Below are 144,179 nucleotides of genomic sequence, written 5' to 3'. Positions count from 1 at the left end.
ATGTATGGACCTGTAGATGATTATACTAAGTGAAATAGAACAGTCAGAGAAAGACAAATTACCATATGATCTCACTTATATGTGCAACCTAATTAAAAAAAAAAAAAAGCACACTGATGAACAAAATAGAACCAGAGGCATGGATACATAGAACAGAATGACAGGGCAGAGGGAAATGGCATAGGGGAACTGGGTAAAAGAAGCTGAAGAGAGTAGCCAAAGGGAAAAATATATAGCTATATATAGAGAGAGAGTGCCACAATGGAGTGGTGAAGGCCAGGAAAGGGATTACAGGGGCTGGGTGGAGGTGGACAAAAGGGAGGAAAATGGGGGACATCTGTAATAGTGTCAGCAATAAAAAACTCTTTATTGATAACATTTTTAACTGAGAATTGGTCATTGAATTTTGTAAACTTTTTCTTTATTAGTAACTTTGATACCATAAAGGAAAACAAAAGCCTAATTAGAGGAGATTAAGGAGATAAAGAAAAGTTAGAACAGTTAGGCAGCTAATGTGGTATATAGCATATGACAGAGCTAATATAACATCAAAAGAGCAGCAAAGGCTGGAGTTCTGATAAGCTGTGGCTCCCTCGTGGGGAATTAAATAAATACTACCCATTATAAAAATTAAAAGGAAGATTTTACATATATATATATATATTTCATATATATGTAGTATATATAATATATATATATTGCCTGCCTGTTGTTTGGATAAAGAACAGGCAGATAGTAAGAAAGAACAAAACCACAAGGGAGTTCCCATTAGACTGACAACTGATTTCTCAATAGAAACACTACAGGCCAGAAGGAAGTGGCATGAAGTGTACAAAAGAATGCAAGGCAAGGGTCTGAATTCAAGACTACTCTATCCAGCAAGGCTATCATTCAAAATTGAAGGAGAAATAAAGAGCTTCAGGAAAAAAAAAAAAAACTAAATAAATTTACCACCACCAAACCAGCACTGCAAAAAATGTTGAAGGGACTGTTGTAAGAAGAAGAAGAAACAGAGAGAACGAGGAACACAGGCATAAAATAAAAATGGCAACTAATAACTATCTATCAATAATAATCTTAAATGTAAATGGCTTAAATGCTCCAATCAAAAGACATTGGGTAGCTAATTAAATAAGCAAACAGGACACATATATGTGCTATCTACAAGAGAGCCACCTCACAACAAAAGACTCACAGGATGAAAGTAAAAGGATGAAAAATAATTTCAAGAAAATGAAAAACAAAAAGCTGGTGTAGCAATATTCATATCTGACAAGATAAAATTCAAAACGAGGGCTGTAATAAGAGACAATAAAGGTCACTACATAATATTAAAAGGATCAATCTTACAAGAGGATATAACCCTGCTAGACATATATGCAACAAACATGGGAGCATCAAAATATATTTTAAAACTTCTGGAGGACTTCAAGGGAGAAATCAATAGCAATACGATCATAGTGGGTGACTTCAACACCCCACTGACAACACTGGATAAATCTTCCAGACAAAAACTTAACAAGGATATAGAGTCTTTAAATGATGACCTAGATCAGTTGGACTTCATTGATATTTACAGAACATTTTACCCCAAAGCTGCAGAATATACATTCTTCTCGAGTGTACACAGGACATCCTCAAAGATAGACCACATGTTAGGACACAAAGTAAGTCTCTAAAAATTCAAAAAGATTGAAATCAAATCAAGCATCTTCTCAGATCACAATGGCATAAAACTAGAAATCAATTACAACAAAGCATTCAAAAATTTGAGGCTAAATATTATGTTATTAAACAATGAATGGGTTACCAATGAAATCAAGGAAGAAATTAAAAACCCTGGAAAACAATGAAAACAAACATACAACAACATATAATGTATGGGACACAGTGAAAGCAGTGCTGAGAGGGAAGGTCATAGCACTACAGGCCTAACTCAAGAAACAAGAAAAATTCCTAATTGAGTCTCTAACCCTATAACTTAAAGAACTGGAAAAGAAAAAACAAAAAGTAAAATCCAGAGCAAGTAGAAGGAAAGAAATAGTAAAGGTCAGAGCAGACATACACAACAGAGACTAAAAAACAGTTTAAAAGATCAATGAAACAAAAACCTGGTTCTTTGAAAAAATAAACAAGATTGATGGATCTTTAGCCAGACTCACCAAGAAACAAAAAGAGAGGACCCAAATAAACAAAATCATAAATGAAAGAGAAGTAACAATTGACACAACAAAAATACAAAGGATCATCAAAACATACTATGAACAATTATATGCCAACAAATGGTACAATTAGGTGAAATGGACAAATTTCTAGAAACACACAGTCTCCCAAAACTGAACAGAGAAGAAATAAAAAAAACTTGAGCAGATCAATAACAACTATAAAAATTAAAGATGTCATCAAGAAACTCCCAGCAAACAAAAGCCCAGGCCCCAGTGGCTTCACAGGGGACATTTACTGAACATTCAAAGAAGATCTGACACGCATTCTCTGCAAACTATTTCAGAAAATCTAAGAAAACAAGAGACATCTAATTTCATTTTATGAGGCCAGCATAATCCTAATTCTACAACCAGATAAAGACTCTACAAAGAAAGAAACCTACAGGCCAATATCCCTGATAAACACTGATGCCAAAATCCTTAACAAAATATTAGCAAATCGGATCCAGCAATACATCAAAAATATTATTCACCATAACCAAGTGAGATTCATCCCAGGAATGCATATGATACAATATTGCAAATCAATAAATATAGTACACCACAAAGACAAAATGAAAGATAAAAACCATATGATTATATCAAAAGCTGCTGAAAAAGCATTTGACAAAACCCAGCACCCATTTCTGATAAAAACGCTCAGCAATGTGGGAACAGAGAGATCATATCTCAAAATAATAAAGGCCATATATGAAAAACCTACAGCCAATATCATACTCAATGGGCAAAAACTCAAAAGATTTCCCTTACGAACAGGAAAAAGACAAGGATGCCCACTTTCACCATTCTTATTTAACATAGTACTGGAAGTCTTAGCCACAGCAATCAGACAGAAAGAAAAAAATAAAGGGATCCAAATTGCAAAGAAGGAAGTAAAACTATCATTATTTGCAGATGACATGATATTGTACATAGAAAACCCTAAAGACTCCATCAAAAATCTACTAGACTTAATAAATGAATTTGACAATGTAACAGGATACAAAATTAATGTCAAAAAATTGACGGTATTCTTATACACCAACAATGAACTCACAGGGAAAAAAAAAAAAAAACTTAAAAAAGCAATCCCATTTACCATTGCAGCAAAAAAATTAAGATACTTAGGAATAAACTAGCCAAATAAGTAAAGGACCTCTTCACAGAAAGCTACAGGTCATTGAAAAAAAAGAGAGGAAGATATAAAAGTGGAAGCATATACCTTGTTCATAGATTGAAAGAATTAACATCATTAAAATGTTCATACTACTCAAAGCTATCTATAGATTCAATGCAATTCCCATCAAAATACCAATCATATATTTCACAGAACTAGAACAAAAACTCCAAAAGTTTATATGGAACCAAAAAAGATCCCGAATAGCCAAAGCAATCTTGGAAAAAAAGAACAAAATAGGAGGGATCACAATACCAGATATCAGGTTATACTACAAAGCCACTGTAATCAAAACAGCCTGGTCCTGTCACAAGAACAGGCACATAGATAAATGGAAAAGAACAGAGAACCCAAAAATTGACCCAACACAATATGCTCAATTAATATTTGAGAAAGGTGGGAGAGCATAATTGCCAATGTTCCATCAGATAAAAGGTTAATTTCCAAAATATATAGAGTACTCACACAAATCAACAAAAGGAAGGCAAGGAATCCAATTAAAAAATGGGCAGAGGGGATTCCAAAATGGCGACAGAGTGAATGGAAGCTATACAGACCATCTCCCAGAACCAAACTGGAATTACAACTAAAATAAAGACAAATTGTCAGAAAAAAGCAACAGAAAAGCAGCTTGCAAGGACCATATAACCAGGAACACTCAATCGATTCTGGAAGGACTGTGGAGGTGCAAGAGGGGGACTGGGAGCCCACAGACAACAGCGGTCTTAACTGTGAGCAGTGCCCTCAAGATTAAACTCCAAAGCTCGCTCCACAGTACAGAGAGTTGGGAAAGAGCACTCTGTACTGCAGGCCGACGCTCCAACCACTGAGCCAAACTGGCCAGGGCGGGAAAGAGCACTAAAATAGCCATAGCCACTCACCTTGGGCTCCATCACAGGGAGGGTGGACTGGACTGGAAGTATGTGGGGACACTCGATATTTAAAGGGCACTCAGAGCTTTTGCTGAGTTGCAGTCATGCAGACGATGGTCATCTTACTCCTTCCCAGAGCTCTAGAAAGAGGTGCTGGCCCCTCCCAAGGAGATTCATCCCCACCCAGGTGGGCCATTGAAGGCAAATTGAGGCTCATTAACAACCAGCACCTGCCCTACCCTTGGGAAATCCCCTTACTCTGAACACCTGAGGGGAGTTTTTCCATTATACTGAGAACCCAAAGCTCTTCAATTAACCCAACTAATAGCCTCCAGGCAAAAAGCTAGAGGATAACTGAACCTTTCCTGGGCTCACAAATCTACCCAGGAAAGTAAGACTTGACAGTGGTGTTTAAAGTGGGTTGTCCCATGCTCATCCAAACCCACCAGAGGAAGCCACAAACAACAAAACACCAAGACCCACAGGGAAAATTTGGCAGGCACCAAAACCCACTGAGATAGCCAAAATAGTGAAACAAAGAAACAAATCCTAAATGAAAAAACAAAAGACCTCTACTGAAGATGAGATAAGTGAAATGCAGTTAAGCAAGTTAACAGAGCTACAATTCAGAGCCATGATCTTGAGGAAGCTCAACAGCATGAGTAAGGACATCAACACCATGAGTAAATACATCAAGACATTAAAAATCAACCCATTGAAAATAAAAAACCACCAAGAAGAAATGAAGAATGACATAGCAGAAATAAAGAACACATTGAAAGGACTAAACAGAAGAGTAGAGGAAGCTGAGAACCAAATCAGTGAATTAGAAGATGGGGTAGAAAGAAATCAACCAATCAGAAAACCAAAAGGAAAAAAACAATTAAAAAACAGTAAGACACCTTAAGAAAACTGTGAGATGAGACGTGGAAGTGGAGTACAGACTGACAATCCACAAAAGAGGGGGTGGGGGGGAAGAGATAAACCACAGAACGTATATGCATGTATGCATGAACAATGCACATGGACAACAAAGCTGGGAACAGAACGGGGAGGGAGCGGGAGGGAGGAATCCGTGGGGGGGGGACATCTTTAACAAAAATTAATTAATAAAAAATAAAAATAAATAAGAAAATTAAGTCATAAAAAAAAAGAAAGAAAACTGTGGGACAACTGCAAACATAATAACATTCACATCATTGGAGTCCCCAAAGAAGAAGAAAATGGGCAAGGGTTAGAGAGTATATTTGAAGAAATAGTGACAGGAAACTTCCCTAATTTGGTGAAGGAAGAAAGGATTCAAGTTCCAGAAGCACAGAGAGCCCCAAGTAAGAAGAACCCAAACAGCCCCACACAAAGAGACATAGAATTAGAATGACAAAAATTAAAGACAAAGAGAGAATCCCGAAGGCAGCAAGAGATAACCAACAGGTTACCTACAAAGGAACCCCCATAAGGCTCTCAGCTGACTTCTCAACAGAAACACTACAGGTCAGAAGGGAATGGCATGAGGAAATCAAGGTCATGAAAAACAAAGATCTGAATCCAAGACTACTCCATCTATCAAGGCTATCATTCAAAATAGAAGGTAAAAGAAAGAGCTTCCCAGACAAAAAAAAAAAAGGTGAGGGAATACATTAGCACCAAACCAGCACTGCAAGAAATGTTAAAAAGACTGCTGTAATTAGTAGATGAAATAGGAAGAAAAATATAACCACACTAAACTAAAATGGCAATAAATAAGTACATACAATAATCACCTTAAATGTAAATGGATTCAATGCTCCGATAAAAAGACACAGAGTAGCTGATTGGATAAGGAAGCATGACTCATATGTATGTTGTTTACAAAAGACCCATCTCACAACAAAAGACTCACATAGGTTGAAAGTGAAGGGATGGAAAAAAATCTTCCAAGCAAATGGAAAGGAAAAAAAAGCCGGGGTAGGACTACTCATATCTGATAAAATAGATTTCAGAATGAAGGCCATAACTAGAGACAAAGAAGGCCACTACATAATATTGAAAGGATCTATCCAACAGGAAGATATAACCTTGATAAACATATATGCACCCAATATAGGAACACCAAAATATATTAAAAATCTTCTGGAGGACTTCAAAGGAGAAATCGAGAGCAGTACAATCATAGCAGGGGACTTCAACACCCCACTGACATCACTGGATAGATCCTCTAGACAAAAAGTTAGCAAGGAAACAGAGACTCTAAATGAAGCACTAGACCAAATGGATTTAATAGATATCTACAGAGAATTACACCCCAAAACTACAGAATTCACATTCTTCTCAAGTGCACATGGCACATTCTCAAAGATAGACCACATGTTAGGGCACAAACTAAGTCTCTACAAGTTCAAGAAGATTGAAATCATATCAAGCATCTTCTCAGATCACAATGGCATGCAACTAGAAATCAATTGCAAGAAGAACATGTGAAGACATTTGAACACATGGAGGCTAAATAGCATGTTATTAATCAATGAATGGGTTACCAAGAAAATCAAGAATAAAATTAAAAACTTCCTGGAATCCAATGAAAATGAACACACAACAACACAAAATCTATGGGATACAGCAAAAGCAGTTCTGAGAGGGAAGATCATAGCACTATAGGCCTAACCCAAGAAATGAAAAAAAAAAAATTTAATGAATTATTTAACCTCACAACTTAAAGAACTAGAAAACAAAAAAAAAGACAACCCCAGAGCAAGTAGAAGGAAGGAAATAGTAAAGATGAGAGGAAATAGTAAAGATGAGAGCAGAAATAAATTATATGGAAACCAAAAAAAAAAAAAAAACAATTCAAGGATCACTGAAATAAAGAGCTGGTTTTTCGAAAAGATAAACAAGATTGCTAGACCCTTAGCTAGACTCACCAAGAAACAGAGAGAACCCAAAATACACAAAATCAGAAATGAAAGAGAAGTAACAACTGACACCAATGAAATGCAAAGGATCGTTAACAACTACTATGAACAATTATATGGCAACAAATTCAACAATCTAAGCAAAATGGACAAATTTCTAGAAACACATAGTCTCCCAAAACTGGACCAGGAAGAGATAGAAAACTTGAACAGACCAATAACAACTGAGGAAATTAAGAGGTAATCGAGACCCTCCCAGCAAACAAAAGCCCAAACCTGGATGGCTTCAGGGGGAACTTTTACCAAATATTCAAAAAAGAACTAACACCCATTCTCCTCAAACTATTTCAAAATATTCAAGAAAAAAAAGACTTCCAAACTTGTTTTATGAGGCCAGCATAATTCTAATTCTAAAACCAGAAAAAGACATTACAAAGAAAGAAAACTACAGGTCAATATCCCTGATGAACATAGATGCCAAAATCCTGAACAAAATACTAGCAAATCGGATCCAGCAATACAGCAAAAAAAAATTATTAATCATGACCAAGTGGCATTCATTTCAGAAATGCAAGGCTGGTACAATATTTGCAAATCAATAAATGTGATACACCATATAAACAAAATGAAAGATAAAAACCACATGATCATATCAATAGATGCTGAAAAAGCATTCCACAAAACCCAGCACCCATTTCTGGTAAAAATGCTCAGCAATGTGGGAATAGAGGGATCGTATCTCAACATTGTAAAGGCCATATATGAAAGACCTACAGCCAACATCATACTCAATGGGCAAAAACTAAAAGCATTTCCTTTAAGAACAGAAACAAGACAGGGATGCCCACTTTTGCCATTCTTATTTAACATCATACTGGAAGTCTTAGCCATAGCAATCAAACATGAAAAAAAATAAATAAAGGAGATCCAAAATGGAAAGGAGAAAGTGAAACTGTCATTATTTACAGATGACATAGTATTGTACATAGACAACCCTAAAAACTCCATCAAAAATCTACTAGACTTAATAAATGAATTTAGCAAAGTAGCAGGATACAAAATTAACGTCAATAAATCGATGGCCTTGTAATACACCAATGTTTAAGTCACAGAAAGAGAAACTAAAAAAAAAATTTCTTTTAGCATTGTAGCAAAAAAATTAAGATACCTAGAAATAAACTTAAACAAAGTAGTAAAGGACCTATTTACAGAAAACTACAGGACATTAAAAAAAAAGAAATAGAGGAAGATATAAAAAAGTGGAAGTATAAATCTTGTTCATGAATCGAAAGAATTAATATCATTAAAATGTCCATATTATCCAAAGCAATTTATAGCTTCAACGCAATCCCCATTAAAATACCGATGACATACTTCACAGAACTAGAACAAATACCTCAAAAATTCATATGGAATGAAAAAAGACCCCGAATAGCCATAGCAATCTTAAAAAAGAAGGATAAAACAGGTAGGATCACAATACCAGATATCGGGTTATACTGCGAAGCTACTGTAATCAAAACACCCTGGTTCTGGCACAAGAACAGGCATATAGACCAGTGGAACAGAACAGAGAACCCAGAAATAGACCCAAGACATTATGCTCAATTACTATTCAACAAAAATGGCAAGAGCATACAATGGAGTAAAAACAGCCTCTTTAATAAATGGTGTTGAGAACATTGGACAGCTACATGCAAAAAAAATAAAACTAGACCATCAACTCACATCATACACAAGAATAAACTCAAGATAGATAAAAGACTTAAATGTGATCCATGAATCCATAAAAATCCTAGAAAAAATGAAGGCAACAAAATTTCAGACATTATACGCAGCAGAATTTTCACTGATACATCACCTAAAGCAACAGAAACAAAGAAAAAAATGAATACATTGGACTACATCAAACTAAAAAGCTTCAGCACAGCAAAAGAAACAACCATCAAAATGGAAAGGAAACCCACTATATGGGAGAGCATAATTGCCAATGATACATCAGATAAAAGGTTAATGTCCAAAATATATAGAGTACTCATACAACTCAACAAAAGAAAGACAAAGAATCCAATTTCAAAATGGGCGGAAGAGCTAAATAGACACCATTCCAAACAGGACATACAAATGGCCAAGAGACATATGAAAAAATTTTCAACATCACTAATCATCAGATATATGCAAATTAAAACAACAATGAGGTATCACCCTACACAGTCAGAATGTCCACCATGAACAAATCATCAAACAAGTGTTGGCGAGGGTGTGGAGAAAAAGGGACACTGCTGGAGGAAATGCAGACTGGTGCAGCCACTATGGAAAACACTATGGTGCTACCTCAAAAACTTAAAAATTGAACTGCCATTTGTCCCAGTGATCCCACTTCTGGGAATATACCCTAAGAAGCCTGAAACACCAACAAGAAAGAATATATGTACCCCTATGTTTATAGCAGCACTATTTACAATAGCTAAGATCTGGAAACAACTCAAGTGTCCATCTGTAGACGAGTGGATGAAAAAGCTGTGGTACATTTGCACCATGGATTACTATGCAGGTGTAAGAAAGAAAGATCCCTCATCCTTTGAAACGACATGGAAGGACCTAAAAAGTATTATCCTAAGTGAAACAAGCCAAGCAGAAAAAGACAAATATCACATGATCTCACTTATTTCTGGAATATATTGAACTAAACAAACTGATGAACAAAATAGGCCCATAATCACAGAAGTAGGGTACAGACTGACAATTCTCAGAAGAGACGGGTGGGTGGAGGGAAGGGATAAACCACAGAACTTATATGCATGTAAGCATAACAAATGGACATAGACAACAAAGCTGGAGAGGAGGTGGGAGAGATGGGGAGGAGAGTTTCAAAGGGGAAAAAAGGAGAAACATCTGTGACAAAAATAAATTAATAAAAAAAATTTTTTAATTTAATGCCGCGACCTGTATGGCTAGTTGAACCAGATCTGAGGAGGAGTAACAAAAAATGAGAGAAATACAGAGACTAAAAAAAAAAAGAGAAAAGCTGGGGCCACATGGGACACTGTTCTCTGATGGAGAAACAGTGACTCTGAACTAGCCCAGCAAGTTTATTATATAGCCAATTGAAACGAGGGGAAGTTTAAAAGCTTCATTGTTCTCTAACACCAAATGTGTCCATCCGCCTCTAAGCTCAAGGTCCAAACTGTCGATACATTCTTGCCCATGGCTCAGGAAGCTCTTGTGTGGGCCTTGCCAGCACACGGCGAGATAGTGCAAACACCACAGGAACAAGAGAACTTGGCTCAGCCACCCTCCACAATTGAACTGACATTTGACCCAGTGATACCACTTCTAGGAATATATCCTAAGAAGCCTGAAATGCCAATCAGAAAGAATATATGTACCCCTATGTTCATAGCAGCACTATTTTCAATGGTTAAGATCTGGAAAAAGCCCAAGTATCTATCAATAGATGAATGGATAAAAAAGTTGTGGTACATATACACAATGGAGTACTATGCAGCTGTAAGAAAGAGAGATCTCTTATCCTTTGAGATGACATGGAGGGACCTGGACAGTATTATGCTAAGTGAAAAACAACAATCAGAGAAAGACAAATACCACATGATCTCACTTATTTGTGGAATCTAATAAATAAATAAAATAGACCCAGAGACATAAAAAGGAATATGGTTCAGACTGACAAACCTCAGAGGAGTGGGGTGGGAGGGATGGATGAGATAAACCAAAGAATTTATATGTATGTATGCCTAACCAATGGATATAGACAACAATGCTCGGGGGTGGGGGTGCGGGATGAGGAGGCTAGTGTCTTGTGGGGGAAAGGAGAAATATCTGTAAGAAAAATAAATTATTAAAAATTAGAAAATAAATAAATAAATGAATAAAGCAATCATGTTAAACTAGACCACTAATTAGTAATAATAATAATCTGGAAGGCAATAGAAAAATATCATCAAAGAACTGATGGAAATTACTATAAATCTATGATTCAACCAGCCAAATTATTATTAATGAATGAGAGAAAATGAATTCATTTTTCATATATTCAAGAATAGAAGTTATTAACAACTGATTCTCAGTGAGAAAAAGAACTGTTGAAAGGATATACTTTAACGAAAATAAAAACTCAAAACAAATAGGCAGAACATAATGTTCAATGTAAAACATGAATACATAGAAGAAGGAAAGAAGTCAAAGAAACGGGAGGAAAAAGGGAAGGAGGAGAAAGTGAAGGAGGAGAAGATTATTAGTGTGTTTCAAAAGCAATAGACCTGAAGCATTAGAAAAAAATGATTTAGACACAGGTTGGTGATTATGGACAAAGACAATCTGACAAAAGGACAAATGGACTTAATTGTATACTTTGTCAAAATATATATAAATTTGACTATTATACATTAAAAAAATAAAAGATAATTAATAATATAAAAGAAATGCAACAAATGTATTCTAAACCCATAGGGAAAAATAACAGGAATGCAGAAAACTTTATTAATTCAAAAGAAAGCAAGAAAAAATAGAAATAGTAAAAGAATGTTTTAAAAAATGAAGTAGCAAAGAAAAGTTTAAATGTGCATTAATAAAATACAATAATTAGTGTTAAACTAACATTCAAAACTAGAAACTCTCAGATGTAATAAAAAAAGAATTTTTCTTAATTTTCTATTTTTCTATGAAAATTAGCCAATTTCTGTTAACAAAAAATATATCTAAAATAAAACAACATAAAAAGTTGAAAATGAAGTAACTTTAAATTACGTAAGGTAAATAACAATAAAAAAAAGCTAATATAACTGCAAATATTAGATAAAACAGGAGATAAAATGAAAGGGACAAAGAATGACATTCCATATAAATAGAAGAAATTTTTAACAGACTATGTAACAGTCATGAGCTCATAGGTACTTATTAACATAGTCTTTGAAATATATAATGCAGATTTTAAGATGGCCATGGATTAAGTAGAAGCTACACTGACCTTCTCCAGGACCAAACTTAAATTACAACTAACATACAGAAAAATCATCCTGAATAACCAACTGAAGACTAGCTGGAGAGAACCCTTATAACCAAGGACGTAAAGAGGAGCCCACATTGATACTGGTAGGAAGTACAGAGGTGCAAGAGGGCTGGCTGCACCCCACAGGCAGTAACAGGAGTGCTGGAGGGAAATCTCAGCTGAGGTGGGTTCCCCCTGAGAAGTGTGGAGTCTAAACCCCAAGCTGGGACCCCCAGCATAGAGTAACAGAACCAGGTATTGTGCCCACGAAACATCTGTCTGTGAAAAGCACTGCAGATTCTGTCCTACAGAGAGAGATGGTTAGAAACACAGGCGCCCTCTTAATGGGCCAATGCATTGCATTTCTTTTGCAGCACTGACCTTGGGAGCCAGCAGAGGGAGGGCAGAGTGGACTAGAGCTGCATGAGGAGAGTCTGGAGTTGGTGGCTATGAGGAAAGAAATGAGAAACTAGAATCCCTGTGCTGAGACATTCCCCCATGCTCCAGAAGCCACATTTCTCAGGCAGAGGTTTACCATCAATGCAGTTTTAGACTCTGGGGGAAGCAATAGCCCCACCCATTGAAAACCCTCTCAACCCACCCTATGGATTTTATGTCCTGCTGAAGACTACAACCTGAGGTTCATTAAATGACTAAGACAAAGTCAGCCTACAGGCAGAAGTGGCTATCTGGGTGCTTTGAGTCTTTGCCTGACTTTCTCCTGGGCCCAGGGCTCGAAAAAACAGACCTTAGTGCACAGCTTGGTCCATTTCACATGCAGCCAGCTGCAGCACATGGAGCCACAAGCTGTGGATTGCTGATAGCTCCTAACAGAGTATTCAGGGCCAGTCACAACTAGTGTCTGACATTGGCCTGCACCAGAGACACTCTGAAGAAGCCCAAAATCAATAAACCCAGTGGCCAGCTTCAGATAACTACAGAGCAGGATTCAATAAGCTTCCCAAGCAGTATATCCACAGGGAGATTTTGGAAGGCTCCAAATACTGCTGAGGCAAATTTCACTTTGTGTGATAAGTGCCTACACAGCAGCCTGCATGCTGTGTTGGGGGTTGAGCCTCACTGTCAGCCAGCCTGAGGGTTGAGCCTACACAAAAATGAGCCAAGAGTAATTAAGACTCAATTACAACTGGAGGACCCACATAACTGAACAAGGAACATTATTAGAGCACCTGGTTTGGTGATCAGGGAGACTGTACCACTGGGTCCCACAAGTCACCTACTACAGAAGGCCACCTTATCAAGACTGGGAGCCATAGCATATCTACCTAATACATAGAAACAAAAGCAAACCCTACGCCAAAATGGGGACACAAAGAAACAAATACCAAATGAAAGAACAAGAAAATTCTCCAGAAAAGAGCTAAATTTAAATGGAGATAAGCAATTTATCAGATATATAGTTCAGAGTAATAATTATAAGGATGCCCAACAGCATAGAAAATATATATAAAATATGAAAAACAACCAGTTGAAAATGACATAGAAGAAATAATGGATACATTGGAAGGAATAAGCAGATGCTTAGAGGAAGACAAGGATCACATCAGCAAATTAGAAGACAGGGTAGGAAAAAAATCACTCAATCAGAGTACCAAAAAGGAAAGAAAAAAAAAGTATAAAAACAGGAGGACACTTTAAGGGGGCTGTAGGACAACATGAAACATAATAATATCCATGCCATTGGAGTACCAGAAGGAGAAGTGAGCAAGGAATAGAGAATCTGTTTGAAGATATAATGATAGGAAATGTGCCTGGGCTGGTGAAGGAAAATGTCATACAAGTTCAGGAAGCATAGAGAGTCCCAAGCAAAAACCCAAAGAGACCCACATCAAGGCACATCATAATTAAAATTCCAAAAATTAAAGAAAAAGAGAGAATCTTAAAGGCCACAAGAGAAAAGCAATGTATTACCTACAAAGGAGCTCCCATAAGGCTATCAGCTGATTTCTCAACAGAAACACTATAGGCGAAAAGGGAATGGTATGAAGTATTCAAAGTAATGAAAAGCAAGGATCTGAAACCAAGACTTCTCTACCCAGCAAGGCTATCATTCAAAATTGAAGGTAAAATAAAGAGCTTCCCTGACCAAAAAAAACAAACAATAGGCAAAAAGAGTTTATTACCACAAAACCGGCCTTGCAAGAAATGTTAAAAAACAAAACTGTTGTAATAACAAGAAGAAATAGAGAGAGAGAGAGAGAGACATAGGCATAAAGAATAAAAATAGCAATAATTAAGTAGCTATCAATAATAACCTTAAATGTAAATGGTTGAATGTTCTAATCAAAAGACATAAGGTAGCTTAATAGATAAGAAAACATGACCTATATATATGCTGTTTACAAGAGGCCCACCTCAGAACAAAAGACACACACAGTATAAAAGTGAAGGGATGGAAAATTTTTTTTCATGCAAACGGAAACCAAAAAAAAGCAGTGGTAACTATACATATATCTGACAAAATAGACTTCAAAGCAAATGCCATAACAAGAGACAAAGACAGTCACTACATAATACCAAAGGAATTGCTCCAACAAGAGGCTATAACCCAAGTAAACATATGTGCACCCAATATAAAAGCATCCAAATATATTAAAAACCTTTTAGAGGACCTTAAGACAGAGATTGACAGCAATACAGTCATAGTAAGGGGTTTTAACATCCCACTTACTTCACTGTATAGATCTTTCAGACAAAAAATCAAAAAGGAAACAGTGACCCTAAATGACACACTAGATCAGATGAATTTAATTGACATTTATTGAACATTTCACCCCAAAGCTGTAGAAAATACATTCTTCTCACGCACACCTGGGGCATTCTCAAAGATACACCACATGTTAGAACACAAAAAATAAGTCTCTACAAGTTCAAGAAGATTGAAATCATGTCAAGCATCTTCTCAGATCACAATGGCATGAAACTAAAAATTAGCTACAGTAAAAATGCTCAAAAACATTCAAGCATATTGAAGTTAAATGGCATGCTATTAAACAATGAATGAGTTACCAATGAGATCAAGGAAGAAATAAAAAAAAATGTGCTAGAAACAAATGAAAATGAACATACAACAATCTAAAATCTTGGAACATGGCAAAAGCAGGCCTGAGAGGGAAATTCATAGCACAACAGGCCTACCTCAAGAAACAAGAAAAATCTCTAATAAACTATCTAACCTTACAAATAAAAGAATTAAAAAGAGAACAACAATAAAAACCCATAGTAAGTGGAAGAAAGAAATAGTAAAGATCAGAGCATAAATAAATGACATCAAGACTAAAAATAAATAAATAAATACATACATACAAAAGATCAATGAAACCAAGAATTAGTTCTTTGAACAGATAAACAGTATTGATGACCCTCTAGCCAAACTCATCAAGAAACAAAGAGAGGACCCAAATAAATAAAATCAGAAAAAGAAGAGGTGAAGTAACAACTAATACCACAAAAATAAAAAGGATTGTAAGAAAATATTACAAACAACTATATGCTAACAAATTAGACAACCTGGAAGAAATGGAAAAATTCCTAGAAATATACAATCTTCCAAAACTGAATTAGGAAGAATCAGAAAACTTGAATAGACCAAAAACAACTAATGAAATTTAAGCAGTGATTAGAAAACTGCCAGCAAACAAAAGTCCTGGACCAAATGGCTTCACAGGGGAATTTTACCAAACATTCAAAGAACTAACACCTATCCTCCTCGATTTACAATGAGATATCACCTCACACTTGTCAGAATGACTATCATCAATAAATCAACAAACAGCAAGTGGTGAACAGGGAACACTTGTGTATTGCTGATAGGAATGAAAATTAGTACAGCCACTGTGAAAAACAATATGGAGGTTCTTCAAAACTTTTAAAATAATTCCACCATATGATTCCACTTCAGGCTATATATGCAAAGAAAATAATCACAATCTTGAAGAATTATCTGTATTATCATGTTTATAGCACTATTTACAGTAGCTAATACATGGAAACAACCAAAGCGTCTATCCACAAATAGTAAAGAATGTGTTATATATGTAACAGAATATTACTCAGCCATGAAAAAGAAGGAAATCCTGCCTTTGAAGACATTATGCTAAATGAGATGTCAGACAGAGCAAGACAAATACTGTATGTTTTCACTTACATATGGAATCTACAAATGTGAAACTCAGAAATAGAGAGTAGAACAGTGGTTGCCAAAAATTTGTGGGTGGGAGAAATGGGAAAATTAAGTCAAAGGGTAGAAAGTTCCAGCTAAAAGATGAATAAGTTCTAAAAACCTAATGCACATCATAGTGACTAAAATTAACATTACTGTATCATATACTTCAAAATTGTTGAGAGTAATTCTTAAATGTTAACACTACACACTAAAAATAAGGGCAATTATAAGGGTTTGGAGATGTTAATTAATCTTATTGTGATACATGTACACATGTATCATATCATCACAATGTACTCTTTAAAATAACATATAAGTCATTAATACCTCACTGAAAGCCGAAAACTCAGTGGAACAAAATCAATTGCCCAGAGACAGAGCTTGTTATATGACAAAACTATCTCCAAACAGTTGGACTAACAAAAACAAAAAAAAATAGATGTTCTACCTCACGCATTTCCTAGAAAAAAAATCCAGTCCAATTAAATACCTAAGCCTGAACTCTATCACTGTTAGAAGAGAATATAGGAGATTAGGTCTATGTTCTCAGACAGGGAGATGAGGCTTTCTTTTAATGCCATCTCTCAGCATCCCCACATTTTAAAATACTCAAAAACATCCAAACATAAATGTTGACTGACGATAATTTAAAAATTCTTTTTGATACCAAACACTATATATAAAGTTAAAAGACAAGAGGCAGTGAAACAGAAAATATTTGCAGTATGAATTATTATCAATGTTATTAGCATTAAGAATATATATAAAATCCCACAATCAGTAAGAGAAAGAAATTAAATGGGATAAGAATAAACTCACAAAATGGGAAAACTGAATGTCTAATAAACATAAGAAAAGTTGCTAATTTCTTTAATGATCAAAAATACAACGTAAAAATGAGATACTACTTTTCTCAAAATACATTGACCAAAAATGTAAAGCCTGACAAGATCAATTATTTATTGGGATGTGTGGTAAAGTGGGAATTCTCATTCCCAGAAAAGTAGTTTGGCAGTATCTAAACTAAGTATGTGCATACCCATTAATTCTACTTCTGGTTATAAACACTAGAGAAAAATCTTAACTATGAATATAAGAAGATGTACAAAGATATTTGTTGTGACATTTTTAATAATAAAAAATAGAAATAAATTAATATAATGTATAGCCATAAGATAGAGTAGTATACAGCTATTTAAAATGAATAATAACTATGTGTGTCTGTGTGTATATTCAAGAAAACTTCTCAAACCATAGTGTTGAATGAAACAAGCCACATACAAAATACAGGGTGGTGCAAAAGTAGGTTTACAGTTGTTCATATAGAAAATAATGTAATAATTCACAAATAATAATACAAAAATAAACTCTGTTTTGCATACTCAAAAATGTAAACTTACTTTTGCCCTACCCTGTATTTTTAGATATAAAATAATATTAAAGATGACACATGCAAATTAAAACCAAAAAATATTTAAAGCCACAATACTGTTAGGAACCCACATATTTATGAAAGTACTTTTAAAAGTTCTTGATATACATTGAACTCATCATAGTGGTTGCCTCCAAAGAACAAAGGGAAGGAAATGATCCTGGAATTGGTGATTCAAAGAGATTTTAGCCATCTCCATAGTATCTTTTTTCTTAGAAGAAACTGGTAATAACTATGACCAATGTTACAGTAGTATGACTATTGATTCCTGAAATATTATTATTTAAGACTTTTTAATGTCTCAAAATGAATACAAAGCAAATAAAACAAATATACTGTAAAGCCCTAAGGCAGCAAGTCATCATGGCAAATTTGTCTGGGGATCACCAGTATGTTCACCAGCAAAAGACCCAGCCCCTCTTGCAATGCATTCTGTCCCTTCTTGCTCTGGGACTCTCTAAGGAAGTGACTACACATCCTCACCCACTGGTCTGTCAGAGCAAGATTTCTCTGGTTTCCTTTCTTTTAATTACTGTCCATGAGGCTATTTGAAGGAACCCCTCTTCCTTCCATGGCTAATGCTCTTCTTTGTCAAGGGTGCTGCCTCTGATGTTGAAAAAGCCACTGATCCAAGAGGATTGACGATTTCCTTCTCCATACTCATACTCAGTCCATGAGCCCCAAAGTAGCACAGTTTCAGTTTAGCCTCATAACATATTTCAAGAAAATTGCTGCTTAGTGGTCTTTGAACAAGAGTACACACACACATACACACACACACACACACACACACATACTGAATGAACACTTTTTCAGCATTAGTTGAATCCAAATTCATACTTATAAAACAGTAGTTTTATTCTGGGTAGGTTTTCTCATTCTTACATGGAGCAGTATGGTTACTCAAAGCCATGGTGTATCAATTATCTCCTTTTCAAATATTTTCACATGATCTCTGCTTTTCTTTTTCATACCTGACTCTTCCCAGTGATTTCCTAGAACAAAAGAACAAGCTGCTCTAAAAATGTATCCTTTATTTCTCCTTTTGCAAGTATAAAAGTATTATCACTTTGAAACTATTATTCTTAGCCTCATCAAGTTTTCAAAATCTTACAGATAAAATTCTGCCAGCCCTTAGACACAAAATGCCATATGATCACCCCTCCCCCAGTAGTCTTCTGTTCAGCCTTATGATGGTGTGGCAGGGATTGCTTTCTGTCTGCAGATGCCTGAGGCCTGTTTCACCTGTAAGGCACAAAATCTTCCTGACTAGTGGGTGCGTTAGAACAGCACGAGAGGAAGTTTGTTCTGATGCTGAAGAACAATTTCTTCACTAATTCAACAATCATTTGTTAAGTGCCTCCTGGTCTCACAGAAATCATGCTGAGTATGTGATTAATAAAGAGAATATGGAATTTGCTCTCAGACAAGGCAGTGACAACCTGGGCAAATTAAGAGATCGAAAATGTTGGTGGGGATTGAGAGAGAGAAATGGCAAAGTAGGACCAAGAAAGTAGCTCAACTAAAATAAGTGGGGGGTGAGAGGGTGACACGCTTCCTGACGTGACAGATTCGAAGATTCCACAGGAAATGTAAGAGTGAGATTCATCACTGGCTATGGGCCCTTCCTCCTATGACAATCCCAGGCAAAGTGGTCCTCACTTACCCCCTCCGACCCACTAGTATTCAATGGGTGATGCTCATTCTAGAAATGCCATCAGTGAAAATGTGCTTCTGTTTTATTAGACAAGACAACCACACTAATTTGTTTGTTTGTCTTTTTTATTTGAAGCAAGACCTGGGATACATAAGAGTAAGTTCTGTTTTTCTCTCAATTCTGTTGTTATCTTTGGTTTCTGATGGTATCTAGAGGCCCTTTTGTGCCCTGTTTTTAGTGTAAATGTACCAAGACAAGATTTATATTTCTGACTCTATGGTTTATTAATTTTTTTCATCATTCCTCTCCTTCAGCTTCTTATTTCCCTATTCCTGTTTCAATAGTTGGCTCCATGTCAGCTATCAATGTCCATTTGGAAGCTATAATTGAAACTAATTGGTACTAGATGTGGTAGTAATATAATAAATAATATTTATTTAGTACTTACAATGTGCCAGGCACTGTATTCGGGTCTTTATGCATGGACATGCATTATATCAGATAAGAATTGTCATTTGTTTTACACGGAAATAGTGAGACAAGGTAACTTGCCCATGATCTCACAGTTATGAACAGCTGGGGCTGGGATTCAGATTCAGGTCTATTCACCCGAGTCTAAAGTCAAGCTATACCTCCTCCCAGTCAGAGGGCAAGAAATATGGCCATCCAGACTTCAAATAGTTATGATTCCAGGGAAAAGAGAAACATTTATAAAAGTAACCTAAAGAACAGTAATTAGCAAACAAGACATAATGATCATGATAGATCAATACGATCATTCCAAAGAAATGATAGAAAAGAAAGGAATAACAATAAGAAAAAGACAATAAATTGTGAGTGACATTAAAATCTTACCAGTCAAGGATTTTTTTTCTATTTTGTTTGTTAGTTTATATTGTTCATTAGATTCCACATATAAGTGAAATTATATGGTACTTGTATTTCTCTAACTGGCTTATTTCATTTTAGCATAAAATGATTTTTGAAAGTTTGAATTAGTGGAGAGAAATCAAAAGAAAGGGATAGCTTGAGCATAATAACCTGAAGATACCATTTTCTCACTATATTTAACTAATTCTAAATAGTTTGTTGGTCTTTCAAAGTCCTGTGTCTAAGACTTCCAGTATAAAGAGTTTGAGAAGTACCTCTGTTATTCATCCAGAAACCTCTCATAATGTATTTTTTATATGTTTGTATTGATTTCTTTTTTTTTTTAGGGAGAGAGAGAGAGATATTGATGGGCTGCCTTCTCCACATCTCCTACTGGGGATCAAACCTGGACCTCTCAGTCCATGAGACAACACTCAATCCACTAAGCCACACTAGCCGGGCTTATTCATGTATTTTTTTAATTTGTTTTTCACAGTAAAACAAGAACAGCCAAGTAAGTTCTGTATCTATTCATCAATTCTGGGGTTGATTCCCATACTCATTGCACCCTTTTCTGTACTTGTAAGATCTTGACATTCAAGTTTTTCAATCTTTCTTGGTTTTATATTTATAACTTCCTCCAAAGTTACTGGTGAATATTTTGGAAAGTAAAAAGCACATGGATGGAAAATCAAATAATGAGATGGCTAAAGGTGACCTGAAATTAAAAATAATGCTTTTTTTTTTTTTTTGAACATTTTTTTAAATTGTCACTATGGAAAAATATGCTAGCTGTTAATATTTTTATTATTAGAGTTTATAAATGTTTCTAGTATGAAATAAAAATATACAAGATGAAAGAATTAAAATTAATTGGCAAAGTTAAAGTAATTGCTATCTTATTTTTTAAAATACATGTACTGGCCCTGGCCAGTTTGGCTCAGCTGTTAGAGCGTAGGCCTGCGGACCAGAGAGTCCTGGGTTTGGTTCCCACTAAGGGCACGTACCTCGGTTGCAGTTTGTCCCTTCCAACTGAGGTCGTGTCGGTGGCAACCAGTCGATGTGTCTCTCTCACGTCGATGTTTCTTTCTCTCTCTCTTCCCCCCTCTCTTCCTCCTGCTCTCTCTGAAGGTAAATGCAAAAATATCCTCAGGTGAGGATAAAATATTAATTAATTAATTAATTAAATACATTTACTGAGGGACTACCATGTGCCAGACACTAGGAATACACAGAGACCAAAACAGAATATACTGCCCTCTCAGAGTTTATATGTGGATATAAATATTCTTGACATGTTTCTCATCCACAAAAGTCGAGGAGAACAGGAAGGAAAAGTAGTTCAGTTCTCCCACTTCTAGAAATGGAGCCATGACATCTAAAAAATGTGTTTGGTAGTACTTGAGAATATGTGTCTGTCTTCACTCATGGAATGGTATCAGTGAAAGCCATATTCTCTGTGTTCACTTTAATGACATCTAAGAAATTCCCTTTTTATTCTATATTTCTGTTATGCACCTAGTATGGGCTTTTTCCTAAACATGGCTATTTCCATTTTAAGGAAAAGACTGACCTTTATATTTCTCACACTCTTTTCCAAAAATTTTGCTAGAATATTTATGAATTTATACAAAGCATAGACCACAAAGATTATTGGGAAAAAATAACTGATTTTTTTCTAGTAAGTTAAAATGTCCTACTAAAAACAAACAAGACTTTACATGTTTAAAATTATTCATGGCCAGGACATACTAGATATGGAGATAACAACAAGGAATAAAGGGAAAATCAGGAAGATGTGTCAGGTGTGGGAAGGGGAAAGAGAATACCTGCAATTAGCATTCAAATCTGTAATTGTTTAAAAGTACTGTGCAGGATTTAAATCCTCCATACTAGATAAGAAAGGAAGAGAATGAGGTAAGCATACGTGTGTGAGCTCTCTCTGCTTTTCTGCTACATGGAAACATACTGAAGCCAGTCACATCAGACTGGGATTATTCCTTTACCACAAAATATATACTAATCTCTCTGGTCCCCCTGTGGATGTCTTTCTGGGGGAGCTTTGGTGTCCTCCAAAGATCTCTTTGTTAATGCCTTGGAAAGAGTATGAAAGGGAACTTTATTCTCTATCCAAAAACTCTGCTAATATGTTTTTGTTTCACGTTGTTCTGCCAGTTGCTCCACGACCTTTGGGTAAGTTGTTTTTCATCTATTTCCTGATTCCACTGTCCTTCAGAAATTTTCCCTGATGGAAAGGATTTCACATTCACATTTTCCAACCCCCTTTGCCTCCCTATTATCTAGCACACTTAAATTACTAAAGAATTTGGAACTATAATATGGCCAGTGACTGACAAAAATTTTTTTAAACAAAGAATAGAAAATTAAGAGCCTGAAGTAGTATTTTTTGCCTAATGAAGAGAAACATTTTAATATAATAAGCAATGCTGACAATGCTGTGCTAAAAGTAATACATTCATACATCACTGATCCTATGTAAGTGAATCTAACCCTTTCAAAAAGCAAATGCGCAGTATGTTGAAAGATACATGGAATATAGTATCCTTTAGATTTATAATTCCATTTCCAAAGATATGCCCTAAGAAAAAGTTTAAATATGGAATAAAACCATTTGCATGATTTTAATTGGTTAATGAAAAAAAGATGGTAAGGTAATATATCGCAGTGGTTAAGAAAGAAATCAGATAGACCTGGGTTCAAATGTCAGCTAAAATACTTACCAGGTATGTGGCTTTGTAAATTATTTAATCTGTCTAAATTTTTAATTAGTATTATCTCCATCTGGTAATATCTCTAATCATTTCCTTGCAAATCCAATGTTCTCTTTCTGTTTATTACACATTACTGAAACAACTGATTAACTTATTTATGTATTAGTGGAAAGCATAAAAAAACCTACTGGTACAGAAAAAAATAGAGAAAGGAAAACAAGTGTTGGTGACAGTTTAAGCACTTTGTCAACAACAAATGGAGCTGCCTGAAGACAAGAGAGAACAGGAAAGTCAGTTCTCTCAGCCAAGGCAGAGAAGACGGGGCCCTGATAGAAGCTAAATTTGATGTGGAAACATGTGCCTACTTCAGCCTAGTCTGCCGCAAGTCTACCTCAGAGTGCTTTTCTGTGGGGGATTTCCAAGAGAAACATTTTTTCAAAGATTACCAGTGAATATATAATTCTTTTTTTCCAATTTCCTAAGAAACATACTTTCCCTTATCCTTACCTATCTCTCCTAAAACAGACCTAAATTTTTCATGTTTTAGTTACTGAACGATAATAAGTTCACCAATTTACATATGTATTTGCATATGTAATTTTTAAAAAAACTGTCAAACTGCTCCAGAATAGCTGTACCACTTCACATACCTATCACCAATGTATGAATTATACAGTTTCTCTGCATTGTCCTCAGCATTTGGAGTTATCCTTATTTTTTTTATTTTAACCATATTTGTAATTATATAGTGATATCTCATTGTGGTTTTTATATTATTTTATTTTATTAATTAATTTTTGTTACAACTGTTTCTCATTTGTCCCCCATTGACCCCCCTCCTCCCAATCCCGCCCACACCAATCCTTAGCATTGTTGTCTATGTCCATGGTTATGCATACCTGCATATAAGTTCTGTGGTTTATCTCTTCCCTCCACTCCCCCCGGCCTCCCTTCTGAGATTTGTCAGTCTGTCCCTACTACTATGTCTCTGAGTCTATTTTGTTTATCAGTTTGTTTTGTTAATTATATACCATAAATAAGTGAGATCATGTGATATTTGTCTTTCTCTGATTGGCTTTTTTCACTTAGCATAATATTCTCCAAGTCCTTCCATGCCATCTCAAAGGATAAGAGACCTTTCTTTCTCAAAGCTGTATAGTACTCCATTGTGTACATGTACCACAGCTTTTTTATTCACTCATCTACTGATGGACACTTGGGTTGTTTCCAGATCTTAGCTATTGAAAATAGTGCTGCTATAAACATGAGGGTACATATATTCTTTCTGATTGGTGTTTCAGGCTTGTTAGGTTATATTCCTAGAAGAGGAATCACTGGGTCAAATGGCAATTCAATTTTTAATTTTTTGAGGTAACACCATAGTGTCTTCCATAGTGGCTGCACCAGTCTGCATTCCCACCAGGAGTATCTATTAGAGTCCCCTTTTCTCCACACCCTCACCAACACTTGTTGTTTGATGATTTGTTGATGGCAGCCATTCTGACAGGTGTGTAGTGATACCTCACAGTTGTTTTAATTTGCAGCTCTCTGATGATGAGTGACGTTGAGCATTTTTTCATATGTGTCTTGGCCATTTGTATGTCCTGTTTGGAGAGATGTCTGTTTAGGTTCTCTGCCCATTTTTTAATTGGGTTCTTTGTCTTCCTTTTGTTGAGTTGTATGACTACTCTATATATTTTGGAAATTAATCCCTTATGTGATGCATCATTGGCAATTATGATCTCCCATATAGTGGGTTCTCTTTCCATTTTGATGATTGTTTCTTTTGCTGTGCAGAGCCTTTTTAGTTTGATGTAGTTTTATGTGTTCATTTTTTCTTTTGTTTCTCTTGCTTTAAGGGTTGTATCAGTGAAAATTTTGCTACATATGATGTCTGAAATTTTGTTGCCTACATTTTCTTCTAGGATTTTTATGGATTCATGAGTCACATTTAAGTCTTTTATCCATTTTGAGTTTATTCTTGTGTGTGGTGTAAGTTACTGGTCTAGTTTCATTTTTTTGCATGTAGCTGTCCAGTTTTCCCAACACCATTTATTGAAGAGGCTGTCTTTACTCCATTGTATGCTCTTGCCACCTTTGTCAAATATTAATTGAGCATAATGTCTTGGATCAATTTCTGGGTTCTTTGTTCTGTTCCATTGATCTATCTGCCTGTTCTTATGCCAGTACTAGGCTGTTTTGATTACAATAGCTTTGTAATAACCTGATATCCGCTATTGTGATCTCTCCTACTTTGTTCTTTTTTTTTTTTTTCAAGATTGTTGTGGCTATTTGGGGTCATTTTGGGTTCCATATAAACTTTTGGAGTATTTCTTCCAGTTCTGTATAATATGTCATTGGTATTATTATGGAGCTTGCACTGAACCTATAGATTTCTTTGGGTAGTATGGACATTTTAAAGATGTGAATTCTTCCAATCCATGAACAAGATATATGCTTCCACTTTTTAATATCTTCCTCTATTTCTTTTTTCTTTTCTTCTTTTTATCCTCATCTGAGAACATTTTTGCATTTATCTTCAGATAAAGTGGAAAGGAGAGAGGGAGGAAGAAAGAGAGAAACATTGATGTGAGAGAGACACATCGACTGGTTGCCACCCACACGACCCCAACCGGGGCTGGGGACAAACTGCAACTGAGGTACGTGCCCTTAGCGAGAACCGAACCCAGGACTCTCAAGTCTGCGAGCCGACATTCTAACCACTGAGACAAACCAGCCAGGGCTCTATTTCTTTTTTCAATGACCTTATATTTTTCTGTGAAGAGGTCCCTTTACTTCTTTGGTTAAGTTTATTCCTAGGTATCTTAATTTTTTTGCCGTGATGGTAAATGAGATTGTTTTTTTAGTTTCTCTTTCTGTGAGTTCATTGTTGGTGCATAAGAATGCCGTTGATTTCCTGATGTTCATTTTGTATCCTGCTACTTTGCCAAATTCATATATTAAATCTAGTAGATTTTTGATGGTGTCTTTAGGATTTTCTATGTACATTATCATGTCATCTGCAAATAATGACAGTTTCACTCCCTTCTAATTTGGATTTCTTTTATTTTTTCTACATGTCTAATTGCTGTGACTAAGACTTCCAGTACCATGTTAAATAAGAGTGGTGAAAGTGGGCATCCCTGTCTTGTTTCTAATCTTAAGGGAAATGCTTTTAGTCTTTGTCCATTGAGTATGATGTTGGCTGTAGGTTTTTCATATATGGCCTTTATTATATCAAGATATGATCCCTCTGTTCCCACATTGCTGAGTGTTTTTATCAGAAATGGGTGCTGGATTTTGTCAAATGCTTTTTCAGCATTTATTGATAAGATCATATGCTTTTTATTTTTCATTTTGTTTATGTGGTGTATCACATTTATTGATTTGCAAATATTGTACCATCCTTGCATCCCTGGGATGAATCCCCCTTGGTCACAATGAATAATTTTTTGATGTATTGCTGGATCCAATTCGTTAATATTTTGTTGCGGATTTTGGCATCAGTGTTCATCAGGAATAGTGGCCTGTAGTTTTCTTTCTTTGTAGTGTCTTTATTTGGTTTTGGAATTAAGATTATGCTGGCCTCATAAAATAAATTTGGAATTCTTCTATCTTCTTGGATTTTTTGGAATAGTTTGAGGAGAATGGGTCAGGCCAGGGCTTTTGTTTGCTGGTAGTTTCTTAATTCAGTTTTCAATTTCCTCGATTGTTATTGCTCTGTTCAAGTTTTCTATCTCTTCCTGGTTCAGTTTTGGGAGACTGTGTTTCTAGAAATTTGTCCATTTCGCCTAGGTCATCCAACTTATTAGCATATAATTGTTCATAGTATGTTTTGATGATCCTTTGTATTTCTGTGGTGTCACTTGTTACTTCTCTTTCGTTTCTGATTTTGTTTATTTAGGTCTTCTCTTTTTGTTTCTTGGTGAGTCTGGCTAAGGCTCCATCAATCTTATATATCTTTTTAAAGAACCAGCTCTGTTTCATTGATCTTTTGAATTGTTTTTTAGTCTCTATGTCATTTATTTCTGCTCTGACCTTTACTATTTCTTTCCTTCTACTTGCTCTGGGTTTTTGTTTTTGTTTATTTTCTAGTTCTTTAAGTTATAGGGTTTGAAAATCAATTAGAAATTTTTTTTTCTTTTTTGAGGTAGGCCTGTAGTGCTATGAACTTTTCTCGCAGGACTGCTTTCACTGTGTCCTGTAGATTTTGTGTTGTTTTGTGTTTGTTTTCATTGGTTTCTAGGAAGTTTTAAATTTTTTCTTTGATCTCCTTGGTAACCCATTTGTTGTTTAATAACATGCTATTTAGTCTCCAAGTGTTTGAATGTTTTTGTGTGTGTCTAGTTTCATGCCATTGTGATCTGAGAAAATGCTTAATATGATTTCAATCTTCTTGAATTTGTAGAGATTTACTTTGTGTCCTTTCATGTGGTCTATCTTCAAAAATGTCTCTTGTGCACTTGACAAAAATGTATATTCTGCAGTTTTGGTGTGAAATCTTCTGTAAATATCAATTAAGTCCAACTGATCTAGTTGGTCATTTAAGGACTCTGTGTCTTTGTTAATTTTTTGTCTAGAAGATCTATGTAATGGTGTCAGTGAGGTGTTAAAGTCATCCACTATGATTGTATTGATATTGATCTCTCCCTTAGAGTCCTCCAGAAGTCTTTTAATATATTTTGGTGCTCTCGTATTTGGTGTGTATAGGTTTATTGGGGTTATATCCTTGTTGGATTGATCCCTTTGACATTATGTAGTGAGTTTTTTTATCCCTTATTATGGCCCTCACTTTGAAGCCTATCTTATCAGATATGAGCATTGCTACACCAGCTTTTTTTCCATTTCCATTTGCTTGGAAAAATTTTTTCCATCCTTTCATTTTCATTCTGTGTGAGTCTTTTGTTGTGAGGTGGATCTCTTGCAGATAGCATATATATGTGTTGTGTTTTCTTATCCAATCAGCTACCCTATGTCTTTTGATTGTAGTATTTAAGCCATTCACAGTTAAGGTTATTATTGATAGATACTTATTAGTTGCCATTTTTATTTTATAACTGTGTTCCTCTTTCTCTCTCTCTCTCTCTCTCTCTCTCTCTCTGTGTGTGTGTGTGTGTGTGTGTGTGTGTGTGTGTTTTCTTATTCTTCCAGCAGTCCCTTCAGCATTTTTTTTCTGAAAATGCATTATTTTTATTGCTGATCTCTTATCATTTTTTCTTAATTTTTTGTTTGATCAACTTTTTTTTGAGATGGAATTCACATAACACAGAATTAACCCTTTTGAAGTGTACAATTCAATGTATTCACAATGTCGTGCCGCCACCAGCTAGCTCTCTCCGCTTTCAAAACTTCACTACCTCATGAAACCCCATGAAATCATCATCCCCACTCCCACCTCCTCCTCCAACCCCCGGTAACCTTTAACCTGCTTTCCAAATATGTCATATAAAGGGAAGCAGGAGACATGTGGCCTTTTGTGTCTGGCTTCTTGCCCTCACATTACTGTTTCTGAGGTTTGTCCACTGGTAATATGTTTCAGGGTTTCATTTCTTTCTGTGGTCAAATCCGATTTCATTGTCTAGATACACTATTCAGCCATTTGAAGTGTTTCGCCCTTACTAAACACACAGAAACATGGACAGACTAACATAATGAGCATCCATGTCCCACTGCCCAGAGTCAGCAGCAAGACCAGGAGCAGGCGAGGCCCTCCAGGTGCTCTAGGCTGCGTAGCGGTGCTCACTGCCGGGAATGTGGATGTCTCTTCAGTCCTGCTCCCGTCACCTCAGTGGCCACTCTAGTCCTGGCCCTGATGGACAGTTTCATCCCCTGCAGACTTGCTATATCCCACTCTATAAACATGTGTTTTTGCAGAAGAGTTTGCAGATAGGTTAGGGACCACACGACACTGGTCCTTGGTTGCTCAGCTCACATCTTCTCAGAAAGGTGTCTACATAGTGACACATCCGTTCCTGCCTTGTAATTCGTGGAGCCCCTACCCCTTGTCCATAGTCACATTTCCCAACTGCCCCAAATACGTTTCCCACAAATGTTTTCCTGGGACTGATTGTTCAATTTGTTGTTTGCCGGCTCGTATAAAGTCTTCCGCATCACATGTGGGTATTAGGTCTTCGTTGTGCTAAAATGCTCACACCTCGGAGTAGCCACATTATGGATTTGCCTGAGTATGTTCTCTTGCTGTCATTTAACCTGTTCTTCTGTCCCCGTAATTCCTGTGAGCTGGGAGTTGGGGCTAAAGGCTAAACTCTTGGCAAGAACACTCCAGAGGCAATGTGTTCTTCATGGTACCTTACCTCAGGGGGCAGGCTGTCCTGCTAATTAATGATGCTAGGTTAGATCAATTGGAGAAACTCTTGACAATGATATCTCTCTCTAGGGTGCATTTCCCCCTTTTTTAATTAGTTAGTTATCTGGGAGAATTGCACACATATATTTTTCTCCAACAACCCTTCACCCAGGGTCTTTTTAGCACCTATTGATGATCCCTGCCTGAATCTAGAATTACATGGGAGGCTGCAGAATGGTGACTTTCTAACTCTATCATTCCTTCTGCATTTCTCAGCATACATTCTTTGTAAAGAAGAGCGTCCTCTCTCTCTCTCTCTGTCTCTCTCTCTGTCTCTCTCTCATGAATTTTTCTATTTGTTTCATGTAAAATTCTAAAAAAAAATCTTTATTCACACAATGAGCTATAATCATTATTCTTTTTGATGCTCAGTAGTCCAAAACCTGGCCAGAGGGGTCCCTTCAAGAAGGCTTCTAGACATGACCCAGCTGTTCTTTAAGCATGTCCCGGCTTCTTGGAAAAATAAGGTGCCCCAGACTTCCTGGTACCTTCTTTCCCTTAGATCTGGAGTTAGTCAGTTCTCCAAACAGATCTAGTACCTTGTGGGTACTGGTCTTAGAAATCAAGGTCTGGACACCGGGGGGTCTCATTGCTCCTGAGGTTCTCATTGCCAGGATCTTTCAGTGAATAGAAGTGGGAAAAAATAAAATGAGTTCATAGTATTATCCATTCAAATTTAACATTCCAGATACTTTTTCTTAACTCTACTTTTGTTAATTTAATATTTAAATTTTTACTCTTACATAGAAAATCTTGGTTTCAAATACTGCTAGTATATGTACTTATTTGTTTTATTTTATAATATACATAAAATACTTTCAAAATTACCATATTATGATTACTATTAACAATAAGCCTATTAAGTAAAGTATAAGAATTCTTTGTAGTGTTTTTTTTTTTTTTTTGTGGCTTAATATAATGTCTTTTTTTTATTAATTAATTTTTGTTACAGATGTTTCTCCTTTTTCCCCCCAGTTTGTTGTCCATGTCCACTGTTCATGCATACATGCATATAGGTTCTGTGGTTTATCTCTCCCCCACCACCCTCTTCTGGGGATTGTCAGTCTGTACCCCACTTTCACGTATCTGGGACTACCCCATTCCTCAGACTGTTATGTTCATTATATTCCACAAATAAGTGAGAACATATGATACTTGTCTTTCTCTGTTTGGCTTGTTTCACTTAGGATAATACTTTCCAGTTCCCTCCATGTAGTCTCAAAGGATAAGAGATCTTTCTTTCTTACAGCTGCGTAGTACTCCATTGTGTATATGTACCACTGATTTTTTTATCCATTCGTCTACTGATGGACACTTGGGCTGTTTCCAGATCTTAGCTATTGTAAATAGTGCTGCTACAAACATGGGGGTACATATATTCTTTTTGTTTCAGGCTTCTTAGGGTATATTCCTACAAGTGGGATCCTGGGACAAATGGAAGTTCAATTTTTAATTTTTTGAGGTAACACCATACTGTTTTCCATAGTGGCTGCACCAGTCTGCATTCACAACAGCAGTGCACTAGAGTCCCCTTTTCTCCACACCCTCGCCAACACTTGTTGTTTGATGATTTGTTGATGGCGGCCATTCTGACAGGTGTGAGGTGATACCTCATTCTTGTTTTAATTTGCATCTCTATGATGATTAGTGATGATGAACATTTCTTCATATGTCTCTTAGCCATTTGTATGTCCTGTTTGGAGAGGTGTCTATTTATTTCCCCTGCCCATTATTTAATTGGGTTCTTTGTCTTCCTTTTGTTGAGTTGTATGAGCACTCTATATGTATTGGAAATTAACCCCTTATCTGATGCATCATTGGCAATTATGCTCTCCCATACAGTGGGTAGCCTTTCCGTTTTGATGATTGTATCTTTCGCTGTGCAGAAGCTTTTGAGTTTGATGTAGTCCCATGTGTTCATTTTCTACTTTGTTTCTATTGCCTTAGGTGATGTGTCAGTGAAAATTCTGCTGCACATGATGTCTGAGATTTTGTTGCCTACAGTTTCTTCTAGGATTTTTATGGATTCCTGAGTCACATTTAGGTCTTTTATCCATGTAGAGTTTATTCTTGTGTATGGTATAAGTTGATGGCCTAGATTCATTTTTCTGCAAGTAGCTGTCCAATTTTCCCAGCACCATTTATTAAAGAGGCTGTCCTTACTCCACTGTATGCTCTTGCCACCTTTGTCAAATATTAATTGAGCAAATTGCCTTGGGTCCATTTCTGGGTTCTCTGTTCTGTTTCACTGGTCTATATGCCTGTTCTTGTGCCAGTACCAGGCTGTTTTGATTACAGTGGCTTTGTAGTATAACCTGAAATCTGATATTGTGATCCCTCCAACTTTGTTCTTCCTTTTCAAGATTGCTGTAGCTATTCGAGGTCTTTTTTGGTTCCATATGAACTTTTGAAGTATTTGTTCTAATTCTGTGAAGTATGCTGTTGGTATTTTGATGGGGATTGCGTTGAATCTATAGATTGCTTTGGGTAATATGGACATTTTAATGATGTTAATTCTCCCAATCTATGAACAGGGTATGTGCTTCCACTTTTTTATATCTTCCTCTATTTCTTTTTTCAATGACCTGTAGTTTTCTGAGAATAGGTCCTTTATTTCTTTGGTTAAGTTTATTCCTAGGTATCTTAGATTTTTTGCTGCAATGATAAATGGAATTTTTTTCTTAGTTTCTCTTTCTGTGAGTTCATCCTTGGTGTATAGGAATGCCATCGATTTCTTGACGTTAATTTTGTATCCTGCTACTTTGCCAAATTCCTTTATTAAGTCTAGTAAATTTTTGATGGAGTCCTTAGGGTTTTCTACGTATAGTATCATGTCATCTGCAAATAATGACAATTTCACTTCCTCCTTTCCAATTTGGATCCCTTTTATTTTTGCTTCCTGTCTGATTGCTGTGACTAAGACTTCCAGTACTATGTTAAATAACAGTGGCAAAAATGGGCATCCTTGCCTTGTTCCTGTTCTTAAGAGAAATGCTTTTAGTTTTTGCCCAGTGAGTATGATGTTGGTTGTAGGTCTTTCATATATGGCCTTTATTATGTCTAGATATGATCCCTCTATTTCCACACTTCTGTGCGTTTTTATCAAAAATGTATGCTGGATTTTGTCGAAGGTTTTTTTGGCATCTATTGATATGATCATGTGGTTTTTATTCTTCATTTTATTTATGTGGTGTATCACGTTTATTGATTTGCGAATATTGTACCAGCCTTGCATCCCAGGGATGAATCCCACTTGGTCATGGTGAATAATGTTTTTGGTGTATTGCTGGATTCGATTTGCTAGTATTTTGTTCAGGATTTTGGTATCTATGTTCATCAGGGATATTGGCCTGTAGTTTTCTTTCTTTGTTGTGTCTTTTTCTGGTTTTGGAATTAGAATTATGCTGGCTTCATAAAATGAGTTTGGAAGTCTTCCTTCTTCTTGAATTTTTGAAATAGTTTAAGGAGAATGAGTATTAGTTCTTCTTTGAATATTCGGTAAACTCACTCGTGAAGCCATCCGGGCCTGGGCTTTTGTTTGCTGGGAGAGTCTTGATTACATCTTCAATTTCTTCTGTTGTTATTGGTCTGTTAAAGTTTTCTATCTCTTCCTGGTCCAGTTGTGGGAGACTATGTGTTTCTAGAAATTTGTCCATTTCGCTTAGATTGGCGAATTTGTTGCCATATCATTGTTCATAGTACTTATTAACCATCTTTTGTATTTCTGTGGTGTCAGTTGTTACCTTTCCTCTTTCATTTCTGATTTTGTGTATTTGGGTTCTCTCTCTTTGTTTCTTGGTGAGTCTAGCTAAGGGTCCGTCAATCTTGTTTATCTTTTTTAAAAAAAACCAGCTCTTTGTTTCATTGATGCTTTGAATTGTTCTTGTTTTTTTTTTTTTATGTCATTTATTTCTACTCTGATCTTTACTATTTCCTTCCAGCTACTTGCTCTTGGGTGTTCTTTTTGTTTGCTCTCTAGTTCCTTACATTGTGAGGTTAGATAGTCTATTAGAGATTTTTCTTGTTTTTAGAGGTAGGCCTGTAGTGTTATGAACTTCCCTCTCAGAACTGCTTTCGCTGCATCCTATAGATTTTGTGTTGTGTCTTCATTTTCATTGGTTTCCAGGAAGTTTTTGATTTCTTCCTTGATCTCCTTGGTGACCCATTCATTGTTTAATAACATGCTATTTAGCTTCCATGTGTTCAAATGTCTTTTCATGTTCTTTTTGCAATTGATTTCTAGTTTCATGCCATTGTGATCTGAGAAGATGCTTGATATGATTTCAGTCTTCTTGAACTTGTATACACTTAGTTTGTGTCCTGTCATGTGGTCTGTCTTTGAGAATGTCCCATGTGCACCTGAGAAAAATATGAATTCTGTAGTTTTGGGGTATAATTCTCTGTAGATATCTATTAAATCCATTTGGTCTAGTGCTTCATTTAGAATCTCTGTTTCCTTGCTAATTTTTTTTCTAGAGGATCTATCCAGTGATATCAGCGGGGTGTTGAAGTCCCCTGCTATCATTGTATTGCTATCGATTTCTCCTTTGAAGTCCTCCAGAAGATGTTTAATATATTTTGGTGCTCCTATATTGGGTGCATATATGTTTATCAAGGTTATATCCTCCTGTTGGATAGATCCTTTCAATATTATGTAGTGGCCTTCTTTGTCTCTAGTTTTGGCCTTCATTTTGAAATCTATCTTATCAGATATGAGTACTGCTACCCCAGCTTTTTTTTTTTTTTTTTTATCCTCACCCGAGGACATTTTTCCATCCTTTGTTCAGGTAGAGTGGGAGGGAGAGAGAGGAACAGAAAGAGAGAGAGAGAGAAACATCGACGTGAAAGGGACACATCGATCGGCTGCCACCCGCACAAACCACCAGGGCCGGGGACAAACTGCAACCGAGGTACGCGCCCTTAGCGGGAACTGAACCCGGGTCTCTCAGGACCTCAGGCCGATACTCTAACCACTGAACCAAACCGGCCAGGGCTACCCCAGCTTTTTTTTCCTTTCCGTTTGCTTGGAAAATTTTTTTCCATCCCTTCACTTTCAATCTATGTGACAGTTTTGTTGTGAGGTGGGTCTTTTGTAAACAAATATAGATGAGTCACGCTTTCTTATCCAATCAGCTACTCTGTATCTTTTTATGGGAGCATTCAATCCATTTACATTTAAGGTGATTATTGATATGTACTTATTTATTGCCATTTTTGTTTAGTGTGGTTCTATTTTTCTTCCCATTTCTCCTGCTAATTACAGCAGTCCTTTTAACATTTCTTGCAGTGCTAATGTATTCTCTTAGCCTTTTTTTGTCTGGGAAGCTCTTTATTTGATGTTCTATTTTGAATGATAGCCTTGCTGGTTAGAGTAGTCTTGGATTCAGATCCTTGTTTTTCATGACCTTGATTACTTCATGCCATTCCCTTCTGGTCTGTAGTGTTTCTTGTGAGAAGTCAGCTGAGAGCCTATGAGGTTTCCTTTGTAGGTAACCTGTTGCTTATCTCTTGCTGCTTTTAGGATTCTCTCTTGGCTTTAATTTTTGTCAGTTTGATTACTATGTGTCTTTTTGTGGGCCTGTTTGGGTTCTTCTTACTTGGGGCTCTCTGTGCTTCTTGAACTTGAATGACTTCTTCCTTCACCAAGTTAGGAAAGTTTTCTGTCACTATTTCTTTGAATATATTCTCTAACCCTGGCTCATTTTCTTCTTCTTCGGGGACTCCTACAATGCGAATATTATTATGTTTCCTGTTGTCCCACAGTTCTCTTAAGCTGTCTTACTGAATTTTTAATCGTTTTTTCCTTTTGGTTTTTTTGATTGGTTGATTTTTTTCTACTCTGTCTTCTAATTCACTGATCCAGTCCTCAGCTTCCCCTACTCTGCTTTTTAGGCCTTCCAATGTGTTTTTCATTTCTGATATATCATTCTTCATTTCTTCCTGTTGGTTTTTAATTTCCAACTGGTTGATTTTCAGCATTCCTATGTCTTTACTCATGGTGCTCATGTCCTTACACATGCTGTTGAGCTTCCTCAACATCATAGCTCTAAAATCTAGTTCTGTTAACTTGTTTTACTGCACCTCATTTATCTCCTCTTCCGTAGAGGTCTCTTGTTCTTTCATTTGGCTTTTGTTTCTGTTTTTCACCATTTTGGCTATCAGAGTGGGCTTTGGAGTCTGCCAAATTTTCCCCGTGGGTGTTGGTGTTCTGCTGTTTGTGGCTCCCTCTCCTGGGTTTGGATGAGGCAAGGAGGACCCACTTTAAACACCACTGTCAAGTCTGAGCTTTTCTGGTTAGTGTTGCTAGCCTAGGGAATGGTAGTTATCCTCTAGCTTTTTTTGCCTGGAGGCTATTAGTAGAGGTTACCTGAATAACCTTGGTTTCTGAGTTGCTTGAAAAAGTCCCTCAGGTGCTCAGTGTAAGAGGATTTCCTGAGGGTGGGGCAGCTGCTGGTTGTTAATGGACCTCAATTAGCATTTCAATGGCCACCAGGTGGGGTTGAATCTCTGAGGGAGGGGCCGCCGCCTCTCCCCAGGGCCCTGGGAAGGAGTAAGATGACCATAGTCCTGTGTGGCTGCACTCAGCAACAGCTCTGAGCACCCTCCAAATCCCGAGTGTTCCCACACAGTTCCAGTGCAGTCTGCCTTCCCTCTGCCGAAGCCCAAGGTGAGTGGCTGCTGCCAATTTAGCCCCTGTCGTGGAGCCGTCTGGAACTTTTAACCCAAGGGCGCTGCTTCCAGCCAAGCACGGCTGACTCTGTGGCTCTGGCCAAGAGCGTAGCCCTCAGCTGAAGCCACAGGACTCAGTCACAGTCACAGCAGCTTCCAGCAGAGTCCCCTGGTCCCAGCTGAGTCAGTGCTGTACCAGCCGAGGGCTTAGAATGCAGCCGTGTTCGGAGGACTCAGCCACGGTCATAGCCGAGGCGGCAGCAGCTTCCTGCCACTCTTCAGTATTTTTTGCAGTGCTGGTTTGGTGGTGGTAAATTCCTTTAGCTTTGTTTTGTCTGTGAAGCTCTTTATTTCTCCTTCAATTTTAAATGATACCCTGCTGGATAGAGTGGTCTTGGATTCAGACACTTGTCTTGCATTACTTTGTACACTTCATGGCTGCAGTGTTTCTTTTGAGAAATCAGCTGACAGTGTAATGGGAGCTCCCTTGTAGGTAACTTTCTGTCTCTCTCTTGCTTCCTTTAAGATTCTTTCTTGCCCTGGCCTGTTTGGCTCAGCGGTTAGAGCGTCCACCTGTGGTCCGGAAAGACCCGGGTTCGGTTCCCGCTAAGGGCACGTACCTCGGTTGCAGTTTGTCCCCGGCCCTGGTTGGTCGTGCGGGTGGCAGCCACTCGATGTGTCCCTTTCACATCGATGTTTCCCTCTCTCTCTCTTCCTCTCTCTCCCTCCTACTCTGTCTGTACAAAAAATGGAAAAATGTCCTCGGATGAGGATTAAAAAAAAAAAAAAAAAAAGATTCTTTCTTTGTCTTTAATGTTTGCCATTTTAATTATGTGTCTAGCTGTGGGTCTTTTTGGGTTCATCTTGCTTGGGATTCTCTGTGTTTCCTGGACTTGTGTGACTTTTTTCTTTACCAATTTAGTGAAGTTTTCTGTCATTATTTCTTCAAACAGGTTCTTTATTCCTTTCTCTGATTCTTCTTTTTTTTGGTACCACTATGATGCGAATGTTGTTATGTTTTGTACTATCCCACAGCTCCTTTAAACTCTTCTCCTGCTTTTTAATTTTTCTTACTATTTGCTGCTCTATTTGGGTGTTTTCTACCTTGTCTTCTAAGTCACTGATTCGGTCTTCAGTTTCTTCTCATCTACTATTGAGTCCTTCTAAGGTATATTTCATAACAGCTATGGTACTCTTTATTTCCTCTTGATTTTTATGTATAGCTTCTACCTCTTTTAAAATTTTCTTTTCTTTATTGATTTGAGAGAGAGATAAAGGTAGAGGGAGAGAAAGATAGAAACATCAATGAAGGAGAACATGGATTGGCTGCCTCCTGCATGTCCCCCACCAGGGATTTGGCCCACAATTGGGCATGTGTCTTGACCAGGAATCAAACTGGCAACCTCCTGGTGCATGGTTCAATGCTCAACCACTAAGCCACACTGGCCAGAATCTACCTCTTTTTTATGCTGATATAGTTCCCACTGATCTCTTCATAATTCTTATTAAGTTGCTTGTAATGCTCACCAAATTGTTTGAGCACCCTTGTAATCATTGCTTTGAATTCTATATCTGACAAACTGCTTTCTTACATTTCATGTAGTTCTTTTTGTGGTGATTTCACCTATTCTTTTATCTGGGTGTTGTTTCTTCGCCTCACCATTTTAGCAGTCTGGTAGTTCTAGGCTGGTGCGGGATGTTGGAATGTGTAGGAAGTCAGTGTGTATCAAATAAGGTTGCTGTGCCTCCCAGACTGTTTTGGTGTATGGCGCGTCTTGTCTGCTGCGGGTCCTGCAGTATTGACAACTGGCAGCTGGTATTTATCTGTTTTGCAGGTCTTGGCTACCTGAGATTTGCTGCTGCTTAGACTGGGGCACCACTCCTGATCAGCCTCTGCTAATGCTGCTGGGGATGGGTCTCAGCTGCCAATCTGTGCTGCTGCTGCCTGGGGTGTGTGGGTCCCTCTGGTTAACTGCTGGTGTATGTGGTCTCCACTGGTGCACTTCTGGGGTGCATGGGTCCCACTGGTGAACTGCTGGGGTGCATGGATCCTGCTGGTACGTTGTTGGGGATGCTGCTGCCTGGTGGGGCTCAGCTTCTGATCAGTCACTGCTGGGGGTGAGTGTCAGCTCCCAGTTTGCACTGTTACTGCTGCTGCTATTGCCAGGAGGTGCTCTCACCTCCCAATCCTCTGCTGCTGTTGGGGGCTGAGGATGCTCCACTTCCAGGCTTTAGCTGCTACTGAGGGGGGGCTCCACTCCAAATCCACTACTGCAGTTTTCTGGGGAAGATCTAGACTGCCCCAGTCATGCTGCTGCTTGGGCCAGAGCACCACTCTGGATCAGCCTCTGCTGATGCCGCTGGGAGTGTGTCTCAACTCTCAAGCCTCAGCTACTGTTGGAGGTGGGGCTCCACTCCCACCCAGTTACTGCTGTTGTGGGGGATGGTGCTCAGCTCCAATCAGGCTGCTGCTGTGGGGGATGGTGCTCAGCTCCCCCAGTTGTGGCTACTGCAGTGGGCACCTCCATAGCACTGCTACTGTGTGCTGGTCTGAGTTGGCACAGTGGGGCCTACTAGTCCAACGGTGCAAGGCGCTCTGGTGAACTCAGGTTACTTGGCCCTAGCTGCTTCCTGTCCACAGCACAGGAGCCCTCTGCCCCATGTTTCTGCACTGCTCAAGGTTGGTTGTCCACACTCAATGTCCACTCACACTCTTTCTCACACTCGCTCACACTTTCACACACTCACCCTCGCTCTGGTCCTGCCCAGCCATCTTCCTTGCAAAAAAAAAAAAATACTGTTGTTACTCTTTTAAAGTAACACCCCAAAGAGAGCCCATGTTTCTGTTTTTGATATGGAATTCTAAAACACCTCTAGAAGTTAGTTCTTTATTTAGCAGTCATAAAGAACTTCTTCTACATTAACATTAACTAGTGCAATCACTTTAAGTGTTGTGAGAGAGCTGGGTATCTTTTTTTTTATCTTTATTGTTGAAACTACTACAGATGTTCCCCTCCTTTTACCCCCAATGACCCCTTCCTCTGCACTCCCACCCTCCTCCTGCCTTCCCCACACTATTGTCTGTGTCCATTGGTTATGCATATGTGCATGTAAATTCTTTGGTTTAAGAGAGCTGGCTATTCTTATCAGATGACAAAATGTTGGTCCATTCTTACCATTTTTAGCAGCACTTGAATTAAGATAAATTATTTTCAAGACACTAGCAAGAGGTATGACTATGACTTGAATGAGATTTTCTGTATAAATTCATCAGTTGCCTATCTTCCAGTAACTTTTTATATTCCCTCCAACTCATATACACGGACAACCATTTTTATCTAATGTTAATCTTCACCTGAGGATATTTGTCCGTTTATCTTCAGATAGAGTAGTGTGGGGCAGGGGTAGAGAGAAAGAGAAACATCGATGTGAGAGAGGCATATAGACTGATTGCCTCCTGCACAACCAGGGCCGGGGACCAAACCACAACCAAGTTACATGCCCTTGACTGTAATCAAACCCATGACTCCTTGGTCTGTGGGCCAACACTCTAACCACTGAGCCAAACCAGCCAGGGCTATATTAACTCCTTTCTACATGACCTGTGAGCAAAGAATAAATCTTTAACTTATTGTAATCACAATCTTTACAGTCACTATTAGCTCATAACTCATAAGCATTATTTATCTATAGTAATTGTGTAAAGTTAATATTTGAAGCTAGCTATAAACTAATATCTAACTATAAACTCTTCCCACCTGCCAGAATGGCTACCATCAACAAATCAACAAAAAACAAGTGCTGGCGAGGATGTGGCGAAAAGGGAATCCTTGTGCACTTTGGGTGGGAGTGCAGACTGGTGCAGCCACTGTGGAAAACAGGGTGGGCTTTCCTCAAAAAATTAACAATGGAACTGTCTTTTGACCTAGCAGTCCCACTTCTGTAAATATATCCTAAGAATCCTGAAACACCAATTCCAAAGAATATATACACCTTATATTCATAGCAGCACTGTTTACAATAGCCAAGATCTGGAAACACCCCAAGTGCCCACCCCAGTATAGGAGGGGATAAAAAAGTTGGGGTACTTTTACATGGTGGAATACCACATGGCCATAAAAAGGAAAGAAATCTTACCTTTTGTGACAGCATGGATGGACCTGGAGATTTTTATGCTAAGTGAAATAAGCCAATCAGAGAAAGACAAATACCACATGATCTCACTTATATGTGGAATCTATAGAACAAGATAAACTAACACAATAGAAACAGAAGCATGAATACATGGAACAGACTGACAGCTGTCAGAGGAAAAGGGACAGAGGGTAATGGATGAAAGGTGGTGAAGGAATTGGCCAAAGAATATGTATGCATAACCCGTAGACACAACTAACAGTGTAGTGATGGCCCGGGGAGGGGGTGGGGGTGCTGGGTGGGAAAAATGGACATCTATAACAGTGTCAACAATAAAAATAAAGTTAAAATTTTGTTTTTTAAATTAAGTAGAAGGAAAAATAAATTACTAGAATGTCAGTAATAAAATCTCTGCTTTGAGGAAACAGCCAGATATTAAAGAAAGGAGAAATTTTCAAAGTCAAAAATAAATAAATAAATATAAACTCTTACTATTAGCACAATAACAATTACTGCGTGCCATCCCCACCACTCCTGTTAGCTGCAGTTTATATGAAGTTCTGTGTCTACTGATGTCTCCAGCTCTGCCCTTCAGGTCTTAGCTACCGGACAAAAATTAAATAGATGTTGACTTATCCTATTTCATTGTAGCTTCCTTCTCTGGAGGGACAGTGGTCTGAGAAATTCCTTTTCTTTCCCAGTCTAAAGTAACTGAATTTTTGGAAGCTGGAATTTTGTGTTAGGTTGATTAGAGGTCTTTTTTTAAACCCACCAACATGCTGTTTGGATGGAATTTCTAGTATCCTTTGGCCTCCCACAAGGTTTAGGTCTCATGCTCTGACTGGCTGTAATCATTCTCTTAATACAAGACCTAAGTAGTATATTCCTCTATCTACTTTGCTTTCATAGTTTGCTGTACTTCCTAAAAGTATTGATTTCAAGTGAAAAATCTATTGATGCAATGAGTAAAGAGGACAAACATAATTTGGACTTGTCATTAAAAAACAAATTTTGTAAAGTAATAAAGACTTAGCTCAAAACTATTATAAAATAATATTGAATGTAAACTGTAATTGAAAAATAAAATTTTTAAAAATTTTTTGAAATTTAAATACTTTACTTCAGATACTTTTGAAATAAGTCAGGAATGAGTAAACTAAGTGATGGACCTAGAAAAATAATATAATGGAATTATATTGAACAAATGAACAGAGACATTATAAGACTAGAATTGAAATAGAAAGAAAAATAAAAGCAAAATTTTAATAAACATTACAGCTCTCGAAGAGTTTTAATTCTCATAAAAATTGAAAAGGAAGACAGACTACATTCCACTCCATTTTGCTGACTTTAAAAATATCTACCATGAGCCCGGCCAGTGTGGCTCAGTGGTTGAGTGTTGACCCATGCACCAAGAGGTCACCGGTTCAATTCCCAGTCAGGGCACATGCCCAAGTTGTGGGTCAAATCTTTCATGCAGGAGGCGGCCAATCGATGTTTTCTCTCATCGATGTTTCTATCTCTCTCTCCCTCTCCCTTCCTCTCTCTAAAAAAATCAATTAAAAAAATATTTTAAAATAAAATAAAAATATCTACCATGAAAGATTCAGGACTAGATAAAAGGATCAGAAAATTGGAAACTCTTGGGCTTCCTCAATTGTCATTAATTGATCCCTGCACTATCCTATTCTATACTCCTGAAAAATGTACAAGAACCTTTGTCTTATATAAGTTACATGTTTTACATGTGTTACTTTAAAAAATAAATGTAGAATTCTGGGATTTTAAACCAAATTTAAAACCCCAGAGATTATCAGGAAAAAAAAAAAAGGAAAAAACTATGACAAAATTTTTCTTTTATTTTTTTAAAGTTTTTATTTATTAATTTGTTTTTGTTACAGATGTTTCTCATTTTTCCCCCATTGACACTCTCCTCCCCTTCCCACCCACCCCATCCCCAGCTTTGTTGTCTATGTTCATTGGTCATGCATACATGCATGTAAGTTCTGTGCTTTATCTCTTCCTCCACAAACTCCCCCTCTTCTCTGTACCCCACCTCTATGTCTCTGGGTTAATTTTGTTCAGCAGTTTGTTTAGTTCATTATATTCCACAAACAACAGAGATTATGTGATAGTTGTCTTTCTCTGTTTGGCTTGTTACACTTAGCATAATACTCTCCAGGTCCTTCCATGCCATCTCAAAGGATGAGGGATCTTTCTTTCTTATAGCTGCATAGTATTCCATTGTGTACATGTACCATGGCTTTTTAATCCACTCATCTACTGATGGACACTTGGGCTGTTTCCAGATCTTAGCTATTGTAAATGCTGCTGCTACGAACATAGGGGTACATATATTCTTTCTGATTGGTGTTTCAGGCATCTCAGGGTATATTCCTAAAAGTGGGATCACTGGGTCAAATGACAGTTCAATTTTTAATTTTTTGAGGTAACACCATAGTGTCTTTCATAGTGGCTGCACCAGTCTGCATTCCCACCAGCAGTGTACTAGTGTCCCCTTTTCTCCACACCCTCACCAGCACTAGCTGTTTGATGATTTGTTGATGGCGGCCATTCTGACAGGTGTGAGGGGATACCTCATAGTTATTTTAATTTGCATCTCTCTGATGATTAATGACGTTGATCTTCCTATGTCTCTTAGCCATTTGTATGTATGAGAGGTGTCTATTTAGATCCTCTGCTCATTTTTTAATTGGGTTATTTGTCTTCCTTTTGTTGAGCTGTATGAGCACTCTATATATTTTGGAAATTAACCCCTTATCTGATGCATCATAGGCAACTGTGGTCTCCCATATAGTGAGATCCCTTTCCATTTTGATGGTTGTTTCTTTTGCTGTACAGAAGCGTTTTAGTTTGATGTAGTCCCATGTGTTCATTTTTTCCTTTGTTTCTGTTGCCTTGGGTGTTGTATCAGTGAAAATGTCTGATGTCTGAGATTTTGTTGCCTACATTTTCTTCTAGGATTTTTATGGATTCACAAGTCACATTTCAGTCTTTTATCCATTTTGAGTTTATTCTCATGTATGGTGTAAGTTGGTATTCTAGCTTCATTTTCTATACTACTGAAAAGTGTACAAGAACCCTTGTCTTACATAAGTTACATGTTTTACATGTGTTACTTTAAAAAATAAATGTAGAATTCTGGGATTTTAAACCAAATTTAAAACCACAAAGATTATCAGGAAAATATATTTAAAAATTATTACAAAATTTTTCTAAGTAATAATTATAACTATACTCTCTGTTCTGAAAGAGCGAGAGAGCATGAGCTGGCCTGATAGTAGAGGTTTGAAAGGAAAAGAAATGTTGAGAAACAGAAAAGAATATGGAGATGGAACTTAAGCTAGTAACCTTTAGTTAAAGTTAACCAGTCTCCTGAAAGTTGTGACCCTTGCCCTAATTAAGAATGTTAAAAAATCATTTTATTAGAAAAAGTAAGTTTTACTCATACAACTCATCATAGTGGACTTTCAAAATGGCCTGGATATTTAAGTTATTAAAGCAGAGTTAATATTGAAGTAGTAAGAATAGCATATTTGTGTAGGACTTGATATTTATTAAAAGTCCCTTTTCTGATATTCCAAGTGGATTTGCAATGAAAACTGAGTATATAATTCAGAAAAATAATAATTTGTTTTCTTTTTCAGCAATTGCTCCAGTAGCAGCTGGTAAGTCCATTTCTCAGCTACCTCTGGCCTATGTCACATCTGGGTTCCTTGTTCGTACTGACACTTCTGACATCTGACAGCACTGAACCCGGAGAGTCAGGTTATCTTCCATCTCTTTTTCTCCATGTTTTCTAGTACTTCTTTAAGTTACAATAGTTTGGGATTTGGAGGAGTGGGGGGTAGTTTCTGGTTTGTTTTTTTTACTTTTTGATTTTGGTTTTGGTAAATCAAAGACCCACAGAAACAGGAATCAACATGTCAAGAACAAAGAAAAAAAAAGTTGTTCACTTGTTTAGAGAATTAGATTACGGAAGACAACCAAAGGGAAACAATGCTGGCAAAAATATGTTGAGGTAAGGTGACAGGAAAGACCATGGAAATAACACACTTAGAAATTTACATTTCTATCTCAAGACAAAGTGTCACAAAATAAAATCCCGAAAGATAAAAGGTGAAAAAATATAATGAGAAGATAGTATAAGTAAGAGTATAAGGAGGGACAGACTGCATAATGTAAACAAGGGAAAGGCTAACCAAAATAGAGTGAAAGATAAAAGAAGTTGATCTTTTCTTACCCTTTGAGACGACATGAAGGGACCTGGAAAGTATAATCCTAAGTGAAACAAGCCAAGCAGAAAAAAGACAAATACCACATGATCTCACTTATTTGTGGAATATAATGAACATAACAGTCTGAGGAATAGGGTAGACCCAGAGATGTGGAAGTAGGGTACAGACTGACAACCCTCAGAAGAGGGGGTGGTGGAGGGAGGTAAGAGATAAATCTCAGAATTTATATGCATATACGAATAACCAATGGACATGGACAACAAAGCCAGGGACGGGGTGGGAGGGGTGTCAACGAGGTAAAAAAGGAGAAACATCTGTAACAAAAATAAAAGAAAAAAAAAGTTGATTTTTGCCCTCTGCATAAAGTTTATCATATCTAAACCTGGACCACCACTGTTGCTCAGAAAATAAGGGTTAGGAGCAGTAGTTTGGAAGCCTTTTCAGACTTCTTCTCCCTGAATTAATTGAACTGGGACTTGCCTTTGATAGTGCTCAGGCAAACAACAAAAATGTATTTCTTTCCATTTTTTAAAAATAACTGTTGGTCTGCCTTGGCAGGTGTGGCTCAATTGGTTGAGTATTGTCCCATGCACCAGAAGGTTACTAGTTTGATTCCTGGTCAAGGGCACATGTCCAGGTTTCGGGCTTTACACCTAGTAGGGGGTGTGCAGGAGGCAGCCAATCCATGTTGCGCTCTCACATCGGTGTTTCTCTCTCTCTCTCCTTCTCCCTTCCTCTCTCTAAAAATCAAACTATTTTTTAAAAACTGTTGGTTTAAATGCACCAATTAAAAAACAAAAATCAATAAAACTCTGATTAAAAAATCAAAGAACTAAATAAATGGAAAGACATTCCATGTTCATGAGTAGGAAGACACAAAATTGTTATGATGTCATTTCTTCCCAACTTAATATAGAGATTTCATGCAGTCCCAACAAAATCACAACATGGTATTTTGTGGATATTGACACTGATTCTAAAGTTTACATGGAAAGGCAAAAGACACAGAAGAGCCAATGCAATATTGAAGGAGAAAAACAAAGTTGAAGGACTGACAAAACCCAATTTTAAGACTTAGCTATAAAGCTTTAGTAATCTAGACAGTATATTATTGATGAAAGAATAGACAGATAGATCACTGGAACAGAATAGATAGTACAGAAATAGTTCCACATACACATAGTCAACTATTCTTTGACAAAGGAACAAAGCCAATACGACTGAGCAATGATAGTCTCTTCAACAATAGAGCAAAGAGAGTCTTTTGAATAAATAGTTGAAACAAATGAACATCTACTTGCAAAAACAAACAAACAAACAAAAATGAATCTAGACATGGACTTTATAGCCATCACAAAAATAACTCAGAATGAATCACAGACCTAAATATGGAACTCAAGATTATAACATTCCTAGAAGATAACATAGGAAAAAATCTGGATGATCTTGGGCATGACAATGACTTTTTAGATACAAAACCAAGAACATAATTCATGAAAGAAATAATTAATAATCTGGACTTCATTAAAATTAAAAACTTTTTCTCTGCAAAAGACGTTATCAAGGAAATTAGAAGATGAGCCACAGACTGGGAGAAAATCTTTTCAAAAAAGCACATCTGCTAAAAAAAAACAAAAAAAAAAAAAAACTGTAATTCAAAATATACAGATAACTCTTAAAACTCAACAATAAGAAAACAAATAACTAAAAAATGGGCCAAAGACCTTAACAAACACCTCACCAAAAATAGCATATGAAAAGATGCTCTATATTATATATCATATATCATCAAGAAAATGCAAATTAAAACAAAAATGAGATACTACCAAACACCTATTAGACTGGTCAAAACCCAGAACACTGACAACACCACATGCTAGCAAGGATGTGGAGCAACTGGAACTCTCATTCATTACTGGTGGGAATGCAAAATGGAACAGCCACTTTGAAAGAAAGTTTAATGGTTTCTTACAAAACTAAACATACTCTTACCATACATTCTAGCAATTATGATCCTTGATATTTACCCAAAGGCTAAGAAAATGTATGTCCACACAAAACCTGCACAAAGATGTTTATAGCAGCTTTACTCATAATCTCCAAAACTTGGAAGCAACCAGATGCCTTCAGTAGGTAAATCTGTGGTATGTCCAGATGGGGGAATATTATTCAATGTTTTAAAAAAAGAGAGAGAGCTATGAAGTCATGAAAAGACCAGAGACGAAACTTAAATGCATTCAGAGTGGGACAAAAGTAAGTTTACAGTTGTGAATACTCAAAACACAAAGTTAATAAAACTGTTGTAACAATCATAATCTGTGTATCTTTTTCCATACAAACTGTAAACCTACTTTTGCCCACCCCCACCCTGTATTACTATGTGAAGGAAGCCAATCTGAAAAGCCAATCTGTATGATTCCAACTATGTGACATTCTCAAAAGGCAAAGCTATGGAGACAGTAAAAAAGAACAGTGGTTGTATGGATGGGGAGAGGGTTAGGGAGTGAGGAGGGATACATAGGTAGAGCACAGATGATTTTTAAGCCAGTGAAACCACTCTATATGATACTATAATGATGGATACATCATTATACAATTGTCCAAACCCTTAGAATGTACAACCCCAAGAATAACAATAATGTAAAACTATGGACTTTAGTAGATTATGATGTATCAATGTAGATTCATCCGTTGTAACAAATATACCACTCTGGTGGGGGATGTTGCTAATTGGAGAGGTAATGCTCATGTGTAGGGGCAGAGAAGTCTCTGTACCTTCTCTTAATATTACTGTGAACCTAAAACTTCTCTAAAAAATAGTGCCTTTAAAAAATTAGCAGAGTAGATTTATAAAACATGACTCAATCATATGTTATCTATAAGAAACTCACTTTAAATTTAACAATAAAAGTAAAAGGATAGAAAATAAAAACCATGAAAGCATTAATATTTTTTAAACAGCAGTGGTTATATTAATATCACATAAAGTATAACTCAGAGCAAAAATTTACCAGGGACATTCCATAATGATTCAAAGAACAATCAGTACACCAAGTAGACACAGAAATCAAAGATGTATATGTCCCAAACAACAGAGCTTTAAAATTCACAGGAGAGAAAATTGATAAAACTAAAAAGAGAAATAGAAAAAAACTCAAAAGTACAGCTGGGAAATCAACATCCTGTTCTCAGCAATTGATAGGACTCCTAGATCAAGAAAGGGGTGAGATAATTAGCCATGCAGATATCTGAGGAGAGAATATTTCAAGCGAAGAGGACGATAAGTAAACCACCCTGGCATAGAAATATTTTCAGACTGTTTGAGGGAAAACAAGAAACAAGTGAGGCTGGAACAGAATAAAATAAGATGAAGGGAAGCTATCAAACAGTTATGGGGTACACATCTTCTGGTCTTCCTTTGAAGGGTGCTGTAATGACATTGACTTTCGTCACGCAAGATATGAGGAGTCATTGGTGGATCTTAAGCAGGGGACTGACCTGATCTGACAGAAACTTTGAAAGGGTCCCTGTGGCTGCTGACGTAGGGTTGACTGGAAGGCAAGGGTGAAAGCAGAGAGAGCGACGAGGGAGATGACAGTAATTTGGATCACAGTGAGAGTTCCAAAGGTGGTGAGAAGTATTGGGTTCTTGTCACACACTGAAGATTCTGCTGACCCACTCTTGCATTGTCTCCTGCTAAGGTTTTGTTTTGTTTTGCTTTGTTTTTCTTTATTTTTATTGTTTACACTATTACAGATGTTCCTATCCCCTCCCCCCTTTGCCGACCTCTCTCTTCCCTCTGGCCATCACCATGCTACTGTCTGTGTCCATGGGTTATGCATATATGTTCTTTGGCTAATCCCTTCACCTTCGTTCATCTACACCTCCCCCACTTACCCCTTCCCTCTGACAGCTGCCAGTCTGTTCCATTGTCCATTCCTCTGTTTCTATTTTATTCATCAGTTTATTTTGTTCCCTAGGGGTTTTGATGGTACCTTAGAACAATGAATTCAGGAAATAAGAAAAGGGAAGTACTTACTAGTAAATTCTTAATCTATTTCTAGCACATTAGATTTCTCTCTCTCTAAATAATCAATAAAAAATGTTTTTTTAAAAATCATCAAATAAAAATGGGCAAAGGACCTGAATAGAAACTTCACCGAAGAAGACATACAGATGGCCCGTAGAAGTATTAAAAAAAATTCTCAACATCAACAATCATCAGAGAAATGGAAATTAAAACCACAATGAGATATCACCTCACACCAGTCAGAATGGCCGCCATCAATAAATAACAAACAACACATGTTGGCGAGGATGGGAGGAAAAGGAGCCCTCGTGCACTGTTGGTGGGAATGCAGACTGGTGCAGCCACTGTGGAAAGCATTATGGAGTTACCTCAGAAAATTAAAAATGGAACTACCTTATGACTCAGAGATTACACTTCTGGGAATTTATCTGAAGAAACCCAAAACACTAATTCAAAAGAATATATGCATTCCTATGTTCACTGAAGTGTTATTTACAATAGTCAAGACTTAGAAGCAGCCCAAATGTTCATCAGTAGCTGAGTGGCCAAAACAGCTATGGTACATTTACACAATGGAGTACTACTAGGCCAGAAAAAAAAGGAAATTTACCCTTTGTGATGGCATGGGTGAACCTGGAGAACATTATTCTAAGTGAAATAAGCCAGTCAAGAAAGACAAGTGCCATATGATTTCACCCATAGGTGGGAACTAATGAACAAACTAAACAAACAAACAAAATAGAGACAGACTCATAGAGAGCAGTCTGGTAGCTGTTGGGTGGAGGAGGGCGGGGGTTGGCTGAAGGGATTGAGCAAAAATAAATAAATAAAGAGCCCTATCTGGTTTGGCTCAGCAGTTAGAGTGTCAGCCCTCAGATCGAAGGGTCACGGGTTCAATTTCAGTTACAGGCATGTGCCTGGGTTTCAAGTTTCCCACCAATTGATCTACTCTCTCACATCAATGTCTCTCCGTCCCTCCCTTCCTCCCTCTTTTCCAGTCTCTAAAGAAAAAGACAAGGAAGAAAAGTATCTCATTGATACGAACAATAATGTGGTGATAGATGTGAGGTGGGGGAGGTGGGGTGGGTGGATGTGGAAGAGGGTATGGGGGGGATAAATGATGATGGAAAAATTAATTTTTAAAAAATACAACACTTTGGTAAAAGTGAAACATAAACAATTAGAATTAGCAAACAGTAAATATTAGAATTGTGTGTTAACTGCTTATAGTGTAAAAGTTAAAAGGAAGTGCATTAAAATAACTATAACTATTATAATTTGTGAACAAATTCACAGCAGTAGATAAACTGTAACATCAGAAATATAAAAGAGGAGGAGTTAATGGGTAGAGTCTTTATAAGTGAATGAAAATAAGTTGTTAGCATAAAATGGACCACTTTATGTATGAGATAAGTTATATGTAAGCCTCATGGTAATCACATGGCAAATATCTAGGGTAGATTTACAAAAAAGAAAAAGGGAACACTGAGAATATCACCATGGTAAACAACCAACTAACAAAGATAAGCAGAAAGAGATGGAAAAAGAAATAATAGTGATACAAAAGAAACCTGAAGACAAATAATAAGATGGCAATACTAAGTCCTTACATATCGATAATCATTCTAAATGTAAAATGGATTGAATACGTCAATCAAAAGGCACAGAGCAGCTAGATGGATTTTTAAAAAATAAAAAAACAAGACTCAACTATATGCTGCCCACAAGAGATTCTTTTCAGCTCTAAAGACACTAGGGGCTCAAAGGGAAGGGATGGAAGAAGATATCCTATGCAAGTGGAAACCAAAAGAAAGTGCAAATAGATCAATGGAACAGAATAGAGAACCCAGAAATTGACCCAAGACAATATGCTCAGTTAACATTTGACAAAAATGACAAGAGTATACAGTGGAGTCAAGACAGTCTCTTCAATAAATGGTGTTGGGAAAATTGGATAGCTACCTGCAAAAAAATAAACCTATCACACCAATTTACACCATACATGAGAATAAATTCAAAATGGATAAAAGACTTAAATGTAACTCATGAATCCATAAAAAATTCTAGAAGAAAATGTAGGCAACAAAATCTCAGACATCATATGCAGCAGAATTTTCACTGATATATCACCTAAGGCAATAGAAACAAAAGAGAAAACACATGGGACTAAATCAAACTAAAAAGCTTCTGCACAGCAAAAGAAACAACCATCAAAGCGGAAAGGAATCCCACTATATGGGAGACCATAATCGCCAATGATGCATCAGATATGGGGTTAATTTCTAAAATATATAGAGTGCTCATACAACTCAACAAAAGAAAGACAAAAAAAAATCAATTAATAAATGGGCAGAGGACCTAAATAGACACCTCTCCAAAAAGGACATAGAAATGACCAAGAAACATATGAAGAAATGCTCAACATCACTAATCATCAAAGAGATGTAAATTAAAATAACTATGAGGTATCACCTCACACCTGTCAGAATGGCCGCCATCAACAAATCATCAAACAAGTGTTGGTGAGGGTGTGGAGAAAAGGGGACTCTAGTACACTGCAGGTGGGAATGCAGACTGGTGCAGCCACTATGGAAAACACTGTAGTGTTACCTCAAAAAGTTAAAAATTGAATTGCCATTTGACCCAGTGATCCCACTTTTAGGGATATACCCTGAGACGCCTGAAACACCAATCAGAAAGAATATATGTACCCCTATGTTCATAGCAGCAGCATATACATTAACCAAGATCTGAAAACAATCCAAGTGTCCATCTGTAGATGACTGGATTAAAAAGCTGTGGTACATATACACAATGGAATACTATGCAGCTATAAGAAAGAAAGATCTCTTATCCTTTGAGATAGCATGGAAGGACCTGGAGAGTATTATGCTAACTGAAGCAAGCCAAGCAGAGAAAGACAAATATCACATGATCTCACTTATATGTGGAATGTAATTAACTAAATAAACTAATGAACAAAATTAACCCAGAGACATAAAGGTGGGGTACAGACTGATAAGCCTCAGAGGAGGGGGTGGTTTGTGGGGGAAGAAATAAAGCACAGAACTTACATGCATGTATGCATGACCAATGAACAAAGACAACAAAGCTGGGGATGGGGTAGTGGGAAGGGGAGGAGGGTGTCAATGGGGGAAAAAGGAGAATCATCTGTAACAAAAACAAATTATAAAAAAGAAAAAGAAAGTGGAGGTAGCCATACTAATGTCCGATAATATAGACTTTAAGTCTAAAACAGTAACAAGAGACAAAGAATCATTATATAATGATAAAGGGATCAATACACCAAGAAAATATAACAATCATAAATATGTATATGCACCCAAAATTGGAATAGATATAGATTAGATAGATGACAGATGATAGATGATAGATAGATGATAGATAGATGATAGATAGATAGATAGATAGATAGATAGATAGATAGATAGATAGATGATATAGAGATAGAGATGATAGAGATAGAGATAGAAATGATAGAGATAGATATATATATATAGAGAGAGAGAGAGAGATAGACATAGACATAGACATAGACATAGACATAGAAACAAATACTAGCAGATATGGAGGGGAAAAGAGACAAGACAATAATATTAGGGGATTTCAATACACCACTATCAACAATGGATAGATTATCCAGACACATATTCAACAAGTGTGAATTGAACTAAGAGGACTGAACAAACATATTAAAACTTCCTTCAAACAACAGCAGAATACACATTCTTCTCAAATGTACATAGAAAATTCTCCAAGAGAGATTGTATGCTAGGATACAAAAGATATCTTAACAAATTTAAGAAAATTAAAATACACCAAATATTTGTTTACCTGAATGGTGTGAAACTAGATATCAACAAGAGGAAAGCAGAAAAATCTACAAATATGTGGACACTAAATAACACACTGCTAAACACCCAATGAGTCAAAGAAAAAAATCAGAAGAAAAAAAATTATCTTGAAAGAAATGAAAATAGAAATACAACATATCAAAACGTATGGAATGCAGCAATTCTGAGAGGAATGTTTAGTGAAAATTGCTTTTATGAAAAAATTAGAAAGATCTTAAGTAAACAACCTAACTACACCACAAGAAACTAAAAAGAGTAAACCAAGTTATGTCCAAAGTTAGAACACAAATGAATCAGAGTTGAAATAAATGAGAGAGACAGAAAACACAATAGATGAGGTCAACAAAACTAAGAGGTAGGTTTATTAAAAGATAAAAATATTGACAAATCATCCTGACTGGTTTGCTCAGTGGTTAGAGCGTCATCCCATGGACCCAAGGGTTGCAAGTTTCATTCCCAGTCAAGCATATAATCTGGGTTGGAGGTTTGATCCCCGGCCTGGTCAGAGTGCAGGTGGGAGGCAACAAATTGATATGTCTCTCTCACATTGAGGTTTCTCTCTCCCCCTCCTTTCTTCTCTATCTAATAATCAATGGAAAAAAAATATCCTCAGGTGAGGATTAAATACACACACACACACACACACACACACACACACACACTTTTAGCTAGATGAAGGCAAAAAACAAAGAAGACCCCCCTAAAAAAAGAAAACTAGAGGTGAAAGAGGAGACATTGCAATTCATACTACAGAAATATATAGGACAATTATATGCCAAAAAATTAGATAACTTAAAAGAAATAAAAAATTCTCAGAAACATAAAACCTACCAAGACTGAATCAGGAAGAAATAGGAAATCTGAATAGATGAATAATGAGTAAAAAGATTGAATCAGTAATCTAAAACCTCCCAATACAGAAAATTTCAGAAGCAGATGATGTCACCGGTAACTTCTATCCAACATTAATGCCAGTTCCTCACAAACTCTTCCAAAAATTTGAAAAGTGAACACTTTCAAACTCATTCTATGAAGCCAGCATGACAAAGCCAGATCAGGACACTACAAGAATAGAAAAAAGTAGACCAATATCCCTGATGAATAAGATGTAAAAATTTTAAATAAGATATTAGCAAACTGAATGAAAGAACACATTAAAATGGTTATACAACATGACCAAGTAAGATTTATCCATGGGATGCAAAGCTGATTTAACATACACAATTCAATAAATGTGATGCATCACTTTAGAGAATAAACAATCATATGATCATCTCAATAGATGCAGAAAAAGCACTTGACAAATTACAACATACTTTCATTATATATATATATTTTTTTTTTAAAAAAGCAGGACACTTTGAGAATACAAAGAAATATACCTGAACATAATAAAGGTCATATGCGACATACCCCACAGCTAAGATTATAGGCAAAAGAGACTATTGGAAGCTTTGCTTCAAGATCAGGAACAAGACAATAATGTCCACTCTCACCACTCTTATTCAATTGTGGTGAAAGTCCTAGAAAGAGCAATTATGCAAGACAAAGAAGTAAAAGAAACCCAAATCAGAAAGGAAGAAGTAACATTGTCACTATATGGAGATTATATGATTTTGTATATAGAAAATCTCAAAGATTCAGCTAAATAAACTGTTAAAACTAATCAAAAATTTCAGGATTTAAAATCAATATACAGAAATCAGTTGCATTTCTACATACTAATAATGAAACATATAAAAAAATAAAGAAAACCTTCACAATAGCATCAAAAAAAACAATAAAATACCCAGGCATAATTTCACCAAGGATATGAAAGATCTGTACAATGAAACCTATAAGACTTTTCTGAAAGAAATCAAAGAAGACACAAACAAATGGAAAGACATCTCACATTCACAGAATAGAAGAATTCATGTTGTTAAAATGTTCATCTATAAATTTTACACAATCCCCATAAAAATACCAATGACATTTTGAAGAAATAGAAAAAACAGTCCTAAAATTTGTACAGAACCACAAAAGAACCTGAAGAAATAAAGCAATTCAGAGGAAAAAGAACAAAGCCACGGTAATAGATTTACTGGCTTCAAACTATACTACAAGCTATAATAATCAAAATACTATGGTACTGACATAAAAACAGACACACAGACCAATGGAACAGAATAAGAACCCAAATTAACTCTCCATAGATATGGCCAACTAACACTAAAGAAGGGAGCCAAAACACACAAAGGGAAAAGGATAATCTCTTCAGCAAGAGGTGCTAGGGAAACAGAATAAATACATTCAGAACAATGAAGTTGAACCCCTGTCTTAAACCACTCACAAAAATTAACTCAAAATGGATCAAAGACTTAAACATAAGACCTGATACCAAAAATCTCCTAGAAGAAAATGTTGGGGAGCAGCTCCTTAACATTGGTCTTGGCCATTGGTTTTCTGGATATGACATCAAAGCACAAACAATAAAAGCAAAAACAGGTAAGTGGGACTACATCAAACAAAAACTTCTGCACAGCAAAAGAAACAAAATGAAAAGACAGTCTATGGAATGGGAGAACATTTTTACAAACTAATTTCAGATAAAAGTTAATATTGATCTCACTCATATGTAGAATTTAATGAACAAACTGCACTACCAAGAAAAATAGAGACAGACTCATAGATAAAGAGCATGCAGACCGTTCTGCAGGGAGGGGAGCGTTGAGGGACATGGAGGGATTGAGCGAAAAGAGAGAGAACACGTGGACATGGACAACAGTATGGTGGTTGCAGGGGGCAGAGAGGTAAGGAGGAAGACGGCATAAAAGGGATAAATGGTGATGTAAAAAATAAAATGAATAGAATAGAATAAAATTAAATAAAAACAACTCAATAACAAAAAATCCAATTAAAAAATAGGCAGAGGAACTGAAGAAAATTTTTCCAAAGACATTCAAGTGGAAGCAGGTACATGAAAAGATACTCAACATCACGAATCATCAGGGAAATGCAAATCAAACCACAGTGAAGTAGCACCTCACACAGGTTAGAATGGCTATTATCAAGAACACAGAGATAAGTGTTGAAGAGGATGTGCAGAAAAGGGGAGCCCTTGCACACTGTTGGTGGGAATGTAAATTGTTTCAGCCACTATGGAAAACAATATTGAGTTTCCTCAGAAATTAAAAATAGAGCTAAAAGAATCTTCACAACCTGGACCCAGCAAAATGACTCCCACCAGGAAGGGTGGCAAGAAGGACTGTTCCGGCATCAACAAGGCAGTGACCAGAGAACACACCAACATTCACCAGCTCATCTACAGAGTGGGTTTCAAGAAGCGCGCCCCGTGGGAACTCAAAGAGATCTGGAAATTTGCCATGAAGGAGATGGGGACTCCAGATGTGTGCATTGACACCAGGCTCAACAAAGCTGTCTTAGCCAAAGAAATGCCCCTTACATGTCTGCGTCAGTTGTCCAGAACACGTTATTAGGATGAAGATTCACCCAACAAGCTCCACATGTTGGTTACCTAAGTACCTGTCACCACTTTCAAAAATCTACAGTTAATGCTGATTATCGAATGAAGTTATAAAACTGCAGAAAAAAAAAAAAGTAGATTCTCCAAATGACACAGAAATTTCATTCTCAGTGTATACCAAAGAAAATGAAAATAGGATATTAAAAACATGTATGCACTCCCTTGCTTATTACAGCATTATTCATAATAGCCAAACTATGGAGACACCTAATCCATATTAATGGATGAATGGATCAGATATGGCATATATATATACATACACACACACACACACACACACACACAATGGAATATTATTCAGCCATGAGAAAGGAGGACACCTGCAATTTACAACTTAAATGAACCTTGAGCACGTTATGCTAAGTGAACGAGTCAGACAGAGGAAGATGAGCACTGTATGGTATCATTTACATGTGGAATATAAAAATATATTCTGTGTCAAACATAAAAAAAAAGAAACTAAAATGGTGGTTCCAGAGGTTTGGGGGTATGAGATAGGACAGATACTGTTCAATGGTACAGACCTGTACTGAGTTGTAAACAAACCCTGGAGGTTTAATGCACAGTATAGTAAATATAGACAACAATATTATATTATAATTATCAAATTTGCTAAGAGATTAAAACATATAATTCCAACCACAAAAAAGAAAGGATCATTATGTAACCTGATAGAGGTGCTAATTATCCCTACACTGACAATCATGTTTGAGATGTACATGTATCAAGTTAACATGCCGTACACCTTAAATTTGCAAATATATTTCAATAAAAATTTTAAGTAAAGCACATAATCACAAATTCTTTTTAAACTACAAAAGGCTAAGAGAAGTGGAAGTTTCCCACACTTAAATAAATGGAATTTCGTTGCATGACATGAGATTCCACCCGGTGGGGAGGCTTGGGGACTGGAGAAGAAAGGAAAGCCCACTGAAATACCTACTGATGTGTTTGTCTTTGTCTCTTTCAGTTGACCGTTCTGGGAAAATTAGTAAGTTGGAGCATTCCTTTACCTTACCTATTTCTGTATCTAGGACCTTTGAATTTTTGTTTCCCAATTTTTTTGTATTCCACATTCTGCTACCTTTGTCAATATTTCTTAAATAATATTCTCATGTTTTGAGTCTTTCTTATCTACTTTCCTTTTATAACAAAATATAATACTCTTGTATTTGATTCGGGTATTTACTACCAAAGAAGATTGGTGGCACATATTCCCTTCAAGTCTGCCAACAAGACAGCATGTTTTCTTGTGCTATAATCTGGCAATGAATAATTTTTACTAAAAAAAATGTGAAGAATAGGTGTCGGGACAAAATAACGATTTTGCTCACTCACAGCCACACATATTTTCAAACTGATCTGAAGGATAATGAATTAAAAAAAAAAAAAGACTTGTGAAAAAGCAATGAAAGAAGGAAATTGCAATAGGAAAGTAGAAAATTGGTAAAATAGATGTTACTTATTCAAGGATTCAGTCCCCCACTCTAACTAAGTGGCGGCATCCTAAGGATCACTTCCCTGTGGAGCAGGCGGTAGGGCTTGGGCCAGCAGCATTCCTGAGGCTAACATGGGGGGTTTACACTCCCTGGTGCTCCTGTTCCTGCATTCACATGTACAGGGTATCACTGGGAGCTGGGTTCTACCTGAGTTAGAAAATTCCCACTGATCTTTCTTTTGTGTTTTATTTTTAGCATTATCTCCTATGGGTAAGTTTCTTATCTAATCTCAAGTGATATTTTATATTGTTTATAGTTATTTTCTGGCCTGGCTATTTCTGCTTTCACAAGAGATAACTTGTGCTTGTAAGGTCATTTTAAATATCCTTATTCTCCAGAATCAGCAATACTGTAATTATGTGGGGGTGATTGTTGTAGAGGAGATGAAGTTCATACAAAAGAGTGCCACAATCTCTGGCCATCTCCTGGGCTCTGAGAGGGTCTCCTCACCAGCTCCCAGCAAAATACAATGAAAGAAAGACTGGTTTCTGAATTCCATTAGTTCCTTGCTGGTATTGTAAAACTTTTTCTTATAAGTAAAGGCCTACTGTATCATATTAATAGAAAAAAAATAGTTAAGAACAAAATCTTATCTACTTTCTGTTGCCTCTAAATAACTTGACCTTTGAGGGACAGCAGGTATTGAACACCTGTTATATACTGTGCACTGTGCTAGGCATTTTCAAAAACAGTACCTCTTATTCCCGCAATAGCCCTGCCTGGTACCTATTATTATCCCCCACTTTACAGATCAGAAAACTGGCTCAGACATTTACCCAAGTTTAAAGAGTTGGTAAATAGCAGTGTCCGATGTAAACATAGGACTTCCTGTCTCTGAGGTAAACACACCTTCCACCCCAACATATTGCATCCTCAAATCACAAATTCTGTTTTTGTGATTACTCCTGAAACTTTACCTATAAATCAAATATTTATAAATACAAATATCCATCTACTAGAGAAGCTGTAAATTAAATGTACACAAAGATTAAAAATAAAAGACATTTAAATTGATGTCTGGCTTTTTAATTCAAATTTCTTTATATCAGGATTATTTAATGCATGGCTCAGCTCTTCAAGAAAATGATATGAAACAAAAGAAAGTAAAAAATTTTAAATTCTGTAAACAGATAATCATAAGAAGCAAGTAAGATATAATGTAGTGAAATACACTTCAAGCATCTCAAACATTCTAACCACTAAGAAACACAAAATATGCTATATATTTAATCATGTTTAAGCCTCACTCTTCTTTCTCAGTGTCCATTGTAATGAGGATTGGTTTATGATTGGGAGAGAGGGAGTGAAGTTGGAAGAGACCTGCATTCACAATGTATCTGCTCCCTCAAGTGCCCTGCCCACGTGGGGAAGGTGATGAGACTGCATTTTCCTTAAAAAGAAAGAGGGCTATGAGAAGGGTTCATAGGCCAATTCCCTTCCTGGAGGTAAATTAGTTTTTAATAAATACCTTTTCTTTAATTTCCAGAAAAACAATCAGTTTAACCTTTTAATTTTTTTTGCTTTAAAAGATATATTCTGATTGATTATATTTCAAACATAATCTTCCCAGTTAATATTTTTAGTGAAAAAAAAGGTCAAGGTTTAATTTATTTGTTCAAAGAAAGATTTATGACAGATCAACCCATCAGACTTCATTATCTCTCAAGTTGAGTCCCTTATTTTATCACCTCCATATTCAATTAATAAGTACATGATCTTTTTAAATGTTGACTCATGGCCTGAGAACTATAACGATTCATGTCCCGAATGCTTGAGAGATCTGGGGCCGTCTGGACCTGACTGTGCTCTCCCTGGCAGCCACGAGATTAAGAACCAAATAAGTTTAGTTTCCTAATAAAGCCCATGGTCTATTTTCTACACAGTACAATGATTGCCAAGGTCTTGATTAAATCTTTCAGTCTTATTAGAGTTTTGTTGTATAAGCTATCACCTGCAGTAAATGGACATTTAGTCAGGATTTACAAAGATTTATATTATGAAACTTTTGAATTCCAAAGGAAAAAATGATTTATTCACATCTGGATAAAAATCTCAAAGAAGGGAGAGAGGCTCTAACTTAGAATTTGGTGGAATAACGATCTGTGCCTTACTTCTTAAATGCAAAGTTGAAATAAAAGTGAACTTCACTTTGTGGGATAGCTAGACTCCTAAAAAATAAATAAATCCAAGTCAATCTAATTTCTGTTAATTAAGTTCAAGATAGAAATCATAGAGCAAAATATTAAAACATTCAAGGGTATTAAGATACTATTAGATAGAGGTCAGTGTAGTGGGAAAAATAATAAAATTCTTTATAAATTCTATAAAATTAGAAAAAATATAGCTAAAATAAACACTGTTTCATTAAATTCTAGAATACTTCATTTTGATTGACAGAATCTATACTATTTAGGAGGTAAATTTAGGTTAAAAATGGGTCATGTAGTAATATACACAGTAGTAAATAAACATGAAACAAATTACCCCCCAGGAGATGGTACAACTAACAATGATTCATATATTAAGAAAAATCATTTTGTTTAGAAGTACCTTCCATGGAATTCATAAACTTAGAAGCTTCAGTGGAAGAACACACCACTTTTCACTCCACACTATACCACAAACTGAATAAGTGCCCACTGGTGGTACTGACAGATATCAAGATATCCTGGGCTGTTTTTCTCAGTACATAAATGCTTAGGCTATATTACCACTGATTTTCATTAGAGAATTTGAAATGAGTTTGTCTAGAATAAAATGTCAGTTCTCATATCTTACTGAACAAGCACTATTGAGGAAAATATACCAAAAGGTTCAGAAAGTACTAATGCAGCATTTCTAAGGTAATTTTTATTTTGTTGTCAACAATTTTAAATATCAAACAGAAAACACTGAACTGCAACACCCATTTTGACTCATAGTTACCTTCTTATTTAATACAGGTGTGTCTCACTTTACTACTGGTCAAATATAGTTATGTGTATGTCAATTTTTCAAACAATAAACTCTAAATTCAAAAAGCTTTTAATATTTAAAAAGTCAAATAATTAATTATTATGCAAAAAGTCTTCCTGTAATTCAATAAACCATTCCTCTAAATTATTTGGTTGGAACTAAGAATAATTTGTCTCGATAGTTCAGAGAGAGTTCTTGCACACACTATGTCATGTGGTGTAGTAATAGCCAATATTTATTGACTACTTACTATGTTCCATGTGGTGTACTGAGTGCTTTACTTAGATGATAATATTTAATCCTCATAACACTTTGGTGAAGTAGCTACTACTATTGCTCCCATTTTACATATAAGAAAGTAGTGTTTGTCCAAGTTCACCCAGCTAGTTAGGTGTGGAGCTAAGATTTGAACTAGTCTTACTCTTTAAACTATCTGTCTAGAATAGTTAAATAACTCCACAAAATGGGCAGAGCAGACTAAACATGAGGTGTGAGTCTTTGGGGATTAATTGATTTACCCAAATAAACCCTGCTGGCAGGAATACTAAACCCAGGTGTTCTGATTCATCTTTTAAATTCAATATTCTTTCTACTATATTAATATTCAATGTTAAAATTTTATTTTCAAAGCAAACATACCTCTGCTCCATAGCACGAATCCACACAATTCTCCTTAGTAGCACAGATATTCTTTAATTACTTAATTCAGAGAATCAAATCACTAAAAATAATAATAAAATAAAATTTTAAAAATAGCTGAAGCTAGCTAACAAATTCAAATGTTTTAGGTAACACATAAATAACACATAGCAGAGCTGATTTACCTATACATAATAAAAAGGACCTGAACCTTTTACAAAGTGAGTTAGCAGATACTACAAGAAACACTCTACTGGTAGTGGTTACATCTGAACTCTGGAGTTTAACTACTCAGGTTCAAATCCTAGCTTCACCACTGCTAAGTTCATGACCAAATTCACATTTATTTAAACTTTCTGTGCCTCAGTTTCTTCATCTGTAAAATGGGGGTAATAATAGTACTTACCCTATAAGGTCATTGTGAGGATTAAATGAATACGTATAAAGTGTTCAGAGCAATGAGTGCCTTGTGTGTAGCAAGCACTTAATAAATATCAGCTAGCATTATTATTACCTTTACCTAATAAGATGCGCTTTTATTTGATATTGAAAGCATATTTGGGTTTTCTGTTATAAGAAACAATATTACTTATTTTCACAATTGTTTCTAAAAATAAATTCTACTTTTCAGAATACATCCTTCTCTAGCTATTAAGCATTATTTGTCAGCCATAATACACTGAACAAATGTCAGCTCATTTATACTACATTGTACCGTTTCTTTTATTAATCTCCCAATTTATTGAAAAGAGTCAGGAATTTTATCCATATTTAATATAATTTTATGTGTAGTATTCCACCATTTCATATTTTCAGGAAAAACTCAAGTTATCTTCAGTCTGTCAGTTTTAAGACCAAAAAAAGAAAAGAAAGATACCAATATCAGGGGGGAAAGTAGGAATAAAGAAAAAGTACTTATCTGAACCGTGCACTTTTGTTGTGTGCTCAGTTATATTTCCAGGTTACATGGATGGAGATCTTGCAAAACAATCAGACCCCAGAGCCCCGATTCTAAAAAGTGGAGGCACTACAAAGTCTAAGAGTAGCGACGAAGAAAACAAGGAAGCACTAAAGAAGGAAATCTCATTCGTAGATTCTGATAAGTCCTTAAAACACAAAAAAAAGTCAGAAAGCAGAGCAAAAGACATTGAGTTGGAGAAAGAGGAGATAGGAATGGAGGCCAAGGTGAAGAAGAGTAAGGACCAAATACCAAAAGAACCAAACATAAAAGTAAAGAAGAGTGTGTCCAAAACACCACAAGAACAAGAATCTCAGGTAGAGGAGAGTGAGGACAAAAAACCAAAAGGACCCAAAAAAAAAGTAAAGGAGAGTGAAGACAAAACACCACAAGAACAAGAATCTCAGGTAGAGGAGAGTGAGGACAAAAAACCAAAAGGACCCAAAAAAAAAGTAAAGGAGAGTGAAGACAAAACACCACAAGAACAAGAATCTCAGGTAGAGGAGAGTGAGGACAAAAAACCGAAAGGACCCAAAAAAAAAGTAAAGGAGAGTGAAGACAAAACACCACAAGACCAAGAATCTCAGGTAGAGAAGGGTGAGGACAAAAAACCAAAAGGACCAAAAAAAACAGTAAAGAAGGAGTCTGAGATATCACAAGGGAAAGAATCTCAGGTAGAGGGTGAGGCCAAACCACCAAAAGAACCAAAGAAAACAGTCAAGAAGAAGGAGTCTGAGACACCACAAGGGAAAGAATCTCAGGTAGAGGGTGAGGCCAAACCACCAAAAGAACCAAAGAAAACAGTCAAGAAGAAGGAGTCTGAGACACCACAAGGGCAAGAATCTCAGGTAGAAGGTGAGGCCAAACCACCAAAAGAACCAAAGAAAACAGTCAAGAAGAAGGAGTCTGAGACACCACAAGGGCAAGAATCTCAAGTAAAAGGGGAGAAATCTGAAGCTAAAGGAAAACAGAAGAAAGCAAAGGAAGCTGCCGAAAAGGATACAGATACAAAAGAAAAGGATGCCCAAAACAAGCAAGACAGTGAAGGAAAGGACAAAGTTAAAGGAAAGAAAGAACCACCAGCCAAGGGTAAAAAAGCAGAAGAAGGTAAAAAAGCTGAAGCGGGTAAAAAAGCAGAAGCAAAAAAGGGCAAAGACAAGTAAAGGAAAGAAGTTCAACAAAAAGAGGAAGAGTGAAAAGAAAGGAAAGGAAGGCCCGTAAGACAACTGACTTAATGGTTCCCACCTCCAGATCCAAGTCAAATCCCAGCCACTGCTTAAGTGGCTTGTAATTATAGACTTTAATCTATACATCTGCAGAGTTTCTGCTCTTTGGAAGTTTTACCATTTTTAGACCTCTCAACCACAAACTCAGTTTCCAGCTGTTTTATAAGTTGATGCTTACATTACTTAGTCAAGACTGAATACTTTCTGAAATAAAACACTTTTATTAAATAAATGTATAATAATTTTTTGACAAATATTCTCTCTCTGTGAATACCTAACCAACCAACCAACAAATTTTCATGGTGGGCCTAATGTTTGCAAGGCACTGTTCTGGCAATAATGGTATATAGAAAAAATGTAAGTCAGAGTCCCTGCAATCAAATAACATGTAACATATATAGTGGCATAATCTGGGAATTTTTGAAAAAATAAAATTGAAGTGTCAAAGTGTAGTTAAGATGGACAATACAATCAAAGTTAGCAACCTCTAGGAATAAGAAGGTAAAGGGGATATCTTCATGGGGAAGGGAATGATGGTTATGTGCCATGTCTCAAAAGATCAATAGGGGGAAAGGAGAAACATCTGTAACAAAAACAAATTTAAAAAAAATTTTAAAGATCAATAAGATGTTACTATGCGGATGAAAGAGCAGAGGGGAAAAGGCAGAGGACTGCAGACGGCTGTGCCCTGTGGGGAGAAGGCAGCTGAATCATTGCAGCAGGTTCATGAGAACTATTCGGGGTATAATTTTGAAAAGGAAGGTAAAAGAAGATTCTGAACAGATGTGAAACACAAACCTGAAATTTGTATTATACTCATCAGGAAAATGGATGCTTTCTGGGGTACTTGTGAAGGAGAGTCAAATGAATAAGTTTGCATTATTAAAATGTTAATTTTGTGATCGTGCAAAATACATTGGAAAGGAAAAATATCCTAGGTAGTAAATCTAGTTAAGAGGTACTTAGAATAATACGTGATGGAAAAAATAAATAGAAGGATTAGATATGAGATATTTTTTCAATAAGGATTCATTACTCCATGATGACTGCCTACATATAAGTAAGGGAAAGAAAAATATTGATGACTCCATTATTCTTTGAAACTGGGTGACAGAAAATCAGTATCAGACTAAGAGCTAGTTTATGGAACAGGGAGGGAACAACAAATTGTTGAGTTTGAATGGACAAACAATAGCACATCATTTGAGAGAGAGTCAGTCCAACGGAGGTAGCAGTTGAAGGCGTAAGAGTAAGCAAGCTCCCAGGAGCAAGTACAGAGCTAGCAGAAGCAGAGCTAGTGCAGGTGCAAGAACTAAGCCTGCAACATGTGATAGGTTGGAGAAGAAAACTGACTAAGATAGGAAGATGTAAGGAAAACCTGCACAATGAGTGAGTTTCAAAAAGAAAGGATGATTACAAGATAGCTGAGACTTCAAGGAGAATAAGGTCTGAGAGACCATGACAGTGGCTATTTGTAGATAGCTGATGAACTTGTAAGGAGCACTTTTCAAAGAGAGGTGGTGAAGAGAAGAATTGAAGCAGGCAGAAAATAGAAACACAGGCAAGTAGTTGCAGAAAGTGTCTTCCGATAAAGTCCATTTTAGTCTGCTTTAAAAGCAAGGTTTTCAGGAATTTTATTTTTATACTACTCATTCTGTGCTGGTTAACCCATACTCTGAATATTACATTCAATCTTGTCACGGATGTGGATAAACCAGAGTACCTTCAGAAGAGACAGATTACGATGGTAAGGGGAACCAAATCATTTCAAGAGAGTAGGAAGTTCCACAGCTTCACCTGGGGGAGAAAAACATACAGGAGACAAGAATTATTTTCAAATATATGAAGGTTCATCATGAATTAGAATATTTTGTATGGCCCCAAGGAAATAACACCAGTGAATGAAAGGTTCAAGGTAACAGCTTCTGTCTCCGCGTAAGGGGAAGCGGGACGCCTGACAGAAGTTAAGACTGCGGGTCTTTGTCGGGTATGTTGCAGAAGAAGTTCTTAGGAATCAGCTGAGTTGTTGGAATAGATCATTTTATGAGTCTGTAATTCAGAGTATAAAATTATTTGAACTAATCAGATGTCTTCCAAGGAACCTTTTCAAACTAATCTAGTATGCTAGAATTCTTTAGAGAGGTTTGACCAAAGAGAGAGGGTGGGGAGTGAGGCCATATTTTAGCACCTGCCCAAAGTATAATACGTTTCATAAATGGCTCATTCTACCTACAAGCTGAAGAGAGCAGCTGCACAGCTTCTAGCACAATTCAAACCACTGTGTGCTCCGGCCCAACCACAGTACAAAAGCCTAAATTAATTTTAGAAGTCACAAAACCCTGAGGCTTTCGATGAACCACATAGATTTAGCAAGATTGAATTGCAAAAAAGGAGGGGCCGGGAAGAAATATGGAACATGACATTTTTATATTGTAAATTACTTCTATGCCCCTGGAACATACAATTTAGAGATTTTACCAGTCTCAGTTGACTTATCATTTGTATATATTATTCTATTATCAGGGGGGAATGTGACCAGAAGGCTTTTAATATAGTTTAAAAACATTCAGGTTTCCATGACCCTTCTGTCATTGTTCCAGAGCTCTCTCTGGCTCACTGGCAGCTGGCTCGTAGGCTTCAGAAGGCTATGAGAAATGCAGCTTCTCAGATTTCTGCTAAGAAGCAGAGACCCTGTCAAGGCAACACAGTAAACAGACTTGAGCAATCCGGCTCAGGTGACTCCATATCGGAATGTATATCCCACTGAACCAAGGATTCAGAAGGGATGAGCCCCGAGACGCCGCCCTGTGTGTTCTCTGTAATGGCTAGCTCACAGTGGAAACATTTCCATTCCCACTAGGTCACTGAAGGCGAGTTAAGTCATACAGTAGGAAACTCCAACTGTGACAACTGTGTGAACCATTCTCTAAAGGCCACCAAAACACAGGCCAGTGAAAAACAATTGTTAATCTTCAGAGATTCAGGAATGAAAATATGAAAGGACCCCAGAAAAAGGAAGAATAAAGGGAAACTGTCAAAATGACACCATGTTTAGCAAAATGATACAAATATTAGGAAAATGAATATGCATATGTACTTGCAACATAGTTTATATACAAAAGCAGAAATGTGGAACATAACAGAAAACCAACAGCAGTCAATTTTATTTTACAGAAAAGCTAACACAAATGTCAAATGCCCTGTTCACAAGAATAAGTAGAAACATACATCAAACACCTCAAGTCTTTTACTAAGAAAGTTAAAGAGAGGGGAGGGGAGAAAATTTGTAACTATGGGAGGTGATGGATGTTAGTAAACTTGTGATAATCATTTCACAATATACACATATATCATTATATTTTGCACCTTAAACTTACACACTCTTATATGTCATATCAATAAAACTGGGGGGGGGGAATAATCAAGTCTTACACTTAAAATATATACAGTTTTCGTCAATTATACCTTAGGAAAGATGGAAAGAAAAAAAAAGGAATGAGTGGAAACCTTAAGGAAATGAAAGCAGAAAATTTTTAAACCTGAATAAGAAATACAAAGATATTGGGAAATCAATAATTTATATAAAATCGGTTAGTGTGGCTGCTATTAAAAAAATATTTTTAAATGGAAAAAAAATATATCCTAGGTTAGAATTGCATTAAAAATGTGGTTTCCACCCTGGCCGGTTTGGCTCAGCGGTTAAGAGCATCGGCCGGCGGACTGGAGAGTCCCAGGTTCGGTTCCTGCTAAGGGCATGTACCTCGGTTGCTGTTTGTCCCCAGCCCCAGTTGGGGTCGTGTGGGTGGCAACCACTTGATGTGTCTCTCTCACATTGATGTTTCTCTCTCTCTCTTCCTCCCTCTCTCTCTCCTGCTCTATCTGAAGATAAATGAAAAAAACAAAAAACAAAAAAAGTCCTTGGGTGAGAATTTTTTTAAAATGTGGTTTTCCGTTGCCTCCAAATCTCTCTCACCCAGGTTATAACTGGTGGATCTAAGAAGTGAATGCAGGGAGCTGGTAAAGGGGAGAAGTATATATTTTAAAAATAGGATCCAAAGAGAAAAAATGATAAATTGAAATATCGATTAGAATATGCAGTTTTATATTTAAGAAAATTCCATTACTCTCCCTCTTTAAAACAGTTAAGAATAGGAAGAACGACTATATCTCTACTCTGTAGATGGAAGGTTCCAACTAGGTTTTGAAGAAATATAAGCCTATTTTTCTAGTGTTTAAGGAGTAAAGATACTTTTATCCATCATTGTCCAGAAATGTGAGCATCTGCCAAGACTGGGAAGTAAAACCTAAGGATGCCACACTACAGATTATACCTTTTGTAACACGGGTCTTTAAAACATTATATTTAAATCTTTATTAAATTACCTTCCAAAAATTAAAAATTCACAATGTTATTGATTCACCAGTGCTAACTTCCTATGAATCTTTCGTATCTTAAACATGCATGCAACATATATGAACATATATGCAAATGAGGTCAAACTACATACATTATTCTGCAACTTGATTTTTTTCGCTTAACAATATATCATGCAAATCGCTCCAGGTGAACAGACATCACTCTAAAGCATCATTGTCCTAGTATAGACTCCAGGAGTGTGAACAAATTACTGCTTATTCATTTCCTTCAAGTCAGACATTTGACTTCTCTCCAGCTTTTTGCCATTGGCATATGGTGCAACTGCCAGATGGAGCTGTAATAAACACCTTGGCACATGATAAGAATTGTACTTGTCACCCTGGCCAGTTTGGCTCTGTGGTTAGAGAGTTGGCCCAGGGACTGAAGGGTTACAGGTTCAATTCCTGGTCAAGAGCATGTACCTGGGTTGCAGGTTCGAACACCCACCCCAGTTGGGGTCGTGCAGGAGGCAAACAATCATGTATCTCTCTCACATCAATGTTTCTCTCCCTTTCTCTCCCTCCCTCCCTTCCTTCCTCCCTTCCACTCTCTAAAAATCAATGGAAAAATATCCTCAGGTGAGGATTAAAAAAAAAAAATTTTTTTTCTCTAGTATGGATTTTCAAAACCAGAGTTGCCAGTCAAAGGAAATGTGCGTTTTTAATGTTAATAGGTATACACAATCACTTTCCCAAAATTTTGTGAAAATTCACATTCTGACCAAGAAGTGTGAGATTTCAACTTTCCACACTATCTCACTGACACTGTAAATAGTGGCTACTTTAAATGTTGTCTATTTAATGAGAAAAGTGGTATCTAACTCTTGCTTTAACTGCATTTTCCTGACTACTGGTAGGATTGAGCATTTTTTCATAGGCTTTATTAGGCTTTTGGACTTCCTCTTCTGTGAATTACTCTTTTTAACTGGTAGTTTGTCCTTTTCTTATTCATTTTGTAGGTGCTTTTTGTGTATTAATGTTTTATCTGCCACTAATGTTGAAAAATGTTTTCCCAACATACTTGTTCTTTCTCTGCATCAATTCATTCATTTCCCTACAACTGTGTCTGGAACCCGGCCACCTCCTTCCTGGGGCCATCACGCCTTCCTCAGCCGCACCGGCACTGCCGACGGCCTCGGCACGGGACGTCTGCTGCCACCTCCTCTGCGGTCAGAATCACACTTTTCGAGTGGAAATTAGGTCACGTTACTTCTCTACTCAAGACCCTCCAGAGGCTTTCCGGTTCCCTCAACGTAAAAATCCAAATTCTTGTGGACTAGGAGGCCTTGGAGGACCCAGCTCTGCTCCCTCCCCAGGCTCTCTGCCTCCCTCCCTCCCTCCCACAGCCGCAGCCCGGGCGCCCCATTGCTCCTCCCAACCCAGCCGCAGCCAGGACCCTGATTCAGAGCGGGCTGGACCCTCTCCTCGAATACCCACACACTCATGTCCGCGACTCTTTACTGTCGCTAAAACAGGGCTCCCCACTCTCTGTCCCTTTGTCCTGATGTCTTTGAATGTATCTGTATCTGAATGTCCTGATTCCCTGAATGTATCACTACTTCGCGTTATGTATCTACTGGATTCTTTACTGACTTTCTCCCGAGAGAGGAGGTGAGGCGCGGTCGGCGTGGCCCGCACTGTTCGCTGGTTCCCACCCCGCGGACTTGGTTCACTGCGGAGGCTCCACTGCCTCGAGGAGTGTCTCACACATGGGAGATGCTCACAGAAAACCTGGAAAATGTAAAAAGGTATCATTTACTATACAAAACTTTGTTGCACTTAGTCAAATGTGTCACCCTTATCCTTGATAACTTCTGGGCTTTCAAAAGGGTCTTCATTATTACGGTGGTACATATATTGAGTTTCTTCTCTAAAATGTTTCCCTTTCACTCATTTAATCCGTTTGATGTGAACCAGGAGCTTCATTTTCCTTTCCTGCAGACAGAGACCACATAGGTGAGCAGCAGCCTCTGTGAGATAAGCCACCGTCTTCCCTCACATCGCGCATGCTCGATGAGTGGCGTTGCTTCCAAGAGGCAGAAATTGGTTCTTGGGAGTAAAAAAATTGTATTCTCTTTATGTATAAATCACAAACATTCATAAAGTACATAAGCAAATATATAGTATATTTGTGATATTAAATTTTTATTAGGGAAATGATGAGGATTAAAAAAAATCTTTAAAAGGCTCCTTAGAGGGGTGATAATAAAAAATAAAAAAGATTCCAATATTGTGCTGCTTTGATTAAACAGGCTTTATAGAAAATTTTAATATCTAGGAGTCATGTCCTTTTACTCTTCCGTTTTCATTGTTTTCTTGCCTGTATTGGACATACATCATGCCATGTGAACTTTAAAATAATTTACCTGACTCCCTCCAAATAAATGTAGCATTCTGATTGAAAATTAGTTAAATTTATATCACTATTGGAGATGTTTGCTATTATTATTATTATTATTAAGTCACCACCCAGAAATATATGAATCTTCATTGGTTTAGGTGTTGATTTTGGTGCTTTCATAACACTTTATAACTATCTTCTTATTAGTTCTCGTTATATTTATTCCTAGGTACTTATTAGTTTTTTGTCATTGTGAATGTAATTTCTTAAATTTTCTTTCTAATTAGTTTCAACCAGTATAGAGAAAAGATATTAATTTTGTATATCTATCTTGATCCATATACATTAGCAGACTTTCATGTAAATACTAATCATTTGTTAACCATCTGGGGTTTTCTACTATACGTTTGTAAAGACAGAAAATTCTGCTGTACACATTTGGTGTGCACACATTTTGAGCATGCATTGTTAGGTGTATTCAGGCTCCAGATTCTTCTGGAGGAATCCTTTCTTCTATTAATATTGAATGAAATATTATTTCTAATAATGTTTCCTGATTTTAATTCTACTTTAATAGATAGTTTTATTTTGGTTACTATTTCCCCCTATGATGTCTGTTTCTATTATTTTATTCTTGAGATTCCAATATCTCATGTGAATAAAAATAACTGGATTATTTCCGAATCTTAGAGTATATGACTTGTAAAGTTTCAGTCATCTGTATTTTATTTTATTTTTTATTAATTTATTTATTTTTGTTACAGATGTTTCTCCTTTTTCCCCCAATGATTCCCCCATCCGCCTCCCTCCCCACCCTGTCCCCAACCCCATTGTCCATGTCCATTGTTCATGCATACATGCATATAAGTTCTGTGGTTTATCTCTCCCCCACAACCACCTCTTCTGGGGATTGTCAGTCTGTACCCCACTTCTACATCTCTGGGACTATCCCATTCCTCAGACTGCTATGTTCATTATACTCCACAAATAAGTGAGATCATATGATACTTGTCTTTCTCTGTTTGGCTTGTTTCGCTTAGGATGATATTTTCCAGGTCCCTCCATGTCATCTCAAAGGATAAGAGATCTTTCTTTCTTACAGCTGCATAGTACTCCACTGTGTATATGTACCACAGCAGTCATCTGTATTTTTTATGATTACTGATGTATTTGATTTTGGTCATACTTAGTGCTTCTTATAGAACATATTTCGAACTCCACTATTCCACTGACCTTGCTATTATTGTCTTTTATTTTTATTCTACTATGTTTTTAAGCACCTAAATATTCATCATGGTGATTATATTTAATTATACTTAAATATATTTAATTATATTTATTTAGATTCCTCATATGTTTACAAATATCTTTGCTTACTATTTGTTCTTATATCTTAATCTTTGTTTTGTGGTTTGATTTTCTTCTTGTGGACATACACCCTTTATTTGTATTTCAGCAAGGATCTGTGAAAAATAAATTTCCTGGACTTATGCTAGAAACATTTTTAATGTCACCTTCATTATCAAATAATATTTTTACTAGTAAGAAAATTTAGGTTGGTAATTTATTTTCTCTATGCTAATTGATGATATTATTCATTGCCTTTTGGTCTTTGTTTTTTCTCTATAAAAATCTGCTAAATACCGACTTAATTTATAGGTTATTTTGTATTTTTATCCGAGTGCTAGCATTTAAAATTATCTCTTGATATTACATAATGTCGCTACATATCCAGTGCATTTTTATTATTCCTATTTGTAATTCTGCAGCTTAAACCTTCAGAGTCCTGTCTTTCATCAGTTTTGAAAAATTCATACACATTATCAGCTTGAACTTTGCTCTTCCTCCATGCTTTCTATGTTTTCCTTCTGGAATTCACATTAAATTTATTTTGGACTTTCTCTTTCTAGTCTCTATTTCTGATAACCTTACTTTCACATTTTTAATATTTCTGCAATGTATTATAGTAATTTTCACTGGTCTGCCTTCCATTCACTAATTTTCTCTTCAGTGTCCGATGTACTGATTAGCCTATTGAGTTTTTAGTCAAGTTCTTCTTTTTTTCTTTTTTTTTATTAATTAATTTATTTTTGTTACAGATGTTTCTCCTTTTTCGCCCACTGATTCTCCCTTTCCCTTCCCTCCCTGCCCTGTCTGCAGCTTGGTTGTCCATGTCCATTGTTCATGCATACATGCATATAAGTTCTATGGTTTATGTCTCCCCCACCACCACCTCTTCTGGGGATTGTCAGTCCATACTCCAGTTCTACATCTCTGGGACTATCCCATTCCTCAGACTGTTTGGCTTGTTTCTCTTAGGATAATACTGTCCAGGTCCCTCCATGTCATCTCAAAGGATAAGAGATCTTTCTTTCTTACAGCTGCATAGTAATCCATTGTGTATATCTACCACTGCTTCTTTATCCATTCGTCTACTGATGGACACTTGGGCTGTTTCCAGATCTTAGCTAGTGTAAATAGTGCTGCTACAAATATATTCTTTCTGATTGGTGTTTCAGGCTTTGTAGGGTATATACCTAAAAGTAGGATCACTGGGTCAAATGAAAGTTCAATTTTTAATTTTTTGAGGTAACACCATATTGTTTTCCATATTGCCTGCACAAGTCTGCATTCACACCAGCAGTGTATTAGAGTCCCCTTTTCTCCACACTCTCGCCAACACTTGTTGTTTGATGATTTGTTGATGGCGGCCATTCTGACAGGTGTGAGGTGATACCTCATTGTTGTTTTAATTTGCATTTCTCTGATAATTAGTGATATTGAGCAGTTCTTCATATGTCTCTTAGCCATTTGTATGTCCTGTTTGGAGAGGTGTCTATTTAGTTCCTCTGCCCATTTTTTAATTGGGTTCTTTGTCTTTCTTTTGTGGAGTTGTATGAGCATTCTATATGTATTGGAAATTAACCCCTTATCTGATATATCATTGGCAATTATGCTCTCCCATGCAGTGGGTAGCCTTTCCATTTTGATGATTGTATCTTTTGCTGTGCAGAAGCTTTTGAGTTTGATGTAGTCCCATGTGTTTCTTTTCTCCTTTGTTTCTGTTGCCTTACGTGATGTACCAGTGAAAATTCTGCTGCGTATGATTTCTGAAAATTTGTTGCCTAAAATTTCTTCTAGGATTTTTATGGATTCATGAGTCACATTTAACTCTTTTATCCATTTTGAGTTTATTGTTGTGTAGGGCGTAAGTTGATGGTCTAGTTTCATTGTTTTGCATGTAGCTGTCCAATTTTCCAACACCACTTATTAAAGAAGCTGTCCTTACTCCATTGTAGCTCTTGCCACCATTGTCAAATATTAATTGAGCATACTGCCTTGGGTCCATTTCTGGGTTCTCTGTTCTGTTCCACTGGTCTGTATGCCTATTCTTGTGCCAGTACCAGGCTGTTTTGATTACAGTGGCTTTGTAGTATAACCTGAAATCTGGTAATATGATTCCTCCAACTTTGTTCTTTTTCAAGATTTAAGTGGCTTTTCGAGGTCTTTTTTCGTTGCATATGAACTTTTGAAGTATTTGTTCTAATTCTGGGAAGTATGCCATTGGTATTTTGATGGGGATTGCATTGAATCTACAGATTGCTTTGGGTAGTATGGGCATTTTAATGATGTTAATACTTCCAATCCATGTACAGGGCATGTGGTTCCACTTTTTTATATCTTCCTCTATTTCTTTTTTCAATGACATGTAGTTTTCTGCGAATAGGTCCTTTATTTCTTTGGTTAAGTTTATTCCTAGGTATCTTAATTTTTTTTGCCTTAATGGTAAATGGGATTGATTTCTTAGTTTCTCTTTCTGTGAGTTCATCATTGGTGTATAAGAATGCCATCAATTTCTTGACGTTAATTTTCTATCCTGCTACTTTGCCAAATTCATTTATTACGTCGCGTAAATTTTTGATGGAATCCTTGGGGTTTTCTACGTATAGCATCATGTAATCTGCAAATAATGACAGTTTCACTTTCTCCTTTCCAATTTGGATCCCTTTTATTTTTTCTTCATGTCTGATTGCTGTGGCTAAGACTTCCAGTATTATGTTAAATAACAGTGGCGAAAGTGAGCATCCTTGCCTTGTTCCTGTTCTTAAGGGAAATCCTTTTAGTTTTTGCACATTGAGTATGATGTTGGCTGTAGGTCTTTCATATATGGCCTTTATTATGTCAAGATATGATTTCTCCATTCCCACATTGCTGAGGGTTTTTATCAGAAATGGATGCTGAATTTTGTCAAAGGCTTTTTTGGCATCTATTGATATGAGCATGTGGTTTTTATTCTTCTTTTTTTCTATGTGATGTATCACGTTTATTGATTTGCGAATATTGTACCAGCCTTGCATCCCTGGGATGAACCCCACTTGGTCATGGTGAATAATTTTTTTGGTGTATTGCTGGATTCGATTTGCTAGTATTTTGTTCAGGATTTTGGCATCTATGTTCACCAGGGATACTGGCCTGTAGTTTTCTTTCTTTGTAGTGTCTTTTTCTTGTTTTGGAATTAGAATTATGGTGGCTTCATAAAACGAGTTTGGAAGGCTTCCTTCTTCTTGAATTTTTTGAAATAGTTTGAGGAGAATGGGTGTTAGTTCTTCTTTGAATGTTCGGTAAAACTCCCTTGTAAAGCAATCTGGGCCTGGGCTTTTGTTTGCTTGGAGAGTCTTGAAAATATCTTCAATTTCCTTAGTTGTTATTGGGCTGTTCCAGGTTTCTATCTCTTCCCGGTCCAGTTTTGGGAAACGATGTGTTTCTAGAAATTTGTCCATTTCGCTTAGATTGTCGAATTTGTTCCATATAATTGTTCATAATAGTTGTTAACGACGTTCTGTATTTCTGTGGTGTCAGTTGTTACTTCTCCTCTTTCATTTCTTATTTTGTGTATTTGGGTTCTCTCTCTTTGTTTCTTGGTGAATCTAGCTAAGGATCCATCAATCTTGTTTATCTTTTCGAAAAACCAGCTCTTTGTTTCATTGATCCTTTGAATTGTTTTTTTGGACTCTATGTCATTTATTTTTGCTCTGATCTTTATGATTTCCTTCCCTCTACTTGCTCTGGGGTTTTCTTTTTGTTTGCTCTCCAGTTCTTTAAGTTGTGAGGTTAGATAGTCTATTAGAGATTTTTCTTGTTTTTTGAGGTAGGCCTGCAGTGCTATGAACTTCCCTCTCAAACCTGATTGCAGGGCATCCCATAGATTTTGTGTTGTTGTGTGTTCATTTTCCTTTGTTTCCAGGAAGTTTTTAATTTCTTCCTTGATCTCTTCGGTAACCCATTCGTTGTTTAATAACATGCTATTTAGCTTCCATGTGTTCAAATGTCTTTGCATGTTTTGTTGCAATTGATTTCTGGTTTTATGCCATTGTGATCTGAGAAGATGTTTGATGTGATTTCAATCTTCTTGAACTTATAGAGACTTAGTTTGTGTCCTAACATGTGGTCTGTCTTTGAGAATGTTTCATGTGCACTTGAGAAGAATGTGAATTCTGTAGTTTTGGGGTGTAATTCTCTGTAGATATCTATTCAGTCCAATTGGTCTAGTGCTTCATTTAGAGTCTCTATTTCCTAACTAATTTTTTGTCTAGAACATCTATCCAGTGATGTCAGCGGGGTATTGAAGTCCCCTGCTATGATTGTATTGCTATCGATTTCTCCTTTGAAGTCCTCTAGAAGATTTTTAATATATTTTGGTGCTCCTATATTGGGTGCATATATGTTTATCAAGGTTATATCTTCCTGTTGGATAGATCCTTTCAATATTATGTAGTGGCCTTCTTTGTCTCTAGTTATGGCCTTCATTTTGAAATCTATTTTATCAGATAGTATTGCTACCCCAGCTTTTTTTTCTTTCCGTTTGCTTGGAAGATTTTTTTCCATCCCTTCACTTTCAACCTATGTGAGTCTTTTGTTGTGAGGTGGGTCTCTTGTAAACAACATATAGATGAGTCATGCTTTCTTATCCAATCAGCTACTCTGTGTCTTTTTATGGGAGCATTCAGTCCATTTACATTTAAGGTGATTATTGATATGTACTTATTTATTGCCATTTTTGTTTAGTGTGGTTCTATTTTTCTTCCCATTTCTCCTGCTTATTACAGCAGTTCTTTTAACATTTCTTGCAGTGCTGGTTTGGTGCTAATGTATTCCCTTAGCTTTCTTTTGTCTGGGAAGCTCTTTATTTGACCTTCCATTTTGAATGATAGCTTTGCTGGGTAGAGTAGTCTTGGATTCAGATCCTTGTTTTTCATGACCTTGATTACCTCATGTTATTCCCTTCTGGCCTATTGTGTCTCAGTTGAGAAGTCAGCTGAGAGTCTTATGGGGTTTCCTTTGTAGATAACCTGTTGCTTCTCTCTTGCTGCTTTTAGGATTTTCTCTTTGTCTTTGATTTTTTGCACTTTGATTACTATGTGTCTTGGTGTGGGCCTGTTCGGGTTCTTCTTACTTGGAGCTCTCTGTGCTTCTTGAACTTGAATGCCTTCTTCCTTCACCAAATTAGGGAAGTTTTCTGTCACTATTTCTTCAAATATATTCTCTAACCCTTTCTCATTTTCTTCTTCTTCGGGGACTCCTATGATGTGAATGTTATGACATTTCCAGTTGTCCCACAGTTCTCTTAAGCTGTCTTCCTGCTTTTTAATTCTCTTTTCCTTTTGGTTTTCTGATTGGTTGATTTTTTCTACCCTATCTTCTAATTCACTGATCCGGTCCTCTGCTTCCTCTACTTTGCTGTTTAGACACTCAATGTGTTGTTTATTTCTGCTATGTTATTCTTCATTTCTTTTTGGTGGTTTTTAATTTCCAACTGGTTGATTTTCAACATTTCTATGTCTTTACTCATGGTGCTCATGTCCTTACACATGCTGTTGAGCTTCCTCAACATCATGGCTCTGAATTCTAGTTCTATTAACTTGCTTAACTGCACCTCATTTATCTCATCTTCAGTAGAGGTCTCCTGTTCTTTCATTTGGCTTTTGTTTCTGTGTTTCACCATTCTGGCTATCACAGTGGACTTTGGAGCCTGCCAAATTTTCCCTGTGGATGTTGGTGTTCTGCTGTTTGTGGCTCCCTCTCCTGGGTTTGGATGAGGCAAGGAGGACCCACTTTAAACACCACTGTCAAGTCCTACTTTCCTGATTAGAGTTGCTAGCCCAGGGAATGGTAGTTATCCTCTAGCTTTTTTGCCTGGAGGCTATTAGTAGTGGTCACCTGAAGAACCTTGGTTTCTGAGTTGACTGAAAAACTCCCTCAGGTGCTCAGTGTAAGAGGATTTTCTGAGGGTGGGTCAGATGGTTGTTAATGGGCCTCCATAGCATTTCAATGGCCACCGGGTTGGGTTGGATCTCTGAGGGAGGGGCCACCACCTCTCCCCAGGGCCCTGGGAATGAATAAGATGACCACAGTCTTACATGGTTGCAACTCAGCGAAAGCTCTGAGCACCCTCCAAATCCCAAGTTTCCCCACACAGTTCCAGTCCGGTGTGCCCTCCCTCTGCCGGAGCCTAACGTGAGTGGCTGCTGCTAATTTAGCTTCTGTCCCAGCTCTGTGTTGTGGAGCCACTTGGGACTTTTACCTGAGGGTGCAGCTCCCAGCTAAAGGTCCCACTCCCAGCTAAGGGTCCTGCTCCCAGCTAAGGCCCTCGCTCCAGACCAAGGCTGTGGCAGCTCCCTGCCGAGGGCATAGCACCTAGCCGAGGGTGCACCTCCCAGCCAAGGTCGCAGGTCCCAGCCGAGCCCACAGGTCCCAGCCCAGCCCACAGGTCCCAACCAAGGGCATAGGTCCCAGCCGAGGGCACAGGTCCCGCCGAGACCACCGCAGGTCCCAGCCCAGGCTGTTGCGGACCGTGGGCTCCTGGTCCCCTCTCGTGTCTTCACAAGCCTACCAGGATTGAGTCAGTGTCCCTGGTTATGTGGTTCTCCAAGCTGCTTTTCGGTTGCCTTTTCCTGATGATTTGTCTTTATTTTTGTTGTAATTCCAGTTTGGTCCGGGGAGATGGTCTGTGTAGCTTCCATTCACTCCACTGCCATTTTTCAGTCCTCCAATTTCTAATATTTCACTTTCAGAAGTTCTATTTGATCCTCCTAGTGTTTTCTAATAGTGTCTTGTTGGGATTTTACTAGTTTTTATTCTTTTGTTAATCTCTTTAGTGTTTCTGTATAATTTCTCTAGAGTATGGATAAGCAAACTATTTCTGTAAAGTGCCATAAAATAAATATTTTCAGTTTTGCAAACAATATAGTTTTTGTTGCAACAATTCAACTCTATCATTATAGTGCAAATATAGTCATAGGCAATACATAAACCATCGGGCATGCTTGGATTTTGCCTCTGGTGAGCTGCATTTGACCCATGGGCTAGGGTTTGCAATCTGTGCTCTGTAATCCCAAAATCCTAAATTACTAATCACTCCTTCTCATTCTAGTTTACTATCAACAATTTTGTCAAATGTTATTTCTACATCTATTGAGACTACCATATCATTTTTCTTCTGTTAATATTGGGAACTACATTGATTGGTTCCTAACTGTCATACCAACTTTGCATTCTTTGGTCAAGGTGTATTCAACTTTTCATGTATTGCTGGATTCAGAAATGCTAATATTTTATTAAGATTTTTGTATTTACGTGCATGAGGGACATTGGTCTATAGATTGTTTTCTCTTGTAATAAGTCTTTGTTTGGATTTGGTAATGTTAACCTGGTAAAATAAGTAAAGAAGTGTTTACTCTTCCTCTATTTTCTAATTCCGTTTCTGTGGAATTGGTATTTCTTCTTCAAATGTTTAACAGAATTCACAGCAAATCCATATAGACCTGAAATTTTCATTGTAGGAATGATTCCAGTTGCAAATATATGTATCTTGATCTCGTTTTAATAATTTGTATCTTTTTAAGACACAAATTTTATTTTACTTTGCTTATCAGGTTTATTGGCCAAAAGTTCTTCATAATAGACCTCTGTCTGTAGTATCTATAGTGATTACCCCTTTTTCATTTCTGATATTGATAACTTATGTCATCTCTTTTTTTTTTTTCTTATTGCACCCATTTTATTTTTAAATCATATTGTCTCTTATCATTGACTTTTTCAATTTTTATTAATTTATTTTTGTTACAAATGTTTCTCCTTTTTCCCCCATAGACACCCTCCTTCCCACCCCCACCCCCAGCATTGTTGTCTATGTCCATTGGTTATGCTTACATTCATATATATTCTTTGGTTCATTTTATCCACCCCCCCACCCCCCCTTCTCTGTCAGTCTGAACTGTATTCCTTTCTATGTCTCTGGGTCTATTTTATTCATCAGCTTATTTTGTTTATTATATTCCACAAAAAAGTGAGATCATGTAGTATTTGTCTTTCTCTGATTGGCTTATTTCCCTTAGCATAATGCTCTCCAGGTCCCTCCATGTCGTTTCAAAGAATAAGAGGTCTTTCTTTCTTACAGCTGCATAGTATTCCATTGTGTATATGTACCACGGCTTTTCTATCCACTCATCTACTGATGGACACTTGGGCTGTTTCCAGATCTTAGCTATTGTAAATAGTGCTGCTATGAACATAGGGGTTCATATATTCTTTCTGATTGGTGTTTCCTGCTGCTTAGAATATATTCCTAGAAGTGGGATCACTGAGTCAAATGACAGTTCAATTTTTAATTTTTTGAGGAAACACTATAAAAATGGGCAGAGGACCTAAATAGACACTTCTCCAAAAAGGACATACAAATGGCCAAGAGACATATGAAAAAATGCTCAACATCACTAATCATCAGAGAGATGAAAATTAAAACAACTATGAGGTATCACCTCACACCTGTCAGAATGGCCGCCATCAACAAATCATCAAACAATAAGTGCTGGTGAGGGTGTGGAGAAAAGGGGACTCTAGCACACTCTTGGTGGGAATGCAGACTGTTACAGCCATCATGGGAAACCTCTTTTTTCTTAATAATCTAATTCTAGAGGTTTATCAATTTAATCGTTTTAGTATAGCTTCTGATTGCAATGTTTTTTGTTTCATTAATTTCTGCTGTTTTGTTAGACCTTTCTTCTGCTTGCTTTGGGTTTATTTGCTAGCTTCCCATGTTGGAAAATCAAATCATTAGTTTTGACTTTATTCTTTGGAAATATAAATTTTAAGGTTATAAATGTCCTTCTTGACACTGTCCTTCTTGCATGCCACAAAATTTGATATGTTGTATTTTCATCTCTATTTTGTTTGAAATAATTTCTAATGCCTGTGTAATTTCTTCTTTAATTTATGGGTTCCAAATATTTGGTAATTTTTTTCTCAGACATGTTTTTGTTACTACTAATTTAATTCTGTTGTTGCAGAAGACATATAATTTCAGTCTTTTTAATTTAATGAGACTTGTTTTATAGACAAGGATATAGCCAATCTTAGCTAAGTTTCCTAATGTACTTGAAAGGAATGTGTATTGTTCTATTGTTAGGTGGCTGTTTCATAAATGCCAGTATGGTTCAGTTGATTGATAGTGTTGCTCTTATCTTCTGTATACCTACTGATTTTCTGCCTACTTGTTCATATCAATAGATGCAGAAAAAGGCTCTGGCCAGTTTGACTCAGTGGTTAGAGTGTCGACCTGTGGTCCAGAGAGACCTGGGTTCGGTTCCTGCTAAGGGCACATACCTCGGTTGTGGTTTGTCCCTGGTTGGGTCATGCGGGTGGCAGCCACTTGATGTGTCCCTTTCATGTCCATGTTTCTCTATTCCTCTCTCTCCCTCCCACTCTATCTGAACAAAATATGGAAAAATGTCCTCAGGTGAGGATAAAAAAAAAAAATAGATGCAGAAAAAGAATTTGATAAAATCCAGCACCCAGTTATGATAAAAACTCAGCAAAGAGGAAATAGGGAAATCATACCTCAACATAATAAAGGCCATATATAAAAAACCTACAGCCGCCCTGGCCAGTTTGGCTCAGCGGTTAGAGCGTCGGCCTGTGGTCCGGAGAGACCCGGGTTCAGTTCCCGCTAAGGGCACGTACTTCGGTTGCAGTTTGTCCCCGGCCCTGGTTGGTCATGCGGGTGGCAGCCACTTGATGTTTCCCTTCACGTCGATGTTTCGCTCTCTCTCTCCCTTTCTCTCTCTCCCTCCCACTCTATCTGTACGAAAAATGGAAAAATATCCTCGGGTGAGGATAAAAAAATAAATAAATAAATAAACCTACAGCCAACATCATACTCAGTGGGCAAAAACTAAAGGTGTTTCCCTTAAGATCAAGAACAAGACAGGGATGTCTGCTTTCATCACTCTTATTCGGCATAGTACTGGGAGTCCTAGCCACAGCAATCAGAAAACAAAGAAAAAAAAAAGAAAAAAAATTGAAAAGAAGGAAATAAAACTGTCATTATTCACAGGTAACATGATATTGTACATAGAAAATAATAAAGACTCCACACACACAAAAAAAAAAACTTCTAGATATTGAAAAAAGAAATTATAAACGACACAAATGGATTAGAAAAATTAACATAATTAAAATGTCCATACTACCCAAAACAATCTATAAATTCAGTGCAATTCCTATTAAAATACAAGTGGCACATTTCACAGATTTGGAACAAATATTCCAAAAAATTATATAGAACTAAAAACACCCAAAATAGCCTCAGCAATCTTGAGAAAGAAGAACAAAGTTGAAGGTATCAAAATAACTGATACAAACTATACTACAAGGCCATTGTAATCAAAGGATCCTGGTACTAGCATAAGAACAGGCATATAGATCAATGGAACAAAACAGAGATTCTAGAAATAAACCCATGCCTTTATGGTCATTAATATTTGACAAAGGTAGCAAGTCCATGCAATGAAGTTAAGACAGTCTCTTCAATAAATGATGCTGGGAAAATTGGACAGGTACATGCAATAAAATGAAACTAGACCATACACAACTTATACCATACACAAGAATAAACTCAAAATGGATAAAAGACTTAAATGTAAGTCATGAAAACATAAAAATCTTAGAAGAAAACATAGGTAGTAAAATCTCAGACATCTCTCGTACCAATATTTTTGCCAATATATCTTCTAGGCCAATGGAAATAAAAGGAAAAATAAACAAATGGAACTATATCAAAGTAAAAAGATTCTGTACAGCAAAAGAAACCATCATCAAAATGAAAAGGGAACCCACTGCATGGGAGAACATATTTGCCAATGATAGATTTGATAAGGGGTTAATCCCTAAAATATTTAAAGAACTTATACAATTTAACACCAGGAAGACAATCCAATTAAAAATAGGCAACGGACCTGAATAGACACTTCTCCAAAGAGTATATACAGATGGTCAATAGACATATGAAAAAAAAATGCTCAATGTCACTAATCATCAGACAGAAGCAAATTAAAACCACAATGAGATAATACCTCACACCTGCCAGATTGGCTACCATCAGTAAACCAACAAACAAGTGCTGGTGAGGATGCGGAGAATAGGGAACTCTTGTGTACTGTTGGTGGGAATGCAAACAGGTGCAGCAACTGGCTTTTGACCCAGCAATCCCACTTCTGAGAATATATCCTAAGAATCCCAAAACACCAATTTGAAAGAACATGTGCACCCCTATATTCATAGCAGCATTATTTACAATAACCAAAATATGAAACAGCCCAAGTGCCCATTGGTATATGAGTGGATCAAAAATCTGTGGTACATTTACACAACGGAATACTACACAGTTGTAGAAAAGAGGGGAATCTTACCTTTTGCAACAGAAATGTATGGACCTGGAGTATTTATGCTAAGTGATATAAGCCAGTCAGTGAAAGACAGTACCATATGATCTCACTTATTTGTGGACTAATGAACAAAATAAATCAATGATCAAAATGGAAACAGAAGCATGGATACATGGAACAGAATGACAGCTGTCATTGGGGGGGGGCGGTAAGGGGAGGTACTGGATGAATAAAGGTGAAGAGATTAGTCAAAGGATATATATGAATAATCTATGGATACAGACAGCAGTGTGATGATGGTCAAAGGGAAGGGGGGCTGAGGAATGGGTGGAGCTGGTCAAAGGTGGGGTAAAATGGGAACATCTGTAATAGTGTAAACAATAAAAATAAAATTAAAAATAATTAGGTCCTTTGCCTATTTTTAACTGGATTTATTTGTTTTCCTTTTGTTAATTTGTATGAGTTCCTTATATATTTTTGAAATTAATGCCTTATCAGAGATATCATTGGCACATGTGTTCTTCTATGCAGTGGGATTCCTTTTCATATTTGTTGATGGTTCCCTTTGCTGTGCAGAAGCTTTTTATTTGGATGTAGTCCCATTTGTTTCCTTTTTCTTGTGTTTGTTTCTCTTGCCCTAGGCTATGTATTGGTAAAAATTCTGCTCTGTGAGATGTCTGAGATTGTGCTGCCTACGGTTTCTTCTAGGATTTTTACGGTTTCACAATTTACATTTAAGTTTTTTATCCATTTTGAGTTTATTCTTGTGTATGGTGTAAATGGGTGGTTTAGTTTCATTTTATTGCATGTACCTGTCCAATTATCTAAACACAATATACTGAAGAGACTATCTTGACTCCACTGTATGCTCTTGCCTCCTATATCCTATATCAAATATTAATTGTGTGTAATGGCTTGGATCAATATCTGGGCTCTCTGTTCTGTTTCATTGATCTATATGCCTGCTCTTGTGCCAGTAACAGGCTGTTTTAATTACAATGGCTTTGTAGTATAATTTGGTATCCAGTACTGCGATCCCTCCTACTTTGTTCTTTCTCAAAATTGCTGCGACTTTTTGGAGTCTTTTTTGGTTCCATATAAATTTTTGGAGTATTTGTTCTAAATCTGTGAAGTGTGCTGTTGATATTTAAATAGAAATCGCATTGAATCTAAAAATTGCTTTTGGTAGTATGGACATTTTTATTATGTTAATTTTTTTCAGTCCATTAACACAGTATATGTCTCCACTTATTTATGCCTTCCTTTACATTTCTCAAAAAAGGACATACAGCCCTGGCCGTTTTGGCTCTGTGGTTGGAGCATCGGTCTGCAGACCAGAGTCCCGGGTTTGGTTCCCGCTAGGGGCACATACAAAAAAAAAAAAAAAAGGACATACAGATGGCCAAGAGACATGAAAAAAAAATGTTCAGAGTCACTAATCTTCAGAGAGATGCAAATTAAAATGATTATGAGGTATCACTTCACACCTGCCAGGATATCTACCATCAACAAATCAACAAGCAACAAATGCTCGCAAAGACGTAAAAAAAAGGGGGGACTCTGGTACACTTGTGGTGGGAATGCAGACTGGTTCATCCACTTTGGGAAACAGTATGGAGTTTTCTCAAAAAATTAAAATTGAACTGCCATTTGACCCAGCGATCCCATTTCTAGGAATATATCCTAAGAATCCTGAAACACCAATCAGAAAGAATATATGTACCCCTATGTTCATAGCAGTGCTATTTACAACAGCTAAGATCTGGAAATCGCCCAAATGGCCATCAGTAGATGAGAGGATAAAATAGCTGTGGTACATTTACACATGAAATACTTTGCAGCTGTAAAAAAGGAAAAGAAAGATCTTTCACCCTTTAAGATAGCATGGAGAGACCTGGAGAGTATTGTGCTAAGTGAAATAAACCAGTCAGAGAAGGACAATTATTACATGATATTACATATATGTGGGATATAATTAACAAAATAAACTGATGAACAAAATAGATCCAGAGACATGGAAGCACGGATCAGACTGATGAATCTCTGAGGGAAGGGAATGGGAGAGATTAACCAAAGAACTTATATGCTTATATGCATAACCCAAGGACCCAGACAATATTGCAGTGAAGGTCGGGGGTAGAAGGTGGGAGAGAGGTGGAGAAAAGAAATGGGGGGAGGGAAATGGGGGACAGCTGTAATATTTTCAACAATAAAGATAAATTTTAAATAAATAGTCAATTACCTTTTTAAAAACTATTTTAATGAGAAAACAAAAGACTGTTGATGCTCCCATAGATTCTCCATTTCTGGAGGTTCTCTTTCTCCTGTGTGAACCCAGTATACATCTGGTGTAATTTTTTTCTGGCTTTATAATTTCTTTTAATATTTTCTCTCCGAAGTTCTGCTGGGGACAAGTTCCCTCAGCTTTTATATCAGGAAAAAAATCTATTTGAAAAATATTTTTTCTGAGTATATAGGTTGACTTTTTCTCAGCACTTTTTTTAATGTACGTTTATTGTTGAAAGTATTACAGAGGTCCTTTTTTCTCCTGTAGATACCCTCCTCCCCACTTCCAATCTCAGCACTTTAAAGATGCTGTTCCATCGTCTTCTGGCTTTATAAGATTCTGACAAGATGTCTATGACAATATTTACTTTGTTCTTCTGTATGAAATGTTACTTTTTCTTCTGGTTGCTTTAAAGATTTTCTGTTTATTGTTGGATTCCAGCAATTTGATTATGATATGTATTGGTATGGCTTTCTTCATATTTCTTCAACTAAGTATTGATTGAGCTTCTTGGATCTATGGGTTTATACTTTTTCTCAGTTTTGAAAATTTCTTGGCTATTATTTCTGCAAATATTTTTTCTGTCTCCATCTCTATTCCTTATAATTTCTGTAATTCTGGAATTACAATTATAGAATTATAAATAAGACTGCTCAGTACTGTCCCACAGCTCACTAAGACATTCTCTTTTTTTTATTCTCCTCTCTGTGCTTTATTTGCCTAATATTTATTGTGGTGTCTTCAGGTTCACTGATTTTGTTTGTTCTGCTGTGACTAATTGCTGTTAATCCTATACAGTTTTTTATTTCATACATATTTTTATCACTATAATGTGTATTAGTTCCATTTTATATATTCAGTTTCTTCACAGTGTACCCATGTTTCTCTAAAAGTCTGAACATAACTCTAATAAGTGTTTTAACACCTTGTTTTGCTAATTGAATATCTGTCATTTATTAGTCTCTTTCTTTTTTAATTATTTTTATTTGTTTTAGTTACAGACGTTTCTCCTTTTCCCCCACTGACACCCTTCTCCACATCTCTCCCTCACCCCTTCCCCAGCTTCGTTGTTCATGACCATTGGTTATGCATACATGCATATAAGTTCTCTGGTTTATCTCTCCCCCCACCAAAGACCCCCTCTTCTGGGGTTCGTCACTCTGTACACTACCTCTATGTCTCTGGGTCAATTTTGTTCATCAGTTTGTATAGTTCATTATATTCTACAAACAAGTGAAATCATGTGATATTTGTCTTTCTCTGCTTGGCTTGTTTCGCTTAGCATAATACTCTCCAGGTCCCTCCATGTCATCTCAAAGAATAAGAGATCTTTCTTTCTTAGTATAGTATTCTATTGTGTACATGTACAACAGCTTTTTTATCCACTCATAAACTGATAGACACTTGGATTGTTTCCAGATTTTAGCTGTTGTAAATAGTGCTGCTATTAATATGGGGTACATATATTATTTCTGATTGGTGTTTCAGGCTTCTTGGGGATATATTTCTAGAAGTGGGGTCAGTGGGTCAAATGGCAGTTCAATTTTTAACTTTTTGAGGTAACACCATAGTGTTTTCCATAGTGGCTGCACCAGTCTGCATTCCCCCAGCAGTGTACTAGAGTCCCCTTTTCTCCACACCCTCGCCAACACTTGTTGTTTGATGATTTGTTGATGGCAGCCATTGTTGTTTCAATTGCATCTCTCTGAAGATTAGTGATGTTGAACATTTTTTCATGTCTCTTGGCCATTTGTATGTCCTTTTTGGAGAGGTGTCTATTTAGGTCCTCTGCCCATTGTTTAGTTGGGGTCTTTGTCTTCCTTTTGTTGAGTTGTATGAATACTCTATATATTTTGGAAAATAATCCCTTATCTGATGCATCATCGGCAATTATGGTCTCCCATATGGTGGGTTCTTTTTCAATTTTGATGATTGTGTCTTTTGCTGTGCAGAAGCTTTTGAGTTTGATGTAGTCACATGTGTTTATTTTTTCCTTTGTTTCTCTTGCCTTAGGTGTGACATCAGTGAAAATTCTGCTGCATATGTCTGAAATTTTGTTGCCTGCATTTTCTTCTAGGATTTTTATAGATTCACAAGTGACATTTAAGTCTTTTATCCGTTTTGTGTTTATTCTTGTGTATGGTGTAAATTGGTGGTCTAGCTTCATTTTTTTGCATGTAGCTGTTCAATTTTCCCAACACCATTTATTGAAGAGACTGTCTTGACTCCACTGTATGCTCTTGCCACTTTTGTCAAATATTAATTGAGCATAATGTCTTGGGTTAATTTCTGGGTTCTCTGTTCTGTTCCATTGATCTGTCTGTTTTTGTGCCAGTAGCAGGCTGTTTTGATTACAGTGGCTTTGTAGTAATACCTGATATATCTGGTAATGTGATCCCTCCTACTTTGTTCTTTTTTTTTTTTTTCCAAATTGCTGTGGCTACTCAGGGTCTTTTTTGGTTCCACATAAACTTTTGGGGTGTTTGTTCTAGTTCTATGAAATATGTCATTGGTATTTTGATGGGGATTGCATTGAATCTATAGATCGCTTTGGGTAGTATGGACATTTTAATTCATTCTTCCAATCCATGAACAAGGTATGTGCTTCCACTTTTTTATATCTTCCTTTATTTCTTTTATCAATGACCTGTAGTTGTCTGTGAAGAGGTCCTTTACTTTTTTGATTACGTTTATTCCTAGGTATCTTAATTTTTTTGCTGCAATGGTAAATAGAATTGTTTTTTTAGTTTCTCTTTCTGTGAGTTTATCATTGGTGTATAAGAATGCCATCTATTTCTTGACATTAATTTTGTATCCTGCTACTTTGCCAAATTCATTTATTAAGTCCATTAGATTTTTGATGGAGTCTTTGGGGTTTTATACGTATAGTATCATGTTATCTGCAAATAATGACAGTTTCACTTCCTCCTTTCCAATTTGGATCCCTTTTATTTTTTCTTCCTGTCTGATTGCTATGGCTAAGACTTTCAGTACTATGTTGAATAAGAGTGGTGAAAGTGAGCATCCCTGTCTTGTTCTCATTCTTAAGGGGAATACTTTGTTTTTGCCCATTGAGTATGATGTTGGCTGTAGGTTTTTCATGTATGGCTTTTATTGTGTTGAGATATGATCACTCTATACCCACATTGCTGAGCGTTTTTATCAGAAATGGGTGCTGGATTTTGTCGAATGCTTTCTCAGCATCCATTGATATGATCATATGGTTTTTATTCTTCATTTTGTTTATGTGGTGTATCACATTTATTGATTTGCAAATATTGTACCATCCTTGCATCCCTGAGATGAATCCCACTTGGTCATGATGAATAATTAATTTTTTGATGTATTACTGGATCTGATTTGCTAATATTTTGTTAAGAATTTTGGCATCTGTGTTCATCAGGGACACTGGCCTGTAGTTGTCTTTCTTTGTAGTTTCTTTATCTGGTTTTGGAATTAGGATTATGCTGGCCTCATAAAATGAGTTTCAAAGTGTCCCATCTTCTTGGATTTTTGAAATACTTTAAGGAGAATGGGTATTAGATCTTCTTTTAATGTTCGGTAAAACTCCCCCATGAAGCCATTTGTGCCTGGGCTTTTGTTTGCTGGGAGTTTCTTAATTACATCTTCAATTTCCTTAGTTGTTATTGGTCGGTTCAAGTTTTCTATATCTTTCTGGTTCAGTTTTGGGAGACTATCTGTTTCTAGAAATTTGTCCATATCTCCTAGATTGTCCAACTTGTTGGCATATAATTGTTCATAGTATGTTTCAATGATCCTTTGTATTTCTGTGGTGTCAGTTGTTACTTCTCCTCTTTCATTTCTGATTTTGTTTATTTGGGTCCTCTCTATTTGTTGCTTGGTGAGTCTGGCTGAAGATCCATCGATATTGTTTCTCTTTTCAAAGAACCAGTTTTTGTTTCATTGATCTTTTGAATTGTTTTTTTGTTTTTGTTTTTGTTTTTTGGTCTCTATGTCGTTTATTTCTGCTCTGACATTTACTATTTCCTTTCTCCTACTAGCTCCGGGTTTTTCTTTTTGTCTACTTCCTAATTCTTTAAGTTGTAGGGTTAGAAAGTCAATTAGGAATTTTTCTTGTTTCTTGAGGTAGGCTTGTAGTGCTATGAACTTCCCTCTAAGGACTGCTTTCGCTGTGTCCCATAGATTTTGTGTTGTTGTGTGTTTGTTTTCATTGGTTTTCAGGTAGTTTTTCATTTCTTCCTTGATCTCATTAGTAACTCATTTGTTGTTTAATAACATGCTAATTAGCCTCAAGTGTGTTTGAATGTTTTTGTGTATTTTTATTGTAGTTGATTTCTAGTTTTATGCCACTGTGATCTGAGAATAGATGCTTGGTATGATTTCAAACTTCTTGAATTTGTAGAGACTTGCTTCGTGCCCTAACATGTGGTCTATCTTTAAGAATGTCCCATGTGCACTTGAGAAGAATGTATATTCTGCAGCTTTGGGGTGCAATGTTCTGTAAATATCAATGAAGTCCTACTGATCTAGTTTGTTTTGTAAAGATTCTATGTCCTTGTTAATTTTTTGTCTAGAAGTTCTATTTAGCAGTGTCAGTGGCATGTTAAAGTCACCCACTATGATTGTATTGCTATTGATCTCTCCCTTGAAGTCCTTTATAAATTTTTTAATATATTTTGGTGCTCTCATATTTGGTGTGTGTATGTTTACCACTGTTATATCTTCTTGTTGGATTGACCCTTTTAATATTATGTATCGACCTTCTCTGTCTCTTATTATGGCCCTCATTTTGAAGTTTATCTTGTCAGATATGAGTATTGTTACATCAGCTTATTTTTCATTTCCATTTGCTTGGAAAAATTTTTTCCATCTCTTCACTTTCATCCTGTGTGAGTATTTTGTTGTGAGGTGGGTCTCTTGTAGACCCAATCAGCTACCTACCCTATGTTGTTTGATTGGAGAATTCAGGCCATTTATATTTAAGGTAATTATTGATAGATAGTTATTAGTTGCATTTTAATTTTCTCTCTCTCTCTCTCTCTCTGTGTGTGTGTGTGTGTGTGTGTGTGTGTGTGTGTTTCTTCTTCTTCTTCTTCCAACATTCCCTTCAGCATTTCTTGCAGTGCTAGTTTGGTGGTGGTAAATTCCTTTAACTTTTTTTTTTTATCTATGAAACTCTATTTCTCTGTCAATTTTGAATGATAGCCTTGCTGAGAAGAGTAGTCTTGGATTCAGACCCTTGCCTTGCATTACTTTATACACTTCATGCCATTTCCTTCTGGCATGCAACGTTTCTATTGAGAAATCAGCTGACAGACTAATGGGAACTCCCTTGTAGGTAACTTTCTGTCTCTCTCTTGCTTTCTTTAAAATTCTTTGTCTTTAATGTTTGCCATTTTTATTATCATGTGTCTAGCTGTGGGTCTTCTGGGGTTCATCTTGCTTGGAACTCTCTGTGTTTCCTGTATTTGTGTGGCTTTTTTCTTTACTAGTTTAGGGAATTTTTGTGTCATTGTTTCTTCAAACAGGTTCTCTATTCCTTTCTCTGATTCTTCTTCCGGTACCCCTATGATGCAAATGTTGTTATGTTTTTATTGTCCCTCAACTCCCTTAAACTCTCCTCCTGTTTTTTAAATTTTTTTCCATTTTTGCTTTATTTGGGTGTTTTTCTCTACCTTGTCTTCTAAGTCACTGATTCGGTCTTCAGCTTCTTCTAATCTACTATTGGACCCTTCTAAGGTATTGTTCATAACAGCTATGTCATTCTTTATTTCCTCTTGGTTTTTATGCATAGCTTCTACCTCTTTATGCATAACTTCTACCTCTTTTTTAAGCTAAAGTAGCTCCCAGTGAGCTCCTCATAATTCATATTAAGTTGCTTGTAGTTCTCACCAAATTATTTGAGCACCCTTAAAATCATTGCTTTAAATTCTTTATCTGACAGGTTGCTTTCTTCCATTTTCTGTAGTTCCTAGTGATTCTTCTTTTTCTTTCCTGTGGATATTGTTTCTTTGTCTCCCCATTTTAGCAATCTGGTAGCTCTAGATCTGCTGAGGGATATTTGGATGTGTATGCAGCTTACTGTATATCAAATAAGGCTACTGTGCCTCCCAGACTGTTCGGTTGCATGTCGCCTCTTGCCTGCTGTGGATCCTGGAAAATTGACTCCTGGGGGCTATGTGTCCTGGTAGGTGCTGCTGCTGGATTGCATGGGCCCCTCTGAAGCTTTGTTCCACGATGGTCGCTGGTGCCACCTGTAGCTGTATTGCTCAAGCCCTGCTGGAGCTGCACTCCCTGCCTGCACCTTGGGTCGCTGGGTCACACAGGTCCCTCTGGATCCCCAGTTCTGCACAGCTCTTGTGGGCAGCTGGGTCACACAGGATTGTCTGGCGCCCTGGCTCTGCAACTCTCTTGCGGGATGCTGGGTTGCACAGGTCCCTCTGGATCCCTGCTTCCACACCACTCTTGTAGGCCACTGGGTCGCACAGGTCCCTCTAGATCCTTGGTTTCCCACTGCTCTTGTGGGCTGCTGGGTCACACGGGCCCCTATGGATCCCCAGCTTGCCACTGTTCTTGTGGGCAGCCGTGTTGCACAGGGCCCAATGGAGCCCCAGGTCCCACTGCTGGTAGCTGGGGAGTGCTGCTGCCCAGTGGAGCTCAGCCCCTGCTTAGCCTTTGCTGTAGTTTTTGGGGGTGGGTCGCTGCTGCTGGTCTGTGCTTCTGTTGCCTGGGAATGGATGCCTGCTCCCCTGCTGCTGGGTGTATATCTCAACTCTGATTGGGCTGCTACTGTGGGGGATAGTGCTGGGCTCCCAGCCATTTGCAGTTTCCGCAACTGGCACCTTGGCAGCTCCACTACTGTGCACTGGTCTGTGTTTACCCAGGGTGTCCACTGGTCTGATGGTGCCAGGTGCACTTGTGAGCTCAGATTGCTGGGCCCTAGCCACTCCCACTGCCTCCTCCCTAGGAAGACCTAGAATCTTCCAAAATGGTGGGACTTCCCTGTGGTGCAGGGAGAAGCACCCTGAAGAGCTGCTTACCGCGGTAGCCAGCTGCTCCCCATCCACAGCACAGAAACCTTCTGCTCCGCATCTCTGCACTGCACAAGTTTGGTCGTCCACCTTCACATCCACTGACATTCTCTCACACACTAGCTCTCTCATGCACTCACCCTCCCTCTGGTCCTGCCCGCTGCCATCTCTCTTAGTCTCTTTCTACTGACTTTTTACTGGGTCACATTTTCTGCATTTTGTCATGTCTAGTAAATACTGATTGGATGTCAAACAACATATTTCTTACATTATTGTCTGGATTTTGTTTGTATTTTTTAAAAAAGGAAAGTTTTGTTTTGGCAAGTGATATGGTACATTTCAGTTTGACCAATAGTTTAATTTATCTATTATCTTTCTGGGTCTCTAGAGAATGCTACGGGCCATCAGGAACTCTCTGTTCTGACTAATGGAACTCAAATGCTTCCATTAGCTCTAGGAACCCATAGTTCTCCAGTCACTTTTTGCCTCATGAAATTTTGTCCTATACATGCATGCCTTAGTATTGAGCTAAGATTCAAGGGGACTCCTATGCATATTTTTGGAGCTCTATTTCTGCATAGATCTCTTCCCTCTGGAACTTTATCCTGCAACTTCCAGATCAGGAAGTCTTCCTGAACCATGATTTCAGACTCTTCAACTCAGCAATACTTTCATGCTCTGCTTGACACCTCCCTTCCTTGCTTCATAGTCAACAGTGTGCCTTCAGTAGTAAAGTTTGGAATTCCAAGGCTTGCTTTGGTTCACTACTCTCATGAACCACAGCTGCCTGTTGTCCAATGTCTGAAAAATGTTTTTGCATCTATTTTGTCCAGTTTTACTAGCTGTTTACTGTTGAAATAAAAATCCAATCTCTCTTTCTTCATCATGGCTAAAAGCAGAAATCTTGCATTATCATTTTACAATGCATTTCTGTGATTGTTACATTTTCATATGTTTCTTAGCTGTTTGGATAGCCTCTTTTAAAAAGTACCACTTCTACCATCTTGGCCATAGTTAATGGGTTGTCTATCTTTTCCTTATTGATTGTGAGTTTTCTTTTATAGTAGATTAAATCACTTCTATATTATATATGTATTTTCTTCAACTATCTGGCTTACCTTTTCACTCATTTTTTTTATTTTTATTTAATTTATTAAAGTGATATTGGTTAATAAAATTAAATAGTCTTCAGGTGTATACTTCTATAATGCATCACCTGTATACTGTAGGTGCATTCACCACCCAAAGTCAAGTCTCCTTCTGTCACCATTTATCTCCACTTTAGCCTCTTCTATCACCCTTATCCCCCTTTCCCTCTGGTGATCTATACTGTTGTCTGTGTCTATGAGTTTTGGGGAGTTTTTTGCTTAATCATCTCACATTTTTCACCTAGCCCCTCACTCTGCTCCCCTCTGACAGCTGTCAGTCTGTTCTATGTATCCATGCCTCTGTTTCTATTTTGTTTGTCAGTTTATGTTGTTCATTAGAGTCCACATACAAGTGAAATCATGTGGTACTTGTCTTTCTTTGACTGGCTTTCCAGGTCCATCCATACTGTCACCAAAATGTAAGATTTTCTTCCTTTTTATGGCTGAATAGTATTTCATTGTGTAAATGTACCACACCTTTTTTACCCACTTATATACTGATGGGCACTAGGACTTTTGATGAGTACTTCTTAATTATAATGTGATCCCAATCATGCTTTTCTATGATTATTAATGTTTTGGGTTCTATTTAGAAATTTTTTCCTAACCTCAGTCCATGAAGATGTTCTCTCATGCTACCCTCTAGAAGGCTTACTGTCTTACTTTCAACACATTGAGATCTATAACCAAATTGGAAATGATTTTTTTTCTCCCATTCATTCAGCTAATTCAACATCATTTGAAAAGACTGTTATAGACAATAGTTTTGTACTGTAGCATTTTTTTGTAAATCAACTGTGAGTCTATTTCTGGCATTCTTTTATATTGCATTGGTAAATATTTTTATCTTTGCACCAACATCACACAATCTTAATTATTGTAATATAATGTCTTAATAACCAACAGAGAGAGTTATTTTACATTTTTGTTTCTCTTGAATAGTCTTAACTATTCTTGGCCTTTGTTTTTAGAATTAACTTTTTAAGTCATGCAAACACACACACACCAATAAGAAAAAATTTTTCAAACAATTTTTTGGACTTGTATTGAATCAGAAGTTAATTTTTGAATAATTTACACTTTTAAAATAGTGATTCATCCCACCGGTGTGGCTCACTGGTTGAGCGTCAACCCTTACACCAAGAGGTCACCAGTTCAATTCCTGATCGGGACACATGCCCAGGTTGTGGGCCCAATCTCCAGTGGGGGACATGCAGGAGGTGGCCAATCAAAGTTCTCTCTCATCAATGTTTCTATCTCTCTCCCTCTCCCTTCCACTCTCTATAAAATCAATAAAGAAAAAAATTTTAAAATAAAATAAAATAGTGACTCTTCTAACCCATTAATAAGATTTTTTTTTCATATATCTGTCCTTAATTTTTCTGAGTAAGGTTTTATAGTTTTTTGTGTTGAGGTCTTGCACTTTTATTATCTATCCTAGAAAGTTAATAAATGTTGACATTATTGTAAATGTCTTTTTAAAATTTCATTTTTGCCTGGCCGGTGTGGCTCAGTGGATTCAGTGTCATCCCATGGAATGAGAGGTCCCGTTTTTGTTCCTGGTCAGGGCACATGCCTGGGTTTGGGGCCCAATCCCCAGTAGGGGGCATTGAGGAGGCAGCTGACCAATGTCTCATCGATGTTTCTATCTTTCTCTCTTCCTTCCTCTCTCTTTAAAAAATCAATTAAAACATATTTAAATATATATATTAACATTTTATTTTTTTGTTTTTAAAAAAAATTATATATTGATGTTATATCCAGCAACTTTGATAAATTCATCTATTATTTGAATAATTTGTATACAAATTATTTTGAATTTTCTACATTTACAACCAGGTCTGCAAACACTGAGAATTTTCTTTCTTCTTTTGCAACTGCAATTGCCATGTTTAGCATTTTATTTCTTTTTATTATCTTCTTCAATTGGCTAGCAACTCTTGCATAATGCTGAATAAAGGTTGCAATGGTAAGCATCATTTACCTGTTATTAAACTCAGAAGTGAAGCTGTCAGCTTCAGTAATATATATGGTATTTGCTATAAGTGCTTTGGCCTTCTCTTCCATTTCTAGTTTACTAAGACTTTTTATTCATGAATAAAGTTTATGTTTATCAAATGTTTTTTTCAATATCTACTGAGATGATCCCATGATTGTTATTCTTAGTCCATTATTAGGATCAACTACGGTGATTAAGCTTTCTGAATATTAAACCAGTTTTGCATTCCTGGTATAAACCAAACTTGGTCATGATGATATATATGTAAAGAGGAGGGCTGTATTCAGTTTGCTAATACTTTGTTTAGAATGTTTGCATGTATTTTCCTAAGAAAGATTCACCTCTAACTGTCCTTTTTAAAGTATTTTTATTAAGTTTTGGTACAAAGTTATTCTTCCTTCATAAAATGGATAGAGAATTATTCTTTTCTAACATTTAGAATGTTTCTATCTTAAATATTTGGTAGATTCACAAATGAGGCCATCTAGATGTTGAGGATGGTAAGATTTTTAATTGAGATTCAATTGCTTTAAATCTTATAGGACTATTAAGATTTTGCATTTCTTCTTATGTCTTATGTCTTTTTTTATATTTTCCATCTTCCCTATTGTATGTTGGATTTCCATTTAATTAATTTCTGATTTTATCTATACTATTCCTTTCCCACTTTTTTGTCTTTTGGTTTAATTTGCTTTTTTCCCTAATTTCTTGCTCTGAATGTTTATGTCATTGATTGTCAACCAATTTTACTTTTAATATTTGCATTTACAGTTCTAAATTTTCTTCTAATTAAGGCTTTAGCTGGATCCCACAACTTTTTCATATACACTATTTTTATTATTCCTCACTAAAAAATACTTATTTCCATTCTAGTTTCTTATTTAACCTATAGATTATTTTAAGGTGTAATTCTTAATTTACAAATATGTAGGGATTCACTAATTGTCTTTTTGTATTAAATTCCAGCTTAATTCTACTGTAAGCAAAGACACACTCTGATGTTAATTTTTAAATTTTATTGAGACTTATTTTCTAGACCATCATATGTTGTGTGTTTGATAAAAATGTCTATTGTCCTCTTGCTGGGTGTAATATTTTATGCATATCCATAAAGTCAATTCATATTGTTTATATAAAACTAATAATTTTTTCTGCTTCATCTATATGTTACTGGGATATAATCATTTATTCTATTTGCAGATTGTATGTTAGTCAATTTATTCTTTATGTATTTTAAGGCAATGTGACATATTCAAATTTAAACTTGTCTTGAACTGATTATTTTACCATTTTGGAAGAATCCTTTTTTTATATCTAGTAATACTTTTAGCCTTAAATTCTACTTTGTATGAAATTATTATAGTTATTTCAGCTCTTTTTAGTGGTATTTGCATTGTGTTTCTTTTTTAATTATTTTACTTACAACTTTTCTGTATCTTTATGCTTCAGATGTGTTCTTTGTAATATGTGTTTTTTAATTTAATAATTTTTATATTTTAAATGAAATAAATCTATTTAAATCAGTGTCATCACAGATATACTTGGAATTAAATATATCTTACTATTTTCTTTCTATTTCTGCTCTACACCTTTTTCAACTTTATTTTAATGGACAATTTTTTAATATTCTATTTTTTCTCTATTAGCTTCTTAGTTACACATTACTTTACATTCTTCTAATGATCACCTAAAAAATATGTGATGCATTCTTGACTTAAACCAAGTTTTACCTTTTCTGCACAATTCAAGGACATTAGAGCCTTCTAACCTCATTACTTCCAGCTTAAATGATACTTTAGATATGTATTTAAAGTCTATCTAAACATCAGTCCTCATAAGACTTTACTTTTACTCTTTCATAAATCAATATTTATTTAGACTTACCCACATATTTATTCTTCTGTTGCTCTCCATTCTGCCCTGAGTCATATAGCATCCAAATAGAATAATAACTTTCTTTCTTCCTAAAGAATACTTTCAATATTTCCCTTAGTGTAAAACTACTGATGAAAATTTCTCCTTTTTTCTGTCTGAAAATATCTTTATTTTTCTTCCATTTTGTGCAATAGTGTTACTAGGTATAGAATTCTTATTGGGCAGTTATTTTCCAAATTTATTCTTTTTGTTGTTGTTGTTGTTGTGTGCCCCTAGTGGGAACCGAACCCAGGACTCTCTGGTCCTCAGGCCAACACTCCAACCACTGAGTCAAACCGGCCAGGGCTCCAAATTTATTCTTATAGAACTAACTCTTTTGTCCAATATATTACATTTGTTTGCTTAAATTGCATAATTTCAAAACAAAGGCAATTGCCACAAAATAATTTGAAAATATTTTGCACATTAGGTAAGATATTACACCAAGGAATGGAAATTTAGCACTTTGATTAAATGAAGGTTAATGAAGAGAGTATCTAATTCATTGATCTGCACCATTTACTCTTCTCTTATCATGAAAACGTTATTAAAATTGTCCATTTTTAATATTTTTCTCAGACAGCACATAAAAATGGTATACACTTTGAAAGTGAACCTATTGGAACATGTTTTTATTCTATCTAACTAATGAATTTTTACCTTGGCTGAGTATAGGCTTATTGGATTTATAAGGCTATTTTCTCAATTATCAATATAAATGTTATTCTATTACATTAATAGTTGCTGATGAGGTAACAAACACTTCTTTTACTCACTTTCCATCAGACATAAATAGATTATTGGTTTTGACTAGGAGTCTTTAAAATTATACCTTTATCCTTGGAATTCAGTATTTTATCAAGATATGCTTGGCACTCAGTCGGCCCTTTCGATCTATAATCTTGGATCTGTCTTCAATTTGGGAAACATTAATTTATTAATAAACATTAATTTATTATATTTTCTGGGTCTCCTAGTATTCTCTTTTTTATCATAAAAGTTACTTTGCTTTTTATTTAGTTTATTGGAATGACACTTGTTAACAATATTATACAGGTTTCAGGTGCACAATTCCATAACACATCATCTGTGCACTGTATTGTGTGTTTCACCACCCCAAGTCTCCACCTATCACCATTTATCCTCCTATACCCTCCTCCACCTCCCCCTACTCCTCCTGCCCCTGGCAATCATCACACTGGTGTTTGTGTCCATCCCAGTATTCTCTTGTTTGGTCAACTGTATCTAACCTCAAATTTTCTTTTCTTTTGTGTTTCTTTTGGTTGAGAATAGATTTCCTTCCACTCAATTTTCCAAATCATATCTCAGTAATAACCATTATCATTTTCAATTTTCTGACTGAATTTTTTAAAAAATAAAATTTATTTTTTTAGCAGTTTTAGGTTCACAGAAAAATTGAAAATTGAGTGGACAGTACAAAGAATTCCAGTATATCCTCTGCTCCCACACTTGTGTAGTTTCCCCCACTATCAACATTCTGCACTGGAGTGCTACATGTGTTACAATCAATTAACCTACACTGACTTATCAATATCACCCAAAGCCCATAGGTTACATTAAAGTTCACTCTTTATGTTGTACATTCTATGGGTTTTGACAAACGTATAACATGTTTTCATCATTACAGTACAGTATCTCACAAAATAGTTTTCCGCTCCTAGAAAAACTGTGCTTTATCTGTTCGTCCCTCCTTTCCCACAAACCCTGATAACCACTGATATTTTTAACGTCTCCATAGTTTTGCCTTTTCGGAATATCATATACTTGAAATCACCTAGTATGTAGTCTTTTCAAATAGACTTCCATTATACAGTAATGTGCATTTACATTTCCCCCTTATCTTTTCATAACTTGATAGCTTATTTTTCCATTTAATTAAGATAAAATTGACACACAGTACATATATCTTTAAGATTTTATACATAATTATTTTACTTACATATATTGTGAAGTGGTTACCTCAGTAAATTTAGTTCACAACCATCATCTCAAAAAGATACAAAAAGAAAAAGAAAAAACTTTTTCCCCATGATAGGAATTCTTGGGATCTAATTTTTAAACAACTTTCGAATATCATACAGCAGCAGTATTGACTATAGTCATCATGTTGTACATTACATCACCAGTACTCATTTATTTTTTTATCACTGGAAGTTTGTAACTCTTGACCACCTTCATTCATTTCCCCAACACCCTAACCACAAATCTAATCTCTTTCTCTATGAGTTTGGGTTTTTTTTAGATTCCACATAAAAGTGATATTATATAGTATCTGTCTGTGTCTGACTTATTCCACTTAGCATAATGCCCTCAATGTCCAACCATGTTGTCACAAACGGCAAGATTTCCTTTTCAATGGTTGAATAATATTTCGTTGTGTGTGTGTGTGGGTGTGTGTGTGTGTGTACAGGGGTAGGCAAAAGCAAGTTTACAGTTGTTCATATGACACACAGGTTATGATTATTACAATAGCTTTATTAACTCAAAAGAATATCACAGTGACACTGTAAACCTATTTTTGCCCATGTGTGTGAGTGTGTGTGTATTCACTTCTTCTTTATCCATTCATCCATTGATAGACACTTAGATTGTTTCCATCTGTTAGCTTTACAGATAATGTTGGTATGAACATAGGGAGCAGATATCTCTTCAACGTTGTGTTTTCATTTTCTTTGGATATATTCTCAGATGTAGAATTGCTGGATCATATAGCAGTTCTATTCTTAATGTTTTGAGCTTCTATACTGTTTTTCATAGTGGCTACACCAATTTACAATCCCATCAACAGTGCACAAGGGTTCCCTTTTCTCCACATCTTTGCCAGTAATTATCTCTTGTTCTTTTGGTGATGGCTATTCGAACAGATGTAAAGTGATATCTCACTGCGGTTTTAATTTGCATTTCCCTAGTGATAGGCAATGATGAACACATTTTTATATACCTGTTGCTATTAATAAATTTTCTCTATTAAAAAAAGTCTCTCCAAGTCTTTTGACAATTTCTTAATTGGATTATTGTGTTTTTGCGATGGACTTGTATGAATTATTTATATATTTTAGCCATTAATCCTTTATTGGATATGTGGTTTGCAAATATGTTTCCTCTTGCATAGGTTGACTTTTCATTTTGTTAATTATTTCTTTTGCTGTGCAGGAGCTTTTTGATTGGAAATAATCTTATTATTTCGTTGCTTGTCTTATCCAAAAAAGTATTGCCAAAACTCACGTCTAAGAGCTTTTACTTTATGGTTTCCAGTCATACATTGAAATCCTTAATCCATCCTGATTTTATTTTTGTGAGTTGTATAAGATAGGATCTAGTTTCCTTCTTCCACATCCAAATATTCAGCTTTCTAAGCACCATTTATTGGTGACAGAGACTGTTCTCCATTAGCATTCTTAGTTCCCTTGTCAAATATTAGTTGACCATATACATATGGGTTTATTTTGGGGTCTGTGTTCTGTTCCATGTGTTTTCATTTATTTATTTATTTACTACCATATAACCTCATATTTTTTTATCTTTATTGTTGAAAGTATTACAGATGCCCCTCCTTTTTCCCTCATTGATCTCCACCCCACTCCTGCCCCTTCCCCAGGCCTTCACTGCACTGTTGTCTGTGTCCATGGGTTATGCATATATGCATATAAGTTCTTTGGTTAATTTCTTCCCACACCCCTCTTCCCTCTGAAATTTATCAGTTTGTTCCATACTTCCATGTCTCTGGATCTATTTTATTCACCAGTTTATTTTCTTCACTAGAGTCCACATATAACTGAGATCGTGTGATACTTGTCTTTCTCTTACTGGCTTATTTTGCTTAGCATAACACTATGTAGGACCTTCCATGCTGTCTCAAAGGGTAGGAGATCCTTCTTTTTTTACAGCTGCATAGTATTTCATTGTGTAAATGTACCACAGCTCTTTTATCCACTCATTTACTGATGGGCACTAGGGCTGTTTCCAGATCTTAGTTATTTTTAATATCACTTCTATGAACATACAGAGGCATATATTCTTGCTGATTGGTGTTTCAGGATTCTTAGGATATATTCCTAAAAGTAGGATCACTAGGTCAAATGGCAGTTCCATTTTTAATTTTTTGAAGAAACTCCATACGTATGGGGTTTCCATGTGTTTGTTTTTAAACCAGTATTATACTACTATAACTTAAAAATATAGCTTCAAATAAGAAAGTGTGGTGGCTTCTACTTTGTTCTTCTTTCTCAGGTTTGTTTTGGCTTTGCAGGTTTTTTTGTGGATTCATATAGATTTAAGGTTTTTTTCTACATCTGTAAAAATTGCCACTGGAATCCTCATAGGAATTGCATCGAATTTAAAGATAGCTTTGTGTAGTGTTTACTTTTTAACAATATTCTTCCAACCCAAGAACACTGGATACTTTCCATTTATTTTTATCTTCTACAATTTCTTTCATCAATGTCTTATAGTTTTCAATGGGAGAACTTTTGCCTCCTTGGTTAATTTATCCCTGAATTTTTATTATTTTTCATTCTATTATAAGTGGAATTATTTCCTTTATTTATTTTTCAGATAATTTGTTGCTAGTATATAGGTACACTAGTGATTTTTGTACATTAATTTTGTATCCTGCAACTGTTGAGTTCATTTATTAGATCTTTTTTGTGTGTGTGTGGAATCACTGGGGTTTTCTTATATAAAATTACTTCATCTGCAAAGAGAGACCATTTTACTTCTTATTTTCCAATTCTGATGCCTTTCATTTCTTGCCTGATTGTTCTGGCTAGGATTTCCAGTACTGTGTTGAACAGGAGTGGTGAGAGTGAGCACACTTTTTTTGTTCCTGATCTTCGTGGGAAAGCATTCAACCTTTTACTATTACGTGTGATGTTAGCTGGGGACTTGTAATATATGAACTTAACTATGTTGAGGTACTTTCCTTGTATACACAGTTTAAGTTTTTTTCATGAATGGCTGGTAAAATGCTTTTTCTGCATTTATCGAGTTGGTCATATGATTTTTTCTTTAATTTCATTAATGTGATGTATCACGTTTACTGATGCATATGTTGAACTATGCTTGTATTCCAAGGATAAATCCCATTTGATCATAGTGAATGATCCTTTTAATGTGCTGCTGAATTTGGTTTGCTAGTATTTTATTGAGAATTTTTGCATCTACATTCACCCGGAAGGAAGGTTGGCCTATAGATTTCTTTTCCTGTGGTGTTCTTTTCTGGCTTTGGTGTTAGGGTAATGCTGTCCTCATAAAATGAGTTTGGGCGCATTCCCTCCTTTTTCATATTTTGAATAAGTTTGAGAAGAATTGGCATTGATTATTCCTTAAATATTTGGTAAAATTCGCCAGTGAAGCCATCTGATCCTGGGCTGTGATGCATCGGGAGATTTTTTTAAGTTTCTGAGTAAATCTCCTTACTAGTAATTGGTCTTTTCACATGCTTCTTTCTTCTTGATACAATCTTAGTAAAATGCATGTTTCTAAGAATTTTCCCATTTATTTCTAGTTTGTTAGTGTATAATTGTTCATAGGGGCTATGATCCTTTGTATTTCTGTGGTATCAGATGTAATGTTTCTTTCCTCTTTCATTTATAATTTTGTTAATTTGCATACTCTCTCTTTTTCACTTGGTAAATCCAGCTATAGATTTGTAGATTTGCAAACAACCAACTCTTAGCTGTGTTAATCTTTTCTATTGTTTTTATGTTCTCTATTTTATTTATGCTCTAATCTTTATTATTTTTTTTCTTCTGCTAACTCTGGACTCAGTTTTCTCTTCTTTTTCTCCTTTAGAGAACTGAATTCTTATGTCATTTTATTTTAGTGCTGTATAATATTTCACTGTCTGGATGTACCAATGTGTTTATCCATACACCTACTGAAGAACACCTAGGTTGCTTCCAAATTTTGGCAATTATGAATAAAGCTGCTGTAAATATCCATGTCTAGGTTTCCATGTGGACATAAGTTTTCAACTCCTCTGGGTAAATACCAAGGAACATGATTTCTGGATCATGTGGTAAGAGTATGTTTCATTTTGTAAGAAACTGCCAATTGGTCTTCCAAATTTGCTGTACATTTACATTTCTACATGCAATGAATGAGAGTTCCTGTTGCTCTCTACATCTTTGCCAGCATTTGATGTCAGAGTTTTTGGCCATGCTAATAGGTATTAGTGATATTTTATTATTGTTTTAATTCACATTTCCCTGATGATATTTGATGTGGAGTGTCTATTCATATGATTATTTGCCATCTGTTTATCTTCTTTGGTGAGGTGTTCAAATTTTTTGCCCATTTTTAGTTGGGTTGTTCCTTTTCTTATTGTTGAGTTTTTAAAATCATTTGTATATTTTTAATAGCAGATCCTGATCAGGTATGTCTTTTACAAACATTTTCTCTCACTATGTAGTTTCTCTTTTCATTTTTTATAGTGTCTTTCACAAAGGTTTTTAACTTTAATAGATCCAGTTTATTGATTATTTCTCTCATGAATCATGCCTTTGGTGTGTTGTGCCTAAAATCTCATCACCAAACTCAAGCTTAATTCAAATTTTTTGTTAGGTTAATTTTGATTCCCTTTAAATTTTTTTTTTCTTAGTGTTCTTATCTAAGCTTTTCATCAGTTCTACTTCATTATAAAATATATTTTAGACATTCAATGTGGTTTTCCTCCATCTGATTTTTGAGTGAAATATCTTTGCTTGTTCAGGATAATTTGCCTTAATCCATCAGAGTAACTATTAGACTCAAGGATTTCCCACTTGTTGGTAATCACTATATCACAAAATTCATGTCAGGGCTGGCTCATATTTGCTGTCTGTATACAGTACAGAAAATCCTCTTTCTTATACTGAGACATGAGAAGAAAGGATCTTGCTTCCATGTCTCCCTGCAGCCAGTTTTTTCCTAACTATAAGAAGTGAGAGCAATTTGGCCAGCAAGATAGGTAGAAACAAGAGTACTCTCCCAGGAACACAGATGAGTAGAAAAGAATAGCCTTTCCCAAGGAGCTACATGCCTGTTGATCTCACTCAAAGAACCAGAAAATCCTGGTGATTCCCCAGGTTTCAGGAAGAAGTCTTCTCCTCTAGTACCAATACCTTAACTCTATTACAGTCTCAAGGAAAATAGTGTTCCTATTGTTTCTCCCTAAAGATTTCTATAGAACTAGCAGCTACTTAGGGAAGAACAGGGAGTCATGATGTATTCACTTCGTGTCACTATCCTTTAGACTCAAATGCAGTTAAACATTCACTGAAATTGCTGGAGAACAATAGAATAGAGCCCACTAATCACAATCCAGCACACCTAGTCCCTTAGTACTCTAGATATCATGCCTAAGAAACAATAGCCCACACTAAAACTACCAAGTGATTGAAAGTGACTATCTAATACATTCCACATTTCTTTTTTCTGGCTGAACAAATAAGTAATTAGAGCTCTCGAATTTTCCCCAGAGCTCCTGGTTCTCAGATAAGAGTTCCTATTCCTCCCTTCCCTTAGATAAAAGGCAGATTCAAAAAGTAGGGAGGAATAGATTTTCTTTTGGATAAAATAGTATTTTGAATAATGGTCAATCAAGAATGAGACATAAGAACAAGATGCTCTGTGGCAGTCTGAGGACCCACATAAAATATCCATAAGCAAGGGAAATGATATGATGATGTGGGAAGAAATGGATTTTAGATTAAGAGACTTGTTTCTTGTCTGATTTTTACTCTTTTTTATGTTAATTGTTTGGGAATGTCCATTAACATCTCTGGGCTTTAATTTTCTATTCTTTAAAATCCCTAAGATTTAAAACAAAGGTGTCACACAATGCAATATACAGACAATATAGCATAGAATTATACATTTGAAATCTATAATTTAATCAACCAATGTTATCCCAATAAATTTAATTTAAAAAATAAGGGACATCTGCAATATGCAATAGTGTCAACAATCATTTAAAAATGATTGTTTGGCTCAGCGGTTGGAGCATCGGCCTGTGGTCCGGAGAGACCTGGGTTCGGTTCCTGCTAAGGGCACGTACTTCGGTTGCAGTTTGTCCCTGGCCCTGGTTGGTCGTGCGGGTGGCAGCCACTCGATGTGTCCCTTCACGTCGATGTTTCTCTCTCTTTCTCCCTTCCTCTCTCTCCCTCCCACTCTATCTGTAAAAATATCCTCGGGTGAGGATGAAAAAAAAAAACAAAAAAAAAAAAACAAAGGTGTCCTGTATAGATAATCAATGCTTGTGCTCTGAAACTCTACCTGTTTCATACTTTATTATTTTTCTCAGAAATTAAGATTTTTTAATAACAGAATTCCCTTTGTAAATAAATGTCTTTTATTTAAAAAAAAAAAAAAAAGATGGAATTGCTAACAGGTCAAAGAGGATTGTGGCAACCTGGAGCCAATATATGTGAGCAATAACAGAGGAAGAGAAGGGACAGAGCCCATACAAGTAAAAGTGTCTTATACTTATACTCTCACCCTTTCCACAAAAGGAGTTCTTTCATAGTGACAAACAGACCTGACATGGGTGACTAAATAACAATAAAAAACAGAAAAATGAACAAATAAGCCATCAGCCTCCCCAGAGCATAAGCAACCTGGGTAAACAAAGGAAAGTATTTTCAGTAATACTACAGATACAAAGCATAAGACCAAACACAATTTACAATGCAAGCACTAAAATTTCATGATTTGATTCTCCACTTTAGAGCGGTGAACCAGCAAGCAGATGCTTAGAAATTGTACAGTGCCATTAGCATCCTGCTATGGAAAAAAAAAAGGGTAGAAGATGCATACATCCTCACATGCAATGTATCAATAGAATATGGGGGGGGGGGGGTGAATTCTGGATTTCTTCTACAAGAGTTCAGGAGATACTAGTAAAACCTGAAAGAAAATTTGTTGAAAATAGAGTTTAAAACTAATAGAACTAAAAAAGAAAGTATGTGGTGACTCAGGTAAAGAATATGTTGTTATTAATCAAAAGGGAATTGACCTGTTTTCCTTAGATGCTCTTGCAAAAGGAGGCATGGTAGCTCTGCACGGAGCTAGAAGGAGAAATATGGAAAGGCTGACTCTTGCTTATGGTGGGGTAGCCCTCAATTCTTTTGATGACCTAAATCCTGTTTGACTGGGACATGCAGGGCTTGTCTATTAGTATACATTGGGAGAAGAGAAGGTGACCTTTATTGAGAAACATAACAATCCTCGCTCTGTCACAATATTGGCCAAAGGACCAAATAGACACATACTCACTGACATCAAAGATGCAATACTAGATGGCCTGAGGGCTGCTGAAAATGCTATTGGTGGTAGCTATGCAGTTTCAGGCACTGGTGCAGTGGACGTGGCGATGACAGAAGCCCTGATTAAATATAAGCCCAGTATAAAGGGAAGGGCACAACTTGGAATTAATTCAAGCATTTATTGATGCATTGCTCATTATTCCCAAGGTTCTTGCTCAGAATTCTGGTTTTGACCTTCAGAGAACACTAAAGTTCAAGCAGAACATTCAAAATCAGGTCCACTTGTTGTGTGGACTTGAACACGGGCCAGCCAGTGGTAGCAGCAGAAGTAGGCACTGGCATAGCTACTGTGTAAAGAAACAGCTTCTTCACTCCCACAGTGCGGTTGCCACCAACATTCTCCTGGTCGATGAGATCATGAGAGCTGGAGTGTCTTCTCTAAAAGGTTGAACAAAAGCGTCCCTTGTATCATCTGAGTGACAAAGAGTGATCCTGAGAATAAAGCTATGGAATTTTTGTCCTAGCTTCAAATGATTTTCAAGGGAATTTTCCTTTTCTATATAAAGAAAGGAGAGAACACGGGCACCTATTCAAATTCCAAAGTCTGAAATACAGTTACAGTATTTTTATTGTCTCCATTGCACAGCATGTTTTGCTTTAGCTTCAGATATAAAAATACATGTGAGAAGAGCATGTTATCTACCTCACTAAATATTCCTTTAAAAAACAAAAAAATGTAAAGCATCTTGACAACTAGCACTTTTCACTTCTACAGAAGTTATAGTGAAATTTTTTTTTCTTAACTAGAAATTTATGATAATTTTGATAGACTGGAAAGTGCTCTAATTTTACATTTTCTACAAAAAAAAGATTGTGTTTGGAAACGGCTTATTTTTAAGTATAATTTTTCAACATATTCAATAAATATTAATGAATATCCACTATATACACAGTACTCTGAAGGATGCCAAGTCGTTAACATTTTCCTGGTTTTAAGGAACTCAGAAGTAATTTGAAGAAAAATATATGCAATCTATGCATAACAATAAGTTCAAAATAATCAACTAACAATCTAATTTTATCACATCTCTTTACCGAATCAAATAACTATAGAGAACAATTGGACTATACTTTATTATTAAACATATTTTATTCATCACATATATTAAAAAGAAATACAATCTCTCTTTTCCTTACAAAGCATATATAGCATCACCCATCACATTATTCAAAGAAACTATTTCTCTACAAATTAGGAATCCAAACTAATTATCACAACAGTAACAATGCAAGGTATAATGCTAGTGGCTGTATGGCAACACTTTGAAATGGATTCTAGTCTGAAAGAGACCACCAAATCCCCCAAATTTTTCTAAACAAAATTAAGATTTTCATAAATGTTAAGTTTGGTCTCTGGTTATTCCACCATGTTTTACTCAATATACTACGATGATTTGTGTGATTTGGTGTTATTAACAATCCCACATCAATGAATGTGAACTGTTTCATACCCAATAAAATGATGTTAATTTTTCTGTTTTGATATTATAACAAAAAGTAAACAGCAAGAGAACCTGCAGTACATATTTTCTGAAATAGGACTAGTATGCATGCGTACATATACACATGAATCCTGCTTATGTGCACATATATGTGTATATTTAGGGTAGGGCAAAAGTAGGTTTACAGTTGCAAGTTTGGAAAACACAGTTAACAAAGCAGTTGTAATAATCATAACCTGTGTCTTTTTCCATAAGAACAACTGTAAACCTACTTTTGCCACACCCTGTGCATAAAATGCATGATTTTTAATTCACAGGAATAAAATCTCTTGGGATTACTTATACTACCGTTTCAACAACAAATATTCTATCTGTGTAAGGTGAAGATGGGGTGATATGCGCAGGCAGCGAGAGTATAAGAGACAAAATAAGATAAAACAGAATCAAATGGAAGTGGAAATACCACATAGTGTAGTGCTTGAACATCTCAGAGGCTGGATTCAAATCCTAGTTTGCTCTTAAAGAGAATTATGGGCTTGAGAAAATCATGAGCAAGAAAATGTAACTTCTTACCCAAGGCCAATCTCAGTCATTTCTTTATTTTGGTAGGTGTTTCGGGGAAGGGAAAACCATGCAAAAACTATTAGAAATTATTTATCTATTTAATACCTCTAGTTTTTTTGTTTTGTTTTTTGGGGAGAATTTGGGGGGGATTTTTTTTGTCCTTGATAGGGACAGAAGGCAGTATTAATAACTGGATATTACCAAAATCTTGCTATTCTTATATCTAATTCCCTGTTTTTTCTTGCCCAATAGTTAACATGTCACTAGCTTACTAACAATTGACAGAAGCACCTAAGTACAGTAATTAACAAAATCAATTTTTCTACCATCTATATTTGTTGAGATGTTCTGATAAAGACTGCTTAACAAATAGGAAAAAGGTTAGAATATGATGAAAATGTGAAAGAAGTAAGATTTGCATGTTCTAATGCCTTATAACTATAATGAAAAGTTTCTATAAAATGTACAGGAAAATATTCATATGTAGTATTGCCCTAAATCTATTAAATTCAGAAGAATTTTAAACCAACACATTAGCACTGTTCTTAAATCACAACAAGGATGTACAAGCTGAATAATTCCACTTAAGCCAACTTTTCTCATGCAATGCTATAGGTTCATGTTCTGATGTTCCCCACTAAAAAATATAAAGAGAAGACTTGGTCTTAATTAAAACATCAACAAAGAAAAGACTTGGTACTTTTGTGCCAGAACTTCCTAAATTAAAAAAAAAAAAAAAAGTTACTTTTCTATTTCTCAGCAGATTTACAGAAAGCTCAATAGCCCTTGAAGTAAAATGAGATGAAAAGGAAAACAAGATAGATACACAGCTCTCCCAAACATATGACATTTCCATCATAGAGCCCAAGAACAGCAGATAGAGATGACTTGGGGTCCCACAACAGTCTAACTTTAAAATAAATCCCCCCAAGCGGAGTGTTAGAGGAAGCTGTGACATTCATGTATTTAAGTTTGTATTCTGTGAAAGACTCGGGACATTTAGCAAGTCCCTGAACTGTTCCTTAACTCTGCTGGACTTTAATTTTTAATTCTTTGAAAAGATTTTGATCTCTCTACTTACTAATGTTATCAGTCCTACATATTTCAAAATAATATTAGAGAAAACTAGAAGTCTTCTTTCCTTAAGCAAATGATACTTATATATTTATTTGTGCTTATATTTCAGGAAAGACAGCAGATCGCCACAGTAAGTTTATTTTTATTAATTTGTTGTTTATTTTTTATTTGTGATTGATTTAGTATTACTGGTGTGAAAGATTTTTTACTCCTCTGGCTATTAGCACTTCCACATCTATTGTGTTTAACTATGAACCCCAATGAGTTCAGAGTGGTGGGAGAGGTTAGTTCTAGTTTAACAAAGCATTTATCTCAACTCCCTGCTAAAATCCCACTGGAACTAAAATACAGAAATGGAAAAAAACATACACATAAAGCACAAAGAAATGGGGAAAGGAAAAGGAAGCAATTTCTTATAAGTGTTGAGAAAATTTTGAAAGCATATGAATAGCTGACCTAGGTGACAAGCGAAACCTTAGTGTAAGCAGTAGAAAAAGGCAAGGAGAATATTAATTGAAAATGCATAACTCTGGAAAGGCTCAAGAACTGAAGGCAGAGTGCAGGGTGGGACTAAAAACAGGATGACCAATCAGAAGTCTTCATCAGAACCTTGGGTACTCTATTCCATCCCTCACAACCAGGCAAAAACCCCACCCTGGGCTTCTTTAAAGAAGCCTAATGACTTTGTGGCTACATAGGTTAAAATAGAAGGTTCAAACTTCTGGACACAATATACAGTTGAGAGCAGAAGAAGTGGTACTGAAATTCAGCAATTAAATAAAAGAATATATAATAAACACAAAATCTCCCAGAATCCTTCCACATACCTCTTGACACAGTGGCAAGCAGGCATATACTTGCTTACTAGGGAAGAAATTTAGAGGTAATTTAATGTGGGAGAAAAACTCCCCAAAGAAAAGCCTGAAAATATTTGAAATATTTTAAATGGAGACCCCAAACCAAAAATAAAATTAAAAAACTTTGGCTACCAATTTGCCTTATAATAAATGTTACCAACAGTATCCATCCTTCCCAATATATATTTCCAATGAACATTTTTATTCTACATTCTTCAGTTCAAATGGCAAGTCACCAGTTATCTGACCTTTGAGGAAATATCCCATAAACTAATAAAAGGAAGGTGAAAGGAAATCTGAGGACTTAGAAAAGATGCAAGGAGCAGAAAAAAATTTAATTTATAATAAATATCCATAAATAAGAGAAGAAAGAGGATAAGAAACATCCATGAAATAAGAGTAATCTACAATAGCAACAAATTTTCAAAGAATAAAAAATACTCTCAAAAATTAAAAATATAATAGCCAAAATTGTAGAATTTTTATAAAAGGGCTGAAAGGCAGATTAGGGAGAATCTCCAGCAAGTAAAAGGAAAGGAATGGGGAGGTAAATTACAGGAACACTCAATGGATCCAGCAGCAGGAGTTTCAGAACCAACAGGTAAGAAATTGTCAAAGATATGTTTTAAAATTTATGAAAAAGTTAAAGGACATAAATAAGCAGAATGAAGTGAATTACTGAACACACAGAACAAAAATCAGTAACATCCTCAAAAATTTTGAAAACAGAAAGAAGGACCTCGAAACATGTTACATATACATGATCAGGAATCTAAAGCATTCAATATGTCAATACACCCTAGAATTTAGAAGACAATAAAGCAATACCTTCAAAATTCTAGGTCCAGCCCTGGACAGGAAGTCTTGTAGGAGGTTACGACCAGATTTGACTGGTGGACCAAGTTTCTTTACGCTCAGGGTAAAAGTGACCAGAGTTAGGATTTATCTTCTCACACTATCATTACCCTTAGCAATGACATGAGTAAGAGAAGGAAATGGAAATTAAGCCAGCCTAGAAAGCTTGGTCACAGACCGGTCCTGACACAGATTTTCACTTTATGTGCTTATAGCCTGGGAGGACCAGTTTCAAGTAGTCCTTTACTAGGATAAACATAACGAAATTATTAAACACAGCCTTTAAAATAACCATAATTAACATTTTGGAGAAATGAGATGTTGAGAAAAAGGATTGAGAATATTGGCCAGAAAAAAAAAAAAACATCCAGAAACTATAAAGAGAGGGTGGAAGGGAGGAAAGAAATGAGGGAGGGAGGGAAGACGAGAGGGAGGAAGAAAGAGAGAGAGAGAGAGAGAGATTGAAATTGATTCCAGAATTAAAAAATACAATAACTGAAAAGAATTTAGTAAATTGGATAATTTAGCAAATTAAACAGCTAAAGAGAGAAAGAACTGGAAGATGGGTCAGAAACAGCCATTTAGAATACAATATGGAAAGACAGAGGATGGAGAATAAATAAAAGAGTATATAATATATAAATATATTATAAATATGTAATACATATGCAACTGGTGTCCCAGGAGATGAAAGAGAATGGAGCAAAAGTAAAACTAGAAAAATATAATGGCTGATTTTTTTTCCAGTACATAGGAAGAACATCAAGCCACAAATTCACAATGCAATCTAAACCCACACATGATGAATATAAAATATGTACTAAATACTAAAACTGATAAACAGCAAATATATAGAGATGACCTTAAAAGCACACAGAAAACAAAGATGTAATACATACATAAGAAAAGAAGACTAACAGCTAACTAAAATAGAAGTCAGAAAAGATGGAATGAAATCTTTTAAATGCTGAAAGAAACGAACTATATAACTCTAGTACTATATCTAGCAAAAATAATCCCCAAACATGAAGGCAAAATTAAGATGTGTTCAAGCAATAAGAATTCCATCACTAGTATAGCCCCTTCAAAGGAAATTCTAAAAGATGTTTTTAAGTGAAAGGAAAGCCATCTTACATGAAATATGTAAGATGCAAGAAGTAAAAAACAAAAATGCACGATATATATACATACACATATGAAGACAAAAGTACAAATGTCATGTGGTAGCTAAATTGAGGTAAAATGTTCTGAGGTTTTCATATGATGCAGGGAATACAAAACTACTACTTTTATTTATTTATTTATTTTTTATCCTCAACCAAGGACATGTTGCATATATCTTCAGATAGAACAGGAGGGAGAGAGGGGAGAAGAGAGAGAAACATCAATGTGAGAGAGGCACATTGACTGGTTGCCACCAGCACGACCTCAACTGGGGCCAGGGACAAACTGCAACTGAAGAATATGCCCCTAGGGGGAACCAAACCCGGGACTCTCCAGTCCGCAGGCCAACGATCTAATCACTGAGCAAAACCGGCCAGGGCCTACTTTTATTTTTGCAATTTTTTTTATTAATTTATTTTTGATACAGATATTTCTCCTTTTTTTCCCATTGACACCCTCCTCCTGCCCCCTTCCCCATAGACATTGTTGTCTATGTCCATTGGTTATACATACATGTATATAAGTTCTGTGGTTTATCTCTTCCTCCCCCCCCCCCCCCCCCCCCCCGCCGCAACCTTTCTTCTGAGATTTGTAGTCTGTACCCTGCTTCTATATCTCTGGGTCTATTTTGCACATCAGTTTGTTTTGTTTATTACATTCCACAAATAAGTGAGATCATGTGATATTTGTCTTTCTCTTATTGGCTTGTTTTGCTTAAGATGATACTCTCCAAGTCTCTCCATTTTGTCTCAAAGGATAAGAGACCTTTCTTTCTTAGAGCTGCGTAGTATTCCATTGTGTATATGTACCACAGCTTTTTTATCCACTCATCTATTGATGGACACTTGGGCTGTTTCCAGATCATGGTGATTGTAAATAATGCTGCTATGAACATAGGGGTCCATATATTCTTAGGGGTCCATATATTCTTTCTGATTGGTGATTCAGGCTTCTTAGAGTACATTCCTAGAAGTGGAATCACTGGGTCAAATGGCAGTTCAATTTTTAACTTTTTGAGGTAACACCATAGTGTTTTCCATAATGACTGCATCAATCTGCAACACCCTCACCAACCCTTGTTGTTGGATGATTTGTTGGTGACAGCCATTCTAACAGGTGTGAAGTGATACCTCATAGTTGTTTTAATTTGCATCTCTCTGATGATTAGTGACATTGAACATTTTTTCATATGTTGTATGAGTACTCCATATATTTTGGAAATTAACCCCTTATCTGATGTACCATTGGCAATTATGCTGTCCCATACAGTGGGTTGCATTTCCATTTTGATATTGTATCTTTTGCTGTGCAGAAGCTTTTGAGTTTGATGTAGTCCCATGTGTTCATTATCTCCTTTGTTTCTATTGCCTTAGGTGATGTGTCAGTAAAAATTTTGCTGCATATGATGTCTGAAATTTTGTTGCCTACAGTCTCTTCTAGGATTTTTATGGATTCATGAGTTACATTTAAGTCTTTTATCCATTTTGAGTTTATTCTCGTGTAGGGTGTAAGCTGATGGTCTAGTTTCATTTTTCTGCAAGTAGCTGTCCAATTTTCCCTGCACCATTTATTAAAGAGGCTGTCCTTACTCCACGGTATGCTCTTGCCACCTTTGTCAAATATTAATTGAGCATATTACCTTGGGTTCATTTCTGGGTTCTCTGTTCTGTTCCACTGGTCTATATGCTTGTTCTTGTGCCAGTACCAGGCTGTTTTGATTACAGTGGCTTTGTAGTATAACCTGACATCTGGTATTGTGATCCCTCCAACTTTGTTCTTCCTTTTCAAGATTGCTGTGGCTATTCGAGGACTTTTTTGGTTCCATATGAACTTTTGAAAAAATTGTTCTAATTCTGTGAAGTATGCCATTGGTATTTTGATGGGGATTGCGTTGAATCTATAGATTGCTTTGGGTAGTATGGACATTTTAATGATGTTAATTCTCCCAATCCATGAACAGGGTATGTGCTTCCACTTTTTTATATCTTCCTCTATTTCTTTTTCCAATGACCTGTAGTTTTCTGCGAATAGGTCCTTTATTTCTTTGGTTAAGTTTATTCCTAGGTATCTTAATTTTTTTGCCGCAGTGGTAAATGGGATTGTTTTCTTAGTTTCTCTTTCTGTGAGTTCATCATTGGTGTATAAGAATGCCATCGATTTCTTGACGTTAATTTTGTATCCTGCTACTTTGCCAAATTCATTTATTAAGTCTAGCAAACTTTTGATGGAGTCTTTGGGGTTTTCTATGTATAATATCATGTCATCTGCAAATAATGACAATTTCACTTCCTCCTTTCCCATTTAGATCCCTTTTATTTTTTCTTTCTGTCTGATTGCTGTGGCTAAGACTTCCAGTACTATGTTAAATAAGAGTGGCACAAGTGGGCATCCTTGCCTTGTTCCTGTTCTTAAGGGAAATGCTTTTAGTTTTTCCCCATTGAATATGATGTTGGCTGTAGGTCTTTCATATATGGCCTTTATTATGTCTAGATATGATGCCTCTATTCCCACACTGCTGAGCGTTTTTATCAGAAATGGATGCTGGATTTTGTCGAAGGCTTTTTCGGCATCTATTAATATTATCATGTGGTTTTTATTCTTCATTTTATTTATGTGGTGTATCACCTTTATGGATTGGCGAATAGTGTACCAGCCTTGTGTCCCTGGGATGAATCCCACTTGGTCATGGTGGATAATTTTTTTGTGTATTGCTGGATCCGATTTGCTAGTATTTTGTTCAGGGTTTTGGCATCTATGTTCATCACATACAGGGATATTGGCCTGTAGTTTTCTTTCTTTGTTGTGTCTTTTTCTGGTTTTGGAATTAGAATTATGCTGGCTTCATAAAACGAGTTTGGAAGTCTTCCTTCTTCTTGAATTTTTTGAAACAGTTTGAGGAGAATGGGTATTGGTTCTTCTTTGAATGTTCGGTAAAACTCCCCCGTGAAGCCATCCGGGCCTGGGCTTTTGTTTGCTGGGAGAGTCTTGATTACATCTTCAATTTCTTCTGTTGTTATTGGTCTGTTCAAGTTTTCTATCTCTTCCTGGTGTAGTTTTGGGAGACTATGTGTTTCTAGAAATTTGTCCATTTCGCTTAGATTGTCGAATTTGTTGCCATATAATTGTTCATAGTAGTTGTTATCGATCTTTTGTATGTCTGTGGTGTCAGTTGTTACTTCTCTTTCATTTCTGATTCTGTGTATTTGGGTTCTCTCTCTTTGTTTCTTGGTGAGTCTAGCTAAGGGTCCATCAATCTTCTTTATCTTTTCAAAAAAACACCTCTGTGTTTTATTGATCCTTTGTATTGTTTTTCTGGTCTCTATGTCATTTATTTCTGCTCTGATTTTACTATTTCCTTCCTTCTACTTGCTCTGGGGTTTTCTCTTTTTTTGCTCTCTAGTTCTTTAACTTGTGAGGTTAGATAGTCTATTAGAGAATTTTCTTGTTTCTTGAGGTAGGCCTGTAGTGCTATGAACTTCCCTCTCAGAACTGCTTTCGCTGCATCCCATAGATTTTGTGTTGTTGTGTCTTCATTTTCATTGGTTTCCAGGAAGTTTTTGATTTCTTCCTTGATCTCCATGGTAACCCATTCATTGTTTAATAACATGCTATTTAGCTTCCATGTGTTCAAATGTCTTTGTATGTTCTTCTTGCAATTGATTTCTAGTTTTATGCCATTGTGATCTGAGAAGATGTTTATATGATTTCAATCTTATTGAACTTGTAGAGACTTAGTTTGTGCCCTAACATGTGGTCTGTCTTTGAGAATGTCCCATGTGTACTTGAGAAGAAAGAGAATTCTGTAGTTTTGCGGTGTAATTCTCTGTAGATATTTATTAAATCCATTTGGTCTAGTGCTTCATTTAGAGTCTCTGTTTCCTTGCTTATTTTTTGTCTAGAGGATCTATCCAGTGATGTCAGCGGGGTATTGACGTCCTCTGCTATGATTGTATTGCTATCAATTTCTCTTTTGAAGTCCTCCAGTAGTTTTTTAATATATTTTGGTGCTCCTATATTGGGTGCATATATGTTTATCAAGGTTATATCTTCCTGTTGGATAGATCCTTTCAATATTATGTAGTGGCCTTCTTTGTGTCTAGTTATGGCCTTCATTTTGAAATCTATTTTATCAGATATGAGTATTGCTACCCCAGCTTTTTTTTCTTTTCCATTTGCTTGGAAGATTTTTTTCCATCCCTTCACTTTCAATCTATGTGAGTCTTTTGTTGTCAGGTGGGTCTCTTGTAAACAACATATAGATGAGTCATGCTTTCTTATCCAGTCATCTACTCTGTGTCTTTTTATGGGAGCATTCAATCCATTTACATTTAAGGTGATTATTGATTAGTACTTATTTATTGCCATTTTTGTTTAGTGTGATTCTATTTTTCTTCCCATTTCTCCTGCTAATTACAGCAGTCCTTTTAACATTTCTTGCAGTGCTGGTTTGGTGCTAATGTATTCTCTTAGCCTGTTTTGTTTTGTTTTATTTTGTTTTGTTTTGTTTTGTTTTGTTTTGTTTTGTTTTGTCTGGGAAGCTCTCTATTTGACCTTCTATTTTGAATGATAGCCTTGCTGGGTAGAGTAGTCTTGGATTCAGATCCTTGTTTTTCATTACCTTGATTACTTCATGCCATTCCCTTCTGGCCTGTAGTGTTTCTTGTGAGAAGTCAGCTGAGAGCCTTATGGGGTTTCCTTTGTAGGTAATATGTTGCTTATCTCTTGCTGTTTTTAGGATTCTCTCTTTGTCTTTAATTTTTGGCAGTTTGATTACTATGTGTCTTGGTGTGGGCCTGTTTGGGTTCTTCTTACTTGGGGCTCTCTGTGCTTCTTGAACTTGAATGCCTTCTTCCTTCACCAAATTAGGGAAGTTTTCTGTCATTATTTCTTCAAATATATTCTCTAACCCTTGCTTATTTTCTTCTTCTTCGGGAACTCCTATGATGCGAATGTTATTACATTTCCAGTTGTCCCAAAGTTCTCTTAAGCTGTCTTTCTGTTTTTTAATTATTTTTTCCTTTTTGTTTTCTGATTGGTTGATTTTTTCTACCCTATCTTCTAATTCAGTGATCTGGTCCTCAGCTTCATCTACTCTGCTCTTTAGACCTTCCCATGTGTTCTTTATTTTTGATATGTCATTCTTCATTTCTTCTTGGTGGTTTTTAATTTCCAACTGGTTGATTTTCAACATTTCTATGTCTTTACTCGTGGTGCTCGTGTCCTTACACATGCTGTTGATCTTCCTCATGATCATGGCTCTGAATTCTAGTTCTGTTAACTTGCTTAGCTGCACCTCGTTTATCTCATCTTTGGTAGAGGTCTCTTGTTCTTTTATTTGGCTTTTGTTTCTGTGTTTCACCATTTTTGGCTATCACAGTGGGCTTTGGAGCCTGCAAATTTTCCCTGTGGGTGTTGGTGTTCAGTTTGTGGCTCCCTCTCCTGGGTTTAGATAAGCCTGGGAGGACCCACGTTAAACACCACTGTCATGTCTTACTTTCCTGGTTAGAGTTTCTAGCCCAGGAATGGTACAGTTATCCTCTAGCTTTTTGCCAGGAGGCTATCAGTAGAGGATACCTGAAGAGCCTTGGCTTCTCAGTTGAATGAAAAACTCCCTCAGGTGCTCAGCATAAGGGCATTTCCTGAGTGTGGGGCCAATGCTGGTTGTTAATGGGCCTCAATTTGCATTTCAATGGTCATTCTGGTGGGGTTGAATCTCTGAGTGAGGGGCCGCTGCCTCTCCCCAGAGCCCTTGGAAGGAGTAAGATGACCACCATCCTGCGTGGCTGCAACTCAGCAAAAGCTCTGAGTGCCCTCCAAATCCAGAGTGTCCCCACACAGTTCCAGTCCAGTCTGCCCTTCCTCTGCCGGAGCCCAAGGTAAGTGGCTGTGGTTATTTTAACCTCTGTCCGGACTCTACGCTGTGTAGCCACTTGGGAGTGTAACCCAAGCGCGCTTCTCACAGCTAAGGCTGCTGCCGACTGTGGGCTCCCAGACCCCATCTTGTGTCTCTGCAAGCCTACTAGGATTGAGTCAGTGTCCCTGGCTATGTGGTTCCAAGCTGCTTTTCTGTTACTATTTCCTGATGATTTGTCTGTATTTTTGTTGTAATTCCAGTTTGGTCCTGGGAGATGGTCTGTGTAGCTTCCATTCACTCTACCGCTATTTTTTTTTTTTTTTACTGGGGATCGAACCTGAAACCTGGGTATATGCCCTGACTGAGAATTCAACCAGTGACCTTCCACATTTTTGTGCATAGTATGAGATAGTGGTTCAGTTTTATTCTTTCGTATGTGGCTGTCCAGTTCTTCCAAAAACATTTATTGCAGATTCTTTTTTCTCCATTGTGTATTCTTGGCTCCTTGTCATAAATTAATTGTTCATATACATGTGGGTTTTTCTGGGCTCTCAGTTATGTTCCCCTGGTCTGTGTGTCTGGTTTTCTGGTAGTGTAATACCACTTTGATTACAATAGCTTTGTAGTATAGTTTGAAGTTAGGAAAATGTGATACCTTCAATTTCGTTCTTTCTTCTCAAGATTACTTTGGCAGTTCTGTTTTTTGTGGCTTCATATAAATTTTATGGGGTTTTGTTCTACTGGAATTTTTATAAGGATTATATTAAATCTATAGATTGTTTTGGGTGGTATGGACAATTTAACAATGTTAATTCTTCCAACCTGTGACCATGGAAAATTTTTCCATTTATTTGCATCATCTTTAATTCTTTCATTAATATCATATATATGATATTAACCCCCTTAATTAAATTTCTTCCTACATTAGGTATTTTTATATACTTGTAGATGAAATTGTTTTCTTGATTTCTCTTTTTGATAGTTTGTTATTAGTATAAAGAGTTTCTACTTTTATCTTTATGTTTAAGGTGTGTCTTGCCAGCAATATTATATATTTAGATTTTATTTTTGATTCAACCCTGACAGACTTAGTCTCTTAATGGCAGTACCTAGTCCATTTACATTAAAGATAATTATATATTTGAGGTTAAAAATATTTTACTGTATATTTTATAATCATCCTACCTAGTCTACATTTTTTCTTTTCTCCTTTTTGCTTTCATTTGGGTTAATTTTTTAAATTTTTCTGTTTCTCCCCTCTTGGCGTATTAATTATATATTCTTTTTCTATTATTTTATCAGTTATGACACATCACAACAATTATTGGTGTCATATTAAAATAAAATATAAATGATTATTTTTAACATTTTCTAGGTAATTTAAGAGTTTTGGAACAGTTGAATTCTATCTCTGCATTTTGTGTTATTATGTATTTTTTAAATGCAAATATTTTAAACCCACAAACTATTATTTTTGTTTTAAACATTCAATATTTCTATGTTTAATGACATGTTTACTTTTCTGTTGTTTTCATTTTTTCTCAAATTTCCATAAATTCATAAGAAACATTTTCATTTTATTCCCTTTATATTTTCTTTGGAGGTTCTGTAATATTCTTCCTTTTGTACTTTTATGATTATAATTTCATGTTTGTTTTGCCACTTACCATATATGCTTTATTCTCTTTCCTGAACTCATTGTTTTCTTGTTGTTAACTGTAGGCCACTCTCAGCATCAGAGAATCCTGCAGCTCCTTTTCACACAGTCCTCTCACATCACAGCAACTGACTCTAAAGCAAAAAACAATCTCTCACTCTTTTTTGCTATGATGGAGCCTTACATAGTATAAAATTATCATGGAAGTGACTCTCCTATCACCTCGTCATATTCCATTGTCTAGAAGCAAGTCTCATGTTGTGGCCTCACTCTAGAGAAGAGAGTCACTCATGGGGTGGGTGTCATCCTAGAATGTTGCCTACCACGGAAGGTAAAGGAGGTCAGCTTCTGGGCAGAGAAATAAGAAGGCCTCATCTTTGATAGTAGGAAATTCATCTATGTTTTATAAACTAAAAATTCAAGAATATATTTTCAGAAATCTATTTTTAAATTGTTGAAAAATATCAAAACCAGATTATCCCTATTAAATATGAGTGTTTATAAATTGGGAGAGAAAATTGGATCATGAATAGGGAGACTAAAGATTTTTGCTATAAGCCTAAAACATGTTATAAATCAATTTAATTTTAATAATACATGTAATTATATCAGTTGTGTTTTCTGTTCATAATCAAGACTATCACAGAAAACAAGTCTTCCTTACAAAGGTAAATAACAATTTTGTGTTTGTTTTGTTTGTGTTTTAGTTGGCCTTCACCTCCATCTATAAGTTTATTTTAAATTTTTAAAATATATTTTGGTCTCCTAATTGCAAGACTTTGACATTCTCAAGCTGTTATAACTTCAAAGTTTACTACTCTAACTAGGTTGGGGAGACAAGATATTAATATCCATTCAAACCACATTATGTTATAATTTGTATTCCAAAAAGGCTAGAACACATCAGAACACTTTTTTTTTTTATCTGTCGCTGATTTGGTCAGCTATTTGTGGAGTTTGTAAGGTTTCCATTTATGATTTAAAAACAACACATGAAGAGGGTATCAAAATTAATATTAGGCAAATTGAAAATGGGCACTTTGTTCTCTTTCTTCCTAAAGCTCGTTAAAATAACAAAGGGCATAAACCTTAAAAAACATTTTCAAAGGAAGAAAATAAGGCAAAAATTAGCTACACAGAAAATAATTTTTCCCAGGAAAGGTGGTAAAAGACAGGAGTCAGCTATGAAGATTATTTATATGATCATGATATTGCTAAAATGATATAGAGATTTAACCCCAAAAAAGTCACTTGAGCCCTGGCCGGTTTGGCTCAGCGGTTAGAGCGTCGGCCTGCGGTCCGGAGAGACCTGGGTTCGGTTCCCGCTAAGGGCACGTACCTCGGTTGCAGTTTGTCCCCGGCCCTGGTTGGTCGTGCAGGTGGCAACCACTCGATGTGTCCCTTTCACATCGATGTTTCTCTCTCTCTCTCTTCCTCTCTCTCCCTCCCGCTCTGTCTGAACAAAGAATGCAAAAATGTCCTCGGGTGAGGATAAAAAAAAAAAAAAAAGTCACTTGATTTTGTGGAAAGATTAAGACACAAGATATGCACAGGGAAGGCAGAGAAGAGGAAGTACAGCCTTGGTGCCCAGAGGAAGCTATGTATATTATCCAAATCTGAGAAATCAAAATGTCATAAAGGCATTCCATAACCATATATTAGTTAAATTCCATCCAAAAAATTAAAATTAAATTAGGGGAAATAAGTGATTGGTAAAAGGAGTAGCATTGTTAAATAAAACAATTTGACTTTTAAAATAAGTGCATGTATTTGTACTAATAGAAATTAAATTTAGAAATCCTAACGAGAGCAGTCAGACCAAAAAAAAAAAAAAGGAATAAAGGCATCCAAATTGGAAAGGAAGAAGTAAAACTATCATGATTTGATACTGTATAAAGAGAACACTAAAGATTTCACCAGAAAACTACTAGAACTGATCAATGAATTCAGTAAAGTAGTAGAATACAAAATTAATATTCAGAAATTGGTTTCATTTGTATACACCAATAATAAACTATCAAAAAAAATTAAGAAAACAATCCCATTACAGTTGCATTAAAAAATAAAATACTGCTCTGGCTGGTTTGGCTTCTCAGTTAGAGCATCGGCCCGTGAACGAGAGAGTCCCAGGTTTGGTTCCCACTAACAGCATGTGCCTCAGTTGCAGTTTGTCCCCAGCCCCTGTTGGGGTCGTGTGGGTGGCAGCCACTCAATGTGTCTCTTTCACATCGATGTTTCTCTCTCTCTCTCTCTTCCTCTTTCTCTCCCTCCTGCTCTATCTGAAGATAAAAATGCAAAAATGTCCTCAGGTGAGGATAAAAAATAATAATAATAATAGTAATAATAAAATAAAAACCTAGGAATAAATTTAACCAAGGAGGTAAAAGACCTGTACTCAGAAAATTATAACACACTGAAGAAAGAAACTGAAGAAGATACAAATAAATAGAAGTATATACTGTGCTCATGGTTAAGAAGAATTAACATCATTAAAATGTCCATGTTGGAGGAAGGAAAAATGGCGGCGGAGTGAACGGAGCTACACAGACCGTCTCCCAGAACCAAACTGGAATTACAACTATAACACAGACAAATCGACGGGAAAAACCAACAGAAAAGCAGCTTGCGAGGACCATACAACGAGGGACACTGACTCCATCCCGGTAGGCTTGCGAAGGCGCGAGACGGGGCTGGGAGCGCACGGTCGGCAGCTCGGCAGCGGCCTCAGCTGTAAGCGGCGCCCGCGGGTTACACTCCCAGGCGGCCCCACAGCGCAGCCGGGACAGAGGCTGAAACAGCCACAGCCACTCACCTTGGGCTCCGGCGGAGGGAGGGCAGACTGGACTGGAACTGTGTCGGGACACTCGGGGTTTGGAGGGCGCTCAGAGCTTTGGCTGAGTGCAGCCACTCAGGACGGTAGCCACATTGCTCCTTCCCAGGGCTCTGGGGAGAGGCAGCAGCCCCTCCCTCGGAGATCCAACCCCACCCTGTGGGCCATTGAAGTGTTAATTGAGGCTCACTAACGACCAGCATCTGCCCCACCCTCGTGAAAGCCCCTTGGCTGAGCACCAGAGGGAGTTTTTCAATCAACGGACAACCCAAAACTCATCAATTAACCTAGACTGCTAGCCTCCAGGCAAAAAGCTAGAGGATAACAGTACATTTCCTGGGCTGGCAACTTTAACCAGGAAAGTAAGACTTGACAGTGGTGTTCAACGCGGGTCCTCCCTCGCTCATCTAAACACAGGAGAGGGAGCCACAAACAGCAGAACACCAACACCCACAGGGAGAACTTGACAGGCTCCAAAGCCCACAGTGATAGCTAAAATGGTGAAACACAGAAACAGAAGCCAAATGAAAGAGCAAGACACCTCCACCGAAGATGAGATCAATGTGGAGCAATTAGGCATGTTAACAGAGCTAGAATTCAGAGCCATGATCTTGAGGAAGCTGAACAGCATGAGTAAGGACATAGAGACACTGAAAATAAGCCAAATGGAAATTAAAAACCAACAAGAAGAGATAAAAAATGACATATCCGAAATGAAAAACACATTGGAAGGTTTAAAAAGCAGAGTAGGGGAAGCTGAGGACCGGATCAGTGAATTAGAAGACAGGGTAGAAAAAATCAACCAATCAGAAAAACAAAAGGAAAAAACTATTAAAAAACAGGAAGACAGCTTAAGAGAACTATGGGACAACTGGAAACGTAATAATATTCGCATCATAGGAGTCCCCGAAGAAGAAGAAAAGGAGCAAGGGATAGAGAATATATTCAAAAAATAGTGAGAGAAAACTTCCCTAATTTGGTGAAGGAAGAAGGCATTCAAGTTCAAGAAGCACAGAGAGTCCCAAGTAAGAAGAACCCAAACAGGCCCACACCAAGACACATAGTAATTAAAATGCCACAAATTAAAGACAAAGAGAGAATCCTAAAAGCAGCAAGAGATAAGCAACAGGTTACCTACAAAGGGAACCCCATAAGGCTTTCAGCTGACTTCTCACAAGAAACACTACAGGCCAGAAGAGAATGGCATGAAGTAATCAAAGTCATGAAAAACAAGAATCTGAATCCAAGACTACTCTACCCAGCAAGGCTATCATTCAAAATAGAAGATCAAATAAAGAGCTTCCCAGACAAAAAAAAGCTAAGGGAATACATTAGCACCAAACCAGCACTGCAAGAAATGCTAAAAGGACTGCTGTAAATAGCAGTAGAAATGGGAAGAAAAATAGAACCACACTAAACAAAAATGGCAATAAATAAGTACATATCAATAATCACCTTAAACGTAAATGGATTGAATGCTCCCATAAAGAGACACAGAGTAGCTGATTGGATAAGAAAGCATGACTCATCTATATGTTGTTTACAAGAGACCCACCTCTCAACAAAAGACTCACATAGGTTGAAAGTGAAGGGATGGAAAAAAATTTTCCAAGCAAATGGAAAGCAAAAAAAAGCTGGGGTAGCAATTCTCATATCTGATAAAATAGATTTCAAAATGAAGACCATAACTAGAGACAAAGACGGCCACTACATAATATTGAAAGGATCTATCCAACAGGAAGATATAACCTTGATAAACATATATGCACCCAATATAGGAGCACCAAAATATATTAAAAATCTTCTGGAGGACTTCCAAGGAGAAATCGACAACAATACAATCATAGCAGGGGACTTCAACACCCCGTTGACAGCACTGGATAGATCCTCTAGGCCAAAAATTAGCAAGGAAACAGAGACTCTAAATGAAGCACTAGACCAAATGGATTTAATAGATATCTACAGAGAATTACACCCCAAAACTACAGAATACACATTCTTCTCAAGTGCACATGGGACATTCTCAAAGATAGACCACATGATAGGACACAAACTAAATCTCTACAAGTTCAAGAAGATTGAAATCATATCAAGCATCTTCTCAGATCACAATGGCATGAAACTAGAAATCAATTGCACAAAGAACATGCAAAGACATTTCAACACATGGAGGCTAAATAGCATGTTATTAAACAATGAATGGGTCACCGAGGAGATCAAGGAAGAAATTAAAAACTTCCTGGAAACCAATGAAAATGAACACACAACAACACAAAATCTATGGGATGCAGCGAAAGCAGTTCTGAGAGGGAAGTTCATAGCACTACAGGCCTACCTCAAAAAACAAGAAAAATTTCTAATTGACTGTCTAACCTCACAACTTAAAGAATTAGAAAGCAAACAAAAAGAAAACCCCAGAGCAAGTAGAAGGAAGGAAATAGTAAAGATCAGAGCAGAAATAAATGACATAGAGACCAAAAAAACAATTCAAAGGATCAATGAAACAAAGAGCTGGTTTTTCGAAAAGATAAACAAGATAGATGGACCCTTAGCTAGACTCACCAAGAAACAAAGAGAGAGAACCCAAATACACAAAATCAGAAATGAAAGAGGAGAAGTAACAACCAACACCACGGAAATACAAAAGATCGTTAACAACTACTATGAACAACTATATGGCAACAAATTCGACAATCTCAGCGAAATGGACAAATTTCTAGAAACACACAGTCTCCCAAAACTATTCCCGGAAGAGATAGAAAACTTGAACAGACCAATAACAACTAAGGAAATTGAAGAGGTAATCAAGACTCTCCCAGCAAACAAAAGCCCAGGCCCAGATGGTTTCACGGGGGAGTTTTACCGAACATTCAAAAAAGAACTAACACCCATTCTCCTCAAACTATTTCAAAAAATTCAAGAAGAAGGAAGACTTCCAAACACGTTCTATGAGGCCAGCATAATTCTAATTCCAAAACCAGAAAAAGACACTACGAAGAAAGAAAACTACAGGCCAATATCCCTGATGAACATAGACGCCAAAATCCTGAACAAAATACTAGCAAATCGGATCCAGAAATACATCAAAAAAATTATTCACCATGACCAAGTGGGATTCATTCCAGGGATGCAAGGCTGGTACAATATTCGCAAATCAATAAACGTGATACACCACATAAACAAAATGAAGAATAAAAACCACATGATCATATCAATAGATGCTGAAAAAGCATTCGACAAAATCCAGCATCCATTTCTGATAAAAACGCTCAGCAATGTAGGAATAGAGGGATCATATCTCAACATAATAAAGGCCATATATGAAAGACCTACAGCCAACATCATACTCAATGGACAGAAACTAAAAACATTTCCATTAAGAACAGGAACAAGACAGGGATGTCCACTTTCGCCACTCTTATTTAACATTGTACTGGAAGTCTTAGCCACAGCAATCAGACATGAAGAAAAAATAAAAGGGATCCAAATTGGAAAGGAGGAAGTGAAACTGTCATTATTTGCAGATGACATGATATTGTACATAGAAAACCCTAAAGACTCCATCAAAAATCTATTAGACTTAATAATTGAATTTGGCAAAGTAGCAGGATACAAAATTAACGTCAAGAAATCGACGGCATTCTTGTACATCAATGATGAACTCACAGAAAGAGAAACTGAAAAAAACAATCCCATTTACCATCGCTCCAAAAAAATTACGATACCTAGGAATAAACTTAACCAAAGAAGTAAAAGACCTATTTGCAGAAAACTACAGGTCATTGAAAAAAGAAATAGAGGAAGATATAAAAAAGTGGAAGAACATACCCTGTTCATGGATTGGAAGAATTAACATAATTAAAATGTCCATACTACCCAAAGCAATCTATAGATTCAATGCAATCCCCATCAAAATACCAACGACATATTTCATAGAACTAGAACAAATACTTCAAAAGTTCATATGGAACCAAAAAAGACCCCGAATAGCCACAGCAATCTTGAAAAAGAAGAACAAAGTTGGAGGGATCACAATACCAGATATCAGGTTATACTACAAAGCGACTGTAACCAAAACAGCCTGGTACTGGCACAAGAACAGGCATATAGACCAGTGGAACAGAACTGAAAACCCAGAAATGGACCCAAGGCAATACGCTCAATTAATATTTGACAAAGGTGGCAAGAGCATACAGTGGAGTAAAGACAGCCTCTTTAATAAATGGTGTTGGGAAAACTGGACAGCTACATGCAAAAAAATGAAACTAGACCATCAACTTACACCATACACAAAAATAAACTCGAAATGGATAAAAGACTTAAATGTGACCCGTGAATCCATAAAAATTCTAGAAGAAAATGTAGGCAACAAAATTTCGGACATCATACGGAGCAGAATTTTCACTGATACATCACCTAAGGCAACAGAAATAAAGGAGAAAATGAACACATGGGACTACATCAAACTAAAAAGCTTCTGCACAGCAAAAGAAACAATCATCAAAATGGAAAGGCAACCCACTGTATGGGAGAACATCATTGCCAATGATGTATCAGATAAGGGGTTAATTTCCAGTATATACAGAGTGCTCATACAACTCCACAAAAGGAAGACAAAGAACCCAATTAAAAAATGGGCAGAGGAGCTGAATAGACACCTCTCCAAACAGGACATACAAATGGCCAAGAGACATATGAAGAAATGCTCAACATCACTAATCATCAGAGAGATGCAAATTAAAACAACTATGAGGTATCACCTCACACCTGTCAGAATGGCCGCCATCAACAAATCATCAAACAACAAGTGTTGGCGAGGATGTGGAGAAAAGGGGACTCTAATACACTGCTGGTGGGAATGCAGACTGGTGCAGCCGCTATGGAAAACAATATGGTGCTACCTCAAAAAATTAAAAATTGAACTTCCATTCGACCCAGTGATCCCACTGCTGGGAATATACCCTAAGAAGCCTGAAACACCAATCAGGAAGAATATATGTACCCCCATGTTCATAGCAGCACTATTTACAATAGCTAAGATCTGGAAACAGCCCAAGTGTCCACCAGTAGACGAATGGATCAAAAAGCTGTGGTACATATACACAATGGAATACTATGCAGCGGTAAGAAAGAAAGATCTCTTATCCTTTGAGACGACATGGAGGGACCTGGAAAGTATTATCCTAAGTGAAAGAAGCCAAGCAGAAAAAGACAAATACCACATGATCTCACTTATATACGGAATATAATGAACATAACAGTCTGAGGAATACAGTAGACCCAGACACATGGAAGTAGGGCACAGACTGACATCCCTCAGAAGAGGGGATGGGGGGTGGGGGGTGGGAAGAGATAAACCACAGAACTTATATGCATGTATGCATGACCAATGGACATGGACAACTAAGTCGGGGACAGGGTGGAGGGGGGGTGGGGTGGGGGGTGCCAATGGGGTAAAAAGGTAAAATATCTGTAACAAAAAAATAAATAAATAAATAAATAAATAAATAAATAAATAAATAAATAAAAAAAATGGAAAAGAAAAAAAAAAAAAAAATGTCCATGTTACCCAAAGCAATCTAAATATTCAATGCAATGTTTATCAAAATATCAATGGCATTTTTCACAGAACTAGAAAAAATAACCCAAAAATTTATTTTGAACCACAAAAGATCCCAAATGGCCACAGCAACCTGGAGAAAGAAGAACAAAGTTGGATATATACCAAACCATACATACTATAAGACTATAGTAATCAAAACAGCATGGTGCTGGCATAAAAACAGACATATAAATCAATGGAACATAATAGAGAACCCAGAAATCAACCCATATCTCTGTAGTCAATTAATATTTGACAAAGGAGGAAAGAACATACAATGCAGTAAAGACAGTCTGTTCAATAAATAGTGTTGGGAAAATTGGACAGATACATGCAAAAAAATTAAACTAGATCACCTTCTTACATGATATACAAAAATAAACTCGGACAAGATGAAAGACTTAAATGTAAGACTCAAAACCATAAAACTCCTAGAAGAAAAACACAGGTAATAAATTCTCAGACATTTCTCTTAGTAATATTTTTTCTGATAATCACTTTAGACAAAGGAAACAAAAGAAAAAAAACAAATGGGACCACATCAAACTAAAAAGTTTTTGCACACCTGCAGTTATGTCAACATTAAAATGTTTTATTAGTAAATAATAAAAATAAAAGAAAACATAGTTTATTACTCCCAGTTCCCAAGAGGAGAGGGCATGCCACACCTGGCAGGGCCACATGGGTGAGCACCAGAGTAGTCAGGAGGCAAAGGGAGGGGCTGAAACTGTGGGGAAGGGCCTTTGTTATGGTTTTAATGAGAAAGCAATTTAATAGGCAAGACAGGGTAAGCAAGCTAAATAGGTTTAGGAACAGCTAGTTTGAATAATTTCACCTGTTTCCAGGGTATAGAAGTTTCCCCTAATTGTCTGATACCTTAGTGCGTAAGAGCCCAGTGAAGGAGCATAGGCTCCATAAAGGGTATAAACTCTGGATCTGTTAGTCTGCATCAGAAAGGTGTGCAGGCAGGAGAGTTATTTTAGATCTCTAGGAACTGGCTAGTCCTGGGAGAAGCAGTCTCTGTAAGGTCAGCAAGACCCAGATGTCAAAGCATTAGAAATACAGAAAATACAAACGCATGATTAATACAATTAATTGACTTTTTTAATTTTGAAAATATACCACTTTGACTAAAACAACTAAGTTTTAGTCATACATCTGAAAATGTCAATATTGCATTGTGTTCATAATGAAAATCATCTTGAAGAATATTGGTCTTTTTCAGGGTCAAATAACAATTTTGTGTTTGTTTTTGTTTCAGTTGAGACTCCAGATTCCACTGGTAAATTAATTTCAATATTTTACATACACTTTAGTCTCCTAGATAAAAAGAAGTCTTTCCCTTTTTCATGCTGTTATAACTTACAGTTTTTAAGTCTGTCTAGACTAACTATGGAATGAAAATATTAATATCGTTCTCTGAGACAAATTACACGTATGCGATTATTTGTATTCTAGGAAAGATCCTAGAACCTGTCAGTACCTCCCTACCGACTTCCAGTCGATGGGTGATTTGGTCTGCTAACTAAGGATTTGAGCTCTTCAGATATTACCATATTAGACTGTAAACTACCCATGAAGAGAGTACCAGAGACAATATTCTGCAAATCAAAAATGGGCACAGTCTTCTCCTCCCTCCTAAAACTTGCTAAAACAGCTAAGAAAATTGTGAAAGGTACACAAACATTCTAAGAAAACAGAAAAGATTGCAAAAATTAACTGTAGAGCAGATGAAAGTTTACACAGGAAAATTGGTATAAAACTAAGCTATGAAGGTTATTACTTGGTGATGATATTGCTAACATAATATAATGATATCGTTTTCAAATGTGACGTGGCTTTGTTGGAGAGACAGGAAGAGGAGAAGTACATGGGGAAAGGGTAGAAAAAGAGATAAACCCTTGGGTTCCACAAGAGGAAGCTAGCATACATTGTTCAAATTAGAAAAATCACAAAATATTATGTAGGCATTCTAGAGCTGAATTCGTCAGTGTCACCCCCCGAACAAAGTGCAAGTGAAAGTGACTCTGGAGCTAAGATCTGAAGGGTAAGAAGTCTGGTGTTTTAATCTACATAAAACAACTTGACTTTTAAAATAAACGCACATAATTTGATACATTAAAAATCAAGCAAATATAATTCATGTAAATTTTGTATTTTAGTGTAGAATTTTAGAAAAATATAAAACAAGACTAATCTTCTTCTAATGAGCAAACAAGACCTATTCTCTTATTTGTCTTCCTATTTCAGTGTGGCTTCCCAAAGTTTCAATAAGTTGAATTTTGAATAATGTATATATTCATTGCCAACTAATGTGGGCTTTTTTTCTATTCTCTAGCTCTCATTATTTATAGCTTTGTAAATTCTCACTTTAAAGAAATAAAGAAAATAGCTATCTCTCCTCTAATTTAGCTTATATGTTTATTTATGTTTGCTTTTTTAGGAAATAGCTCAGAAAAAACCTAGTTACTTTTCTGTCCCTTTTCTCCCATATGCTTGGTTTCTTAGTAAAAGATGATTTTTTTCTCCAGGAATTTAAAGTAACAGCTTATAAAGCCCTTCATTAAAAGAACATTATTGTGAGATTTAAGTTAATCATAAAACTTTGAAAAACATTTTCTTTTTTTTTAATCAATGTATTATTGTTACAGATGTTTCTCCTTTTTCCCTCATTGACACCCTCCTCCCCATCCCGCCCCCACGCCCCACCCAGCATTGTTGTCTATGTCCATGGTTATGCACACTGTACATGCATATAAGTTCTCTGGTTTATCTCCCCCCCACACCTCCAATTCCCTCTTCTAAGATTTATCAGTCTGTACCCTGCTTCTGTGTCCCTGGGTCTACTTTGTTTATCGTGTGTTTTGTTCATTATATTCCACAAGTAAGTGAGATGTGATATTTGTTTTTCTCTGTTTGGCTTATTTCGCCAAGCAAAATACTCTCCAGGTCCCTCTATGTCATCTCAAAGGATAAGAGAGCTTTCTTTCTTACAGCTGCACAGTATTCTATTGTGTACATATACCATGCCTTTTTTATCCACTCATCTATTAATGAACACGTGGGCTGTTTCTAGATCTTAGCAATTGTAAATAGTGCTGCTATGAACATAGGGGTCCATATATTCTTTCTGATTGGTGTTTCAGCCTTCTTAGTGTATATTCCTAGAAGTGGGATCACTGGGTCAAATGGCAGTTCAATTTTTAATTTTTTGAGGTAACACCATATTGTTTTTAATGGTGGCTGAACCAGTCTGCATTCCCACTAGCAGTGGACTAGGGTCCCCTTTTCTCCACACCCTCACCAACACTTGCTGTTTGATGATTTGTTGATGGCAGCCATTCTAGCAGGTGTAAGGTGATACCTCATAGTTGTTTTAATTTGCATCTTTCTGATGGCCATTTGTATGTCCTGTTTGGAGAGGTGTTTCTTTAGGTCCTCTGCCCATTTCTTAATAAGGTTCTTTGTTTTCCTCTTGTTGAGTTGTGTGAGCACTCTATATATTTTGGAAATTAACCCCTTAATACAGAGGGTTCCCTTTCCATTTTGATGCTTGTTTCTTTTGCTGTGCAGAAGATTTGTGGTTTGATGTAGTCCCATGTGTTCATTTTTTCTTTTGTTTCTTTGCCTTAGGTGATGTATCAGTGAAAATTCTGCTGCGTGTGATGTCTGAAATTTTGTTGCCTACATTTTATTCTAGGGCTTTTCTGGATTCACACATCACATTTAAGTCTTTTATCCATTTTGAGTTTATTCTTGAGTATGATGTAAGTTGGTGGTCCAGCTTCATTTTTTTTGCATGTAACTGTCCAATTTTTCCAACATTATTTAAGAGGCTGTCTGTACTCCTCTGTATGCTCTTGCCACCTTTGTCAAATATTAATTGAGCATAATGTCTTGGGTCAACTTCTGGATTCTCTGTTCTGTTCCATTGATCTATATGCCTGTTCTTGTGCCAGTACCAGGCTGTTTTAATTACAATGGCGTATAATTAACTTATCCACTGTTGTGATTCCTTCTACTTTGTTTTTCTTTTTCAAGATTGCTGCGGCTATTCGGGGTCATTTTGGGCTCCATATGAACTGTTGGAGTATTTGTTCTAGTTCTGTGAAATACATTGTAGGTATTTTGATGAGGATTGCATTGAATCTATTGCTCTGGGTAGTATATCTTCCTTTATTACTTTTTTCAGTGACCTGTAATTTTCCGCAAATAGGTCCTTTACTTCTTTGGTTAAGTTTATTCCTAGGTATCTTAATTATTTTTGCTGCAATGGTAAATGGGATTGTCTTCTTAGTTTCTCTTTCTGTGAGTTTATTGTGGATGTATAAGAATGCCGTTGATTTTTTAACATTAATTTTGTATCCTGCTACTACATGAAATTCATTTATTAAATCTCATAGATTTTTGATGGAGCCTTTAGATGACACTATCATATCATCTGCAAATAATGACAGTTTCACGTTCTTCTTTTCCATTTGAATTCCTTTTATTTTTTCTTCAAGTCTAATTGCTGTGGCTAAGACTTCCAGTACTATGTTAAATAGGAGTGGCAAAAGTGGGCATCCTTGCCTTGTTCCTGTTCTTAAGGGAAATGCTTTTAGTTTTTGCCCATTGAGTAGGATGTTGGCTGTAGGTCTTTCATATATGGCCTTTATTATGTCTAGATATGATCCCTGTATTCCCACATTGCTGAGCGTTTTTATCAGAAATGGATGCTGGATTTTGTCGAAGGCTTTTTCGGCATCTATTGATATGATCATGTGGTTTTTATTCTTTATTTTATTTATGTGGTGTATCACATTTATTGATTTGTGAATATTGTACCAGCCTTGCATCCCTGGGATGAATCCCACTTGGTCATGGTGGATAATTTTTTTGGTGTATTGCTGGAGCCGATTTGCAATCAGAGTGTATCTATGATATTTCTTTTACATCTTCTGATTTTACTTAGAGCGTGTGAATGTCTTTATTCTTATTTTATTAATTTTCTTTGCCATAATCACTAATGCATCTTCCCAGTTAATACCTGAAGTATATAGTCTTTTTGGTTTGTTGAAACATATCTAGTCATCTAAATAATTTTTTGCCTTTTCAGAGACTTCTTCCATGGGACCCTCAGTATTCTGAGAAGATACTGTTTGATGTTTATACTTAAGTTTGTGGGATTCCTTGAGTTCTGCTTCCTTGGTTTACATTTTTGTATTATGGAGCACATTTTCCAGTTACTTCTGGAAAAATAGTGCATAAGAAATGAAAATCTTGACAACTTGCTTTAGGAAAAAACTCGCATTGGACCTTACCTTTACCAGATAGAATTTTAGGAGGTACAGAATTCTCCATGGGAAATCTTTTAATCAGAATTTTGGAGTAGTTTTCATCCTCCCCACCTCCAGTTTCTTCTGTTGCTTTTGGGAAATCTGATGCTATTAGGATTTCTCATCACTGTTTGTCAAGTTTCTTTAGTTGTAGTGTTTTGAAAATGTGTGATGCTATGCCATAATGTGTGTCTTTTTTTCCTTTCATTGTGCTGAGTAATTGGTAGATTCTTTCAATTTTAATATTCATTATACTGAAATCTGGGTGACTGTCTCATCTGTCTCTCTCTGTCTCTTTTGGTCTCTCTTTTTTTCTTCCCAACACTTTAAAAAACATCTTATGTCCTGCTCAATTAAAGTGGAACAGATCTTTTGGAGATGTTCCTTTCTTTTATTACCTACCATTTTCTGTGTCTTGTTTCATTGGACTCCCTCAAAGTTTTTTTTTTAACATCATCTAACCATTTTACAGATATTAATATGTTACTTCTACATGTTTTTCATATCCTAATTCTCTTCTTTCCTTGAATGTACTTTCTAAATGTCACCATACTCTTGCCCTGGCCGGTTTGGCTCAGCGGTTAGAGCATCGGCCTGCGGTCCGGAGGGACCCGGGTTCAGTTCCCGCTAAGGGCATGTACCTCGGTTGCAGTTTGTCCCCAGCCCTGGTTGGTTGTGCGGGTGGCGACCACTCGATGTGTCCCTTTCACATCGATGTTTCTCTCTCTCTCTCTTCCTCTCTCTCCCTCCCACTCTATCTGAACAAAAAATGGAAAAATGTCCTCGGGTGAGGATGATAAAAAATAAAATAAATGTCAACATACTCTTGATTTATGAGTGCAGTATCTTATCTCTGATACAATTTAAGTACATTTTTAAAGGTTACATTTTCTCCAAATTTTCATTGTTTCCCCAATTTTTAATTTATTGCATAATGATTTAGTTTTTGGTACTTGGGTTTAGAATTTGTCCTACAATGTCTTGTGATCGTTCGAAGTCCATTATATTGAAAAATGAAAATTTAGCTGATCTTTAGCTGGTATATTAGTACCCGTTGCCGCCTGGGCCAGCCTGGATGACCCCGGTTGTAAGGATCAGTAGTTCTTTCCTCTGGGGTAGTTTACTTGCTCCAAACATAGCAAGTATGATACTTTATGAATTTTCTGAGTACGTGGGAAAACATGTAGGATTTTGACCCTTATTTTGTTCCTTTATTGTCAGATGTTACCCTGGTTTCACCGGCACATGGAATCCTTGCATCCAGGGTTCCTTTGATCAACCTCTCTTGAGCATGAACCATTTTTCTTCAGCTCTATCTCAGTGTGGGACCAAAGCAGAAACTTGATTGAGAGGAGTGAAAGAGATGATTTATAGAGACTTATTTTAACAAACTTTTAGCTAATCATCCTGTTTCATTTCTACATTTACGTGCTTGCCTAATAGTTACCTGGTCCCTGGAAGTCCTGAGACCTCTGGCTCAACTGTTCAGGATTAGCCCTCTTGAATTTGCTTCGGATTAATATTTTGTTGATCAGCTAAGTTGTTACTCATCTATATGCTTTTTCAGCTTTAACGGTTTTGTTTCAAAAATTTATCTGCTTATTTCTATTATTTCTTAACCTTCATAGTTTTGCCCTAAAAAATCTTTTCTCTCAATTTAGTGTTTCCAAGAGTGCATGAAGAAAAATTAAGTTTAAGTGTTAATTTTCAATCTCAATACCCCAGTGAAAGCCTTATAATGGCATTTAAACTATTATTACAATCACTATAGGAGCAATATCTTTTTCAGTTCCTCAGATACAAATGTATACTTTTAATAATCAATAGAAAAGGAACTTACTGGTTTTTCCTGATACGGTCCCTACAGAAATAAACAGAGACATGTAATTAACTTAAAATGTTATAATTTTTGCCCCAGCTGGTTTGGCTCAGTGGTTGGAGCGTCGGCCTGCGGACCGGAGAGTCCTGGGTTTGGTTCCCACTAGGGGCATGCACATAAAAAAAAAGTCATAATTTTCTCCAATACTCTCAACTGATTTACAATTAGAAATGATGACAACCAAAGTATGCAAGAACCCTTTTAGGTTGTTATGGAAGCACAGAATATTTGAGATAGAAAAGAGAAACTTACTGGCAGCTTCTGAAGTCACAGCTGAAATAAGAAAAAAAAAGAACAGCATTAATTGTTTATCTGAAGATAAGCTTTCCCTAATTCTCTCTAAAATCAATTTATATAATAAAAAGGTTATATGAATTATTTAAGTTTAACTATTTTTTAACAAAGTACATATACTTATTTTACAGTCAAATTATTTCATTTTTATATTTCTATCATTTATTTATTTCTATTATTAATTCATTTTTGTTACAGAGTTTCTTCTTTCCCCCCACTGACATCCTCCTCCCCGTCCTGTCCACCCCCCCCCCACCCCACATTGTTGTCTATGTACATGGTTATGCATACATACATATACATTCTTTGGTTTATCTCCTCTCCCTCTCACCCGTCGTGCCTCTCTTCTGAGATTTGTCAGTCTGTACCCTACTTCTATGTCTCTGGGTCTATTTTGTTCATCACCTTATTTTGTTCATTATATTCCAAAAATAAGTAAGATCATGTGATATTTGTCTTTCTCCATTTGGCTTATTTTGCTTAGCATAATACTCTTCAGGTCCCTCCATGTTGTGTCAAAGGATAACAGATCTTTCTTTCTTACAGCTGCATAGTACTCCATTCTGTATATGTACCATAGCTTTTTAACCACTCATCTATTGATGGACACTTGAGCTGTTTCCAGATCTTAGCTAGTGTAAATAGTGCTGCTACGAACATAGGGCTACACATATTCTTTCTGCTTGGTGTTTCAGACTTCTTAAGGTATATCCCTAGAAGTGGGATCACTAGGTCAATTGGCAGTTCAATTTTTAATTTTTTGAGGTAACACCATATTGTTTTTCATAGTGGCTGCACCAGTCTGCATTCCCACCAGCAGTGTACTAGAGTCCCCTTTTCTCCACACCCTCGCCAACACTTGTTGTTTGATGATTTATTGATGGCAGCCATTCTGACAGGTGTAAGGTGATACTTCATAGTGTTTTAATTTGCATCTCTCTGATGGTTAGTGATGTTGAGCATTTCTTCATATGTCTGTTGGCCATTTGTATGCCCTTTTTGGAGAGGTATCTATTTAGGTCCTCTGCTCATTTTTTAATTGGGTTCTTTGTCTTCCTTTTGTTGAGTTGTGTGAGCACTCTATATATTTTGGAATTTAACCCCTTATCTGATGCATCATTGGCGATTATGGTCTCCCATATAGTGGGATCCCTTTCTGTTTTGATGACTGTTTCTTTTGCTGTGAGGAAGCTTTTAAGTTTGATGTAGTCCCACGTGTTCATTTTTTCCTTTGTTTCTCTTGTCTTAGGTGTTGTATCAGTGAAAATTCTGCTGTGTATGATGTCTGAGATTTTGTTGCCTACATTTTCTTCTAGAATTTTTATGGATTCATGGGTTACATTTAAGTCTTTTATTCATTTTGAGTTTATTCTTATGTATGATGTAAGTTGGTGCTCAGCATAAGGGGATTTCCTGAGGGTGGGGCAGATGCTGGTTGTTAATGGGCCTCAATTTGCATTTCAATGTCCATTGGGTGGGGTTGAATCTCCGAGAGAGGGGTCGCCGCCTCTCCCCAGGGCCCTGGGAAGGAGTAAGATGACCATCGTCCTGCATGGCTGCAACTCAGCAAAAGCTCTGAGTGCCCTCCAAAACCCGAGTGTCCCCACACAGTTCCAGTTTAGTCTGACCTCCCTCTGCCTTAACCCAAGGTAAGTGGCTTCTGCTAATTTAGCCCCTGTCCCAGCTCTGCACTGTGGAGCCCCCTGGGACTTTAACCTGAGGGCCCCGCTCCCAGCTAAGGGCGCCAATCCCAGCTAAGGCCATCACTCCCGGCCGTGGCTGCGGCAACTCCCAGCTGAGGGCGTAGCACCCAGCCGAGGGCGCAGCTCCCAGCCGAGGTCGCAGGACCCAGCCGAGGGCGCAGGTCCCAGCCGAGGGCGCAGCTCCCAGCCGAGGGCGCAGGTCCCAGCCGAGGGCGCAGGTCCCAGCCGAGGGCACAGGTCCCAGCCGAGGCCATCGCAGGTCTCAGCCAAGGTCACTGCAGCTCCTAGCCCAGGCCACTGTGGACCGTGGGTTCCCAGCCCCCTCTCACATCTTCGCAAGCCTACCAGGATTGAGTCAGTGTCCCTGGTTATGTGGTCCTCCAAGCTGCTTTTCGATTGCCTTTTCCTGATGATTTGTCCTTATTTTCATTGTAATTCCACTTTGGTCCTGGGAAATGGTCTGTGTAGCTTCCATTCAGTCGGTCGCTATTTCCAGTCCTCCTACCACTTTTTTTAAGCTGAAGTAGTTCCCAGTGAGCTCTTCACAATTCTTATTAAGTTGCTTGTAGTTCTCACCAAACTGTTTGAGCACCCTTAAAATCATTGTTTGAATTTTTTATTTGACAAGTTGCTGTCTTCAATTTCCTGTAGTTCCTTTTCTAGTGATTCCTCTTTTTCTTTCCTTTGGGTGTTGTTTCTTTGTCTCCCCATTATAGCCATCTGGTATCTCTAGACCTGCTGAGGGATGTTTGGATGTGTAGGCAGCTCACTGTATATCAGATAAGGCTACTGTGCCTCCAAGACTGTTTTGTTGTGTGTCGCCTCTTGCCTGCTGTGGATCCTGGAGGATTGACTACTGGGGGCTGGTACTGATGTGTCCTGGTAGGTGCTGCTGCTGGATCACATGGACCCCTCTGGAGCTGTGCTCCCAGCTGGTCACTGGTGCCACCTGTAGCTGTATAGCTCAGGCCCTGTTGGAGCTGCGCTCCCTGCCCATACTGTGGGCAGCTGGATCACACAGTCCCTTTGGAGACCCAACTCCACACCTATCTTGTGGGTATCTGGGTCACACAGGCCTCTCTGGTGCCTCAGCACCCCGCAGGTCCTGCAGGTAACTAGATCGCACAGTCCCTTTGGAGACATGGCTCTATGCCTATCTTGTGGGCAGCTGGGTCACATAGGCCTCTCTAGTGCTTCTGCACCCTGCAGGTCCTGCGGGCACCTGGATCGCTTTGGTCCCTCTCAGGCTTTGGCTTCCCACCATTTTTGTGGGCTGCTGGGTAGCACAGGCCTCTGTGGAGCCCCAGGTCCCACTGCTGGCAGCTGGGGAGTGCTGCTGCCCATGGGGCTCAACTCCTGCTCAGACTTTGCTGTAGTTTTGGGGGATGGGTGTCAGTTGCTGGTCTATGCTTCTGTTGCCTGGGGATGGATTCTGCTCCCCAGCCTCTGTTGCTAGGGGTATATCTGGACTCTGATGGGGCTGCTACTGTGGGGGATGGTGCTGGGATCCTGTCCATTTGCAGCTTCTGCAACCAGCACCTTGGCAGCTCCACTACTGTGCACTGGTCTGTGTTGACACAGAGTGTCCACTGGTCCGATGGTGCCAGGTGCACTGGTGGGCTCAGGTTGCTGGAACCTAGCTGCTCCCACTGCCTCCTCCCAGGGAAGACCTGGGATCTTCCAAAATGGTGGGACCTCCTGGCGGCACAGGTAGAAGTGCCCTGGAGAGCCTCTTACCGTGGTAGCCAGCTGCTCCTGTTCACAGCACAAGAATCTTATGCTCCGTGTCTCTGCACTGCACGAGTTTGGTCGTCCACCTTCACGTCTACTGACACTCTCTCACACACTAGTTCACTCTCTCACACACTTACCCTCCCTCTGGTTCTGCCCGCCACCATCTTTTTCTAATTATTCTTATTTCCTCCAATTACCAATTTTTCTGCATAATAGTTTGGTTCTTCATCTTTATAACTGGTGATCTTTGGAAGTTCATTTATATTGAGAAATTTAACTTTAAATAGCAGATCATATGTGCATGGATAGTAATCAGTTGATTTTCTCTGGATAACCCTCTATATCAGAATATGTAAGTTTTTCATTTTCTCCCATGAAGGATCATGTACTCTTCTTATTTATGAAATGTAAAACTGACTGGCAGAATTTTCTGAACACACTGGGAAAGAATATAGCATATAGACTCTTATTTCTCTCTGTGTTATCAGGATGTTGCACTTGCTTTTATCTGCACATGGAGTCTTTGTATCCAGGGTTCCTTTGATTTAACTTCTCCTGAGCATTTTAACCCCCCTTTTTTTTATTCTGCTACAGTGGGGTACCAGAGTGAATCCAGATGGAGGGCAATGGAGGAGGTGATTTATATAAACTTGTTTAAACATATTCTTAGAAATCATCTTTTCCTTAGCTCTACTTTCACATCTCTGATTAAAATGTTATCTGGTACCTGATCATCCTGAGTTAATCTGGTTTCTTCTGTTTAGGATTAGGCCTCGAATTTACTAAGGATTGGTGTTTTAGTGTGCTTAGCTGTGCTTTTTAGCTTTAACAGTTCTGTTTTAAATTTTCATCTGCTTAAAGTTTCTCTCTTATTTTCTTAGACTTTTAGGCTTTGCCTTTAAAAATATATTTTCTCTCAATGTAGTATGGTTTCAAAGTTCACAAAGGAGAATGTTTTTCAAAAAGATGGTGGTGGGCAGGACTGGAGCATGGGTGAGTGTGTGAGAGTGTGAGCAAGTGTAAGAGAGAGTGTGAGGGGATGTGAGTGTGGATGAACAACCTTGAGCAGTGTAGAAATGTGGGGCAGAGGGTTCCTGAGCTGTGGATGGGGAGCAGCCAGCTACTACAGTAAGCAGCTTGTCAGGCCCTTCTCCCTATGTGGCCAGAAGGTTCCACCATTTTGGAAGATCCCTGGTCTTCTCTAGGAGGAGGCAGCGAGAGCTGCCAGGGCTGAGCAACCTGAATCCACCAGTGCGCCTTGCACTGGTTAACCCCGCTGTGTTGATGGGGACCAGTGCATAGTCGTGGCACTATCAAGGGGGCTGCTGTGGTAGCCACAACTGGCCAGGAGCAGAGCACCATTACCCACAGCAGCAGTGACTGGGCGGGAGTGGAGCCCAACTCCCAACAGCAGCTGAGGCTTGGGAGCAGAGACACAACCCCAGCAGCAGAGGCTCGGGAGCAGACATCTATCCCCAGGCAGCAGCAGTGCAGATTGGTAGCTGAGACCCATCCTCAGCAGCATCAGCAGAAGCTGATCAGGAGCAGTGCCCCAGCCCAAGCAGCAGCAAAGCTCGGGCAGCCAAGAACTACCCCTGACAACTGCAGTAGCAGATTTGGAATGGAGCCCCTCCCCCAGCAGCAGGAAAGTCCCAGGAACTGAGGATCCTCAGACCCCAACAGCAGCAGAGGGTTGGGAGCTGAGAGCACCCCCTGGCAATAGCAGCAGCAGTAGCAGTGCACACCAGGAGCTGCTCTTGCCCCCAGCAGCATTGGCAGTGACTTATCAGAAGCTGAACCCCACCAGGCAGCAGAACACCCCCGCAGCACACCAGCTGGATCCACGCACCTCAGCAGTACCTACCACAATAGAGTGATGTCAGATGCCAGTTGTGAATCCTTCAGGATCCACAGCAGGCAAGAGGCACCATATACCAAAATAGCACGGTAGCATTATTTAATACACACCGACTTGCCGACACATCCCATTCTCCCGCAACAGGCCTAGAACTACCAGACTGCTAAAATGGTGAGACAAAGAAACAACACCCAAATGAAGGAAAAGGAGGAATCACCAGAAAATGAACTACATGGAATGGAAGAAAGTAATTTGTCAGATAAAGAATTCAAAGCAATGATTTTAAAGGTGCCCAAACAATTTATTGAGAACAACAAGCAACTTAATGAGAATTATAAAGAGCTCAGTGGGAACTACATCAGCTTAAAAAAAGAGGTAGAGGTTATGAATAAAAATCAGGAGGAAATAAAGAATGACATAGCTGCTATGAAAAATAGCTTAGAAGGGTTCAATAGTAGATTAGAAGAAGCTAAAGACCGAATCAGTGACTTAGAAGACAAGGTAGGAAAAAACACCCAAATAGAGCAGCAAATGGAAAAAAAAAAAAAAAAAGTAAAAAGCAGGAGGAGAGTTTAAGGGAGCTTTGGGACAATATAAAAACGTAACAATATCCACATCATAGGGGTACCAAAAGGTGAAGAATCAAATAAAGTAATAGAGAACCCTTTTGAAAAAATAATGACACAAAACGTCCCTAAATTGGTGAAGGAAAAAGTCACATAAGTCCAGGAAACACAGAGAGTCCCAAACAAGATGAACCCCAGAAGACCCACAGCTAGACACATCATAATGAAAATGGCAAACATTAAAGACAAAGAATCTTAAAGGAAGCAAGAGAGAGACAGAACGTTACCTACAAGGAAGCTCCCATTAGACTGTCAGCTGATTTCTCAACAGAAACACTACAGGCCAGAAGAGAGTGGCTTGAAGTATACAATGGAATGAAAGGAAACAGTCTAAATCCAAGACTACTCTATCCAGCAAGGCTATCATTCAAAATTGAAGGTGAAATAAAGAGCTTCACAGACAACAACAACAACAACAAAAAAGCAAAATGAATATACCACCACCAAACCAGCACTGCAAGAAATGCAAAAGAGACTGTTGTAAGAAGAGAATATATATATATATATATATATATATATATATATATAGAGAGAGAGAGAGAGAGAGAGAGAGAGAGAGAGAGAGAGAGAAGAACACAGGCATAAAATAAAAAAGGCAACTAATTAGTATCTATTATTAATAACCTTCAACGTAAATGCCTTAAGTGCTCCAATCAAAAGACATAGGGTAGTTGGTTGGATAAGAAAACACAACCCATATATATGCTGTCTACAAGAGACCCACCTCACGACAAAAGACTCACACAGGATGAAAATGAAGGGATAGAAAAATTTTTTCCAGGCAAATGAAGATGAAAAAAAGCTATTGTAGCAATACTCATATCTGATAAGATAGACTTCAAAACAAGGGCCATAATAAGAGACAAAGAAGGTCACTACATAATATTAAAAGCATCAATCCAACAAGAGAATATAACCTTGGTAAACATATACGCATATACGCACCAAATACAGGAGCACCAAAATATATTTAAAAATTCCTGGAGGACTTCAAGGGAGAGATCAATAGCAATACAACCATAGTGGGTGACTTTATCACTCCACTGACACCACTGGATAGATCTTCTAGACAAAAAATTAACAAGGACACAGAGTTCTTAAATAATGAACTACATCAGTTGGACTTAATTGATATTTACAGAACATTTCATCCCAAAGCTGTAGAATACAGTTGTCCCTTGCCCCTTTGCGCTTCGACTTTCGCGGCTTCACTCTATCGCGGTTTTTGAAAAAAGTGTGATAGAGTGAAGCCGCAAAAGTCAAAGTGTGAAGTGGCAAGGGACAACTATATATAAATTAAAAAATCCTACTTTGTGAAAATTCATGTATCGCTGTAGAGTCTGGAACTGACTAACCGTGATAAATGAGGGACGACTGTATACATTCTTCTCATGTGCACATGGAACAGTCTTGAAGATAGACCACATGTTAGGACACAAGTAAGACTCTACAAATTCAAGATTAAAATCATATCAAGCATCTTCTGAGATCACAATGGCATAAAACTAGAAATCAATTACAACAAAAACACGCAAAAATATTCAAACACATGGAGTCTAAGTAGCATGTTATTAAACAACAAATAAATTACCAAGGAGATCAAGAAAGAAATTATAAACTTTCAGGAAACTAATGAAAATGAACGCACAACAACACAAAATCTATGGGATGCAGCAAAAGCAGTCCTGAGAAGGAAGTTCACAGCACTATAGGCCTACCTCGAGAAAAAAGAAAAATTCCTAATTGGCTTTCTAACCCTACTACTTAAAGAACTATAAAGTAAACAAACAAAAAAACGCAAAATAAACAGAAGGAAAGAAATAGTAAATGTCAGAATAGAAATAAATGACATAGAAACTAAAAAAAAAAAATTCAAAAGATCAATGAAACAAAGAGTTGGTTCTTTGAAAAGATAAACACTATTGATAGACTCTTAGCTAGACTCACTGAAAAACAAAGAGGGAGGACCCAAATAAACAAAGAAATGAAAGAGAAGTAACAACTGACACCACAGAAATAAAAAGGATCATTAAAACATACTACGAATATTTATATGCCAATAATTGGACAATCTAGGCAAAATGGACAAATTTCTAGAAACACATACTCTCCCAAAACTGAAGTGGGAAGAGATAGAAAACTTGAACAGACCAATAACAACCAAGGAAATTGAAGATTTAATCAAGAAACGGTGGTGGGGGAGAGGTAAACCACAGCACTTATATGCATGAATAGTGGACATGGACAACAAAGCTAGGGACAGGGTGGGGAGGGAAGGGGAGAAGAAATCAGTGGGGGGAAAGGAGAAACATCTGTAACAAAAATAAATAAATTAATAATAATAATAATAATAATAATAATAATAATAAAAGAAACCCCAGCAAACAAAAGCCCAGGCCAGGTTAGCTTCACAGAAGAGTTTTACTCAATATTAAAAGAAGAACTAACACCCATTCTCCTCGAAGAAAGACTTCCTAACTCATTTTATAAAACCAGCATAATTCTAATTCCAAAACCAGATAAAGATACTACAAAG

General features: G+C 36.8%; 1 protein-coding gene and 1 pseudogene across 1 annotated transcript; both read left to right on the top strand.

Annotated features, from left to right (window-relative positions):
• The first annotated feature begins 55,575 nt into the window (after window positions 1–55,575).
• TSBP1 (testis expressed basic protein 1) lies at window positions 55,576–63,100 on the top strand. Its single transcript, XM_036248638.1, has 5 exons — window positions 55,576–55,813; window positions 56,857–56,877; window positions 57,581–57,595; window positions 61,929–62,569; window positions 62,834–63,100. Exons 1-5 carry the CDS (start codon window positions 55,576–55,578, stop codon window positions 63,098–63,100), a joined length of 1,182 nt encoding a protein of 393 aa, XP_036104531.1.
• A 698-nt stretch (window positions 63,101–63,798) lies between these two features.
• On the top strand, window positions 63,799–106,719 carry LOC118621313 (annotated as a pseudogene).
• The last annotated feature ends 37,460 nt before the right edge of the window (window positions 106,720–144,179 follow it).

This window comes from Molossus molossus, unplaced genomic scaffold, assembly GCF_014108415.1.
Source record: "Molossus molossus isolate mMolMol1 unplaced genomic scaffold, mMolMol1.p scaffold_m16_p_8, whole genome shotgun sequence".
NCBI classification, from domain to species: domain Eukaryota; kingdom Metazoa; phylum Chordata; class Mammalia; order Chiroptera; family Molossidae; genus Molossus; species Molossus molossus.
This window is presented reverse-complemented; position numbering and strand designations above follow the sequence as displayed.

What these genes read in the sequence shown, in the direction of transcription:
- TSBP1 (XM_036248638.1), top strand. Translation starts at nt 55,576, where the DNA reads ATGACTCCCACCAGGAAGGGTGGCAAGAAGGACTGTTCCGGCATCAAC. An exon ending in AATGCCCCTTACATGTCTGC is followed by an intron (nt 55,814 to 56,856) that starts GTCAGTTGTCCA and finishes TGTCTCTTTCAG; the next exon opens with TTGACCGTTCTGGGAAAATT. An exon ending in CAAAAGGACCAAAAAAAACA is followed by an intron (nt 62,570 to 62,833) that starts GTAAAGAAGGAG and finishes AAAACAGTCAAG; the next exon opens with AAGAAGGAGTCTGAGACACC.